The sequence below is a fragment of the Cricetulus griseus genome, chromosome 4 (assembly GCF_003668045.3).
Source record: "Cricetulus griseus strain 17A/GY chromosome 4, alternate assembly CriGri-PICRH-1.0, whole genome shotgun sequence".
NCBI classification, from domain to species: Eukaryota; Metazoa; Chordata; class Mammalia; order Rodentia; family Cricetidae; genus Cricetulus; species Cricetulus griseus.
The window spans coordinates 163809784-163953962 of NC_048597.1; the positions used below are offsets into that span (position 1 = coordinate 163809784).

General features: G+C 39.8%; 1 protein-coding gene across 3 annotated transcripts; it reads right to left on the bottom strand.

Moving 5' to 3' along the window:
* Positions 1-6705: 6705 nt before the first annotated feature.
* Positions 6706-66381, bottom strand: Zc3h12c (zinc finger CCCH-type containing 12C). Of its 3 annotated transcripts, none has more exons than XM_027415102.2 (6): positions 66248-66381; positions 40378-41129; positions 23700-23839; positions 17338-17572; positions 14616-14722; positions 6706-14032 (listed from the first exon to the last, which is right to left on the bottom strand). In XM_027415102.2, the coding sequence occupies exons 1-6, from the start codon at positions 66269-66271 to the stop codon at positions 12636-12638; spliced, it is 2655 nt and encodes an 884-aa protein (XP_027270903.1). In that variant the 5' UTR covers positions 66272-66381; the 3' UTR covers positions 6706-12635. The 3 variants fall into 3 exon arrangements, with proteins under 3 accessions (XP_027270903.1, XP_027270905.1, XP_035299586.1); XM_027415104.1 differs by lacking the exon at positions 66248-66381 and adding an exon at positions 65750-65845; XM_035443695.1 differs by lacking the exon at positions 66248-66381 and adding an exon at positions 46028-46483.
* Between the last annotated feature and the right edge of the window lie 77798 nt (positions 66382-144179).

A 144179-nucleotide genomic window follows, 5' to 3' on the forward strand; every position in this document is an offset into this window, starting at 1 on the left:
TTAGACAGGAAGTCTGGTTGCCCTAGACAAGGTCTGCGCACTCCAGCAAGGAGCTTCAGTCAGGGTCAAGGTGATCCTCCTGCCATCACCTACTTGATCTTTTGCCCTGTTGCTCAGCTCTGGTTTCTCATTTAATGTACATCAGACTCATCTGGAAGGGTGGCTAAGAAACATGCTGGGCCCCTTTCTCGAGACTTTCTGACAGAGCAGGCCATAGGCCTGGCTGAGGCATCTGCACTTAGCACATTCCTAGATGAGATCAAGGCTCCTTCAGTAGGGACCACACCCAGAAGCACTTCTCTGAGAGAAGGAGTTGCGTTTATTGTTCTCCTCAGACACCACAAGAACCAAATGTTCTCTAGGCTGAGTCAGCTGGGTGACATTTGCTAAATGGCCAGTGACCATTCCCTGGTCAGCATGAGTAACTCTTACAAATCAATATCCTCTCCTAGCCATGGCCTTGGGGACAAACAAGTGGTTATGGATTACACTCACTTCAGACTGGGTAGAACATCAGATAAATGGATGCCAACTGGACATCGGTTCTGAAATGGCAATTTAAGAACAGAGTCCCATTTTCCCTCAATAAAACCATAGACAGAGCCCTGTGCACAGATAAACAAACATGTACCAGGCCTTAAAGCAAGGAGGGGAGAAGCGGGTTATATGAGATTTTCATTGAATTATAAAAGACAAACATTCACACATCAGGAGACAGCATGACAAGTCCTCACAATGGGAATGCATCTGAGGAATCAGCAGAAGGGGGGACACCCGGCAGGTGCCCTTCCCTGAAACAGGTATCAGCTCCAGCAGATCTCATTTACTTGTCATCCATGTAGCTGGAGTTCATCTGCATGCATTCTTCAGTGTCTTGATTTGACTCAACAGACACATTCAAGAATGCCTTCAAATGCCTTTTAACCCCTTTGACTTTAGTGACAACCACACCAAATGTTTCTTCAGCCTTTGCCATCAAGGCAAGCCAGCCAGCCAGCATGCCAAGCCAGCAAGGACTTCCAAAGTCAATCCCAACATGGCTTCTCAGCTAAGCCTCTGCAGGGATCCATGCCTAGACTTCCCAATTTCCTAGTCTTCATGCAATCTGGTCCACTCCGGTGGAAACATCTTTCTTGCCATTCACCCCATTAGTGCCATTGCAAGACTCCACAAGTTGCCTGCAGTACTGTACCCACAACCTCAGATGCCCTTCCTCCTGAGCACTTTTCCACAGTGCTTTGCCCATCACCAGTTTCCACCAGAGTAACACTTTCATCTCCTTCCTAATGTAATACTCAGAAGTAGCTACAGGCCCTCTTTTAGGCACACACAGGGAAACAGTGAACACAGGAACTGTCTGGTGAAGCTGTGCTGGCTAGTTTTGTCAACTTGACACAAGCTAGTTATCCAAGAGAGAGGAACCTCAATTGAGAAAAATGCCTCCATAAGATCTGGCTATGGGCAGGTCTGTAGAGCATTTTCATAATTAGTGATTGATGGGAGGGCCTAGTCCATTGTGGGTGGGGCTATCCCTGGGCTGCTGTCCCTGGGTTCTATAAGGAAGCCGGCTAAGCAGCACCTCTCCATGGCCTCCACATCAGCTCCTGCCTCCAGGCTCCTGTGTTGAGTTCCTGTCCTGACTTCCTTCAACAATGGACTACCATGTGGAAGTGGAAGTCAGATAAAATCCTTTCCTCCCCATGCTTTTGGTCATGGTGTTTCGTCGCAGCAATAATAACCCAAAGTAAGACATTAGTCTATCTCTTCTGCAAAACTATATATAGGTCATGGGTATTTGACAGAAGTTTATCTGACTTGTGAGTCTGATCATCCAAAGCCCCTGGCTCTGTGGTCCTGGTGAGGCCTGGAGTGCCCATCGTACCAAACTTGGCTAAGTGAGGAAGGACTGAGGGCAGGCTCACTTAATAAGTTTCCTCCCAACCCTTCCAAAGATGGCGCCCTGTGACTTAATCATTTCCCACTAAGTCCCACCTCTTAAAGGTCCCATTACCTTCATGTTGCCAAGTTGGGGGCTAAGGTTCCATTACTAGAAACTCAAACCATAACCAAAGCATAGTAGTGTTAGCTTTTCTTTTCTTTTTCTTTGTTTTTGTTTTTTTGAGACAGACAGGGTTTCTCTGTGTAGCTTTGGAGCCTATCCTGGCACTCACTCTGGAGACCAGGTTGGCCTCAAACTCACAGAGATCCGCCTGCCTCTGCCTCCCGAGTGCTGGGATTAAAGGCGTGCATCACCAATGCCCGGCTTAGTGTGAGCATTTCTGGCTGTCCTGGTATCTAGACTCCTTCTTGAGTTCTCAAGGGTCAGGGGACAGACTACCTGCATTCCTGAGGGTGAACATACCTGTGTTCTCACACCTTTAGTGTGTGTATTATCCCCATGGCACCAGGGGACATGTCTGGACACATCCTTGATTGTTAGGATTGGGTGGAACTGATATCCAGGAGGAAAACCAGAGATCCACAAAGCATCTTGCAATGTGTAAAGGACTTCTGTAACCTCAGATATCCATTCATCATGGATGCCAGGTACCTCCTTCCCTCTCCTAGGCTGTGGCCTCTGTGATTGATTCTGTCATGGCTTTGGAGAGGCTGAAATGGCTGGGTGGACTGAGGCCAGGCTGGACTGTAGGCTGTGATCTACATCCCTGGTCCCTTCAGTGGGCCAGTGACTAGCAGGACCAAAGTACAGAAGTGACCAGGTTATAGAGAAGAAGGGATCTGTGTGATATTCAAAGTCTCTTGTTTCTAAACTACAGAATACAGTAATCAGTGGGGTTCCTCACCCCAGAAGTCCTCCATCCATCCACAGGACACTCTCAGGGCCATGGGATGCCTCTGAGTGAATCCATAAGTCCCTGAGCATGTATACTCAGGCCTCTTGCACCCTGAGCCCCATATACTGTCATCACTGAATTTTCCTTCGTGGTGATTGGTCACCCAAGTCAGTAGGTCTGAGGCATTGCCTTTCACTGTCATCACAGGGCTAGCTGTGTCCAGCATTGGTCTGAAATGAAATGCACTCTTAAGTCTCTTGCCAGTTTTTCTGCTGTGTAACTTTGGACACCTCACTTAGATTCTCTGGATTTTAAAATACAAAGAATAAAACATATTGTGAAAGAATTATTTACAACATACATGTTGATTCTAAATGTTTTTCTTCCAATAATATTTGTAAGTTCTCAGTATTCGTTTTCAGTTCTTTTTGAGGACAACAATGTTGTCCATATGTCTTGTTTTCCTGGGGCAGCTGCTCACCCAGCCCTGAGGAGTATTTGTCAGTGCTCTAAAAGCTGAAATGATGTTTGGCACATTCTGAGAAGCCATTGTATTCGGTCAGAAGGAACAGCATTGTTCAAAAGATCATTGTTTCCTGTCTTCTCAATTTGCAGCCACCCTGAGCTCCAGCCATGCAGTCAGTGGGACAAAGGGGTTCCTGCCTTCCCAGGGGCCTCTGTACCTCTTCTTACTGTATCCAGTGCCTGAGCAAGGACCTCATAGTGCTAAGAGTCCATCATGGATGATGACCAGGGAGGAGTACAGAACTGAAAGTTGCAAGGTCCCCCACCCCAAGAAATCAGTCAGAGCAGTAATCTAGCTGTCAGGTGTCACTGGCACACTACTCTCTCTTATGTTTGACACAATGTTCAGGAACACAGTCCAGAGACAGACAGCAGGCTGGACAGACAGGAAGAGAACATGATGTGAAATGCCTAGGAATGGAGACTTGCATCCAAATCCCAGGTGCTACCTGCACTGCAGGGAGAATTTGAATCTAAATCTGGGTGAATGACAACATCTGCCCCTGGGGATTGTAAAGCTGGTTTTATAAGTACTATACCCTTGTAAAGCTCACCCTGAAGTCTAACAAACTACTAGCTAGCTCTGTGGGAACTGGTAGCTCTGTTTTAGGCTATACCACCATATTTTATGTCTTGTCATCCCTGGGCATATCCTTTAATCCAACATCATAAAATCAACACTCAGGATATGGCTCACTTCCAGATGAGACCTGAGACCCCACTTGTCTTGGCTCTCTGTCTACCTGCCTTTCTGGGTCCCAGGGCAGTGATGGATCTAAAGAAAGGCCCAGCTGTAAGTAGCTCATGACTTGGTTAGGGCCAAACCCTGAGCCAAGTGTGCAAGTGTGCAGCTGTGCTCCTTGAGGCAGCTCAGACATACCCCAAGTTGATGTTTGGGACGGGGCAACCAGAAACTTGGTCTGGTCATGTATCACAGATAAACTGAGAAAGCTATAAACCAGGCCCATTTCCCCATAGTGTATATATTTCTGGGCAGGGAGCACACAATACACAAACTAAACCTCAGTGACAATGCTGAGGAGGCAATGGAAATTGGGCTATATTAGAGAGGGAGTGTTGGGAATGTTTGTAGATCAGAAGGGCTTCACAGAGATAATGTTGGAGTATATACGATATCTTCCAAGCTGGAAGACTGCATGCATGCTGAAGAAATATCCAGAAGGCCCAGTATCTGCTGCCCTCTCCAACTCAAACATTTTAGGAGCTTGGTGGAAATAAGTAGGTCTGGGCACACATACGGCCAGAGGCACATCTGCACAAAGCAGATGGGCAGGGGGTGGTGGAGTTGAGAGCAGTGGAGAGGCAGGAAGCAGCCCCGGGTGGGTAGGCTGTGTGTACCTTGTGAGGGACAGGCAAGAAGGCAAGGTGCAGGCCTTAGGCTGCAAAGGAACTTTTCACTTCTCGAAACTCTGGAGTGGCATCTTGCCTTGGCACTTAACTTGTGGTGGTGGTCACACCCTTTTGGTGTGGTTTCAGGTGCCCATTATAAGGTAGAGGAGGGGCCGGCTCATGCTTTCTTGGGTTGCAGAGAGCATTGGAAGGGCAGAGACTGCATCTTTTGGAGCAGGAAGACCACAGTGGTTATTTACTCTTATCTGTGTAAGTGCTTCCATAATATATAATGTTTATCATTTATCTTGGATCTCGTGAACTCATTTAAACGCTACATTCAGTTGTCGTCCAATGTGAGACAAGAATTTCCACGTAAAACAGAGCTGCAATGAGCTTCCTAGTCTCACAATCACAGTCTCATGCTACCCTTCCAAGAGTACTTCTAGGTGCTCTATACAGGCATCTGTGTAGCCACAGTGACATCCTCGAGGTGGAAATAACCCCATCTACAGTGGAGTAAGTAGTCCAGCTTCAAGATCAAAGTCTTGTTCACAGAGGGGTACTTCTCCAAAGCTCATGCTCATGCCATTGTGTCCTTGCTCCAGCTTTTCCCCAGGGTGTCTGTCACAGTCTCCATGTTAAGTTCTTTGAGAGAGATGGACAGTCTTTCAAAGCCAGTTGCTAGAGTCCTGGCAACTGGCCTATTTTAATATCCCTGACAACCTTGGCTGGGTTCTCTCCCAGAGGCAGAGTTAAGGATGCTCAACTTTGCAGCTGCCTCATGAACCAGGAAATGATGGGAGTGTGGCAAAGGCCCAGGTGTTTTGTTTTGAATAAATTCACCAATACAGTTGCTTTTTGTGACACTCCCCTTCCTCCTCAGACAAGGCCATCTCCTGTTCTGGGCTCAAGTAGTCCTGAGAAGGCTGAAAGCCTCTCCCACTAAATGTTGCTACAGATTGATTCATTGCTTTTGGATATGTTGAACTCTGACAGCTATGAGAGCATCAATACTTCAATGTGGCTGATGGCTTGAGCCAAAACATACGGTGTAAGCCTGCAAGTTCTCCGCTCAAACAGACAATCAAGTAGGAAAAGGGGCAGAAGGATATCTGACATTGACCAATAGAAAGTACCAACTTTAGGGACAATGTCAGAGGGAAGCAAAAGTCTATAAAGTCCTACAAAATGGAGGAGGAAAATCCCAGTAAATTTAATCACACCATCATTAGAAAATATTGCTACAATGACCATAGCAGAAGTGGAATACTCCCATTGACCAAAAATTATCAGAACATTGGATCAGGAAGACACAGCTCTCTACAATAGCAAGGATCACGTGAAGTCCCAGCAGTTTCAAGGCTCAGGAGCAGGGCCAGGTAACACTGTACTCATCTGTACCTGCTCTTGAGTTCTCCACCTCATCATGCACTGGAGATAGGAACCAGTGAAACAAAGGTCAATGCCATTTTACAGGGGAGTTTGGGAATGACTGTGAGAGCTGATCTGCTTGATTCTGCATACTGTGTGCATGTGCTGTCTCTGTTATCATGCTAACATGCAAGATGGGTTCAAGCACACAAGCATCACTTACTAACACCTGCTTGCTGTCTCCCCCAACCTCTGGATCTAGTGTTTTGAGCCTAAACTATCAAGAAGATAAAACTTATCTATTATGTTTGTTTTTTTTTTTTTTCCTTTTTAAATACCTACTCATGTTGACTGTGTTGCTTTTAGACTCCAGCTTAACTACAAGAAAGACCTTGAAGGATGCCTATTTAGGGTTCACATGCATCAGTGCTCCAAGATGGTGTATCATCCTACTCCATACCATCCCACCAAGAGAAGCATTCTCAGTACCTTTAAATCCTTGTTGGCCGTCATCAAAACAAGGACACTAGAACATCCAGCCTTTCTATAAACTCAGTGGACAAGGTCCCTATCTGCAATCACACTCTAGACAACCAGACATTTCAGAATCACCAGAAACAAAACACCTTAGAGACAACAGAAAGAAAACACTCTCACCATGTTTTGAGTCATGACTAGTTGTTTTTGACATTTAATTTCAGTTTAATAGGAATTAGTTGTGGCTCTAACATTTACATTGATGCTGAACATGAGCACATCCTACAGAGAAGCCCAATGTCATTAACCACAGAATTTGGGCAAGCCAGGGGAACAGAGAAGGAAAATGCTTTGTTTATTTAAGCATCTATGCTGTCATATGAGATCAATTTCTTCTTGAAACAACAACCTATCATAGGAAAAATGAGTATTTCATATTTCCCCCTCTATAGCAGAATCATATAGCTGTTTCCACTACTTTTGAGATTGTAAAAATCCCATCACAGAAACACACAGACCAGACCCCATAAACAGAATAATACATTTATAAAACAGTTGCTCTAAACATATTCTTCAACTTATGTTTCCTATAAGAAAAGCTGAAGGATCAATAAGGAAATTTTCTACCAGCATACAACTATAGTTCAGAGGGAAAGGAGACCCAACAGAGAGTGTATACCATGTCTGTAGTATTTAACCATTTGTGGGTAGTTAACAGAAGGAAGAAAATTCATAATCTAAAAAACCCAGGGGAAATCTAAATCTAAATATATATACACACATACACAAATATGTGTGTATATATTTACAAAACAACCACTGGGTTTCTTTTTCCTGTGAGACATGAGCTGCTTTAGAGAGAAGTGGTAAGAGCGATACAGGGAAACATCTGAAATACCTGGATATAAAGTCAGTACATGGTTTAAGAAATGAAACTTTACAAGTTTATAAAAAAGGAAAACATGCCAAATGGTCAAAACCTGAAACTGTGACTAAATCTGAAGGCCTGAGGATCCTAGGGAAGAGCCATGTATAAATATGACAGTGTTGTCATAACAGGAGTAACAGGCAAGGAGGTGAGAGCATTACAGAAAAAAAAAAAAAAAAAAACCAGTAAACACTGTTAAAGCCAGAGTTGCATTCCCATTTTAAAAGGAAGTGTCACTACTTAAGTGGGTGGTGGTGTTCATCGCTATTGAAGAATCCTATGGAGATAGTGTTATTGCTGTGGTACCATGAATGAAGCACTGGGAACGGATATGCTCAGCCGTGTACACCTCCAGTCAATTCAGACTCACGGGTGATCGTAAGAACATCCCTCTCATGGCAGTCCCTAACATATCTAAAAACCCTTTAGTGAGCATTTGAACATAGAAAGAAGACATACATGTTTCTTATTAAGACTGACAATGTAACAAATACACTCATTATAGCTAGTAGACTACTCAGTTTTAAATATGACAGCAAAATCCTATACTGTGGAATTACAGTATGTTAATCTTTAAAACCACTTATAAAGGAGGGTAGGTCTGTTAAGTATCAGAAGACAAAATCAACAGAAAAATGTAACTGTCAAATACAATCTTTGAAAAATTTGTGGCTAATTACAGGCTAAGTTTTAAAACAGACTGTTTTTGGTCCATGAGGCCATTAAAAAACAAAAGATAAAGGGTCCTTATTCATAAATAGGAATTCAAAGCTCAAGGAAAAATTCCGATATTATTCTCTTTTTGCAGATTTTTTGTTGGTTAGGTAAGAAACACCTGAAATGACGGGTGTGACAAATGTAACATAAATGCATGAAGGTACTTTGAAATGACTGTTGTACATCATCTTCTGAAGGACACCAGTAACTATCAGGCTACCTCTAGATGTTTGCTGAGATACAGTTAATATGCACTATATTAACACACAGCAGAACTTACTGCATAATATGCCTGGCTTTCTCCCTCAAGGACAGGGCTGAGGAATGGCCCACAGGTAAAAACTGGCCTGATGTTTATTTCTATAAATAAAATTTTATTTAAAAACGTCACATTTGTATCTATATGTTGCCTGTGGGTTTTACACTGTAAAGGCAAAGGTGAGCAGTTTTAAAGAGACTATTTGATTCTCTGAGAAGCCTGAATTACTTACTACCAGATCCTACACAGAAAGAGTTGTTGGTGCATCACCTAGGGTTTAATTCCTAAGGCGTCTAGAACAACAAAAGTGTCTTGGCTTTCACACACAGGTACATGGCTTCCTTGCACTCTGAAGTGTGCATGACTAATCTTCTATGCTTTATTTTGTTCATTGGTGTGTATCCTGAAAGTTTAACACCATAGTTGTGGTTTTCACTTTTAATATATTTGGAATATAAACATTATCTCTAGCCACAGTCTGCTTGATGTCAGTCATTCTTTAAGAATTAGAGATTAATAAAATGGAAGAGCCACCTGGCAACAGGGAGACTAGAAAACTGTCCCTCTTATTTTATCTTGAATAAGGAAACAGGCTAGGAAAAGGAGAAACAAAAGCCAAATACACTTTAAATACCAGCAAGTCAGGGAAAGGGGGCTCAGTTTTCACACATAGAAAGGCAGACAGACAGAAAAGACATTGATATGTGTGTGCATGTACACACACACACACACACACACAGAGAAAGAGAGAGAGAGAGAGAGAGAGAGAGAGATACAGAGTCATCCTTACATCTATTATAAACTAAAAAATGCAACATAAAGTATATTTGTTTTATAAATATATTACTGTCTATATACATATAGATACATCCAGAAAAGACGTTAAATAATCATTGTATAATCAATACTACTTTTGTGTATTTAAAAATTACACATTCTATTAAAATTATCAAAATAATCTTTAAAATACCAAGAATAAGACCAAACAAGTGTTTCTTTCCATGTAAGTGGTTCTGAATCTTATCATTGGTCAAATAAATCCTAGACTTGGTCACACAACTCAAAGAAACAGTTCAGTCAGGAAAATGCTATCCATTAAAAGACAACCCCCCCCATTTTTAATACTTCATAACAAACGTGTGTATATATAAAACACCCTCTTTAGGTATATTACATATTCTCATAAATGTATTTTCGTAAAAACACAAAATTCAAGTTTCCACCAGTGTCAAATATTTTATACTGGCGACCATTACTTTCACTGTTTAGGTCAGTGACAAACTCCCATTAGGATAACGAGACTGAAAACGTCTGTATTACATGCAAGAAAAGAGGAAATTCTAAGGGCCATTTTGGCCAGTTAGGTACTATTCCCTCTGGACTAAGACACAGGGACAAACGAACTGCTAATTACTGCATAAAGTACAGTCAACGGTCTGTTATTCAGGGGCAGAATATTCCAGTCTGAGTCCTTTTTATCAGCTGACCAATTCTGGCATTTTTACTACTTAATAACACACCATTTCCAGGTTGTTTATTTGTTTATTTTAGAAAGTCTGGTAAATAGGAATTAGCAATTGGGAAGACATATTTTAGCTAAAATTAAAGTTTATGATCAGCCATGAACTTAATAACGGACTCCTGTTACTTATTGAGATATTTGAGAATTTGACGGTAGCTGAAGTCTGCCAATTATGTTAAACTCTGCAAGCAATGTTGGTGCTCCATTAAAGGGGACAGACTTGTCCTAAGAAAACTCTTCCTTAGCATACAGCTAATGGTACTGAGAAATGGAGGGGTGGGTGGGCTAGAGCTACCCATTCCATGACAAACACTGACAGGGATTATATTCAAGGTGAAAAAGAGAGCAACTAAAATCATTAGAAGGCCAAATTTTAAAAGTCATATCCTTCTTACCTAAGGGTCTCACTTAAATCCTTTTAGTCAAGTTTGCCCATTTCCAAATAATCACAGTGCTAAAATGAAGCAAAAGTGACATGTTCATTTGAAGTGACCTCTTACTCTAGCCTCACAATATGGCTGGGTAGACTGGGTAAAAGGAATCCTGCATTTGCAACCCTGTTTTTGGCACTCATTTAGCCTCCACAATTCAACCTGTCCTTTGGACAATTGACTGACAAAATCAAGGACAGTTTCACAAGTCAGCAGTGTCACTCTCAGACAGACACTACTCGGCATCAATCACTCTTGGTAAAGATGTGCGCCACACTCACTCAAACACAACAGCAGTAACTGTAGAACATCACTTTCCTGAATTAAGTTTGCTGAACATGGTTCAGATTATTGGATATGCTAATATGCACAATGCCGTTTAGAAGCATTTACTGTGTACCCAAATCCTACTCCATGCAACACACAGTGTCACACAAGTAGTGAAAATGTTATCCTAGTCGAAGATGCTTGGACGTTATTTCAGGCAGCATTTTACCTTTATTTTAAGTTAGGTTCACACTAAGTAAGTTTTAGGAGAAAAAAATGCCAATAAATTTATTTAATATATTTTAATATATAAAACTAAGACAGACACCTTTATTTACCTTAATTGTTACTTTTATTTTCTATCCTATTCTAGACTTCAATTTTACTTTAAAATTTTGTATTTAAATAAGGGATAAAATGTTGCCCAAAAGTCTAATTATAGTTACACATTTGTGTTTTTAACTAGATCTACAAATCAAAATAGTTCTTATTGTTAAAAAGATACAATTTGTATCAACAGTAAAAGGTACTTTCTGGTTTTCAGGGCTTTGCCTCTCTCAGGCTGCAGGACCGTCCAGACCAGAGCATCCAGGCTGACGACAGGGACAGAGCTGGACTTGTCCTTTACACTAACTGATTCTGAGTCAAGTTCTGTCCAGCGCAACACTGTCTGCACTGATCAAAAACCCATCTTCCAATCCTCAGAAATGTCACTACAGCAAGCAAAACCTGTGACTTTGCAACCAGAAATATCCCTTACTAATACTAGAACAGACTTTAGTCTGTATCTAAAACTACACTATTTGTGGCAAGAGTCTGGCCTTAATAATATAACAGGCCCCCCAAAAACTACCTTCAGGAAAATGGAAAATATACAATATCTTACAAAAAATTTAAGTTACCATTTACAAGTCTTCCATTGCCATTTCTATAGTGCAGTATCAATAAATGTTGCATATCCTCAACACATCAGACCACCTCAGGCCAGCTTTGATACATAGCAGGAAAGCTAGAAGGTATTAAATATAAAAGTTGCATTGAGAATACTTCGATTCATTAAAAATAGGCAAATACTGTGAAAGGGTTATTCATCCAGTTTGTGCCTCCCACAAAAAGACAGACATTAAAAATATACATGAATGGAAAGCTAGAACCTCGATCTCCTTTCTACTATCAAGAAGTACATTTCAGCTGGAAAACAAAGCTTTAACCTGTGATAGTTACGGCTTTTGCCTTATTCATAAAAAAGAAAATGGAAACTTTTTTCCATTGATTGCATCTGCTTTCTTTAAACTGACCATTTAAAATTAACTAGTTTTCTTAACAGGAAACACCCCCCCCCCCAAATAATAAAAAGTGCCATACTGGAAATCATTTTAATATATACTATTACTCATTTTAATATAACTGGTAACTTACATTTTGTTTTAAAATATAAAGTCAGTGCTGTAGTATATCTTTGTTTCTATAAATAATGATTATAGCACAAAGAAGCCCACTTTCCCCAAATAAAAATAACTTAAAAAGCTGTAAAGGATTCTAGTTAAGCTTGGCTTGAGGAAATAGTTTGCTAGGTCTAGTCCAGTACCTCCACATTCTGAAGGTACTGCAATTGCTTGCAGTTGACAGACAAACACCAAGTTAGTAAGACAGGAAACAAGGATAAAAAGTGCTGCATATAAACCCCTGATGCACCAAAGAGGAATATCAAAGATCACAGATACATCTATTAAATCAAACTGGAGAAACTTCCAGCCAAGTGTATAGCTTTAAAAAGGAAATGTTTAAAAAAAGTTTGAATGTAAAGCAATCCCGTGATACGTCCACCAAGTGGGGTTCGATACAGATTCCATGATACAGTGTTTCACATAAATGTATACTATATAACCTCCTTGCCCAGAAGGAGATTACATGTGCTATTGTAGCAAACCTCCCTCAGCATCTGAGCTGAACAAAAAACTACTCAACACCACAAAGATGCATCATCTTTTCAATAACCCAGCTGAGATTTCTCTACTAAGATGGCTGCGGCAAGCTGCTGGGCATCTGTCATGTGAGGGTTCCTTTTCATGACGAGCCTCACGAGGTCAGGCGGGAAGATGTTGCACAAATTGATATAAATCTTCTCTCGGTTGTCCTGATACCTAGGAGGATCTTGTGGCATTCCACAGTATGGGATTCGCCAGGTGGGCTCCTGCTGCTCAGGCAGGCTCTGGAAGGTGACGGGCTCATAGCAGGGGGGTGTGGAGTTATCGGGTAAGGAGTAAGTCTGCCGATAGCCATATGCATCCATCCCGTAGCTTGGCCTATCCCAGCTTCCTAAGCCTTCCTGGCGCGTGTAAGGCTTTCTTTGTCTTGAAGGAGAACTATCATAGAGTCGAGAATCAGAAATGCTGTCTATTCTCGTGGCCACTAAGGACCTGCCTAGGTGTGGTGCCTTAGAGTGTGCGGAACTAGGTGGAGAGGGGTAATCACCAGGACAGCTGGACCGGGCACCCACAGCAGGGTGCTGCAGATGCATAGCCAAGTGTGGAAGGGGAGGCTTGTGATGGAACTTTGGTTCTTCATGACTGTAACTTTGCACTCTGGTTACGGGATCGTGGAAATTCTGCAGGAAGGGCTGGGAATTAAGGCGGCTGTGAGGGTGCATGTGTTGACACTTCATATTGTCTTCCAGTTGTGGGTCAGGGGAGCTGACATAGGACCGATCATTGTACCCCACATAGGAGTCGCTGCTCCCGCAGCTCATGCTCCCTTCACTGCTGCAGTCTGAAGCTACAGAATTTACTCTATAATCAGTGTCTAATGAGAAACGCCTTTCAGGACTTCGGGGGCCTGAGATACTCAAATTTGAATATGCATTCAACATGGAATAATATCCAATGTCAACAGGCGAGTCACATTTTGGATACTGTTCATAAGGCATTGGCGTTCCATGATTTTTGGTTGCCATCATCATTGGAGGGTACTGTCCCTGTGGTCTTTGATCCTGAGGTGGGAAATGAACTCCAGATGGAAGGCCATTGCTTAAAGATGTAGTGCTTTGGGGTTTTGCAGTAGAAGTAGCCGGTATACTAACTAAGGAAGGTACAGACCTGGTTTCCAATTTGTTTTTGGTGGGAAGCTTTTCCTCTATGTCTTGGTAGACGTGAGTCCTTATGCTTGGGTCTGACTGCCTCTTTGGAGCACCTCGTTTAACATCTGAAGTGCTATCAACCTTGGTGCTACAAGGAACACTGTTGCTTTTCACCAGTCCTCCTTCATTTGTCGTTTTGGCTGCTGTGTTTCTAGACATGGCACGAAGTTCATCAGCTACTGACCGCTGAGGCTGACTGCCCCTTTCTGGGTGGTAATATTTGCACTTGTGTCCGTAGGTACACTTCTTTCCTATGAAGATAAAATCAGTTAGGCAAAGGAGCACGTCATGGATCCTGCATAGCCAGTGAGGCATGCCTATCTGAACTCAAGAAACAAAGGCAGAAGTGGGAGATGGCCTAAGTCTTAAGTCTGTTCCTCACTCTTCAGTCTTCTTGCTTACTATGAAGAGCACTGAGGAAACTCTCAGTTGATAGCTCAGATCATATCTGCCTCTTCTCTTTCAGGTCTTTACAACTGGGTAGGAAATTCTGCTATGAAGAGCAACTGTACTGCTGTAACACAACACAATAAAGCTATGCTCATCTGATTCATACCTAGATAGAAGAATTCCCAATTTTCAGTCCCATAAAAACTAACTTCAAACAGAATTATTGACATTTTCAGACCATATTTTTACTCAGAGAAATTCATATACTGGACCCAAATAGGTAAAAACAGTTTTAAGGCTAACACACTTTCTTAAATTCAACTATAGTCTAAAGAACCACATAGTATACCATCTGAGATTTTTCAATGTTTATTTATATTAGTCAAAATTTAACAGTATATTGTGCTCTAAAGGTACATGCAAAGTATTCATATGGACAGTTACCATATGGACAAGGTTGCTTTTTGTGCTCAGGAACAATGGGTTTCTTCCTCAGAAAATTGTCCAGACTTGGGCCATGTCTTCCAAGAGGGTCATCAGGGGGCATGAACCTATCACAGAGACAACAATAAAAAAATGACACTCAAAAAGAAGATTAATTTAATCTTAAATATGTAGTTATTCATTTTATTTTCTTTTGAAAATTTAATCCAAGTGTCTTAAATAATATTTATAAGATTAAAATACCCAAACTTTACACCATGTTCTCCTATAAAGTACAGCTTTCTTCTGAACATGTATATGTTTTAATTTATATAAACTTTGAGACAGCATTTCTAAACAGTGCTTTTTTTTCCCCTCCCAGTCTTCGGATGCTTAAGATGATTTGAACACCAGTCTTGCAAGGGAATGCAGGGCAGGTGTGTGTGTGTGTGTGTGTGTGTGTGTGTGTGTGTGTGTGTGTGTGTGTGTGTGTGTCTGTGTGTGTGTGTCTGTGTGTGGTGAAACAGTTGAGAAGGGAAAGGAGGGGGAGGAACAGCAGGGAGGACAAGAGACTCACTTGACACCATTATGGGCCAGATGTGCTACACAGGACACTTCATTTCCAAGTTCAAGTTCCATTTTACAGATCAATCAATAATTCTAATTTAGGTTCAGATGAACTAAATCACTTTGTGTCTAACATTCAATGACAAAGTCAAGATTCAATTATACATGACTCTGAATTCTGTTCTCTTCCCATTATAGCAATGGCTTCTCAGCTGAGTTGGAAAAAATGAGTTGTAATGAGGCAGAGCACACCTGTGATCCCAGCGGCCTGAGGTAGGAGGGAAAGACTCTGAGGCCAGCCTAGATAACAGAACAAGATCCCATCTGAATGAAAATTATTTTTTGAAATCAGGTCTGAGCCAGATGGTGGTGGCACATGCCTTTAATCCCAGTACTCAGGAGGCAGAGGCAGGTGAATCTCTGTGAGTTCAAGGCCAGCCTAGTCTACATAGCAAGTTCCAGGACAATCTGACCTACACAGAGATACCCTGTCTTGAAAAAAAACAAAAACAAAAAACAAAACAAACAAACAAAAAACCCTACAACAATAACAAATCAGATCTGGTGTCACAGATCTGAAATCCTAGTTACTTGGCAGAGGGGAGGAGGTTAAGGAAAGAGGATTGCAAGTCAGGTTTCCTAGGCTACAGAATGAATCTCAGGGCTGGCCCTGAACTCACACCTTGTCTCAAAAAGACTAAGAAACAAAACCATTGAGGCTGTAACTATGAAATGACTATGAAATGGAGGAAAGAAGAATTCATATTATGCACAGGAATAAATTCTAATACTTGTTACAAACTTGTTCTAACTTGAAATGAGCCCACATGTTTACCTACAAAATAAGAATGTGCACAATATAAAAACCTCAATGAGAAACAATCAAAATGGCTAAAGAAAACAGTTGGCAAATAGTGTTAGTATCACAAAAGCAAAATGGCAACATTCGGTGAAAAGCTAGGGGTTAGGGACGCAGTTCAGTGATAGAGCAAGAAACTGGCATGAGTGAGACTATAGCTGCCATCCCCAGCACTGCTGAATAAAGATATTTTCCATGTTTCTTCTCTTTCTCTTTTCTTCTGACAGTCTTACTCTGAAGCCCAAGTGGCCTTGAACTTGTTCTTCTGTCTCAGCCTGTCTAGTGCTGCGATCACAGTTGTGTGCCAACACAGCCACTTTCCACACTTCTCAGTAGTCTTTACAAGTCAGTAACTGAACAATAATGCAGCAGGTATGCATTGTGACTTAGCTGATTTTTCTAATGTGTGCTCAGTTGCCTTGGAATTCTGTAATTCTAAATAGCTCATTTGATTTTTTCCCCCTCACTAATATATTCTAAGGAGTAATGCAGGGATGAGAGTATAAACATATTTTTGAAACTTTTGCTAAATTGTACAACAGTTTTCATGCATTTGAATTTTAAAAACTTATTTATTTCTCTGTGTATGGGTGTTTTGCCTGCATGTCTGTGCACCAAGTGTATGCAGTGCTCAGGGAGGTCAGAGGAAGGTGCTGGATCCACTGATACAGGGGTTACAGATGGTTATGAATGGCTATGTGGGTGCTGAGAACTGAATCTACTCTTTAAAAAAAGCAGCCTATGCTCTTAACTGTTGAGTCATCTCTCCAGCCCCAGGTTTTATGCATCTTTAATAGCCTAAGTGTTCATTGTTTGTGAATTAATCAGGTGAGAAAAATAAACTCTTTTTGGGTTTACTTCCAAAGGTAAACTTCCACATGTTTGTAAATATATTAACCTCTTGTAAGTTATGCTTGTTTATGTCATTTGTCCTTTTAGCAACTTGAAGGCTGTGATCATGACCACAGTCTTCCTTGGTAAAACAACTTTTAAAATTCGTGTGTTTAATTAAGCTACCATGCTCTAAGGTGACTTAACAGGCATGTTTTCGGGGATGGGGGTGTGTGGTATACATGGTTCTGTCAGCTAGGTCCCTCAGATAGAGTCTAAGAAGCTTCTTTGGCCTCAGGTGCTGTGATAGCAACTCAGGGAAGGGCACAAAGCTCACACTTGCCTTCCTATAGCACAAGTGTTCAGTTTTGGCTCCCATCAGGATTCATGGGACACTGGTGGTCAAAAGAAACCAGTCTCAGGTCAGGTCAATAGCAAAGTGGGAAGGATATTACTGTAGCTGCTACAGACAGCTGGCTTACTTACTTGTCATTGACAAAGGAATACATTAACAACCGTTCATCTATGAACTTCTTCCATTCTGGTTTCTCATTTGCCAAATCTCTGTAGTTATCATTGGACACAATTATACCATCAGATTCAAAAGCCAGCTTCACGATGAACCGGTCGTCATAGCACACCACTCGTCTGCCCTGGACACGCCGTGATGGTGTGAATACCAGGATTTTTTCCTTCTCTAGTTTCCGTAGAATTTCCTGGTCTGAAATAACAACAGGGTAGAAATGCAGGAGTAAATACATAATTAAATACATGGTGACTTTAAGATAGTTTTTTTAATTAAAAATATTTATTTTATGGATATGAGTGTTTTGCTTGATGTAGGTCTATGCACCACATGTGTGTCTGGTGCCCTCAGAGGTCAGACAAGGTTGTTAGAGCCCATGGAACTGTAGTTACAGATGATTGTGAGTGCCATCTGGGTGCTGGGAATGAAACCCAAGTTCTTTAGAAGAACAAGTGCTCTTAACCACTGAGCCTTCACTCCAGCTTCCTGGTGAGAACTTTTATAAGAACTGGAATGTAGAGATTACAACTCACAGTTGATGGGGCAACAATACTTTTAGAAATTCTGAGGCATTGCACCATAGAGACAATCACACTAAGTTGTTGTTTCAGTTTTTGAGCAAGAGCCACTTTCCTCTGTGGGTGTGTTTTGCAGTTTTTTTTTTTTTTCATCTAACTGGAAGATGTGATGGTGAGAGAATCTGAAGTTGCAATGAAGAAAGTGAAAGAAACATTTGAAAAACACAGGTTCACAAGAATAAAGACAGTGGGTCAGAGGTGCTGGTACAAATATGGCACCACAGGTTCTGCCATCCTGTCCTTTGTAATGTGGTAACAACAGTCAGTTAATAATTTTCAAAAAACCCACCCTATGTGTCATGAGTTCAGTGGTCACTAATGTTAAGAATGGACTAGTGGAAGAAATATAGGCACCAGAATAAGCAACCATGCATAAAACTCAAGTTCTGCTACAGTTCACAGATGGAAATCACAATCTCACTGAAACTGTGTCTCTGTTTCTGAAATGCTGTGGGCAGGCTGTAAGGAGTAAACCAGTTAACATATGGAGGGGTGCCAGGAAGCTCCCCTCCACCCATGGCCTGTGTTCTTCAACCTAACTTGGATGTATTTTAATCATATGTGATTGTTGACCTCTTTAAAATTCACAGAGAATCAGTGCAAACCCTAAAGCCCAGATTCAATAGTAGAATCCAGCATGCTATAGTCATCTCGAACAACATCTGGAAGGCAGCACAGTGCCCTGTCTCATTGGTCTCTGTATTCATAAGCATCCAGCACATGAAACACATTATTGGATATTCAGTGAATGTCTATGGGATGGATGAATAAAGGAATCACTAAAGGATGCATACTCTGAAGTTTCTAGTTCATCCCCTGACTTTCTCCTGAGTAACTCATGGCCCTTTATTTCCTAAGAAATGGCTGTTTGCTTTGAACCTCACTGAGGAAGCCAACAGAGTAAATGCAGCAGCCTAAGTCACCATCACTAGTTTAATTTGCACTTATGAAATAGCTTATAAGGTTGAAAAATTGTTAGGATGACACAGATAATTCCAGCTTTAAAAAAATACAGGTTTAGTATATAACTAATAAGTTAACACAACCAGTGCACGTTTAGTATTTGTTAAGTGAATAGTAGATTAGCAAAAGTGCTAGTCTGACCCATGACTGAAAATTTTAATGTACGATTTATTTATTTAGACCTAGTGAAGAAGTATGGAATTATTCCATTCACCAGAGACTATGTGGTGGAGGGCTTTAGTCAAGAAAACTATTACTTTGGGAAGGAAAATACTTGAAAGCCTTTGACTATCATTCATTCCAGCATTTTATAAAGTAACTCTGCATTCTGATGTCTTCTGGGGCCTGGCATGCTGGGACCTTCCCCTGGACTCAGCTATGTCCCAACCAGTAGATTCTTATTTCCCTTCTTGATCTCAAATTTTTCCTTCCTCAAGAAGCACAAACGTCATCTGCACAATTCAACCTCGCTCCCCCCCATAACCCCCCCGGATTTTATTTTTCAGATAGGGTCTTGCTTTGTAGCCCAGGATAAACTGAGATCTTCCTGTCTCAGCCTCCCAAATTCTGGGACTGCAGATGTGTGTCCCCATGCCCAGTTGTTATCTTTCATTTTAGTTTAATTTATTGTACCCTACCACAGTTTATCAAAGTATTTTGATACTTATAAAAAAATGAGAAAGTAAAAGTACAAAGAAATAGGGAGAAATGAATATCCTGCAAAAACACAACTTGTAGGTTATTTAACATTTTGGCATATTTCCTATAAATAATTTTCTGTGAGTTCTTCTGTTGTTATGTGTATATATGTATGCATATATAAAAAATATATGGGAAAAAACAGTAAAAAATCCACAATTTACATACATACATATACAACAAAAACATAAATTTTATATTAATAGTATAATCTAAAAAAATTCTGTCTATGGACTGGGGAGATGGTTAACTGGGTAAAGTGTCTGGTGCACAATGAAGACTTGAGTCTCCAGCAGTTCAGATCCCTGTAAACCCATATAAAAGATGGGCATCGTAGCATGTATCTACAATTCCAGCACTGGGGAAACACAGATAGACGGAACACAGTAGTTCAATGGCCTGCCCGTCTAGCCTCTAGACAGGATATAAGGCAGAAAACAATAGAGGAGGACACCCAGTATTGCCACCGGATGTGCAGACAGCAGTGAGAACAGCTACCTACACACAAACACACACACACACACACACACACACACACACACACACACTCTGCCTAAATATTGTACCAATGAAGATTGTCATAATTTATTAAACTATTCTTTTAATGAATATGCAATTGGTTTTCATTTTCCTTATATTGAAAATAATACTACATTGAATTTTTAGTTCTAAACCTTCACCTATATCCCTTCTTATTTTCTTGGGATATATTCCTTAAAGAGGAACTTGAAAATCTAAGAGCATAATAATTCCTCCCCCTTATTCATTGGGAAAGACTCCAAGACACCCCATGCCCAGTTATAAGTGAAAACACAGACAGAACAGAATCATATCTATATATATTTTCCTTTACATACATATCTATGATAAAAGTCAATTTGTAAATTAGGCATAATAAAATTAATTTATTATAAATATATCTTAGGCTTTCTACTGTTGATAAACACCATGAACAAAAGCAACTTAGGGAGGAAGGGGTTATTTCACCTTATAGATCATCATTCAAGGAAGCAATAGAGAAATGCTGCATTCTGGTTTGCTCCTGCTCCTCATAGCTTGATCAGCATGCTTACTTATAGCACTCCAGGAGGTGCTGTAAACAACCCAGGGGTGGTACTGACTACAGTGAGCTTAGGCCTTCGACATGGATCATCAATCAAAGTGCTTCATAGGCTTGACAAAGGTCAATCTAGTTGGGGCATTTTCTTTACTGAGGTTTCCTCTTCCCAAAAGAAGCTAGCTGGTGTCAAATTGACATAAAATGGGCCAGGACAAAAATGGAGCAATTATAACAATATACTTAAAAATGATGTTGAGGCCGGCCGTTGGTGGCTCATGCCTTTAATCCCAGCACTCGGGAGGCAGAGGCAGGCCAATCTCTGTGAATTCAAGGCCAGCCTGGTCTCCAGAGCAAGTACCAGGATAGGCTCCAAAGCTACACAGAGAAAACCTGTCTCGAAAAACCAAAAAAGAAAAAAAAATGATGTTGAACATGACCTTTATCAGAATTTTTTTTTTATTGTGCCACATGACCTAGCAACCTCAGCATATACTTTTCCCTTCTTAATAAATTTGAGAAATTCTACCTTTTCATTCAAAGGGTGTACTTTATAGCTTTACTGTGACAACATCCAAACTGCTAGTTTAACCCTTTACCATTGGGCTATTATTAAGTAAAATAAGAGTTACTTATACATAAGCACTGCAATAGACAATCTGCTTGTCCAAGAAGTCTACCAGGTAATGGTTGGGGGCAGGGAGTAGTGCCTACAGGTTGGAGATGCTGGACAAAGGGAAGATTCCCTTCCTGGATGGGACAGAGTAGGATAACACTGACTCAAAATACTGTGCAATTTTAAATTTATGACCTGTTTATTTCTGGAAGATTCCATTTAATATTTTTGGACCACAGTAGACCTTAGCTGACTCAAACTTCAGAAACTTTGGGTGGAGTGGGAACTACTGTATCATCATTTTAAGATAAATATATTCAAGGGTGGCTGTGGTGATTTGTACTTCCTGAGTGTAAGAGAGGCTTCCTCAAAGCACTATTAGCTTTTAATGTGAATTCAATGAATGGGAAATAAAATCTGTATGTTTTTAACTACTGAAGTTGGACTCTTTTTCCTCATTTGGTTCTTGTGAATTATTTATCCTAACCATTTTACTCTTTATGTGTTAGAAACAACTCTGTGTTTGTCAATTTGTGTGGATTCTTAATGTTAAGGGCATGAATTCTTAGTGTATTTTTTAAATGTAATCAGTAGGTACTTAGCTTTAAGAAAGTCTACCAAAAGGTTGAAACTGAAAATTTGCTTTAATTACATCAATTTTTCCTTCACATCACTTCTAAAATTTCTAAATTTAGAAAGGCTGTTCCCTTCCCCACCTCAAATCTTTGATGGTTTAATTTTGACAACTAAGTCTTCAACTATGTAACATTTATTGTTATGGGCATAAGGTAAGAATCTAAGCAAGTATTTTCTTCCAGAGTTATTTCAATATTTTTGTTCTTTTTGCTGCAGCACATGGGCATTACACTCTAGTTTTACATAGATAGCTACATGGTCCTGTATAAAGTGAGAACATAACTTCCAAGATATGGCTGAGGGGAAGGTTTTTATTGAAGACATGAGGGACAGTACAGTCCGAGGCATCGGAAAAGTCCAGAGCAGGGAGAGAAAGTAGTAGGTTAAACATGGCCATGGGGGAGAAAGGCAGCAAGAAGAGAAAACAAAGAGAGCAAAGAGAGAGGCAAAAGAGACGGGGCCAGGAGAATTCATGGCAGATATGGCAGGGTTATATATGAAAGAGAAGATGGGGGAAGGGGAGCCCATGAGCTGCATTAGTTTAGGGTAGAGGGTGGGCTGAGAAGAGCTGAAAAGAGCCATAGAGACCAAGTAATCCTGGAGGCCAGCAAGCACTTCGGTATGCTAAGAGACACCACAGATAGTCATTTGTCCTCAATTCATTTTGGACCTGACAGAGCCCATAGCTTTAGGCTCCACCAATACTTGCCAACTCAGCTTATCCTATTTTAACATTGCCTTAATGATATCAGATAAAAAGAAAACCTTAAAATAATCTTTCTCATTGGAAGCATGGTTGTCTGTCTGTGTATCTGTCTGTCTCCTTCATTCCCTCCCTTCCTCCCTCCTTCCCTCCCTCCCTCCCTCCCTCCCTCCCTGAAAAGTTCTGTAGTTCTGCTTACATGGGTTCCTCCTAGTTTTTGGTGATACTAGAGAGAGAGAGAGAGAGCAATGGATGCTGCCTAAGAGTCACTATAACTGAATCAAATGTTCAACAACAATTGACAGTTAAAGAGGGCATGTTTGCCTCAAACACATACACATGACAAAATAATGCAAAAAGAAATAGATATCCTCTTTTTTGGCTGGATCATATACCCCAGGGCCTTAACAGGCCTTTTACGTCCTGCAGTCATTAGAACTTGACAGCTGCTTGGGCTAATTTCACAGCAATGACAAAAGTGGTTTCTGAAGAGCCTCCGAATGTTTTTCCAAGTACAATGTTGTGACCACCAATGCTAGAATATATCTAAGCATGTCTCAGAGAGTCAGAATTTTATAAAATTTGATGTCAAAGTTTCTACATAAATGAAGATCTGACTTCTATAGCTGTGGTGTTTGAATGTGGACAGTCCCCATAAGCTCATATGTTTGAATTATTTGGTCCCCAGTTGGTGGAACTGTTTGGAAGAATTAGGTGTGGCTTTCTTTGCTGGAGGAAATGTCACTGGGAGTGGGCTCTGAAGTTTCAAAAGACTCATGCCATTCCCACTGTGCTTTTTGCATACTACTCTGGGTTTGAGATGTGAGCTCTGAGCTGTTCCTGCTGCCAACTTCACTCCAGCATATTTTATCACAGCAACAGAAAAGTAACAAATACCTATAATATTTACTTAATTAGATCATTTTCAAACTGGCAAATAAAATACACTCCGTCCAAGACAATGGCAGTCACATAGACTGAGTAAATGGAAACAGATTGAGAATCCCTAGAGTGCTAGGAACCTGCATGGGTATGTCATGGGCATACACAACTACTTACAATAGGCTTACCTGTGATAAGAGCATCTGGTCGGGATTGCTCTTTTCTCCAAGCAGGAACAAAAACTGTAATATCTTTGTGGCCTCTTTCCAAAAACCAATCCACTGCCAATTTTATTCCTCGGCAGGAGAATACTTCTTTGTTTCCATGGCTGAAAAATTATTTCAGAATACTTAATGTACAACAAAACCTAAATTCAAGCTTATAAACAGAAGCAGTCATATAACTGTAATAATAGTGAGAAACTTGAAATTTAATGTAAATTACACAACTCAGAAAAATTAAAACTGTTGACTTCATTTAACTTAGTTAAAAATCAGAATCTGTGTGAAAAAAAGAAAATTGAGATAATGCAGACAATAGAGAAAGATGAGTTTTTAAATGTTGTGTTACAAGAGTTAACTAATCAAAAAGATACAACTTTTTCTGTTGTTAAAAAAGTGTTCAACAGGAACAATTTCAGTAAAAAATAGAGAAACCTCACACACACAAACACACATATATATACACTGACACACACACACACACAGATATACACAGAGACAGACACAGACACGCACACTCAAATAAATAAAAACCAGTGGGAAACATCATTTTCTAAGGTATTTGTCTTTTCAAAGAATTTTAATTATATATTTCATCTAGTGGCTAAGTAACACACAAAGCTGAGCTGAGAAAATAGTAAACAAAATATATAATTACAAAATACAAAAAACACACAAAGGTGCTTACTGAAATAGAAAAGCATACACAAACACTTCATATCCTACTGGAGTTCTGCTCAACACCACTGTGCTAGACAAGATTAATGATGGCTACAGGGCATTCGGAACTGGACTAGGGGTGCCAGTGTGGCCATTCTGTTAGCATTTACCTAGAACCAGCTCTGTTTATACCCTTTGTTCTAGTAAACAAATAAGACACATTCTAATGTCTTTAAAGGAGACATTTCCTGCTTCAGATGCACTCTGTTGCCTTCTTTTCCAATATGAACAATGTAGGCTTCATTTCTCATATATCTGTTTCTTCTTAAAACAAAGAAAGGCATAATGATATAGGCAAACGTTTTGCTAACTTTTAATACATATCATATACATCTATACTGTTCTAGTTGGAAGCACTAGAACCTTCTAACATATGGAAATCAATTTAGTATAAAACAGAAATAAAATCTTGCTTTGAAGATGTTGAAGGCTGAAAGTGCAAATGCACACTGAGTATGGTACACAGCCTGTTTTAACGGTCCAGGACAAGGCTAGAGTGAAATCTAATGCACTGACATGTCAGAGGATGGGAGAAAGCAGAGTCTGAGGTCACATTTCCTAAGTCAGACAGGTTGCCTGACAGTCTATGAAATGCACCAGCGAAAGGTACAATGTCATGGGAAATACTGACTGAAATCTCATCATTCTGGAAAAAAACAAAAAACAAAAAACAAAAAAACCACGAAAAATTTCAAGCTATGTCTGATGAGAGTATATACAGCAGGGATTCCTAAATATACCTCACTTGCTGAACCTAAACTACATTGTTACTTTTGATTTAATGATTTGAGATCTATTTGTATTATGTTTTGCTAGTAAATTGCATTATCTGGCAAACTGAGAGTCAACAATGTAATTGCTTCTTCAAGCTATCAAGGCAGGCCTGGATAAGTGTCCCCCCCCCCCCCCCCGGTGCTTCATTTGGTGAGAGAGAATAATTGTCACAGTCACTCCAGAAAGTAAGATTATTAATAAAGAATTTCCATAAAATATGTATCACTAAGTTCTAGAGCTGCCAGGGCAGGAGACTGTAGGCCACAACTCCTAGTTGGCTGATCAAGGCTGCCGGTCTCATTTTCCTTGATTCCCATCCATAAGCTTCTGAGGGAGAAGGCGGCTGGCCACAAGGAGGGGGAACACTAACAGAGGCCACAGTTCTGAGCAGTGCACCCACATCCATGCCCAATCTTGTTCTCTGGGAAAAAAATTCTCCACATGCTTAAGTAACTACAGAGAAGGTATCTGTTATTTGCACTTGAATATATCCTTAACTTCTATGAGGCACACTATAAACCAAAGAAAACTGACATCACTCTACTAATTCTAGGAGGAAACATTGTAGGCAAAAATGCTATTAGGGATTTACAAAGCTATTACAATGAGGAGCATACATAGGAAACTACAGTAATTCTGGACTCAGTCTCTGGATTAGTAAGGCAGAACAACACAGGATTACTAGAAGAAATGAGCATATCCACACTCATACTAATTGCCACTTAAGAGACATGGAAGAAAGGAACAACCATTTGAACGCTGGTCTAATGGACAAATACAATACTGCAAAGATTAAATAAGAGAACATCTTTTCAAGAACACATGGAAACTACATGAACAGTCACTTCACAGAAGAGGGAACCCAAATGACCAATAAACACGAAATGCTCAATAGTAAAAATGCAAATTAAAGCCAAAATGAGACACTACTTCACACCCATCAGATGGGTAAAAATAAAATCTGCAAACACCAGATGTTGCCAAGAATGTGTGAAAAAAAGGAACTCATACATTACAGGTTGGAGTATAAATTGATGTAACTATTTGGGAGAGCAATTTGGCAATATTATAAAGTTGAAGGCGTACTTTTTCTAAAACATAGTAATTCTACATCCAGATACAGTAAAACCCTACAGCAACCCAAAGCTGAATTCAATTCAGTTAGCTGTTGGTTTCTATCCTCTAACCAGAATTAGATTTCAAGTAGAGGTAAGTCAATATTCCTACCTTTGTAAGGGGACAAGTAAAAGAATAAAAGGCAAGTGGGGTTGTACAGGTTAAGTACCCGAATGTCCAAGATTATCTGAACCAACCTCCAACTGATCAGGTCATAAAATGAATGCTGTCAGTGGAGTGCTCAGATACAAATAGGGCACCTATACCCTCCTTCATCCTAAGAATTAGGGGCCATTGTGGAAGATGGAGAGAAAGACAGAAATAGCCAGAGGGTTGGGGTGGACCAGAACAAAACAGGGTCTTCTGAACATGACTGGACTCATGGACTACTCACAGCAGCTGTGTCTGTCTGCACAAGATCAAGCCAGTCAACATTCTAGCATGGAGGTGGAACAGGCTTATGAGTTCCCAGCCCTAAGGAGCTACAGACAGATGATTGCTTCTTAATGAGAGGAAGAAATCAGTTTTCTTGAAGGTTGTGTGTGGCCCTTGGTAGGTTAACCTTCCTCCAGTGGATGGTCCCACATTCATGAGTAAATGAGAAGCACAAATAGGACTCAATGGTTTATTAAAAACAAAAGAGGACAAGAAATTGGGAGGGAGTAGGGTTTGACTCTGGGGGAGGGGAGTGAATACAATAAAACTATGTAGCGAGCAGAGGAAGCACCGTGTGAGTAAAATCCTGAGTGAAGTCGTGCTGCTGACATGGGCATAGCCTGTCAGAGACCCCATAGCCTCAGACCCATGGAAAATGGGGAAGCCTTCCTTGGTGTTGGAATATCCGAATGTTGATGATACTGATAGTGTGATACTGATGATACAAAGCTCCCTTGCCCAGATATTTACAACATGAAGACTATTCCCCTCCAGAGACTGTTCTGAGATTAGCTAAACCCAGCTGCTTGATGCAGTTATATTCCATAAACTCTGCCTCCTTGTTTATCTATATGTAATAAGCCTTAATTCAGCTGTAGGCAATAACCCTGCCTCTCTGTTCAACTCTGTAACAAACATGCTAAGCTTCTGGGATGCTGTGGATTCTCCATCAGAATGGAGTAGAGTTCATCTGAACCCAGCTTTCCTGCATCTGTCTTTTCTTCATTCTCTTGCTGCCCCTAGGCAGATCCATCCCTGGACTGGTGCTAGATGTGGCAAAATATATTGTATGAAATTCTCAAAGAATTAATAAAATACAATATTAAAAATGAATGCTTACTCAGAAGTCCACAAAAATGACCTTGGATAAAAGTCCATCCTCACCAGCCACCAAGTCAGAATTATCTGAAGTAATACAGGAGTCTGAACAGAAACCACCAGGTGGCTCCAAATTGCAGACGGGACTTGGACAGTAAGAAGATGTGGGGGACACTGAACTAGGTTTCTCTTTATTGAGGCATGTAGCAAGGTATGACTACTCACATGTAATAGATACAAGGAACAGCTAAGGGGCACTGATGGAGAAGACACAGTAAGTCTGACAAAACATCACAAAGAGCAGGATCTACTGTGTACTGTGGCAAGAGACACAAATCAACTGTTGACTATTTCTAAAACAGCACTACATTTCCAATTCTACATACAAAGGGCAGAAAATTCACTATAGCTCTGCAAGCATTTACTAACTCTGCTTGCATTCAGAGTTTCTTCCCACTCAATTAAAAAAAAAATACCCAATCCTTCATTTATAATCCTTTAGGTATCAATTTCTTTTTATTCCAATACTATGCTAATAAGTATAGCTGACATCTCTTATGCATACCTCATGTTAGGTGAGTATGTTGGAGGATTCAAGGTCATCTTGAATTAAGTAAGAGACATGAATATTTATTTACTAAGTGCCTCCCTCCCCCAACTATTTTGGTTTAGGGATTGGATTTCCAGGGAAAATTCCAAACCCCTACTGTAAGTACTGAGTTTCTGGGGAACTCAGAATGGGTAAGAGCTTGAAGTGCTGGACTCAGCACTTGTTGATGGTTGGTAAGAGAAGCCCAGGTCTCATTCTTATAAACAGGAGGCTTATTTTATTCTGTTGTGTTTGAAGTTGGTATATACTCAAAAATCCTACTTTGTAGTGAGTGACCAGAGCTCATTGGGGCAAACAAATTAATGTATTTACAGAAATTCTTAGATAAATTCCATTGAAAATAAAAAGAATTGCTTGTATCTTTGGAAACCACTGTATTTCTCAGGGAATAAAAAGAATGAACTAGATGGCCATAGAGATTGAGTGAAGAAAACAAGACATTCAGGTTCCTGGCCTTCTTTCCTGTTGGTTCTCTTGACTCTCTATTACCTTTGTTTGCCTCATTATGAGACCTAGAAAAGTGGAGTGGACGGACAGATGTTTGCATTGGCTACAGAGTGTGTGGATAACGAGCCCTTCAAAGAGGAGAACTGTAAACTTATCAGATTACTCTAATACAGATTCATTTTCTAAAACTCTCTTAAACTGAACATTCAAAACACAGCTAGGAGAGAAGAAATGAAGAGGAAGGAATGTGGAGTTTCACACTGTGGATTGGAGTCTGTTCTAGAATTAAAGATGCAGGTTGGCATGTGGTTTCCCTGGTAACTTGGACAAGAGGACTCAGGAATCACAGCACCAAACAAGCCTTCCTGGAGCTACAGTGACTCAAGTGTCTCTTTTCTTTTTGGGACAAAGTCTCTCTATTATGTAGCTCAGGCTGTACTGGAACTTGCTATGTAAACCAGGCTGTCCTTGAACTCACAGAGATCAGCCTCCCTTTGCCTCCTGAGTATTGGGATTAAAGGTGTGCCATCATGCCAGGCTCTCAAATGCCTGCATAAAGATCCAGGACTATCAGGAACACCAGGTACCTCAAGTTCACAGGCCTCATTTCTGAATAGACACCACTCATCTTGAAAGTGAAAGTTTCCAGAGTTCTGGAAAAACTTGTAAAAACTTAACAAGTGCTTTGTGGCATGTTTTTAGTTTATAACTGGATGCTTGAAGACGCCGCATGTAGTGACTTTGCCTGACCAGTGAAACAGGCAAGGCAAAGGTAAAGGATAACCTCCTCATAGGTTATACAATGGTTGCAGGATGTTGACTATCTCCCAATAGCTCTGGATGCCCCTGTCCTGGTAGCAGTCTATGAAATCCTTCTGTAGGAGCTGATCTGGGAGAAGCTCCAGTAGGGCTGCTCAGTCCCCCAGTGAGCTTTATCAGTGGTCGACGGGGATTGTTTCCAATAAATGAGGATGGCCTTAGCAGCAGATTGAAACCAAATCTGACTCTTTTCTACTTTGGGGTCACGATGTTACTGGAAATTCAAATCTAAGTAAGAGTCAAGGGAAAATGGAGAGAGATAAAGAAGGTAAAGGGACTTAAGTTGCCACCTTGCCTGGTCAGTTAAAAGTTTGCATAGGGGATGCTCGGGAAACAGACGTAGCTCAGTAGATAGAATTTTTGCCTAGGGTAGATGAAGCCCTAGTTTGATCCTCAGCATCCCCAAAAGAAACACACACAACCAGGGGACAAACCTTTTTCGAAAGCCACTGTCAAGAGGTCAAGATGGTAAGAAGCTAGGGCAAAGGAGCAAAGCAACAAAATAGGTATAGCGGTGGCACCTCAAGGCTGGGAAGGAAACCACCACATGTCTGCCTGTGTTTTTTGCCTTCAACTTTCCATCTTTCTTGTGAATACTGAAGGCAAAAGTCTTGCATTAAGAGGAATAACTGGTTAACTTCTCTTGATAGTCTTCTGCCTGTTCTTTCTTCTGAGATCCCTGAGTAACTAAGTCCTATCAGAGGACTTCTCATGCTCCTCTCTTGTGTGACAAAGCCATTACCCTGTGGGAAACACACTTGCTTTGCCAAGCAAGAGCTTCCACATTCTGAAGCTTCTGTGAGACGAGTCACCTGAGCTCCTGAATATGTACCCATTTCAATGGAAGTGAATACTGACAGTCTTCCATTCCATGGGGTGGACTGTGAAGAACATAGGCTTTCCTATATTAATGGCAACAACAATATCACATGGAAAGTGAACCACTCCTTTATTAGGGTCAATGAGGCTTCCTAAATAAACATACTGGAAAATATTATAGACCTTGTGCAGGAAAGAAAGGTGAAGTTAATTTATAGATTACGCTATCTCAGGGATCACTGAGTATTGGGTTGGCTAATTTGAGTCTTATTACTTCTACAAGGGCAATCATAGTCTCAGGCACATGCACCTCCCTATGCCTAGTAAATTGGAAACCAACAGTAGATAAGATAGATACAAATTTTCTTGACTAAAATGTATTCTTTATAAGACTTTCACTACTTTTTAATACTCTGTGAGATCACTTTTTCTCATAGAAGTAAAAGGATTATCGGCAATTTGTTCATATTTACCACTGCAGTATATCTGAAGAACACATCTATTTTATTTTTCTGTCCTCAACATGGAGACAATTTCATGAGAAGTCAAAACTTATCTATAATAATTTATATCATAATACCACTGGAGAATTAAAGTATGCTTGCTTATTAATGTCATTAAACTACTTCTGAGGGTTAACAGATTATAAAGGTAGATTTTTTGATATAAAGAAAGATTCAGGGAACCACTTATTTAATTATAATTTTGTGATTCAGATAAGGGAGGTGATAAACCAACCATGGTCTACCTTATCTAATAAATGCAATTCCCTATATCATATTGTCATCAGTTGTAACATTAACGAGGCTAGCCCAAAGAAAAGAAAGCTTATTTTAGAATTGTAATTATCATCGTTCAATGGGAGACACAAGCAGCAAATGATGGAGAATCTAAAATAGGAGTAAAGTCATTTATTAAGGGAGACTGCTTCTTAATGATTTATATGGCAGTCAAGGGCAAGAAAGAACACAGGTGTTTGTTTTTGATTGCTTTCAAAGTTTATTTCACTACAGTGTGTATCATAATGCTAATAAGAGAACCTTTGAAATTATAGGTGACTTTTTATTACATAAAATTATATAAAATATATTTATATTTATTGCATAAATATATTGACTATATGATCAAAAGAAAGCTATTCTTAAAAATAATTTGCAGAACATCTATAACCTAATTATAAAAATTGTACCCAGAATGACACGTTTTAATACTTAAAATAGTGATGGATTTTCAAGAGTAAGCAAATATGGGGAAAATATCAATTGTCTTTAGAATTAGGCATGTCTCTATTCTTAAACCACTTTTCTATAAATCTTTGACAAATTTTTATTCTGAACCTCAATTTCCTGTATTTAAAACCATATGTGATTGTGAGAATCAAAAAAGTAATATACACAAAAGCCTGTCTGAGTATTCTGTAAATAGAAGGCTTTAACTAACATTACTTCCCTCAGTTTCTCATGAGTTCTTAGTCCTCAACATTTAGGAAAGGACACTTGGTTTAGAATGGAGAAAAAAAGACTTTGATAGCTTCAGTCTAACCATATAGTATAATGATTCTTACATATCTTGGACTGAGGACATCACTAAACAGTTCTAATTCCCAAATTCCCAAAAGAGGAGCAAGGTAATTAGAGGACTCAAGAACAAAACAACTGCTTTTCTGCAACCTTCTATTTCTTTCATTAAAACAACAACACTTGACCTACACATTTACTAAATTCTAAAATGTGTCTTTATATGATCTTGTCCCTAGAAAGATGAAATATGAATATACACAATGCCTAAGACTTGATGGATCTTCATACCAAACTATCCATCATGACAACTACATAGAAGAATTGTCAGCAAAGTGTCTACAATGAAAGAAAAGATGAAAAATACTTTTTAATGCTCAAGAACCATGTTCCAGTCTCTAGTACTGAAGTCCTTTATGTTTAGATAAATACTACAGAACATTAAGAGTTTGCAGAATGACAGCAATATAATAATATTAAATATTTGATGAACACCAGATTATTTAGATAAAGCCTAGGTGTTCCCCAAATATTTGAATTCATGTTATTTTTTCTTCAAATTTTAGAGTTTATGCATGAACCATCTCAGACACATAAAAATAGATTTAAATTTTAAAGCAACCTAAAAATGTCTTGAAAACCTTTAATGTTTAATAATTTTTGGAAGAAAATGTATTTCATTTATTTTGTGTCTTGGGTAGTGCAAATAACTAACACCTTCAACACAGAAATGCAGAACATTTTCTTTTCTATTTTTGTAGTTCAGTTAAATCACATTGTACTCAAGAACCTACAATTAACTTCATGTTGTGGACGTGAAAGCATCTGGAGCCCTTTTCCCGAAGGACCAGGTTAATAAGCATGTGTTTTCTTATCTAGACACGCCTGCTGTCCCTCTTTCAGCTACCCTACTGTACTGTCTCTGATTTTTCTCAACAGAAGCAAATCACTGTGGATCTCATCCTAGTTCTCTGGTTGCTACCACTATCACCCCAGGATAGTAAACCCTACTGTTACAGGTCACTTAAATCAGGGTTTACAAGTTGTACTGCAGTCAGAAACTCCACAGAAGGGCACAGAGGCTCTTTGGGGGAGAGGGGCAAGGACATTTTTGCAGTGGGCAACAAAGCCCCCCCCCATACATGCCCCAAGTCCAACAGAATTCCACTTTGCTTCCAAGCAAGTTTTACAAGAGTGTATTGCTATCAGGGAAAAGAAAGTGTGAAAGATCACTAATTGAGGAAAATAAAAATATTCAACCAAAATTGATTATTAACACAGCAAGAGAAGTAGTGCTGAGACCTGGGAGGTAGAGGAAGAGGAAGAGGAGGAAGATTAACATGGAAGCACATCAACATATAATCAATATTAAAGTCATTGGAGTAATTTACATATTTGTAACAAGTTTTGAAAATCTGTATGCATTTCATACTTTGGATTCTCAATTCCAACTAGACATATTTTGAGATAAATAGCCATAAGCTGCTGAATGTTACTACAGTCAATCAGGAAGGTCAATTATACATGATTTTGATACAGTTTTATTGAGGGAGCCAAACGGTATCTGAATGAACTCTAGCCAGTCATAGTTTCTCCTGAAGTCTAATCAAAGCATCATGATTTTAATAATTGTGAGTCAGTGCTATATTTAATTGGTAGACAAGCAACAGGAGAAAAACCTAACCCACCACTGAAGGTGAATTTTAGCTTGGGCAAGACAGTGTTCACTGCTGTTATTTAAGAGTTCTCAAGTTTGTGTAATTTCATAGAGCAGATTATATGAATAAAGAATTTTGTATTTTAAAGGAAAAGACTCAGAAGCTTCAATCCAAGTGTACAAACTGCTGAACTCGATGGGTGGTGGTGGTACAGGCCTTTCATCCCAGAACTCAGGAGGCAGAGGCAGGCAGAACTCTGTGAGTTCGAGGCCAGCCTGGTCTCCAAACTGAGTTCCAGGACAAACAGGGCTGTAATACAGAGAAACCCTGTGATGATGATGATGATGATGATGAAGGAGAAAGGAGGAGGAGGAGGAGGAGGAGGAGGAGGAGGAGGAGGAGAAGAAGAAGAAGAAGAAGAAGAAGAAGAAGAAGAAGAAGAAGAAGAAGAAGAAGAAGAAGAAGAAGAAGAAGAAACTGTTGAACTCTGAGTGTATCTCCTGAGTGCATGGCTTGAATCACTGTTTTCCTATCAAGGAAAGTCATCACGATTTCTGCATACCATTGTTCTGTATTCACATTAAAAATCTGCTTCTGATTTCTGTTCAAACTTTAAGAAAACTACCTTGATGACTCATTTTTCTACATGCCAGCTTTGTACTAATACCATTTCTTTCCAACAGGAGTCTTTGCGGGGGTGGGGAGGGGAGAATATAAACTGTTAAGCAAATAATTGGATTATTTTTCTGTTTCATGCTATTTCCTTGGCATATAAAATATTTATTGATATTATCAGTGCATCTTCCTCTCCAGTTGTTCACAGTTATGTCCATATTCCTATCTCCAGTTTTAGTTCTCAAACACATTCTCTAAATTTCACTATGGGATCATCTTTCCTAAAGGCCAATCTACTGCACTACTCTTCCCTGGGTAAGATTCATCTGTTGGTTCATCAACACTAATAGAGATAATACAACACAGATCCTACTGGCAAAAAGAAGTTTATGTGAGAGTATTAGGCAACAAAATATTGGTCCTGATAGTTGGCACAAACGTGTTCTAAGGAGTCTACTTATCAGCCAGGAGATTCAACCCAACCCAGAAACCTAAGTTCACTGGCCAAGATGTAAGACTTGTAATGATGCAGCAGGGCTCACTACTTAGGGCATATCAAAAGAAGACAGGTGTCCCGGCTTCCTTTCCAATATGTGGCAGTAATGACAGGGGTCTTGGCTTTTTCCTTATATTTTTGGTTGTGAGCCTATCCACTAATGGCTGAGCCATCTCCAGTTCTCTTGTTGTTTTTTTTTTATTTGTCATTCTTATTTTATATAAAATCTAGAAGAGACTTAGGTAGAATCTGGATATTTAGTTCATTTTGAATGTCAGATGATGAGGCCCTAGAAGCATACTAAAGAAATAAAACATTTTTGGAAATCAAGGGATCCTAACAGCAGCTAATTCGTACTCCTGTCAGCTTACAAGTTGTACTTTCTAAACAACATGATAAATCATTGAAACCGGAAAAAAATTTAAAATAACTGGATTTAAGGAAATACATTAATTTAAACTAATAGGAACATGCGAAGAGAGACCAGTTTATATTCTATTGCTATCCCAAATGTAATGGAATCACTGATTTTGAAGAAACAGCAATCATAACAATAAGAATTCCAGCAATTAGGGTAAATATTGTATTTTGTTTCCGTCTCTATAAGTGGAGTATAAACTTCATGATTATGAAATATTGCTATTAAGGAAAGAGGCCTATTTACTGAATGAATAATACATGAAATAATTTAGCTCATTTTAAAAAAGAATTGATATTAGCTACAGCCATTTGTCAGAACTTCTCAGACTAGCTAGCTCCACTAAATACAAACTGTACTCTGTTTCACACTCAGAATGCAAGCACTTCTTTGCTTCCCATCACTTTACAGGAAAGTTTAAGAATTTCTCTAAAAATAGTTCACCCTTTTCTAGTTTCACCTTTTGCATACTAGGTTCTTGATGATCCTATACCTGGTTGGTGGTGAAGTACCTGCCATAAACCGTGGTAGACTAAGTTGAGTGTTCATCTGTCAGTTTGTGGCAAACTGTGTATTCAACAGACTTTATTCAATTCTTATCACTGTAGCACATTAAAAACGACAATAACAACAACTACCATCACCACCAAAAAGAAAATCATTAACCAAGCTAAAAGCAACATCATGCTATTTAAGGCAACAAAAAAAAACTCTACAACTTTTAGGACCCATGTTATATATATTCTGGAGACTCCTTTGTGATGCTGTGGAACTGTCATTGAGGAAATGATGACTGAAATCAATGCAATTATTAAAATATATCATTCATAGTTCATAGAAACAAAATGGACTATTAAGTTACTATGGCTATGACCTGCCCAAGACCATACCAGATGGCATGTCAATACAGATGGGAAAAGGTTCATATGGCCACACATCTAGTAAAGGGTTATGGGCAATCAATGGTTTCTGAGGGAAGGAAAAACAGTTTTCTTCAGGAACAAGCTGCCTGGTAGGTCACCTAATTGGTCATCTCTAAACAGATGTACATAGTAACAATATTTAGACTCAGGTTGTGTGTGTACACGTGTATATACACATGTAAGTATATAAAAAACAATTATAGAAAAGGAGAATATGAATTTGAGAGGGCATGGCTTGAAAAAATGAGAGGAGTTGGAGGGGAGAGGGAGGGTAAAATTATGTAAATATAGTGTACTTATATACGAAATTCTCAAAAATGGTTCATGAATAAAAATAAAACCAGGATAGCTGTTTAAGTTTTGTTTTCTCTCTCTTTCTCTCTCTTGAGCAGTATTTCAAATTGAACCTAGGATCTCATTCATGGGAGTCAAGTTTTCTACCAGTAAGCTACAGCTACAGCCCAAATTCTCATTTGTTGATATATTCTTGATTGAGAGATTAGTTCTTTAAGGAAAGAATACCTGTAATTTTTTTAGTATTACACGTTAAGCATTGGTAACAAATATCTCTCATCCTGATAAACGATATTGGCAATAAGAATTCTCCCTTTAAAAATATGAAAACAGAGTCTTGCAGTGGTGGTGCTCACCTTTAATCCCATCAGTTGGGAGGCAGAGGCAGGTGGATCTCTGTGAGTTCAAGGCCAGCCTGTGTTCTATAGAGCTAGTTCCAGGACAGCTAGGGCTGTTACACAGAGAAACCCTGTCTGAAAAACAACAATAAAAACCTGAAAACAGAGGCTGGAGACTTTAACCAACTGGAGGAAAAGCAAAGAGTATCACATAGAGAACTAAGTATTGTCTTTTGTTTCTTAATTTTAGCTTTTCCTTTTTTAAATTTATTTTTTATGTGAGTGCTCTGTCTTCATGTACACCTGCATGCCAGAAGAGGGCATCAGATCCTGTTACATATGGTTGTTAGCCACCATGTGGGTGCTGGGAATTGAACACTCTGGCTCTCTGGAACATCAGCCAGTGCTCGTAACTGCTGAGCCACCTCACCTGCCCCAGAGAACTGAGTACTGTAAAAATCCCACAAGGGAGCTGGGGAATTTTAATAGTAGCTTGCCTAGCATTCATCAGGTCTTGTGTTCAATCCTCATCCCATTTTGTATTTTGAATAAAAATGGTATTGCTCTCCTACTTTAAATTTGCATATAAATATAACTGTGTGTATCAAGTCTGTGTTTAGCATTTAACTAAGAATGAAATACGTCTTATTTATGGAGTAGTCTGTTAAGAAATAAGAAAGATAACAAAGTAAGATTCTAAACTAGTCCCATATTTACTTACCACATATAATCTACTACATGTGCAAATATATTAGATACAAAACAGGCTTGCTAAGCTTGGCATGAATAGAAAATTAAGTTTAAAAGTGAAGGTATATAATATTTATGCAGCATGAAATGGAGGCAATCTCTCTGCATTTTTGTTATAGAAAAATTTTGGACCTGAAGTAAATATGTATTTATAAATGACTTTGCAACTGTAGATAGAATTTATAAATGGCAGAATGTATAAGTTTCCTATAATTTTTTAAAAATTATAGACATGGTGAAATGTCTTATTGTGACTGACAGAATAATACTGCTATAATAATTTCCTGTCAACTTGTTCCCTCCTGAAATGCCTGAAGCACTTCAGTTTAGGTGTCAGATTAAAATATGTGATGAAGAAAAGAAATTGATCTGCATGGCCCCATTTTTATAGCAAGGACTACAATGGAGCCCTAATTAGGTGTGGGCAGATGTTTGTTTGTATAAGCATTGTTTGAAATGTTTTAACTCTGCCAAGTGTCTTACATTAAAGCTTTTCTGTAGGTAATGCTCATGTGTCCAATTAAAACTCAACAAAATCTTTCCCCAACTTTTTCTCCTTGCAGTTCCCTTCCCATGTTAATCCTCAAGAGGAGTGGTTCTCAACCTCCCGAATGCTGCAACCCTTTAATACTAGTGGTTCTCCATCTTTTCAATGCTTTGAGCCTTTAATGTATTTCCTCATGTTGTGGTAACCCCAACCATAAAATTACTTTTTTGCTACTTCATAACTGTAATTTTGTTACTGTTATGAATCGCAATGCAAATATCTGATATATGATCCCTGTAAAGGCTCATTCAACCCCCAAAGCGGTCATGATCTACAGGTTGAGAACCACTGTTCTGCAGTAACAGTCAGCATTCGGATTTCTATCTTCAATACCTTATGGGATTCTTGAGAACAACTTCCTGGTTGTGATGTCCTGTGACTTTTTTTTTTTTTTTTTTTTTTTAAGCACAACATGAGATACTCTCCCTTAAAACCCTTTCTCTTCTTTTTGTTTGATGACATTTTTTTTTGTCTCTTCATCTTTCCAGCACTATAAATACTTCTAACAGTGTCAATACTTTAATGTTGTTGATTCCCAAGAATGTCTACCCATAAAAATAACAGTGCTAAAAATAATAGGTATTTGGGCTTTCCTTTCACACAACCAAATCAGGCTCTTTAGGTCTACAACACTACAGGATGTTCTTTTGTTTGTTTGTTTAGTTTTTCAAGATGGGAAACTTGAAACAGCAAACTTGTTTTCGGTTCTGGAACTCAGGGGCTTGCCTCAAACTCACAGAGATCTGCCTACCTCTGCCTCCCAAATGCTGGGATTAAAGGTAGCTCTGGTAATTTTGGCATATAGCCATGACAACAGGTATCGCCCCAAGGATTTACAACTGTCCTTATTACTTTCTTCATGGCAATTTCAAAGACTTTGCAACTACATATTGTCATCAAGGTAATCAGTTGGTACTTCTGGGTTATTATAAGAAAAACCATTATCTGCCACAAAATTTGGAAAAGATCCAACAGCAGAGGGGTTCTTACTGAAAGACTTCTTAAAGTCATGTGTATGCTACATACTTCTAAGATACGTGTCAGGGTTCACTTCATCCAGTGGAATGTGTTGTTCTCATTAAAATTATCTCCTACTTGCTACATATCACTGACAAGTTGGTGTAAAGCATTCTTCTACTTAAAAAACCTTTGATTCTCTTTGGATTGCAAAGCATTTAAGGCCTTATTGCATTGTCAGGGATTAACTTATAGAATTATACATGCTAGGCAAGTGCACTACCAATGAACTATATCCCCAAGCCCCATTAAAGCCTTGCTCAATTTGGCTAGAACTTTTGTCACATTTCCTCTTCTACCATGTGATGAAGGGTGTGCCCTCTGAAGCCATACATATTTGGTTTTGAATGTTTAGGCATGGTAAGTAATTTAGATACTGTAAGTCTAACTTGCTAATAAATGAAAGATCTTGCTGCCTCCAGCTGGAAGGGCTGCATAGAAAAGTACATACCAGTTCTCTTTATATTTTATGTGGCCTATAGGAAACAGCTGTTTTAAGATTTCAATATAGATTGTCAAATAAACAATTACTATGAATGAATGTCTAAGCTATGCCTTGAATTTCAGGTGTTATGTGTGACATTCTAAAATTACTACCTATTATGGTAGTCAACAGGCACATGTGCTACTGAGCACTAAAATAGAGCAATTCCAGAAAGAGATAAACTGTACCACATTTCAAAAACTCATTTTCACAAGAATAATGCTAAGGGCTTATTAGTAACCTTAAAACTTGATTATATATTGGAATGTCACTTTATATGTATCAGTGAAATACTAAGACATTTAAAATAACATGTAGTTATCATTGCTTTGCCACTGAAAACACAGCCAGAAAAAAACATTTTTAACAACTTCTCTTGTCTAGAATCTCCAAGATCTCCTTTTGATACACAATAGTTGAAACTCTGAGCTGTTGAAGATCTTACATCTTTTTGGGTCTTTTCCTCCTCATAAGCAGTGAATATTGTGGGCACTTAACTCCAGTGACTGAATTTAGAGCCACTCTAAACTTTAGGGCATCAACTTCACTTGAATAAAATGTTTTCCTCAGTTCCTAAATAATTATGTTTGAATTACATTTCTTGGATGGAGCACAGAACTGAAAAGTGTACCAAACCAAAAGAATGGGTTTTTATCTTCTAGAAGAATGGAGTTTTCCCAAGTTATTTTCATATAAAAAAGGCTACTTGATTAAGATTCCAGAATTGGTGAATGCCATCATACTTGATTTCTTTGAAAACTCACAATCAACACTGAGCTGGTAATATACACTAATTTTTAAGCTGTAGCACTTTAGTCAAGAGGAAGAAAGTATCTAAAAAAGTATCTAAAAAGGAGTATCTAAAAAAGTATTCAAGGATAAAAATCAAGTGTTTTCTAAAAGCTAATGATGAGAGATATTTATTAATATTGATTTTAATGAGTATGAATAGGAAAACAGCCAAAGAACTGGAAATAACTTTCAAAGATTTAGTAATAGCTTCAAAAGAGATTAAAAAAAAAAACTTACCTCATTGCCACATTGCTACCATCAATAACTACTGGTCTCAGATTTTCTCCATCATCTGTTACAATATCTTGCATTGGAGACTCAGACCTCTGAGATTCCAGCGATGACGTTTCCCGCATTACACTGTTTATAGTACTAACTGTTTGATCAGCTTCACTTTTGTTTCCAAGTTTGACAAGTTCTCCCAATATATCATTGATTAAAGCATCAGTACCAAGTTTGTTTAGCACAAGCTGGACCTGCTCTTCAGAATAACCTAACTTCAGTGCAAACTCCAGTTTTGTTTGGTATTCTCGAACCACATCAGGGGGTTTCTTCACTTCCTTGGATGGAGTCTGGGACACATCTGGTTTAAAGTCTTGCAAAATGTCACTGTGTTTAAGCAGGTGAGGCTCTAAGCAGGGAGACCGACATAACTGCCTGTGAGTCTTGGTTAATAAGCATGGCTCTACTGAAAGGCTATTCAGTTGTCCTGACTCATGATCAGAATTTGTGCTTTCTTCAGAGTCACCGGAGCTCACACTCTCTTCAGACACCTCTTTTTCTTCCTTCCCTGAATTGACTGTATCCATTGTTGGTTTTTCTACCATAGGCCAAGGCACAGCTGCACTTATCTGTGGGTCAGTGCTCTCCATATAAAGGTGGCCAAGGTCATGCCCTAGGTGGTCCTTCAAGCCCATGAAGCTGTTCCTCACACTTGACTCCACTTTGCTGCTTTTCCTGTATTCTTGAATGCAGAGTACCCCGTATTCCTAGAGAAAAGTGTAAGGTATTTAATAGAGCATATTTATTGTTTGAATCTTCCCTCAGCACACAAGTCAGAACTGCCAAACTACTGACTACCTACTTTGTATTTTGTCTGAAGCCTCTCATCACCCATAGCAAACTTACCAAGACTCCATTACATGAATCCCTCCAAGGCAGCAAGTAAACACTAAATCACACTGGGCTTTACAAAGGTTTGTTCTCTCTCTCTCTCTCTCTCTCTCTCTCTCTCTCTCTCCTCTCTCTCTCTCTCTCTCTTTCTCTCTCACTCTCTCTCTCTCTCCTCCCCTCTTTGCGTGCTGATGTGTAGGTGTGTAGCAATTAAAGAATAAGAGATCATGAATTTCAAAGGGGGGCCACATGAAGAGAGTTTGAGGAAGGAGAGGGAGAGAGAAAATGATGTAAAGACAGTACTCATATGTGAAAGTTTTAAAAAAATAAATTTAGATATTGAAATGAAGGGATACATATTCTAAACTGGTCAGTAAGGAATTGAATAATCACAAAGCTAATTATGTCTCTGCCCAAGCATGCTGCTGTATGCCTGTGATATGAGTGATTGGGACACTGAAACATGAAGATGGTGTGTTTGGGATTAGCTTGGGTTACATAGTGAGTTCCAATCCACCCTGTGTTACAGAGAGACACTGTCGTGTTACAGAGACACACTGTCTCAAGAAGAAAAAGAAGGAAGAGGAGGGGGAAGAGGAGGGAGAGGAGGAGGAGGAAGAGGGGCTAATTTCCTTCCATTTTGAGATGAATGTAATTTTCATTAATAAATATGACTTTGTGAATACTGAACATTGTAACAGAAGATACTTTTAAGTATTATGATCCTTTATTAAGTGGCAGAGACACTGTAGTCTATTTCATTCAAGAAAAAGTTTTTTTCTATATACATTTGTTGAGAGTGGTGAAATTAAATATTTTACATAAAATCTGAAGCAAAAAATACACTGTCATATCAGTTTCTTAGTTTGATAAGAAGTATTTTTGTATTGCATCAGATTAGTTAACAACATACCTGCATTTTGTTAAAAACTCACTTTTTCTCCATTTTCCTTGCAGGAATATTTTTACTGTTTAAAATGTTTTTGTTACACTACTTTTCCTTAAGACCTGTTGGAAATAATTTATTTCTCTACTAGAAATAAGTTAGAAAAGTAAGGTTATGTTCTCTTTATACTCCTTAAAGGCTATATCAATAACAGGAGTTTATTGATTAAGGCAACTTTGATGTTCTACCATTAATTAGCAAACCTAAGGTTGTCATTTTTTTAAAAAGCCTATTTGATTAATCTAATGAAGAAAATCGGGAAAACATTTTTTAAACTGAAGCAGTTCAACAAAATACATATGCCAGAAGAAACATTAAAAAGCTGATTTTCTGAGAAATGTTAAGTTTATCCAATAAACCCACTCAGTATCAAATATTTCTATACAGTGTATTGAATTTTATTAACTATGAAAAATACTGAAAAATACGCAATTTTAAAAACTACAAAATTTCAGTACTTCCTTGGGGTAGAAGTCCCACCACGTTTCTATAGAACTTTCTTCAGGGTTTGTTCTTTGCAAACCACTGAAGAATAACTTGAATACCACTGTTCTACTAATACAACACTCGCTAAAGAAACACCCAACTTTCCTAATTCCTGGATGCCCCACTGATAAAGAGCATCTGCTTCATTATGAAGCTGTGTCCATTTCAACTTTTTCTATTAATATGGATATACATGGCCCAATTACTCAGAATTAAGGAAGGGATTTTGAAAGTGGATTTATACCCTGTGATTTATTAACTACAGTAATGTACTAACACCATAATGCAAGTAACAAATCACAACAGCATCCCAATAATGGGATAAAGTTAAAAGAAAAATCTACACCGTGGCCTTAGTAGAGCTCCCACCAAAAGTATCTTAAACAAGGAAAATCTATTGGAAGCTGGGCTGCCTGGCAACCAGAAGATGGTTGCTAAGCTGCACTCCTTTAACATGCCATCATGAATGCTAGCACAGTGAAAGAATAATTTGGTATGAACAAAAGCCTATAAAAGAGACTGGGACTTAAGTGCGTCTGGTTTACCCTCAGAGAACAATGAAGCTGCCAAACCAATCTGGAAGCTCCGACATCATTGTTCTGTAAGCCCCACAATCTGTTCTGACTGCAGGAAGTGCATTTAATGGGAAACATTTTTGATCTCCCCTGAAAAGTTTTGGTTTTGCATAAGTACTGTTGTGAGATAATTCAAGATAATGACTTGCTGACCAAACTGCTGAGTTGAACTAGGGAATATTATTTTAATATTGAGCAGTTGTGGTTTTGGGCTAGAGAACCTATATTGGACATGATGAATACACAGCAAATACAGACAGTGAAAAACATTAGGAAGAAATGGAGGATATATGGAATTTCTTAATTTTTACTTTTCAAAGTGACAAATTCAAATACTGTAAAGTTTTGAAGCAGAAAGTCAGACCACTCTAAAACTGCACTTCAATTAATCCTTGTATTTCATCTTTAATCTAGAATTTGAAAAAGTACTAATGGTAGTTTCTGAATCTGTTCTCCTATGTACTTTATTTAGCACATGGCTATATGACAAGACAGGGAGAAATGGATGTTTGGTTGCTTTTATATTATTAAGCCATTTAATAGTTCTTTATAGTAACATAGTTAACAAACACTAATACTTTCAACTTGAAACAATTTATGTACATAATATTTAATAACATTTTACAATATTTTAACAATATACAATAATGTTTCTCAATGTTAAAAGTAAATGGTCTGGGTTTTAAATTAACATGTGAAATAACCTGATTTATATTGATTGAAATGGTAAAGATTTCGATTTTAAAGCTTCAATCTTTAGAACCCTTTGATCAAGTTGTAGCTAGTAAAAAGTTGTCCTGACTTAATATGGCATTTAAAAACAATCCAGAATTTGACACTATCTTAAAATTATTAAATAAAAATTTAAATGTTAGCCTAAAGACTTAAAAGAGATACAAACAGTAGTAGAAGATGAAAAGCTTACAAGGAGCTAACATACAAAACTTTACAGAATAAAGAACAGCATGGTATTTACTTTTGTTTAGCCTCTTAACGACTACTAAGTTTTCAAAAGAAAAAGACAACACAATGTGTTAGTTATCATATGTAATGAATAATATCATTTTCTTAATTTCTAAACCATGAACACTTAAGACTTTTAAGTTTTGCATTACTCAGTCAAACCCAAACTTATGTAAATGTTCATAACACTCAAACAAATATCCACCGGTAAGGGTAACTTTCCTCTGTCATGCAGAGGCAGGGTCAAAGTGTCACACACAGGCAAACCAGTTTGAACTCCCAGAGTTGCTGGGAAACTCTGAGCAGAAACTGTAAACTTTGTATCATAGAGCCATTATACATGGCATTTACACACTATATTCTTGAACACAAAAGGTACTAGGCTAAAATACAATAATCTAAAAGACTTTTCCTCCTTCAAAAATCCATAGATTACCTCTAGATATTATATCAGAAACTCACTTTTTTCTTGTTAAAGACATCTAAAAATTAATAGTATTTGTTGAAAAAGAATGAACTATGCTAATTTTGTAGATGATGATGAAGAAAAACTCATTCTTTTGTCAAAAATAACTCTGTAGTGGCTAAAAGCAGGTTTAGGACTTAAAGGGTACTGACCTGAAATTATACATATATTGGAATTCCCCTAGTGAAAGGATTGAAACTTCTCGATAGATAACTTGGATAACAATTCATCTCGAATCAGGTAAAGCTAGTTTTTAGCATTCTAAACAGTGTTACAGTGATCAGGAATATTGGGTCATAAACTTGTTACCTCAAATTATTTGTTTGTAAAGTTACAATGCCATGAAAGTAGGTTTTGGTTGTTATCCAAATGGCTCTACTAGGAGAGCAATGAAAATAAAATAATGAATATGTAATCAATAGCTACTGCTCTGGTCTTTGCGTATTTAATTACCATTGTATTTGAGTGAACACTGCTGTCTGCATCCCTCTAGCTAACAAAGGAAGGATGTCCCTTTGAACAGATTGGTTAATGTTCTGGGGCAACAGATGTCCACTGGAACTGCAGGAGACCAGCAACTGGTGGCCTGCCTATCTTCTGAAAACTTTCAATAGACTTATGCATATGTTCACACAATAGGGCATGTGGTAGAAACCAAAACCTCCCTTTAACCCTTTATGTTCTTCCCCCCACCCCGAACTGACAGATGAAAGTCTTTGTCTGGTCCTCACTTCCCCATTACAGAACTCTTGAAAGTTAACTGGAATAGCATCTTCAATCTAATATCTGAAATTAGCACAATAGGAAAAGAGGTAGGAGAGAGGAAATAGATTCTACATGAATACTGAAATCGTTGACAAGGCAACTGAATGCTTAATCATCATCTTTAAAACCAGCTATTGGAAACATTTATCAGTACCAATCCATCTCTGCAAACTAGACTCTTTACACAATAGAAAAATCTACTAAATCTGACCAGCATTTCACAGGAACTAGCTATGGCAGCAATACCTTAAGAAACATAAGCATTTGACAAGATAAAATCTAAATTTGTTGTTTAGCACGACGTTAGAACTTCCTTATAACTTGTCTTAATGCCCATGGTTTGAAAGCATTCATGAAGCTACAAATAATTATTTGCAAAATCCCCAAACATAAAAATAAAAGACTCAGCTTCACAGGTATATTTTTATAGACAGAACCAGATTCTCGGGTATACTGGCACTAACACATTTGCAGGTTTTCTTTTGTGGTGCTTCCTGTCCTTCATGGAGATGAAATTCTAGCCCTTACAGCAAAGTTTAACTTCCAAAAGCACTAAGTAGCATGAATACTTACATTTGCAGGACAGTACAAAGACATTGGTTTCTGTGGCAGCTTCAGCAGTAACAACACAATTTTAGCTGCAGACTTCCAGGCAGGCAAGAAGAACAATGAGTGGTTGAACAGATGGAATGGCAATGTCTTTGCTTAACCTATTACCGAGTTGGAACTACAGCCAATCACAGGCCAGAGAGCTCACAATTAGTCAGGCAGATGCAAGACAACCTCAGCACCCTGCATCAGGTCCGCAGGTTTCTAAGATAAGCAAGTTGATGTCATTCTTGGGTCTGCCCCGGGCAGCATGTGTATTAACGAGGGGTGTGCAGCAACAATAGGCTATACAAAGCTGACTAGTAGGCAGCTGCTCTATGAGAGCAGTCATTAGGGAGCAGGCTGCCAACAAGAAACACCTGGCTTGGGCAGACCAGCCTTTCCTCCTTGTTTTTAATGCAGGAAAACAAAGAAACCAATTATATTTTAAAGCAGTAAAAGTTGCATGTTTCCAAAAAAGTTGAGGCTATATGCTAGTCTATTAGTGTTTCATTTTTCTTTGAGAGATAAAGAAATGAGGTGTGTCAAAGTAGTAATTAACTATTGCAGCGATCTCCTTTAATAAATGAGTTACTGGCGAAATGAGGCAGAAGGTTATAGTTAATCTATTTCTCTGGCAATAGTGGAGAATCTGTACTTTAACTTACTTGTTAGAAAGGAGGTGGTGGTACACGCCTTTAATCCCAGCATTCAGGGAAGCAAAGGCAGGTAGATTTGTGAGTTCTAGGCCAGCCTGGCCTACAGAGTGAGTTCCAGGGTAGCCAGGGCTACACAGAGAAACACATTCTTGAAAAAGCAAAACAACAACAACAAAGTATCTATTAATGTATTATATGATAACAAAAAGAGACCTGGTGAAGATTGCAAAATAAAAGGCTTATGAGTTTACAAAAAATTAATTTTAAAAAGTAAGTTTTCTAGAAATGTAGTAAAATAAAATACTAATTTGGTCTAAGTTTGTGAAAACAAGTAACATGAAGTGTACATTTAAACAAAACTAACTTCAACTTAAAATCATTAGACCAGCCCAGATGAGATATGTCAAATAGCAATGTTAAAACCTCTTATTACAGATACTGGTTAGCCACCTACTGCAAAACCTTTCATAGCATACTTGCTAAAATATATTTCATAAAATTTGAAAGTCATAATACTCAAATTTAAGTTCAGAATATGTTAGTACTAAAATGAAATACTGGGATAATTTTGAAGGACATCTAAAGTACACTAAATAAGAACCCTAATTTACTTCTATGTTCCACATGACACAGCTTATAATCTTGTGGACTACTTGCCCTGAGTGCAGCATAGGCACTATTTTGAGTGAGCTAGAATTATGAAAACATTTAATCCAAATGTTAACACCATGAGGAATTGTGGTATCTCCTTACTGAGAAAAATCTATAGCTATTCTAATTACCTGTGTGATGTAACTACTCATTTGTGTAGCGTGGAACCAATACACACACAAGTACACAATCAAATGCACATGCACAGCCACACACACTGTGTATTATTTCACTGAAATGCAAATAAAATTCCAGGATAGGCCAAGAACTAGTGATTTGTGGAAAGCTCAGACTTAAAAAAAAAAAAAATCCTATGATATAAAACTAAACTACACCAAGCAATGTAAGACAATTTCCCTTTTCACACATAAACAACAGTTGTTCACAATGGGACCATTTGTGAAAACTTAGGAAAAGAAAGCTCTAGTTTGGAACTTCTGTCCTTGTCCTTTCTGAGGTCACTCAAACACAAATCAGATTTTTCTATATTTACAAAAAGAGAGAAAGATCTATTTCATACACTTAAAATTTTCAACTATCTCACTGAAAACATCTCCCCTGCTCACTAAAAACCTGAAATTTGTTTCCAGAAAGAAAAAACAAAGTAAGATATTGTAGATCATCATGTCTATGAATGTTTCCCCTCAGTAAAATTTAATTTTTCAGTGAAGTTTGTTGTTCCAAATGTTAGAAAAGTTTGTGGTGCGTGCGTGCGTGCGTGCGTGCGTGCGTGCGTGTGTGTGTGTGTGTGTGTGTGTGTGTGTGTGTGTGTGTGTGTGTCTGTGCAAGTGTGGAGATCAGAGAACAACTTTTTCACATTGGTTCTCTCCTCCCACCATGTAGGTCCCAGTGTTCAAACTCAGAGTATCAGGCTTGGCAAGCTCCTTCACCCACTAAACCATCCTGTCAGCCCCGTGACAACATTTTTGAACAAAACAAAACTGCTAGATTCTGGATGTCATATTAATTTCTGAAGTGAGAACTATTCTTTTTCTGCCAAGCACTGTAGTGATATAGCAGCTGTTAAACTTGTGATCTAATTTCATTAGCCCATTGAAAATCAAGATAAAGTATGTCTATCATCACAGTTTATTGTGAATTACTATGTCACGTACACACAATGCAAAGCCTCACTTTGGGGTAAGCATATGAGTATCACAGAAATGAGGAAAATTAGACTTTATCTCTGCTTCCCTCCATTTCCAGAGCTCTCTTAAAAGGTCAAAAAGGTATCAACTCTGAAAGCAATAGGCCTAAGTCAGATAAAAATGATGAACACAGCATAAATACACATAAAGTAATTTCAGCTATAACCCAAAATACCAAAGTTGCAAAGCATTGACTAAAAGATACACTGAGAACTGTACTTAAGCATTTATATTAAGGCCTTTTTCTTTTGTTTGTAAAAGGAAACTACCTAGTATGAATGGACAGTCTCTTTCCCCTTCGTTTTCTCCTTTTACTTGCTACTATAGTTACTACTTTACAGCTTTAATGCTGGAGGAGGAGGAATCACAAAGAAGAAAGCTACCCCAGAGCACAGCAGGATGCCTCATCTACAGCACTGGATTAAGCATTTTTGCAAACAGCAAATAAAGGCGGTGATCTGAAAAAGCTAATCAGATCCTACTGTGATATTTAGACCCTCTCCGTTGCTGGTATTGGATAATGCTAAGCACATTAAAACATCTGTAGGTGAAAGGCGCCCATTTTGGCATTTTTAGTCACATGTCACATAGGCCTGCCTAGTCCACTTCCCACTGCAGGACAAATTTAAACAGCTGTACCACATGAGCTCTATTTGGGTCATTGTAAAAAGTACTGCACATATATGACAGAAATAAAACAACAAGGGAGGCAGCATAGTTCTCGGTGTTCCCTATAACTTGTCAATGCAAAGGGCAGATCTACCATTTGAAAATCAGGCCTTGTACATGTTCTGAGTACATGAAAGTGAAACAAGTGTGCTTTGAGGCTGTGTTTAGAAGCAAGCCTCTTGGCCAACATTACTCAAAATGACTTTCTGTTACCTTTCTCTTAACATGTTACCATTCTCTTTAATACATGAGCACTCTTGATCCCCACAACGGTATCAGGGAAGATAATTATATCAAAATTCCCCAATTGTGCCACTAGATTTACAAGATAAAGTTTTAGGAAAGTTTGTTATTATTTCTAAAAGTTTTAAAAAATAAACTTATTAGACAAACATAAAGGATAACTAACACACATAACATAAAAAGATGAAACAGATGAACTGAGAACTCATAGCCATATCTGAGTCCTTCTATTAGGAAGGCATGTACTCTTCCATACATTAAACTATTTTTCTGAATGTTATTTGAAATGTTGAACCACAACACTGACAATACTCACTATATGAACTAAATACAAATTGTTGTAGATCTGCAGAGTACCAGTTAAAGTCACAGGATCAACTGTGTCAAGAGCTGATAATTAGCACTTTTTATACCGTGGTTCTAGAATGTCCTGAAGAAACATATATTCTCTTAAGTCCTTTTATCCAGTGAAAACCAGCAAGGTAAATCATCAAATATAAATTATTTTGTATTAAACAAAGCTCACAATCTGAGAAAATATTCATATTGGCTGGGTAGCAATATACTAAGAGGCAAGCTGTAGCGGCACCTGCCCACAGTCTCAGCACTCAGAAGGTGGAGGTGGCAGAATCCCAAACTGGAGGACAGACTGACCTACAAATACCTCATCTCAAACAGCTAAGTAAGAAAATAACAAAAAGTATACTAATACATTATAATACAGAAGGAAACAAAACCCAATGGAAACAACATATTTCAAATTCCAAACATATTCTCAGCTCCCACTTTCCTCAATGAGATAGCTGGCATTTCTCACTGTTATGTTAAACACTATTGGCGATAGGGAAGTAGGTTAAAATTATCACTGATACATCTTCCTCTACAGCCATAAAATAAACCAGTACTTTTCTAATAATAAAAAGTCTTTCCCATCAAGATTCATATCAAGAATCAAATATCAAAAATCTTTAGTATAAGATTTATTTGCCTCTAAATCCGAATATGACCAACAGTAAATAAAAGCAGAAAGGAAAAAAAAAAAAAGAGAGAGTAAGAAACAAGGTATGGGTGGCTTATACCTGTAGTCCTAGCACTTAGAAGGTAAAATACTGAGTTCAGGCTGACATGGGTTTCAGAGTAACAAACAACACAGTAAGAAATAATGAATGTATATTAATTTAATCTTTACCCATAGGAAAAACAGACTTTTAAGGAAAAAGAAATTTTAAAAGCTTACAGGCTTATGCTGGCTAGTTTTATGTCAACTTGACAAAGACTAGTCATCCCAGAGATGGGAATCACAGTTGAGAAAATGCCCCCCTAAAATCAGGCTCAGGCAAGCCCTAGAGCATTTTCTTAACTGGTAATTGATGGGAGGGCCCAGCCCATTGTGGTGGGGCCATCCCTGGCTGGTGGTCGTGGGTTTTATAAGAAGGTGGGTTAAGCTTGTCATAGAACAAACCAGTAAGCAGCACTCTTCCATGGCCTCTGCATCAGCTCCTGCCTCCAGGTTCCTACCCTGTTTGAGTTCCTGTCCTGACTTCCTTTGATGATGAACAGTGATGTGGAAAAACAAATAAACCCTTTCCTCCTCAAGTTGCTTTGGTCATGGTGTTTCATCACAACAAGAGTAACCCTAAGAGAAGGATCAAAGAAAGAACTCAAAATTTAAGCTTTTTGGAAGGCCAAAGACCAGGACAGAACTCAGGGTTTGACTGTGAGGTTTTCTAGAGTGCTTTGATCTGATGATTCTGGGGTGGCTATCCAAATTCCCGATACAGTCTTAGGAGTGCAGTTTTGGATCATGAGCTCATCCTTTTCACCCAATTGGTGTGGCCAGAGGTATGTGGAGCTATGATTGGCAGTTCCCTCAGAACTATATGGAGTAGGCTGAGTGTTCATTTGATGAGGTGATATTAACTAAGAGGAAAGAAAACTGTCAGTAATAACATTAAATAAAAAAAAACACACATTTCAGGTTAATTTTTGTTTGTATTAAAAATACACATGCAACAAATGTACATCCTTGGAACATAGCACTGGCTTGCTTTCACATCTGAGCTGTGTCATGGCTCTTACCTGATTAAAGGACTTCACTGTTGCAACAGTACATTCTAGAAACTATTCAACTTCTGTCCATTTCTCGGCTGCTTCATTCATTTAGGTTCTAGTTAAGAATGCCTGGTTATTTTTCTCTTCTCAACATTGTCATCCTATTAACACAAATAACCTCCAGGTAGGCAAAGCATACCTTTCCCTCAGGCTTAGACGACTTGTTCCTTAATTACCCCAAGGTATCAATCTTCCTGACAAAGTCATTTCCAATGGCATCACTCTCGGGCTAAAGAGATACACAGCTTCAATCACAACTTCTGATTGTTTTTGTTTTCAAGACTATTATTTGGGCTTCCTCTGGCTCTGTAACCTTATTTCTCAAGAGACAGCAAGAGCAAATGTACAGATGTTAAAAGATCTGCCTGAAGTGTTCTTTTACTTATTCTGACCACACCTGTTATTCAAGGCTCACTTTTCTACAAGATCTTCTTAGACTAACGATTAATGATCCCCAGCTCCTTTGAACTTCTATGACATGAGTAGTCTATACTGCACGTACTTGTGAACCAGATGAGTTTCTTGAGAGAATTACTTTTTCTTCAGTTACTCCTGTGTACAAATGATTTAGCATGAACAGTGTGCTGACACCTGAAAATCCTTCAGTAAAAATGTAGAATAAAAATAGGTCCTTGCCAATTTGAATTCACAAACACTACCATTAAGATTTTATTTCTGCCAGGGGGTGGTGGTGGTACATGCCTTTAATCCCAGCACTCAGGAGGCAAAGGCAGGTAGGCAGATCTCTGTGAGTTTGAGGATAGCCTGGTCTACAGAGTAAGTTCCAGGACAGTCTCCAAAGCTACAGAGAAACCCTGTCCCGGAAAAAGAAGGAGGAGAAAGAGGAGGAGGGGGTGGTGATGGTGGTGGGTGGTGGAGGAAGAGAAGGAGGAGGAGGAGGAGGAAAAAGAGAAAGATTTTATTTCTATGTGACAGAATGAACATGTCAAGGTAGGGTTTCTGGTGCTGCTAACACTCAAGGAAGCCCAAGACTCCCAGTGCTGTAGTACTCCTCTGAAGTCATGGTTATACAGCCTTCACTGGGGTAACACTGCAGCCTGTCTTTTTCCTGGAATGAGACTTACCTGGTAACACAAATCTAGCAGAAGGTCTTTAAAAAGCTACATGCATGTCTGTATGCTTTTGTGTTAATTCCACAAGGCAAACTAAAACTGCTTGGTGAAACAGACAGGCTACAAAGAATAATCATAACTATGTCAAAATTAAAGGAGCATTCATCATTAGATTGCTCTTAGAGATCTAATGATGTCTGTCTATAGCACTATCTGAAATTTCAGGCATCCATCAGGGTCTTAGAACTATTTTCAACAAACAATGGGAGACGACTGAATTTCCTGTGGGAGCAAATGGTTCAGTATTCTAGTTAATTATTTGCGGGAACTTTATATGACAAAACGACAATGAATCATAAGAATCCAGTGTAATTTCTCTCCTTTTTGAAAATTCCTCTAGCTCTGTAATTTTTAACATTGGCTTTCCTCTCAACTGAGGATGTCCTCAGTGTCTTGCACTAAGGATACTGCTGGGTCAAAGTGCATCCTCTTCTCTTATATCATGTGTATGGAGGGGCAGGGAAGACAACAAGGAACTGGAACTAAAGCCAAGGAAGCCAGAGTGTTAAAGAGCAGTGCTTCTCAAAATTTGACACTGCAATTGAATCAAACTAGGATGGTGAAGATTCTGATTGAGGCAGTCCACATTTTAACATGCCCATAGAGGCTGTGGGTCCCCAGGTGGTAGGTCATAGAAAGAATCTGTCCTTTATTATGAGGTGGGATAGGGGTTTTTTTGTTGTTGTTTTGTTTTTGTTTTTTTTGTTTTGGTTTGGTTTTTGGTTTTTGAAGACAGGGTTTCTCTGTGGCTTTGGAGACTGTCCTGGAACTTGCTCTTGTAGACCAGTCTGGTCTCAAACTCACAGAGATCTGCCTGCCTATGCCTCCTGAGTGCTGCAATTAAAGTTGTTCGACACCACTGCCCTGCAAAGCTATAGGTTTTAACAGAGGGGTGCTAGACCAGGTCCATATCATAAAACTTGGGCTTATTTCTTTATGCCATCTTCCATTGATCTTCATCTATTTCTGTACTTGGGCCATAAATAAAAAACTGTTGATTACAACAGACTGAGTACACTATATGTACAAATCTTTTTCATTTCAACCTGGCCATGGTTGTAAGTTGTTTTGGCAAGTTTTCAGCAAAAGCTGTTGCCAGGGACCATATTACAGCAGCTCTTCTGTAAGGAGCCCCACTGATTACACTGAGTCCATTGAAGTCTCCTTTATTTTTCTACAGAGTCCTTTATGGGGTCAAATATTTCTCAAGAAACCTGTCTTAAAACACTCTGAGCCGTTTTGTTTTTACTGCTGTGAATACAGACTTTTCTTCCCCTTATATCTTCTGATTAGCTACTATTGGTGTCTTAGAAAATGCTTGTTAGATATGAAACTTCAATAGTGTTTCCCTGTGTCCCCTAAGTGTCCCAGGTATATAGAATCAGAGTGCCTCTTCGAAACCAACTTTCATATCTGCACCATAACTTGACTAGTTGTCCTGTAATATTAAAGAACAATGTGCATGCATGCATATGCATGTATGTACATGCATAAATGTGCTGACCTTGATAACCTATAGTAGGAATGCCTGGGTTTTTAAACTGCTACATATGATGCAAATATATGGTTATATATGCACACATTTGTTGGAAGATTGTATTTACTAATAATTCACTAAGAGAGAACATGTGTGTGTTTGTCTACTGACTTATCTACTGACTTTCCTAAAGTGTTTTGAAAATTAATTTCTTCATGCCTAGGTATCCCCAGTTGTGGAAAATAAAGCATATAATATGGTTATTTTGAAAATTAACGATCAAACCCTTAGAATAGCGTTAGATGCATAATAACCAGTCAGTTGTATTTTCGTACCACATGCACATCATATTATGTACAGCCTTTCAAAACTCAGTTACAGCCAGGCGGTAGTCGCACACGCCTTTAATCTCAGCACTGGGGAGGCAGAGGCAGGTGGATCTCTGTGAGTTCGAGGCCAGCCTGGTCTCCAGAGTGAGTGCCAGGATAGGCTCCAAAGATACAGAGAAACCCTGTCTTGAAAAACCAAAAAAAAAAAAAAAAAAAAAAAAAAAAAAAAAAAAAAAAAAAAAAAAAAAAAAACCCAAAAAACAAAAAAACAAAAAACAAAAAAACAAAACTCAGTTACAGAAACACAGTCTCTTCTCTTTTTTTTAATTAAAAGTTTATTCTAAAGGATAGCTTTTTTGCTAATGACAAAGACAAAGACATATAAACTTCCTAATTGTCTATAGTGGCTTTTTTGTCTTTCATTTATTTTTCCCCCATATTTTATTTGAATTAGAAACAAGATTGTTTTACATGTCAATCCCAGTTCCCTCTTCCTCCCCTCCTTCCAACTAAAACCCTACCTATCACATAACCTTTCTGCTCCCCAGGGAGGGTGAGGCCTTACATAGGGGGTCTTCAGGGTCTGTCATATCCTTTGGGATAGGGCCTAGGCCCACCCCTATGTGTCTAGGCTCAGGGATTATCCCTCTATGTGGAATGGGCTCCCAAAGTCCACACCTATGCTAGGGATAAGTACTGATTTACTACAGGAGGCCCCATGGATTTCCAAGGTCTCCTCACTGACACCCACGTTCCTGGGCATTCTCTTCTTTACTAAAGGTTTAGGAGAAAACAAGGAATTCTGATTGCATTAAAATGATCTATTAAGTAGATCACACACTAGAAGCAGACTACATGGTGAGCTCCTAGCTCTACACCAAACATGATTTTGTATGTTTTTATTTAATTAATTAATATGAATATGTTACTAGGCTATCTAATATAAATACGAGGGGAGGACTTGTCATTTCTGTAACTTATCCACTTGCTACACATGGGCCCCAGTGTTTGCTAACTTAAAAGAGAAAGAGATACGGCTATTTCATTCAACAGCATCTCTCAATGGCCAATGCCATAAAAATGAGTGGAACCACTTGTTCCTATTTAGGCGCCTCTATTTCTAAAGATGATTCACTGGTGTTCTGGTTTGTCTCTGAATGCTTACTATAAATTCTGAGGTACAGTTAACTGCAACATGGAATCTAGTGAGAAGAGGATTGAACAAGGTGAAAATAAATTATAAATTTACAATTTATAAATGTAAGAAACAATAGTGTATTAATGCTCTGTCCCAAACTAAGCTAGTACCTCGAGAAGTTACTCATCATCTCTCGGTCTTCAACATGAATGCTAGAATAGGGTTGTTGCAAGGACAAGTGGAATTAATACATATAACTTTTAACAGTGCCTGCTACACAGTAAAAGCAGAAGGATATACTTTAAAATGTTTGTAAGTGAAACTATAGTACAAAAAAAGTAGAAAGCTTAATTTATAGAACTTATATTCTCAGTGAAATAATTGTTAAGGTTCTCTCTTTATAGAAGAAAAATAGCATGCAAGCAAAGGCTCTCATTGGGTCCCACACCCCATGTGTTTAAAAAGCCAAGAAATCAAATAGTTCACACTATTACCTTAGATTTAAATGGAAATAATTCTACTCTCTTTATTAATTAATTAAGAAGAAAGAACATCATCCAGGAAAAGCCTATTATTGCATTTTACTAGCTGTTCTTATCACATTTATAGAATCGCAAAATCAAATGCCTCAGAGTTCACATGCCCTTTTATAATCCTTTATTCGTGATATCACATCATATGAACTTACAAACAAGAATAATATAGAATGATGTTTCTCAAGGGAAAAAGATATAACATTTAGTTCAGAAAAGCCAAAGATACAGTGTGATGTTTTGTAGGAAACACCAAGATTACAATGCCAGAAAAACTTCATCTGGTGAGTTAATTAGAAAATGTTAGTACCTGGTGAAGAAAAAAATGTGTAAAAATTGTTGGCAACCAGTAATTTAGAAGAAATATATTGATTTACTGGTGGGCAGGAATAAGGGGAAAGACAGTAAATGAGCCAGGTGTGGTGACACAAGCCTCCCAGCACTAGGGAGGCAGACACAGGTGGATCTCTACGAATTTGTAGCCAGCCTGATCTACATAGTGAGTTCCAGGCCAGCCAAAGCCCATAGTGAGATCTTGTCTGAGAGGGGCAAAGGGGAAGACTGGCAGAGAGAAGGAATTATATTACAATTACAAGACAATATTACAAGTGCCTAAAAGGAAAGTAGTGTTTTTCTAGGGAACTAAGACACCACTATTTGTTCCAGTTTAATGATACAGATGGTAGATACTAAAACTTTTTCTTTAAAGTGCATGACTGTAGACAGTCTAAGAGCAGCCAGCTCCTCCTACCTATGCGTAATATCATCTCATTAACCTCATTAACCTTGTCTTTTTGTTTTGTTTTGTTTTGTTTTCTGAGACAGGGTTTCTCTGTGGTTTCGGAGGCTGTCCTGGAACTAGCTCTTGTAGACCAGGCTGGTCTTGAACTCACAGAGATCTGCCTGCCTCTGCCTGGCAAGTGCTGGGATTAAAGGCATGTGCTGCCACCACCTGGCAAACCTTGTCATTTCTAACCACAGAAGTTTTCTAAGGCAATAAATTGCTATTTGCCATACTTTTCAGTTAGTTTTCTTCATGGGCCTACAAATTAACTACTGAAAAATTAAAGCTATCATAATTCTCCCAGATATTACTACTGAATAAAATCATGTATTTAAAAATAACCTTGAGGAGCCAGGTAGTGGTGGTGAACACCTTTAATCCCAGCACTTGGGAGGCAGAGACAGGCAGATCTCTGTGAGTTCCAGGACAGCCTGGTCTACAGAGTGAGTTCCAGGACAGCCAGAGCTACATAGTAAAACTCTGTCTTAAAAAAAAAAAAAAATCCCTAAGGAATCATTTGATTTACAAGAAATCCAACAATGACTAGCTTACTTATATTAATCATTTAACTGAAATTCAGAACATATAAATTATGTCAGCTAGTTGACTAAACTTTATTGCAAATCTGCAGTTTTAAAGTAATACTTTGATGGAAAGTAAAAATAAAACACTCGCCATAATTAGAAATTCAAAGCAAATAGGAGGTAAAGCCAGTATCCAATAAATTCATCAATTGTATACCTGTCACAAGAAAGAGTTACGCTAAGTGCCTCAGACAGGTTACAAAGGTGAGTACAGCTGCTATAACTCTTTAAGGTTTGTTTTACTTCTTTCTCTCTCTCTCTCTCCTCTCTCTCTCTCTCTCTCTCTCTCTCTCTCTCTCTCTCTCTCTCTCTCTCTCTCTCTCTCTCGCACGTGCATGCACACACATTGACCTTTGGGGAATCAATGAAACGTGTGTTAAGAACTCTAGGATACAGTTCAATGGTAGAGTGCTTGCCTAGTGTGCATAAAGCCTAGATCCAATTCCTTGCACAGAAAAAAATTAAGTGGGTACAGCACAGAAGAGATGACATATGTTTGGTAGGAAATGGTTAAACTGCAGAAACATTAATTTTTTTAAGGGGATGGTAGGAAGGGGTAGGAATAGTTTCAAAAGAAGGAGCCACCCTACCCTTCCCCCATTTTGAAGTGGGGACAGGAACCTTAAGGCAGTAGGAGGGTTTCAACAATTAAAGGTAAGTACATGCACACCTGTGTACGAATGGAGGCATGCATGCATGGGACTAAATGAATAAGGACCTAAAACAAGAGGAACAGCAGTGAAGAGGGGGACTAAGACTTGACTATGTCAGGAAACCAATGGCTCCCCTGTAATTCTTTGCTAAACCAGTCTTCCACCTCAGCTCTGCAGTCCATTCAAAGCTCTGCAAAAAGCAGTGGGCAGGACCACCTGGGAGTGAAGAGAGAGGCAGGGAAAGCCTCTGTCAGGGAAGCCAGTCTTCTGGAGACCTGTTACCTGCTGTGTGGTTTACTCTGCCTCCTTTTCTAGCCTTTCTCTCACCTCTCAGCATTTTAGTTGCCATCTGCCAGCCCTCCTTACCCCTGCCATGGACCTTTGTTACCAAAAATCAAAACTCCCAAAGGAAGAACAGTGAGTGTTAGGATACTTGCTCGATTAAAAGAATTAGGCATTTAAGTGTGAAGGCTTCCTGAAACACAGCAGAGTAATAAGGACAGCTTATTAAACCACATCTTAGGTGTCTCCTAGTCTCTGGACCTCCTTGGTTCTCTGAACCCCCATTCCTCTGCATTAGTATATGGGGGGCATAAATAGTTTATCTCAGTCTCTTGTGGAAAAAATTTGAATTCATTATGTGAAGAATTAAAGAGCATTCATTAAGGAATATAAGGTTAGGGTTTGCTAACTGCATTTCTCACTCTTTTAAAGAGATAACAAATGTAACAAGTTGAGAAAGAGGCTATTAGATATTAAATATATAGTCACAAAAACATTCTAATCACTTTATGCATAAAATACATTTTCATGCCATGCATTTTTTTTAACTTAGAGCATCATGTTAACACTCAGAAGTTTTGCATTTTGCAGCATTTCTGATTTCAAATTATAGGATGCCCACATTACCATATTATGTATAATGAGAAGCTGTTTGTAGTAAACGATGATAAGGCTTCAGTGTGTATCATCAGTCCTTTCCAACAGTCATATCACATGATCCTATCATGATAACTTGTTATTGCCACCATTGACAGGCAGGAACCTGAGACTTAGGGAAATGAAAAAGAAACCTATCCCAAATTGCACACACACCATGCAGCAGCACAGCAGGAGCTCAGCCTCAGTCTCTCTGTGTCTATGAAATAAACTTGTCAGCTATATGTCCACCCACGTCTAGCAAATCAACGAGGCTGTTGCACGAACAATGGTGCTTAGGAATGGATAGTAATACACAGCTAACAGGGTACTAACTAGTGTAACTTCTCTAGAGGTCAGCTGCCATAATCATATATCAGAAAATGGGTTTAAGATATGGGATGGAGAGAGGGTTCAGCAGTTAAGAGACCTGAGTTCAGTTTCCAGCACTCACCAGGTGATTCACAATGGCTTGGAACTCTAGCTCTAGGGCATTTGGCATTCTCTTCTGGCATATGAAGAAGTGTCTTCATATGCTCACATAAATACAAACAATTAAAAATAACAAAAATAAAAAAGAAATTCATATGTAACACACTTGGGGCACAGATCTCTATACAGACATTTTTCTATAATTGTTTATTATGGGGAAAAACTGGTCAGAATCCATGTGTCAGGAAATGTATCCATTTCTTCTAGGCTTTCCTAGTTGGTAGCATATTTTTCCTAATAGACCACAGCAATCTTTTTGTTTGTGTTATCAGTTGTAATGTTTCCTTTTTCATTTCTAACCTTATTTGACTCCTTTTTTATAAATCAAACTGCAATATTTAAATCTGTTCAATGTCATCCAGGCAGTAAAAATAATCCCTTAAAGCAGGGGTTCTCAACATTCCTAATGCTGCCACCCTTTAATACAGTTCCTCATGTTGTGGTGACCCCAACCATAAAATTATTTTCATTGCTACTTCATAGCTGTAACTTTGCTACTGCTATGAATCATCACGTAAATATGTTTTCCAACAGACTTGGGTGACTTCTATGAAAGGGTCAGTCTACCCACAAATGGGTCATGACCCCACAGGCTGAGAACCTCTGACTTAAAGGAATATTGAATGACATGGGAAAATTCTTATGAAGAGCAAGAAACAAAACTTCAATGTTTACACATTTTTAAAAGGACCTGCTTATACTGATCAACAGGATCATAAAATAAAAATAAGGACACTAACATTTTAATTATCTCTAGGTGAGAATTACCGGTGTTTTTCATAATTATCTTACACCTTTTCTATGCTTTATAAATATGATAAAATATTCCAAAATATTAAACTGTAAACTTAAGTTTAATAGATAGGTTCAAGTTGTAAAAAATTAATAATTGAAATGTAGTTTAGAAAACACTCCTCTTTGAGACAATTTTCCCTATGTATAGCATTGCTAACTTTAACTGACTTTAAACTCGTGACTTGTGTGTTACTCAAGGCACTTCTCTTGTCTTAGCAAAAACAGGAATAATATAATGTTTCATCTAAATAGATCACTTATAGTGCATTTCAAGTTTTCTATAGCTGTACTAGTCATATTAAAATTAAGTAATTCCAAAGATCAACTCAGGCCAAAGAAAATGACACAAATATTTAAAAAGGGTAAGTTACGATGAGATGGCTTCAAATACGTGAGCAAACCATTCAATGCATGAATATAAGTGTATGAAACAATGAAAATAAAGTATGAAGTAAAAGCCAAGATCTGAAACAGACTAAATTACAGAATAGGATAAAATTAAGCCCACATAATTTTGAATAGGAAATGAGTACAGATGACTAAGAACAAAAACTAATTTTAGCTTCATCCTCAAAGACATAAAGTAATAGAGCTAAAGGACTTCTGAAAACCCAAAAATATAAGCTCACATATTTGTAACAACAAAAGCTTGATTTTACAGAAGTTTTACATCTGGAAACTGCAATTATTCCCAATACAACTAGGAGCCAGAGATTAAGTAAAAAGCAAAATAAATAAGTAAAACCTCTTGTCCATTCAAACCAATGATACTGTTAAATGTTTTTTTCTTACTAACTTAATGTCTTGTCTAGCATTTTTCATTCATTCAAAATTTTTATTACATTTATTTATTTATTTATTTAGAGTGTGTGTTCATGCACATGTGTTGTGGAAAAATCTTTTTGTACACTGTGAAGATGTGTCACTCTGATTGGTTTAATAAAAAGCTGAATGGCCAATAGGTAGGCAGGATTTCTGGCAGAGAGTACAGTGGGAGGAAGAAGAGAGCCATAGGAGATAGAGGAAGCAGCATGGGCAATACAGAGTGAAGGTAACCAAGCCATGTAAAAGAACATAGATTAATGGGGGAGGAGGGAAGGTGGTGGCGCACGCCTTTAATCCCAGCACTGGGGAGGCAGAGGCAGGAGGATCTCTGTGAGTTTACAGTTTAGGACAGCCAGGACTGATACACAGAGAAACCCTGTCTCAAACAAACAAAAGCAAGCAAGCAAACAAACAAAAGAAAGTGGATTAAAGATAACCAGTTAATTTAAGTTATAAGAGCTAGTTAGAAACAAGCCTAAGCTACTGGCCAAGCTTTCATAATTAGTAAGTCTCTGTGTTATGATTTGGGAGCTGGCTGGAGGAACAGAGAAAGACTCGCTACACATAGCTACACACAGCTACACACAGCCATGAAATGCTTGTGGAGGTTGGAGAACAACCTATGAGAGTTGGTTCTCTTCTTCCACTGTGTGGGTTCTTGATTTAGGACATCAGTCTTGAAAGCAAGCACCTTTGAACACTGACCCATCTCACCTGCCCTCATTTATTATTTTGTACAAAGCAAGGCTACAAAGTAGACAGTAGGAACTGGGTAGGAACAGATATAAAATTAAGATTCTTACTTAGGATGAAAGCCAGAAAATGACAGGGCTAGGGCTGGCTAGCTGATGCCAGAGGCCTCAGCTGCCTTTTCCATACAATACCAACCTTCATTTCTCAACCTATACTATCCCAGCATCCTCTACCACATGTGCCCAAACTTCTGACACATTGTCACACAACATATCTGCATAGCTTGAGAACTACACAACAAAGTTACCAAAAATAATGCAAAACAAACAAAGTCTCCTTTGAAGCAAGTCTACAGTGTTGTGTTGGGCTCCATTCTTAGCCATCCTGGATCTCATGTGGGTAGTAGATTGGACACACCCATTAGGCCTTTTGACTCTGACTTTTTAGCTATAAGGTTAGCTTGCTGTCATTTTGTTTCACATTGCAGAGCTGATATCATCTGCAAATTAGAGAAAGTGAGTGATGGGATCACTAAGGAGTAGCTACTAACAAATAGAGAAGACAATATCACTGATGTGAGTCAACATAATTCCTCACAGGCCCCACATCTAATACAATCTTCATAGCTACTTAGAGAGTGAATCCACATCACCTGGGCCTAAATTCTTAACACCTCTAGTTATCCACTTACATGTCACACTAGAGTGTTCATGGGACCACAGGACAGCCTGTAGGAGCTAGTTATCTCCTTCCCCCATGTGGGTCTCATGAATCAAACTCAGGTCATCAAGTTCAGCAGCAAGTACTGCCAGTGAGCCACCTCAGCAGCCCTACTGTCAATGATTTTTCAAAGTTACTCTTTAATTAAAGTATGATGAAATCAGACTTCTTCCTCTGTCAGTGAGTTTACAAAGCAATACAACCTGTGGCCAAAATGTATTCATTCTTTGTGATAATTATTTTTACAAATACATTCTTAAACCACAGACACTGAAAAGATATTTTTACTGAGATATTCAATCCAAGAATTATGATACTGAAATATAAGGAAAACACAAATGTCTGAGAGCAGGAGGATGATTGCATAAAATAACATTGTCTGTAGTACTGTTAATACAGCAAGTAAATCTTGATGCACATTATTATAGGAACTGCAAGGGATGTTCAACTCTTTAAATAACATAATTCCAAGTATATGGGAAAGTGTCCTGCCTTCTTAAAAACAAATTCCTAAGGATGATGCTATTGCATCATTTCTCCTTCATAATAATATGCATGATAATGCACTAGGTTATAGAGACTTTAATACTGTCACAACAAGGATGTAACATGGCTAAGTTTGAAACCTTCAGTCTATCATTGCTAACTATAGTTGAACATTACAGGCCTGTGAGGCTTATAAGTACTTTTGAAGCAACTGGTACACTGCAGGTCAAACTCCCGGCTCTCGATAGTCGAAGGCTAAACCTGGAATCCTCCTTCAATAAACGTTCACTACTCACTCATTATTTTCTTTCCTAATACAAACATTCACACAGTACTACCACATGCCCTAGACAAGCCACTCCGCTTTCCCGCCAGAGTTCCAGGACATGACTCTCACTCAGTACTAGTTACTTGAACCTAATTTTGAGGCATTGCACAGAATCTGAATTTTCTGCTTCTTCATTCACAGGACTTAGGGACTTCCACTAAGCATTATATCTACCTGTTTTTAAGAAGTCTTCTAGAGGTTAGGGCCCTTACTCCACACCTAAATGATCATATAACAATGAAACTACTTCCAATGAGCAATAACTGGCAGATCAATTTATAATCTTACAGTCTAATATTAAAAATATTTTTTAAAAAATTCCCTCAACATCTTATTTCTTTAAAACTTCAAATCAGAATGAAAGAACTCTTCTAAACTTAGTTAAAAACAAACCACCAAGCAGATATTGAAAACACTTTTAGACATATATAGTAGTTAAATGAAAGGACTATTAAACTCTGCTAGAATGACAAGGTAATTCAATTTTGAGCTAGAAAAAATGTCTTCAAGATACATTTTCTATTAACCACTTGGGGTCCAATTTGACAGTTGAAACTCAATAAAACATCTTGAAAGAAACCCAAAATATAAAACAGTATGTTTTTATTGTGATAAAAAAAAAAACACGGTAAAAGGAAGTCACTACTAAAAACTCCCTTCAGCACAAAAACTTTCCAAGTTTCTATTTCCCATTCTTTAATGTTTTCCATTATACTGAAATAGTTCCATTAGACTTGCATTATTAAATATGTTAAAATATTGATCTCTGTGTTGTCATTCAAACTGGGTTAAGAGATATAAATCAGTGGTAGAAAACCCAGCATGTTAAAAAAAAAAAAAAAAAAAAAAAAAAAAAAAAAAAAAGCCTGGCAGTGCAGCACTCAGGAGACAGGTAGTGGGATCCTAGGGCAGGCAGAGATGGAACACAGAGAAACAAGTGAAACCCTGTTGAGAAGAAGATGGGAGGGGAGTGGAGGAGAGGAAGATAGCATGCAGGATGTCGAGATTTCAACCCAAACATCAAAAAGAAAAGAAAATGCTCATTTATTTTGTTTATAATGTTTTCTGGTTTTGTTTTTGTTGCTTGTTTAAAGACAAGGATGCATACTTTGTAGCCCTGGCTGATCTAGAACTTGCCATGTAGACCGGCCTGGCCTAGAATTCAGAGATCTGCCTGCTTCTGCCTCCCAAGTGCTGGGATTAAAGGTGTGTGTCTCTTCTTAATGGGCAGATACAAGAAGAATTGCAACTTCCTTTGAAAGTAAAAGCAATTCTTCCAAAAAAAAAAATTCAATCATTTAAAACCATGGATTCATATTCAACATACAGACCATTTTGAAGTCTTTAGGGTACCTTCAAGTAGACAGATTTAGAATGATAAACTGCAAGACAAGATGTGAACAGAAAAATATTTGGGCTTGGACCAACATTAAGATTGGTTTTAATAAATCTTTAGTGGGGTTATCTATTCAAAGGTCAGAGAATACCAAGATTAAAAAACTGTAAGCAAAATTAAGTATACATGTAAGAGAGTAAATAAACGTTAAGTCATGCCCTTGTACCCTGGCTAGCCTCGAACTTAGAATCCTGTTGCTTCAGATGAGTGCTGAGATCACAGGCATGTGTCCCACTGTCCTTGGCTGTGGTCTTTTTAATGGGTCTTAGAAAGTCAAAAGGAAAACAAAAAGGGTTTGAGGCATGTCTCCTGTTTTCAGTCTATATTTGAAGTATAGAACAAAAATCTCAGTAAGGAAATGAGTGAAGAACTGTATAACTTTCTCAGATTTCTAAATATATAACGCTTAGGCCCAACTATCTCTTCATCTATTCTAAGAGGCGGTTTAAAAAAGAAAGAAAGAAAGACAGAAATCTGAATCAATAAACGCCTGATGGAGTTGGAGATACTCCAAGACAGTCCTGCAACCAATAGGAGAACTTTCCCTAGATGTGGATTACGGTTTCATCTCTATCACAAAGCTGAGAACACAAACCCCCGAGTTGTTAACGGATACCCAAAGCAGCAGGAAACCCAGTTAAGAGTCATCAGTACTGGGAAGCAACCGCTGTTTGTAAGGACTTTAAGGGACAATAAAGGATGAAACAGTTTAGAGAAGAAAAGCGGGATTCGCTTCTCCAAGTTAAGGAAACACCTTGTCGCAGGGAGTTAAAAATGAGCCTAGCTGAAATGGACTCGGGCTTTGGGCGGGAGGCTGAGGAAGGGGAACCGGGACTAAGGGTGAAGGGTTTCCCTGGGACCCGCCAGAAGAGGACGGGTGGCAGGATGGCTAATGAAAGCGAATGGCGGGGGCTGGATGGAGATGCCGGGTGATGCCTCACCCCACCGGCGCGCGAAGGTCCGAGCGGCAGGATCACAGCGGTGGGTCCGTTTCCCTCGGCGGCGCCCGGGCCCGCCTCCATGTTCGCTGGCTGTGGCCCTCGGGCGGGCGGGCGGGCGGGCTGGCGGGCGCCACTAGATCGGCGTTCTAGGCCGCCGGGCCCGGCCTCACCTCGCCAGAATTCCCCGCGGGGCCGAGGTCGGCGCCGCCCGCGGGCAGGATGCGCTCGGCTTTCCCGCTCGGCGTTCCCGAGCGCCGGGCGCTGGGCCACTCGACCTCGGGGGTCGGAGCGGCCGCCTGGGCCTGGAGTTCCCTGAGCGCGGCCGCTCCGGCCCCGGCGGATCCTGAGCTCGGCGGGCTCTCGGGCGCGGCCTCCCCACCCCGCGGGCCTCCTGTCGCCGGCTGACTCGGGAGCACGGCGCACTGAGGACGGCGGCGGGGAAGGCGACCGCCGCCACCCCCGCCCTCCTCACACCCCACGGGCCGCCGCGCCACCCACCTGCAGTGTCTTCTCTGCAGCCATCACGACATGCTCTGGAAGCCGGGCCGGCCCCGGGCCCCCCTCCGCCAGGCGGCCACCTCTCGCCTCAGCGCCGGGCCGCCACGACCGCCGCTAGGGCTCGGGCCGAGCGGGACGCTCCCCATGCCGCCGGCCCGCACGCCCGCTGGGCGGACCGCACGCCAGGGCTGCGGCTCTCAGGCGCCCTGGGGCTCCGCCGCCCGCCGCCGCGCTCCTCGCTCGCCCGCCCGCCCGCTCGCTCGCCCGCCCGCTCGCCCGCACCGAGCCGCTGCAGCCGCCGCCGCGTGCAGCGTTCCTCCCCTCCGGTCTCTAGCCTTCCTTCGCTGCCGCTGGAGCGGAGCTTGGCAAACCAGCACCTGCTGCTGGAGAACGCCGAGAACTGAAACAGGAAACCCGGAGCCAGGGGGGGAAACCCGGGAGGCGTGGAGAGGGGTGAGGGGAGCTGCTGGAACCTGTCGGGCTCTACTTGAGCCTCCTCCCTTCCTGCGCTTTCCCCTACGGGCCCTACCCTGGGGTCTTGGATCACTCCTCTCCTGTGCCCTGTTTTGCCACCGAAGGTGCCTCTTGCACTGGCTACCTCATCTCCACCCTGCACTAGCTTAGCTCATGTCCTGGGCAGTCAAGGAAATCGCGTTGCTTTCTCAGGGCATGTTCCTTCTTTGTTGACTTATTATTAATACCCTGAAATGGGGGAGGGGGTACGACAAACACCACACCCTGAGTAATAAAACCTGAGTAAGGGAATTTAAACAAATGAAGCTGTAGGGATTTCACCCTTTGGGAAGGGCTTCCTTCAGCTAGGGAACTGGCTTTGCTGGAAATGGCAATCACTTCGGAATTGAGGTTAAACCCAAGATAAGCTCAGATCTCTTTGGGCTGGGAGCAGGCAGCCCTGTGCACTGAGGTGGACACGTGTGAATAGCTCTGAGCGCAGAACATTCCTGTTTGAGAGAAGTGAACAACACCTAGCGCAATCTAGGTCAATTTCTCGGAAATGCTCCCACCATCTTACTCATCTGCTTATGGAAATGTTATCACTTCTCGCCCTTTGCTGAATGCATCTAATTCTGGAGCAGGAGGAAAAGACACTAATGGACCATGTGCCACCACCAGCAGTTTCCTTATCTCATGAAATTGCCACTACAGCCAGGTGAGCTAGGTATTGTGATGCAGTTTATCAACAGACGATCGAAGTTCTAAAATTTTATACAGCTTGAATAGAAGAAAGATCCCTATGTGTTACACACAAAGCACGTGTTTGTCTCAGGACTGGCCTATGGCGCCTTTGGTTACACTTTTCGCCTTTATTAGAATTGTTTCTTGCCTTTCTGAGTTGTTTTCAATAGGACATAGATCATTTAAGCCTGGACCTCGGACTACTTAATGTGCTAGCATTCATGATGTTTATTGAAGCTCGAACTGTATAGTTTAATGTTTCTTTTCTTTTTACAAAAAAACAAAATCTGCCTTCGTGGCTCATTTTGAGCAGCACACCTATCCCCATTGCATCTATTGCACTTGAAGTTTTGAAGAGGTCCCAGCTGAAAGAATCCTTCCCAGGATTCCTGTGAGCATTCCCAGCCAGAGGGAAGAAAGCAGGATATCTTACTTAGCCCATTCTCCACCAGTCTTGGGGCCTATTCAGTAAAATGGCAACAGGAGTTTGGCGCCAGTGGTCCACAGTTTTAGTGTTGCATTGGCGACCCTGGGAAGACTAGCAATCTGCTCTCTGCAGCAGGTCAGATTTTTGGCAGGAAGTTGGAATACTCTGGAAAGACAGCCTCTGTACACCGGGCCAAACCCACAGAAATCTTTGGAGCGGGACTAGGAGGGTGGCAAGGACTTAGAAAGAATTTGGCTGGCAGACAACAGTAAGTCCCAGCACCATGACATGACTTTAGTGATGCCAGGAAGTTTCTCCATTCTACAGTGTCCTACCCACACAGCCTTCCTCTTGCCCTGTGCCCTGCAATTGACTCTGCCAAGTTCCAAGATCAGGGGCCTCGGTTAAGTACTTTGGAGCTAAGCTGAATATTATTTGTAAATGCTAGTATTTACTGGATGATTACAAAATTCCAAATACTAGTCTTTGCATGTGCTTTCTTGCATAATGCCCACAAAACCCACATGTAGGGCTACCTGCCATAATCTCCCTTTTTGCAGATGAGAAAACCGAGACCAGGTTTACAGTCACCAGACAACTAAGAGGGCAACGAGTACAGTTTAAGAGTTCAACTCTAGAATTAAGACCTGTTATACGAACATGATGCAGTAACTGCCCTCAATCACATTGTTATTTAGCTGGGGAGATAAGAACACCCAAAGATAACCCTGAGCTTTGAAAAGGGAAGTCTGAGGCAGATTGGTGGGCCAATAGCATTCTGATGAGTATGGAGATAACTATCATATTCAAGGACAACATTAATGAAGAGCCAGGGAAGTCTTGGGAGCAGAGATCCAAAGAAAAGGCTAGAGGGGGCAGAAGGGCTGAATCATAGAGATTTGTGAGAAAGAAAGGGGGAGAAAGGAGGGATGGAAGAGAGGAAAAGGGAGAAAGAAGCAGGTAGATATTTAGTTCCACGTAGCCTACAAACCAGTGGAGAATCTGTGTAAGACTTAAGATGATCTTTTGGAAGATGTCTTATTTTAGGAAGACAAAGCTGTTATGTTGATGGGATGGTTGGAAGGCAAGGGGAAACAAATTTTGAAGCTCATATGCTAGAACTAACATGAACTAATGATGCAAACAGCAAAGTGAGAGAGAAAAGGAAGAGACACATTATTGCGTGTCTTAAAACAGGCCTCATGGATATCTGGATGCACACTCACTGGAGAGATGGAGCTGAGAAGGCAGAGCTAGCAGTCAAATGAGTATAATGTAAAGCCTGCAGCAAAGGCAAAGCGTAGGGTGAAAGGAACTACATCTGAAGTTCAAAATCATTCGGTTTTATATGTGCGTTTGAGATAATACCAGGTTCTGCATGTAGGAATGGCACAGTGTTATCTAAAAATGGCAGATTGTTTGGGAGAGTCATTTATCTGCTAATAAGAGAAAAATACGAAAATTTAACATGGTCTCCATTATCAAGTCAACAGGCATCATGGTTCATTTTTGTAAAACAGTGTTGAAAGAAAATTTCTAGTAAAAATAAACTCTATGGCTCTGAGTTAAATGAGCTTCCTGTAACCCCACTTATGTCATCTTCTTTACCCCAAGCTATACTTCCTTGTAAGGAAAGAGAACTAAAACAGTTTTCACAAGTTCAGAGGAAATTTGAATGTTGAAAGGAAGCATCATTTAATGTGAACCCACTTGTCATTTTGGTGAGACTGGGGGATCAAATCCTTCTTTTCTGATCATAAGCCTTCACCAGGTACCAGGCAAGGGTGGCACCTTCCTACTATCAGTCTGGGGGAGCAAATCTTTATTTTAGTCATAAAATCAATCCTGAACCTTGAATTGCAACTCGGAATTGAATATAGTTCTAGAACTCAATCGGCCACATTTGTACAGTGACAAACTCCTGGGACAGCATTGATAGTTGATAATGATGCCTTTGGAAGGATGGTTGTGAGGGTAGTACTTCTCCCTCCTAAGATACGCTCTTAGGTAGACTGTCACACACCTAGGTTTATGCTTGACTCATAAAAGGTACAATTTTAGATGCCTGTCCCATCCCACCATGGCTTGCCTTCATCAAGGATTTCCATTTGCCAACCCCCCCAACACACACACATACACACACACACACACACACACACACACACACACACACACACACACACACACACACACACACACACGAGCTCCAGAAGCTTCCAACAGTTAGTATTCAGGTTCAGAACTGCCACACACTCATGGCAAATATTTCTACTGGACTCAAAGGTTTCCGGGTGGTATCCTTAGGGCTTTTCTTACAGGTCATTTATGAACCTTAGCTATACATGGAGTTCTAAGTTACTTAGAACGCTGGAGTCTCTTGCCTCATGCCTCTCCCGTTTCTGCTGAAGAGTCTTACCTTCGCTGAGATGATGTCAGTAGTTCCGTCAGTGTGAGCTCATCTTCAGCTCTTAAGCCAGCAATGCTTTCCTCTAGTTAGCTGAAGGGCTTCCTTCACAGCTTCCGTATCCTTTAGATATTCTGTAACTCCAACAGCCTATAAATGAAACCTAGTTCCATTCACCACCCTTGCTCCACAAAAACTATTTGCTAAGCCTTGTATAAGACACATCGGGTGATACAGCATACTCCTGCCCAATGAGTCTCAGGGGCAGCTACAGTTGCTTATTAACACTGCGTTCTTAGAGAAGGAAACTAAAAGACACGAGATATGTACCGTTGACCAATCCCAGAACTTCTTTTTTTCTGATGGGTAACCACAAGATTCCGTAGCACTGGTGTGACTGTTTCCTCCAGCGTTTGAGGGAGGCCATCAGGGAAAGCCACCAGAGAGCCACAGGAACCAAGTTTTCTGTATGCCAATGTCATAGCTGTGTGCTGGTTTTCTTCCCAAGCCTAGAATGGCCACATCACTTTTACCATGTTTGGCAACACACTGGGGACCTGAGAACAACAGAAATACCGCTGCTATCTTGAGGAGAACTATGTTTGCAATGCCACTGCCCTTTACACTGCTCGGAAGTTTTAGAGGTTTTCTTTCTAGATGGGATTTAAAGTGAACTAAAACCTCTTCCTTACCTCAATAGTCATCTGTTGTCTGAAAAGGAAACTGTACTTAGAACTCAAAGTATGCAAAATCAAGCAAACTGAAAACAGGGTAGAGTCTAAGGGTCACACTGAAAGACCATTAACTAGCATTATTTGTGAAGACAAAAACAACAATAACAACAACAACAAAAAAAACAGTTTAAATGCACACTAATGGGAGACTATTTAAATTAACATACTCTTCCCATTCATTGGAACTATATGCAGCTGTTAAAGATTAGAGTTGATTTGTGTCTATGAAATAAACTTCAAGATACATTGTTTACTGAAAGGAGATGGAGGAGGGTGCTTAGTTTTTGTGCGAAGGAAAATCTATTATTTTATAAGCATATGATATCTCTGATGAGCACATAACAAACTAGGGGCACTAGTTGTCTATGGGCAGAGGAACTGAATAATTGAAAGGAAAGGGTAAAAAATTTTATTGTTCTATATACTCACAGTTTTTGAATTTTAAATTGTACATATGAATTCACCTTTCAAAAACACTGTTTAAAATGTAATTTTTATTGATAATGTGTCTTTTTGTCGATACATTTCTGTTGAATTCCATAACTAGTCAGGTGTTTTTAAAGTAATAGAAATAATTCCAACTTTACACATGGTTTGTGGGAATGCAAATTAGAGTAGCCACTATAGAAATCAGCGTGGAGGTTCCTCAAAAACTAAAAATAGAACTACTAGATGGCAAAGCTATTTCACCACCCAAAGAAATGAAATCAGTACACTATGGAAATACTGATGTACCCACAGAACTATCCACAATAACCTAAATATAGAGTCAGCCTAGGTGCCAATCAACAGATTAGAAAATGTAGCATATACACAATGGAATATTATTCACCCACAATGAAGAACATGTTATTTGTAGATAATGAATAGAATGTGAGATGATTATGTTGAACAAAACAAGCCAGACTTAGAAAGACAAATATTTTATCTTTTCCTCTCATATGCTGAAACAAGTTTTTTTTTTTTTTTTTTTTTAAAGAGATTGAAGAAGAAGGGGCACTATTTGGAAAGAAAAAGTGGAATCCAGATTCATGGGGACAAGCAAGAAGTTAACGAGAGAGAGAGAGAGAGAGAGAGAGAGAGAGAGAGAGAGAGAGATATCAAAGTATATTATATGGATGTATAAATATATCACAATGAAGCCCCTTATTTGGTATAATTAATATGTAACTTGTAGAAAAAGAAAAATTATTCCCAGTGGCAAGGAAGAGGAAGTGAAGGAAGCCCTGTGAGTTGCACGTGTGGAGTCTGGGGCTTCCCAACCAAGGGAAAGATGTCTAAGATCATGTGGAGAGGGAGATCCCATGATTGCTTAAGGATTCCCAGACAGAATTAATAGGATTAGTCACAGTGCCTACAATTTAGTTGTTAAAATTCTAATCTGAGGTTCTATAAGAATTTTGAAAGGAACTACTTGAATTAGGGGAAACATTTGGGGGCATGTTCTCATAGCTAGATACTGGAAGGAAGTGCTTATACATAAACTAGAGGCCTCATGGTAGGTCAGGTATAGGTACAGGCAGACTGAGCATGTGTGCTTTTCATAACGTTCATTACATAGAATTCTATTTGCTTATTCTATTGTCTTTCTGTATCACAATGTTAAGTTTCATGGCGGCAAAGGCTTTGTCTTGCTCCCCAAAAGATCTCCAATTCTTTTGTCATAGCAGGGATGTGACACTCAGGTTAACTCTAGATAATTGCAACACCCCAACATTCCAATCTGTGGTTATTTATTTCTCTTTGATCTATTAGAAGACAGTGAAGGCATGTCCATATAGAAACTAGGACTCAGGGCTGTAGCCTTTGAAAGAGTGGCCAAGGTAAAATTCAAATCCCAAAGTGAATGGGAAATCAGAAAACTATGCAAGCATTAGGAAATAAGGGAAGGAATTAACAACTAAGATATGAGGGTAGTACAGGCATAAGGAAGAATGAAGAAGAAAAAGAAGAGGAGGAAGAGGAAAGAAAGAGAACAAAAAGGTAGCCAAATGGCCAGCAGCAAACATATATACAGAAGGACATCCCCATCAATAAGTAAATTAGATGAAATGGCCCTATAAACAAGCAACAAAGCATCCAACAGTGAGAAGACAGCTTTGAAATAAGGGCTGCAATGACAGGAAATGCAGGATTATCAGCAGAGCATACTGGCTGCTGAGTCACCCTGGGACCAGAGACTTCAGGAGTGGGGGTGGATCTAGTCACCCTGATGGAGGGTCTAGATTGGCTTCAGTGTCTAGGAGAGTGGGAAGCTGAGTAAGCTCGGTGGCTAATGTCAGACAGTTGGAGTGAAGCAATCAATCTAGATAGCTCTGAGCACCCACTTTCAACCTTTGAGTATAAGTCGGTGGAAAATTTACACTGTCAGTTATTTCTGTCTGAAACTGAAATTCCATGAGCTACCTGGGAAAAGAGTGTCTAGTAGCCGGGTATGGTGATCTATGTCTGCAATCCCAGCACTCAAGAAACTGAGGCAGCGGGATTGAGGGGGTCAGGACCAGCTAGGCTACCTAGACACCTATCTCAAGAAGTAAAACTGTCTAGAATTCAGAAATGAGGACTCCAAGCATGAGATGCTAAGCTCAATTTTATGAGTTTAGTAAGCAAGAGCCACAGGATTAGGTTGGAAATGACTACAGCCTTGTAAAGGGATAAAAATGTTGGAGACATCTTGTAGATTTAATGGTCTTTGTCAATCACAGGTCAGGTGACCCAAGAAGACCTTTTAATTCTGCCTTTTCTATTCTATATACACACAGGTTACAGGTTTACTGGGAAAGGCTAGGTCTCCTGGATTATCCTTACTATATCTTTGTTTTGGGGGTGTGTATTTGTTCCCGTGTGTATGTGTGTGTGCACACAAAGTATGTGTGCACTTGTGTGCCAGTATCCATGCATTTATGTATGTGGAGCCCAGAGGTCGAGATTAGATATCCCCCTCCCTTTCAGGGATCCTCTTATGTCTTCCTTCTCAGAGCTGGAATTAAATGTGCATGCTACCATGACCAGCTTTTTGTGTGGGTGACAGGGATTCAGACCCGAGACCTTATGCTTCGGGTGAGTATTTTACCTACTGAGCCATCTTCCTATCCCTACAAAATCTATTGTTTTGTTTGTTTTGTTTTTACATGAGCATTGTTTGTCTTAGGGATTGCTAGAGGGATTCAGGAACCATTGGTCCTAGTTTGGATAGCTACCATTTACAAAGAAACCCTGAGCTTTGACAAAGACGTTGAGAGGACAGTGAGATGCTCAGGTGGTGTACTTCACTCAAACATGCTTCAGTGGGCACACATTTGGAAAGGGTCTTTACAATCACCTGTGTTTTCTTAGTGGTTGACACTTTGTGTTCAAAAGCAAAAGCTGGCATTTTCTGGAGTGAAGCTTAGTATAGTTAGTTTAGCTGTATGGACCTGGAGGAAGAGTTGAGAGAATGCTCTTACTTTTTTAAAAATCTGGGAACCTTAATCATTCTAATGTTGTTTTAAATTATAATGGATGCATAATCCCTGTAGAAAGTTTTAAAGTCACGCTGTTTCCAAAATGCAAATGATGTCTAATTCCATCACACAGATAGCCGCCAGTCACTCTCTACTATTGTGTCACTCTTCATGTTTTATACCTGTATTTCACTGCCGTCTTTAACTCAAGCAAACAAGTCTTGAGCAACAACACTGGGCTCAGAATCAAAAAATTTAAAAAACTCCATCCATATCCTAAAGTATGGCTTCGAAATAGGAGACACAACAGAAAAACCTAGAGGACTCACTTGATTATAAAATCAAGTGCCAACCTTGCTGGAAGTAGGGCTTCATTCTGTTATCTGGGGTCCTCAGGACTCAGTTTTCAAAATAATCTGAACACAATGGGGATTATTTCAGTCAATAAACATTTGTTGGTCACCACTGTGTGCCAAGCACTCTTTACAGCCTCCTGAGGTGACTTGAGATTTCTAAGTGGAAGAAAGTTTCTTCGGTCTATTCTGACAATTCATCTCCCAACATTCTTTGCTCAATCTCTGCCAGCAATACTGGCCTCCACAATCCTGATGTTTCTCTCTGAAACACCCCTTCTCACGTGTCTACAAGGTTTTCTCCCTAATAGTCTTTATGCTTCTGTTCAAATATGACCTGGTTAAAGAAGCCATCCTGTATAGCACTCTATTTAGAATATCACATATATATTCCCTTTATATACATTCTGGTCGCTTTCGGGCCTCTTAGCATAATATAAAACTATAGAGTTATGATATAACCATGATTTAAGAGCTCTGGAATAGGAAGATCAGAATATAAAAATGGTAGATTCTGTATTGATAAAGATGAAATAATTTTATAAGAAACCAAGTGTTTGTATATGATGGAAGTTCGTTTATCTTTAAGGGAAAATGAAGGGAAGCTTATCTGGCTATGGTAGAAAGACAACAGGCATGATATTATGATTAGGACACATCACAGAAAACTCAGACAGATGTAGCTCCGCAGGCACTTTCTTCAGTCAAGTCTCCCATGGGAATAAGAATGAGGCAAAGCACTGAGACAAAGGGATGAGATAAGCCTTGGGCTAGCCAGGTGTCAGCTGCTCATCCCCCTGAGTAAGAAGCAGGTTGTCTGATCAAGTCTGTTTGCACCATGAACTCTCCTTTGGCTTTTGTGTTGTAACTTCTTTATGTGTCCCTACCTTGCCTCTTCAAATCAATCTCTTTATTTTGTCCCTCTACTGCCTACTCCTCTAAAGAATTATTTTGTAACCCATTATCGTGTGTGTGTGTGTGTGTGTGTGTGTGTGTGTGTGTGTGTGTGTGTGTGTGTGTGTGTGAGTATGAGTATGTGTGCGCACACATGCCAGTGCATTCTTCTGTCATATACATGGGCAAAGGATAACACAGAACTTGCTAATTAGGCTAGACTGTCTGTCTGGCAAACCCCAGGGATCCTCCTGTCTCCACCTCCCTAGCACTGGAATTACAAGCATGCACCACCACTCCCAACATTTTTACAAGGGGTTGGCAGGTCAAACTCAGGTTCACATCTACTAAACAAACAGATGGGATACACAAAAATGAGCAAATGGACAAAAGGAATTCCATGAAACAGCTAGTAGAAGAAGCAAGGCAGAGCACTGCCAGGTGGAGGCCTGTTTGTGGCTGGTGGTGAGAGACATTCTCCTCCTAATCCTCCTTGAGCTGCAGTGATGTTACATGAATTACACTGAGGCAAAGCAAAGGGCAAGTGAAAGAGACTCCAGAGAGTAGAAACTTGTTAAGGATCCTTTGTAAGAAGCAGCATATTTGCTGGTTAGTGGTGACACATGGCTTTAATCCCAGAACTTGAGAGGCAGAGGCAGGTGGATTTCAGTGAGTTTGAGGCCAGCATGGTCTGCAGAGCCAGTTCCAGAACAGCCAGGACACCATCACAGAGAAACCCTGTCTCAGAAAAAAAAAAAAAAAAAAAAAAAAGTAGCATATTATGGTGAGGAACCTGGAGAGAGAGAGAAAGGAAGAGAGGGAGGGAGAGACAGAGAAACATACACAAACACACACACACACACACAGAGAGAGACAGAGAGAGAGAGAAAGAGAGAGAGAGAGAGAGAGAGAGAGAGAGAGAGAGAGAGAGAGAGCTGAAAAAGGAGAGTGGCATATGCTCAGTAGAAGGGCATGGTCTGGGAGGGAAGGCTCTTGGTCCAAGTATGAGCTGCCTGCTCTAAGTGGGTCATGTTTTCTCTTGTTTGCCTTAAACTTCATATCTTCCCCCTTGTCTTATCTTGGCCCAGCCTCCCTTCTTTATCTGACCTCTCTGGCCCTTGCAGACATTTTAGTTTGCACACTTTTTATATGCTTGGTAACATTGTACTGGCATCTGACAGTTTCTGGACCATTGTTATTATCGACAGACTGATCTCTTTGTCTATAGCACCTTTCTCCTAATAACTTTTGGAGGCAAGATTTATCAAAGCATTTCATTCCATTCTTGTTAGTGTCATCTATATTTGTTAGATGTCCCTCTTCTAAGCTCTCAAGAGTCCCATGTGATAATTAAACCATAGAAGAGAGGAATGTGCTCACCTGAGTCACACAACAAAGATAGAATTTAAATCTGTTTGTGACAGCCATGGCTCACAGGCATGCTGCTAGGAGTACTGCACAGGATGACACAAATACAACGCATAGGACAAACCTTGACTTTTGGAAAAATACTCAATAAATGTTAGTCAGGATGACAGACAAACTTGGCCACTGGGTAGGCTTACGTTTAAAAGGAGTGGCCAGGAACCTTACTAAGTGAATAAGTCAGAGAAAACAAATTGAATAACCTGGAAAGATCTTGACTATTGGTGTGTTTCTCTCACTTGTGGCTCTTTTGGTGAAGTACCAGACATTTAACAATAGTGATAGTGACATCCTTTGGAAAGAATATAAAGAGGAAGAGCAGGCATGTTTGAAAAAGTAATTAATCCAGTTTTAGACAGAATGAACTTGATGAGAATCTAGAGTGTTGGGCTGGAGACTGAGCAGTAGACCAGACAAATGGCAACACAACTCATTGCGTTACATAGGTATCTTGAATGATTCTTTATTGTTTCAGCCTTCAAATTATTTCTGTGATACACTGCATTATCCAGCTCTCTGTTGCTGTGACAAAATACCCAAGACTCTCACAGCAAAGATTTCTTTGTTTCATGGATTCACTACATGGCTGGCAGCTGACTGGTTCCATTGCTTTTTAGGCCTATGACAAAGCAGAAAGTCATACAGGGAGCATGCGACAGAGCAAAGCTGCTGAATTTATGACAACCAAAAAGCAAAGCCAGAGAGAACAAAGAGGCTGGAATTCTAAGGGACCTTTCAAGGGTACTCCCTAAATGACCAGCAATGTCCATCTTCTAAAATAGATACCACTCTCCAATAATACACTACTTTAGGAGTCACCAATAGATGACTGCATTAATAAAATCAAAGCACCCAAGATCTGATCACATACAAAACCTACCTAAGATCTTTGATACATTGGAGACAAAGCCTTCAATGCATGAACTTGGGGAGAGATATTTCCAATTGCAATTTATGGCCTCTTTTCCTCTACCATCACCTTGATACAAACCTCTGCCTTGCCCCTGTGTCTCCAAGTCAGATAGTGTTTATCTTGTAAGCTTGCTGTGTGCCTTAAGGTAATTTATGCAAAATAATCAGAATGCCCTTTAGCACATAGATCAAGGAAAGCACAAAAAGTAGAAAAAGAAGCAAGATTGCACTGGGGCCATATAGTCCAAGGAACAAATGTTTCTAGAAGAAAAGTAGCTGTCATATGTTAAAGTAGATGAGGAACTTAAGATGTGTGACTTTCTTTTCATGCTAGGACATGTTTACACAGAGTGGTGAAAGAAAAAGTTGAACAGGGTTAGTCTGCCCAATCAGTAATCAAAACAATGTATATAGCTGTTATGTGCAGAAAGGTTGAGTCAATTGGTAGCTCCTATTAGAAAGAACAAGACTGAGCTAGGATCTGGTTTACATAAATACCTCTGTTGAGTCAAAACTATGTGTGCCAGGCTGCTGACTGGCTTCCTTGTAGTTGCCTGCTCCTGTTCAGTTACTGGAAGCCAGAGAAATGTGACCAATCCATCCTGAACACTGAATAGTGCTGAACTGGGACCAAGCCTTCAATATATGCACTACATATACTGTCTTCTTCTCTATTCATCTCCTTCATCCAAACCCTCACTGATGGACCTGGGGTCCATCTACAACTAACTAACTACAACTAACATTACAGTTGTGAGATACAGTTAGTTGTGGAAAAACAGAAGGGCTGAAGTCTGGAGGCTGGTTTTGAGTCTGAGCAATCTAGTTTCACTTGTGATAAGCGGCATGCTTGAGCAAGCTAGTGAATCTCACTGATGCATGCCTTTCTCTACCAAAATGGTGTGTTCATAATTACACAGGAGATAGATTTTGTGGTTAACTATATTTACCCCAAACCATGTAGGTCATAAATAAGCTTCTTTGTTTAGTAGATGAGACTGTTATAACTGAGTTATTCAAATGAATTCCTAAAGCTCTTAAAGATTCTGCTTAGAAGGACACTACTCTCTGGGAATAGGACACAGATGTAATACTCGCCAAAGATTTTTGCATTCTTTCAGAAGCACAAAGAGAGAAAATTCCTTCCTGCCTATGACCGGGATTATGGAACAACTGAAGCAAGTGGAGTCCACACAGTTCCACTTTCTGATAAAATGTATGCAACTCGTTGCTGCGAGTTTGTCTACAAGGAAGTAAGATGAGGTGGACTATACTAAGACTTTTCTTTTTAAAAAATGAATTATGGAAGCAAAGACAGAGAAATCATCAGTTCAAAGACAATGTGGACTAGATAATGAGTTCAAGACTAATCTGGCCTACATGGTAAGACCCTGTCTCAAAGAAAGTAATGGATAGGGAAGGAACTCAGAGGCATATCATAAGCCTCAGGCCTGGGTTTGCTCCTCAGCACCACAAAAATATGACTAACAAAAGTGTGTATATATACATATGTATATGTATATATATATGTATGTATATATATATATATGTATATATATATATATGTGTGTGTGTGTGTGTGTGTGTGTGTGTATTGTATACTTTGAGCTATGAACCCATTCATCACTTCATATACTTCTCCTAAATATAATAACGACATTTAACTTTTATTCTCTGCAATTCTCAAGCACAGAATATTCAAGGCTCCCTTTTAAAGAAGTTGAACATTGTGTTAAGACACTTTGACAAGGAATAGGAAAAGAAGAATTAATAAAACAAAGGGAATTCCAACGGAATTAGAGGGTCAGCCTAGAAATCCAGAAGTTCTCAATGGATGAGAAATTACTCTCCAGGCCAAACTCCCTGAACCGGCCATGGACAGATTGGAAGCCACGGGACAGAGTGAAGACACGAGGCTGGGTAAAAGGAAATAGCTAAGGGCTGGTGTGTACTGCATATCAGAACACAGCCCACTACCTCTTGAAAAGTACACAGTGAGTTTCAAAGTGAGAATGCCCAAACTGAATTGACAACAACAACTCCTAATTGGGTTTCTGTTGCCCTGTCTTCACTCTTAAATGAAAACTGCCTTATTTCTCCAGCTATAACACAGTAAGGTATTCAATATATTTTTAAGTAAGCCAGGATTTTGCTCTTGTACAATTAATTAATGAATATTAGTTATTTTTTTATAATTACTAGCAGTGCTAGTGGATCAGGCTTGAAGACTGTGGAGCCATCCACCATGTCCAACACCTAGAGGCACAAAAGATCCCAGGCAAATGCAACCTTCTGCCGACATGCAAGGATAGGGTCTCACCTCCAACCTGATGCTATCACAGTGAGGTGGCCACTCAGACTCCTGTGCTTACTGCCTCTGAAAAGAGAAGATAGCTTCTGCCCTTCTGCCCTTCTGCCCTTCTGCCCTTCTGCCCTTCTGCCCTTGCCAGGGAAGACTGGAGGAGATTCATCCTTCTTTGTGTGTCATTAGAGTCTTGCTTAAAACCTATGGTGAGAACCTCCAGTGAGAGAGTCTAGGCCACACTCCAAAACCTTTGCTGGAAGAGAAACTGGGTAATTAACACTTAGCATGGTAAGTTCCTATAGTACCAGGAGGCCCCTGCCTCAGGATGATTCCCACATTTAGTAAGCAGGGTTAGAGGCCATGGAATAAAAATAGTAAACTCGTACACACAATTTGTAAGACTCTTTTGAGTCCAGCGAATAATTACAAGATACTTTGGCACAGAACTCCTAAGCAGGTTACTTTTAGCTCTCAGATTCTCTATCAGTTCTTCAGAATTCTCCAAGAAAGCAAAGGCAATACTGATTTCATAATGTTTTTGGTGAAAAACAGACCACACATACACAATGGCGATCTTGCCAGCAGCAGACAGGGCTACAGCTTAATGCTGTTGGCTGTGTCCTGACCAACTTCCTGTCATTAGAAGCTTTACTGAAGTAACCCTGGGATCTTGACTAAACAGCAGAAAAGAACTCCAGACTGAGTCAGCATGAAACAAGGCTGGATTTATTAAGGAAATGATAAAAGAGATAATACACAGTTTTGTGTGGGCATTAGGAGAGACACATCTATGTTAAGCTTCCTAACAACAGCTCTATCTGCAATTCCATGACTTTGGAAGCTACTTTGACTGAAGGATGTAATTTACAACCAGGTTTAAAGAGTAAACAGAGTTTAAAAACAAAGTAAAGTTTAAAGATTAAATATAGGCATATGATTTGGCTTTCATGTTTGTTTTATGATCTTAAAGAATTTCCTTTTATAAATAAAATTGTAAATGGCTTATGAGTTATAATATTTAGATGTAAGGATCGGTGAGGAGTGCTGATATCATTAAACTCAAAGGTCCCATATGCTCTGGCTTAAGCAAGATTGGGTCACTGGATGTTTTACTACTTTCTTTGAGCGTTTTCTTTTCTTTTCTTTCTTTCTTTTTTTTTTAAGATTTTATTTATTATGTATACAACATTCTGCTTCCATGTATATCTGTACACCAGAAGAGGGCACCAGATCTCATAAGGGATGGTTGTGAGCTACCATGTGGATGCTGGGAATTGAACTCAGGTCCTCTGGAAGAGCAGCCAGTGCTCTTAACCTCTGAGCCATCTCTCCAGCCCAAGCATTTTCTTTAGGCAGCCTTCAGAGTGGGTTTCTGCCTGCTTTCTGCCAGTGGTGTTGATTTCTTGACTCGCAGCTGATGAGAAGTGTACACTGAATTCCAGGGGTGAGTGGCTTCTTTCTACTCCCCATGCCTTCTTAATTTTCCCAGTCCTTCTTTCCTGTCTCAGTCTTCCAAGATTTGATCACCCACTAACCTAGTAGCCAACACAGTAAGTGAACAGAAAACAAAATCTCTTAATAAAACAATTCTCAGAGTGTGTCCACAATGTTAAAGGATGGGTGATTGCAGTTTTCTTCCTGGGGAACACTATATAAAGAGTGTTTTAGTTCAAAACTTTGAACACAATATTGAAAATCAAGGAAAGATGGCCAAGTGGGTAAAATAACTTTCTTATATATGCATAAGGACCTGAGTTCAGATCCCAGTACCCACATATAAAGCCATGTATGATCATGTATGACCTATAACCAGGCTGCTGTGGTGAGCAGGGACAGGAGGATCGCTAGGGCTTAGTGGCCACCAGCCAAGCTCCAGGTTCTTCGAGAGACCCTATCTCAAGAGAATAAGGAAGGGAATTGTAGGGCAGGATCCTGATGTCCTCCTATGGCCTCTGTGTGCATATATCCACTCTACATACACACAAGCACACACACTTCAAAAAAATCAAGGTGTCCCTTTGTTGCACAAATATATATTCATTAATATAACAAAAGTATAAAATATAGTCAATAAGAACCCACTTAAATAAGAAATAAATTTGAAGTAAAGGTAGCAGGATTCCTTTATACTTAAGATGCACCAAGATTAGGTAGCCTCTAGTAATGAGGAATAATGAAATAATGATAACAATAAACAAAGAGGAATAGAGCATTCAAGATTTTCTCTAGCACTAAATTTTTCCTTAAGGTTTCTGTCTAGACCTATGGCAAAATATACATGTTGTGAAGAGGCTTCAATTTTGTTTTTTCCATTGGTAAAGTGTCTTTGTAAACTAAAATGTAGACTGTAGTAGCTCATATCAAATGTAGTCATCTTACAACTTGACTGCAATGCTGGTTATGATGCAGCTGTCTGCCACATGCAGCAATTTCTAGCATGTCTGTGGTCTTTCTGCACTCTCTCCCAGCAGCTAGAATGGCTAATTTATGTCAGGAAACCTGATGGGAATTAGACTTTCCTCAAAAGCCTGGGCACTTTTTTTTTTACACATACTTTTCTAGTCTTTCCATCTGGAGACAATACTTCCCAAGTGATGGTAATGAAAATGGGTGGCCTTTCGTTGGTGCTTACTCAGTCTCCGTCTTTCCTGTGAGTCATTATTGTTTTCCAGCCAGATGCTGTGGCAAGGCTGTGTTTCTAGTGTGCCCTTTTCATTCATTTGGAAACTAAAAAGGTACGTGGTGCACCATGTCCTTCATCTTTGCCACATCCTTTATGTTCTTCAGGCCACCGGCTCTGCTGGACTCCAAGGCAGACGAACAGTCACAGCTACTGCAGTTTGCAGCAGGGTCTGCTTCAGGCAAACAGTCACGTGGGGCTTGTTAATGGCATGCTTAGAGGGCTTTGAAGGCTAGAGGCCTGGAGCTAACAATGCCTCATGGCTGGGCTTGGGAGGAAAACAGGCCTTCATCTTTGTGACTGGAGATAGAAATGGGGCATGTTGGAACTCACCATAGTATAGTGCTAGAGTATTTATCCCCATGTTCCCTCTGAGACACTTGGATCAATGCTTAGTTACTAGAGTAATGGAAGCTTTTTATAAATGTTATGCCATTCAGTCGTTTTTATTTTTTATTTTTGTGAGTCAGGGTCTTGTGGAGCTGAGACTGGCTTTGAACTCGTTATATAGCTAGAAATGATCTTTAATTTATGATACTCCTATTCTTCCCTTTTCTGCGGAGATACTGAGCAGTCGTCAACATGTAGTAGGCAAAGGAGTTGTAGTTCTGGTAAGCCAAGACCAAGTAGAAATACATGGATTAGTAGTTATGGATTAATAATTAAGTCAAAGCTAGCCAATAAGAAACCGTAGCCAACGGACAACAGCTTTATAATAAATATAAGTCTTTGTGTGTTATTTGGGGGCTGAAGGGGTGGCAGGACCCAGGTGGCTGGCGGGAAAGAGCACAGGTTACAAAATGGCGCTAGCACAAATTTCCACTTAACAGAAGCTTAAAAAGGGATTTTTAGAAACAGAAGAATAGAGACAAGCATGGCTTCTTGGTAGCAGCATTTTTCTTGGGTTGGCTCTGTTTTGCTAGAGACAAGCAGAGACTCACTAGGCTCCTTTAAACGAGGTTTCCTGACTCAGCATAAATGGAAAACCTCGTGGCTCTTTTCAGAAGCCCTGATAACAAGTGAACTGTATGTATGAGCAGCTGGCAATGGCAATGACCACATCTTCCAAGCTGGCAGCATGGTGCTTGATGGCAGCATAAACCAAGGCAGTGAGCATAGCTCGCAGTGCTGGCAATAAACGTATGCCTGCCATGTTGGAAAGCCAGAGGCTAAAATAGCCACCGTTTTAAATTTTAGCAATGTTGTTTGGCAGATAAAAGACTCGTGACCAGAAAAAGATAAACATATATTGAAGGGACCAGCCCCTCCATTTCGGCAGCCATGACAGTGCTTGCTATGACCTTGCCTTAGTCACTAGAGGCTAGGTGCCTGCCTTGTGACAAGGAACCAATCAGAAGTTAGCTGGTGGCGCTATGCTTTACCACTCTGGGTGTACTTTACGGACAAGTGCACAGCAGTGACTCGCAGAGCATAGCAACCACCCTGGGAGGGCCTATGGGCCATAACAACCACTTGACCAATCAACACAGGGCAAGCCCTCCAAGCCTGGAGGCACACCAATCCTGAGCCTGCGCGTACCCCTAGACACTCCCCTTACGCTGCCCTACAAGATCGCTTGGCAGCTGGTTCGAGGTGTCTTTGCTAGCCATGGCAAGTGGGTGAAAGACCCGAGCTAACATGGGGTTAGCTTGTTAAAATACAATAAAGCCTCGTGCAGTTTGCATCAAGCTCTCGAATCTGCCTGGTGATTGGGGTGACCGTGGTCATGGGCTGATTCCTAGAAGCCTGAACTTTCCGGGGGTCTAACATTATACAGTAAAGACAGATTCAGATGAAGAAAAACCTCTGAAAAGTTTACAGTGTGTATAAAAATATATGTAGGCTTGTGAGAGAAAAGAAACAGAATAAAGTAATTTTAAAAAAGAAAGAAAGTAGCTGGGTGTGAAGGGACCAGTTCCCCATTTCGGCAGCCATAACAGCCGGACATGTGCTTGTCTGACCTTGTCTTAGTCACTAAGAGGTCAGACGCCTGCCTCATGGCAAGGAACCAATCAGAAGTAAGCTGGTGGTGCTATGCTTTATGGCTCTGGGTGTGCTTTATGGACAAGTGCACAGCAGTTACTCGCAGAGCATAGCAACCACCCTGGGAGGGCCTATGGGCCATAACAACCACTTGACCAATCAACACAGGGCAAGCCCTCCAAGCCTGGAGCCACACCAATCCTGAGCCTGTGTGTACCCCTAGACACTCCCCTTACCATGCCCTATAAGATCTCTATGCAGACGCTTTGCAGCGTCTTTTCTAGCCATCCGCCATGGCAGGTGGATGAAAGGCCAGAGCTAACGTGGGGTTAGCTCCTTAAGCAACAATAAAGCCTTGTGCTGTTTGCATCAAGCTTTCACCTTCACCTGGTGATTGGGGTGACCTTGGTCCTGGGCTGAGATCCTGGAGGCCTGAGCTTCCCGGGGTCTTACAGTGGCACATGCCTTTAATCTCAGCACTTGGGCGGCAGAGGCAAGCAAATCTCAGTGATTTCAAAGTCAGCCTGGTTAAAGACTGAATTCCAGGGCAGGTAAAAGTAAACAGAGAAACCCTATCTCATAAAAGGAAAAAATAAAAGTAAAAGAAATAGAGTAATAATAAATAAATAAGCCAGGTAAAGATGGAAAATACACAGAGAGTCTGGATACTGTATGCTATTGTGTTGTCTTTGAATTGTTCAATTGCTAAGGAAAGAACAACTGCTATAATATACTTGACTATAAATGCTGCTGGATTAATTCAACTTGTATATTGTAAAAATGTTTTGACTTCAAAATTTAAGCTTAAGAAATGTTACTTTGGAAAAGAGATTTTTTTTTTTTTGAGTTTCCACAGAAAATGAAAAGTTGTGGATTCCTTCCATACTAATATGGTTTGATGAAGCAAGAACCCCTGAAGCAGTGGCCCAGGTGATTCAACATTCAAAATAGCTTGGACAAGGCAGCCTTGCTGACCACTACAGCCAGGATTTCTGAATCTTCTTAGGATCCCCAAGACAGCACCCCCTAAAAGCAGGAAGTAGTTTGGAGAGAACAACACCCAAAATCCCAAATATTGTTTATAAGTGTTTTGTTTTCTTTTAAATTTGGTTGGTTATAAATGGTTAAGGATCACAACCAATATCTTTCTAAAGGGAGAAAAGGGAATATGATGTAGAAATGAATACTTTGTATTGGTATGGATTTTGATTTATTGATACAAATTTAAGATCAATTTGTTATATGTATATTTCTCCTCTTGTTTGGGTATTGTGTTTTTATAGCTCATTTTAAAATGTAATTTGAAATTAAGTCCAGATTATAGATAGTTACCTATAAGAGTCAAAACTTATGTTAGTCAGGTTTTCTAGATATACAGAAATATATTTGAAATGGATAGATATTCTTCAAACCTTTCAAAAACGTTCAAAATATGGCATTTAAAATGGCTTAGGGTTTTTCATGACAGTGAGACACAACTGCTCCTTGCAACACCAATTATGTCTGAGAGGAAGATGGTCATTGAAGAAACTTGTTATGGAGTTTTCTTTCAATATGTCAAGACTAGCCATTTGGGCAAGCCTAGACTGTTTGACTGTTGCTGTATAAACTGGACATGCAGGACCCATAGGAAAGGACTGCTGAATTTGCAAAACAAGATGGACAGTCCTGAAGGGTTCCTGCTTCATGGAAGAGTCTGTCAGATATTCTGCAGGACACAGAGAAAAATGACTGACAAACTGCCAATGCAGGCAGACAATTTAAAATTCCCTGCTTCACTGAGAAGTCTGCCAGACATATTATGGCCTTTAGGTTGAAGATGGATGCCCCAGTGTTACAGAGGAACTTTGGGTGACTGTCTAGGCAGTGAGATGTCTTCTCTGTCAATTCTATAGTTTATATATTATTCTTCTGTGGTTTTTGATGGAGTCAAAGGCAGATCGTTATGGTTATAGTTTCCCTTAGTTAGGATAAAAGATAACTTACATATAAGACTTTAGACTCACAATGATAGGATAGATGATAGAATATTTTTTTTAAATCTTGCTAAATGTTAATGGACTAAATATTGTAACTGTAGTTCTTGCTTAATAACTATTTTGTTATATATTTTACTATGTTAAAGTTAAAACCCTTCTTTTTATTTAGACAGAAAAGAGTAGATGATGGGGAATGTCCTTCTGTTTATGTTTCTCTTATTGGTTAATGAATAAAACACTAATTGGCTGATTGGCCAGGCAGGAAGTGACATAGCTGGGCAGAATCAGAATATAAGCAGGGACAAACAGGAAATCACTCTCTGCGCGGGTGCTGAGCCAGCAGTCATCATGTAGCAGGCAAAGGAGTTGCAGGTCTGGTAAACCAAGACCACGTGGAAATACATGGATTAGTAGCTATGGGTTAATAATCAAGTCAGAGCTAGCCAATAAGCAATCATAGCCAACGGCCAACAGCTTTATAATTCAAAAAAATTATGATACTCCTGCTTCTGCCTCCAGATGCTGAGATTACAAGTGTGCGGGGAGACCCAGTTTGTTTGATGCTGGTGATGGAGCCTGGGAATCCGTGCATGCTAGGCAAACAACCTACCAATTGTGCTGCATTCCCAGTCCCAACATGCAATCTTTACAGCAATTCTACTCCGACCAGGAAACTAGCTCCTAAGATATTAAGGAGTTTGCTGAGGGTAACACACTTCATTTGTGGTGCATCCAGGATCCAAAGCTGATTCTACCAATATCCAAACCTCTTACACTTTATCAAGAAAGCCAAGTTTAACTTTTAGAATCATAATATGGATGACAGGAGGGACAGAGCATTACATTTCACATAGAAAGGAAAAAGTATGAATTCAAGAGAACTGCTTGAGTGTAGTGTTGAGATAAAATGAAGAGCCTCTGACATACTCCTTGGAACATCAAGAATGAAGTGACTCTCTGTGTGGGCAGAAACTGCTTAGGACTGATGAGAGAGTCTATTGACTGTTGCAGTTTTTAGTGGATTAACACTGCCCCCAAGTTACCTTAATATACAAGCAGCCACCCCCCAGGGTGATAATGAAGAAAAGAAGTAAAGTATTGAAACATTTAGGATTTTCTAGCTTTTGAGCTAGAAGTAATTGCCTTGCTATATGGTCAACAAATGTTTTACAAATGAGAGAATGGAGAGGCTGACTAAGAATGCTGTAAACTGGTCAGTGGTGCACACACCTTTAATCCTTCCATTTGGGAGGCAGAGCCAGGTGATCTCTGTGAGTTGGAGGCAAAGCAAGTTCAAGGATAGCTAAGACTACACAGAGAAACCCTGTCTCAAAAAACAACAAACAAACAAATAAGAGAATGCTATGAGAGTTTGGAACCAAGGCTTGTCAGATCATCATCATCATCATCATCATCATCATCATCATCATCATCATCATTATCATCACCACCACCATCATCATTTATGGGTGCACAATTAGTTTTGAAAATAACATTTTCATTTATTCTTTTAAATTTTATTTTACATTCCAACCACAGTTCTCCCTTCCACCCCTCCTCCTGCACCTTACCTCCTCCACAGCCCATCCCCAGTCCACTCCTCACAGGTAAGGGCTCCCATGAGGAGTCAACAAAGTCTGGCATAATAGGTTGGGGCAAGGCCAAGCCCTTCTCCCATGCATTAAGGCTGAGCATGGCTTCCAACCATACAAAAATGGGCTCCAATAAGTTAGCTCAGGTACCGGGTTTGTGCCATGGTCCTACTGCTAGGGGCCCCTCAGAAAGTCCAAGCTTCATAGCTGTCTCCCACATATAGAAGGCCAGCCAATTCAGCCCTCTGGAGTCTCCATAGTTGTCAGTCTAGAGTTCATGAGCTTCCACTAGCTTGGTTCAGCTGTCTCTGTAGATTTCTCCATCATGTTCTTGACCTCTCTTGCTCATATATTCCCTCCTCCCTCTCTGCAACCGGATTCCCGGAGCTTGGCCTGGAGCTTGGTTTTGGATCTCTAAGTGTGGTTCCATCAATTACTGGATGAGGGCTCTATGATGATAGTTGGGGTATTCACCTTTCTGATCAGTGTTAGGCTGGTTCAGGCAACCTCTCCACTTTTCTAGGAGTCTTAGCTGGGGTCATCCTTGTGGATTCTTGGGAGTTACCCTAGCACCAGGTGTCTCCCTAAACCCACAGTGGCTCTCTCTGTTAAGATATCTCTTTCATTGCTCTTCCACAGCATCCCTTCCCTCCTGGACCCTCCTGTTCCTTCATGTTCTCATCCCACCTCCCCTCACCTTACTACCTCCCTAACCCTAGTTTACCCAGTAGATCTGATTGAGTTTTCCTTCCTAGGGTGATCTATGTGTCCGTCTCAGGGTCCTCCTTATTATCCAGCTTCTCTGGAACTGAGGGTTGTAGTCTGGTTATCCTTTGCTTTACATCTACTATCTACTTATGAGGGAACACATACTGCACTTGTCTTTCTGAGTCTTAGTTACCTCACTCAGGATTATTTTTTTTCTATTTCCACACATTTACCTGCAAATTTCATGAGGCCATCTCTTTTTGTTGTTGTTGTTGTTACATTTTTTTTATTAGTTCAAATTAGGGACAAGCTTATTTCACATGTTGATCCCTTCTCCCTCTCCATTCCCTCACCCCCATCCCTCCTCCCCCACCCCCGACCTACCCCCCCACTCCATTCACCTTCTACTCCCCAGGCAGGGTAGGGCCCTCAACCAGGGCTCCACAAAGTCCACCACATCATCCTGGGCTGGGCCTGGGACCTTCCCCATGTGTCCAGGGCCAGAGTGTAACCCTTCATGTGGGATGGGCTCTCAAAGTCCCTTCTTATACCAGGGAAAAATACTAATCCACTACCAGGGGTCCCTTGGAGTGCAGAGGCCTCCTCATTGACATCCATGTTCAAGGGTCTGGATCTGTCCTGTACTGGCCTCCCAGACAGCATCTGGGGTCAATGTGCTCCCCCTTGTTCAGGCCAGCTGTTTCTGAGGGTTTCTCCAACCTGGTACCGACCCCTTTGAAGGGATCTTCATTATTGTGTAAATATACCACATTTTCTTTATCCATCCTTTGGTTGAGCAGCATTTAGGTTGTTTCCACATTCTGGCTATTACAAATAATTCTTCTATGAACATTGTTGAGCAACTGTCCTTGTGGTATGATTGAGCATTCTTTGGGTATATGCCTAAGAGTGATATCACTGGGTCTTGAGGTAGATTGAGTCCCAATTTTCTTAGAAGTATGGGTGCACAATTTAACAAGTGTTTAGAGACAATCTAGATCCTGCAATCAGATGTATTCTTACATGAAGCAGGAAGAGTCATTGCAGTGAATTCTAAGAGGCCAAGGAAGATCTACTTACTACTGCCCTAGGCACCCCATGGTTTAACAAACACATTTGCATTTATCTCTGTCAGCTATAAGAAATGAATTCCCTTCAGCAAGGAAGCTAGGGTTGCCAAAGACCCACAGCACTTCCCCCAAAGTGTCCTGATGACTGTTACTATTGGTAACTCGGGATGGGGGTTGCCTCTGGGCAGGGGTTTCTGGGCAGCTGATTGATCAGTTATTAGCACAGTGGACAAAGTACATCTCCAAAACATGTGGTTCTAGTTTCAGGGAGATTTATTTTTATTTATTTTTATTTTATTTCATTCCTTTACCTCAAAATGTTAGTTGTCTCTCCTAAAAATTTCCATGGTATTTTGTGTAATATCCCATTATGACCTTTTCACATCGTTGAATTGGACTTGTCCAAACAACTGTTTTCTTATCTCTTTTCAGTGCTCATGTAGGTATCTCTACTGCATCACACATTTCCTGGCATCATATAGTTGGCAATTAACGTGTAACCAGTGACTGATGGTAAGCCGTGAGGACAGGTCATGTTAAAGAAGGCACTGGAAGAGGAGAATGATCTCCAATTGCACTTGACACAGTTGTCCTCACAAGTTGTAATAAGCAATTCTTGGTCTTACAGTATAGTAATTAAGCCATTTGTTCTTTATTTTATCATGGAGTTTAACTCAAAATGCACATATTGTGTGTTTACTGGATGCTGGACATTATGCTATGCTTCTAATTCCTAAGAAGCTGCTAGTCTAGCTGGCAAGAGTGAACCCGGATAAATAACTATAGCCCAAAGTCACATGATCACTTCGATAAAAGTATTTATGTGTTAGAAAGTGTTCTAAGTGTGAAGCATTCTTTATGTCATTTAATTCTAATAATACAACAAGATAGATACTATTACTGTCCTCTTTTTCAGATTTGGAAACAGAGACCCAGAAAGATTAAACAAACTGTTAAATATCATACAGTGACTAAGTTGGTAGAGTCAGGTGACAAACACAGATTAAATTGCATTCAAAACCAAGCTGGGAACTATTGCACTGTCAGACCCAGAACAGAATAGGGAGGGATTATTTAGAGGTAATGACAATGGGCATCAGGGAGGTAGAGGATTTCAACCATGGTTTTAATGGCAAGTGGGAGAATGTCAGATGGAGGAGTTGGCAAAGGAAGTGGAAGAGAGAACAGCATTGTTAAGTCATCAGAGACTCAGAAATGTCATGTGGTCAGGGGAGTGGGGGAGCTTGATATTAGTTAAGGAAAGAAACTAAGGAGCGGAGGAGGTGGAAAGACAGAAAAAGATTACATCATGGGAATTAGAGTGTCCTAAAAATCCTATAGTCCCTGAAATAAGGAGATTTTCATGACTTGCTATTCGTGTGCCTGCTGGGTATGTGTCTGGTAATGTTTGCAGGATGTCCCAGATGAATCAGTTCTAGGGGCTGACAGGCAGAGACGAGCCCAGGAATTCTGAGATAGAAATTCTGCATTTGCACAAGAGCTCCAGGTAGCCAGGCATGAATTGACTCTAGTATAGAATGTGCTACAATTTGCATGACCACTGAAGATTGGTGGGTTTTGAGCTCGTCTCTAAATGAGGGAATATTGGCAGGTGGAACCTTTAAAACAAGGCGCCCACTCAGGGATCCTTCCAATTCCCAGAACTCATCTTCCCTCTGCATGTTACCACTATCGTGACACCATCTGTTGTGAGGGTCTCTTCAAAGCTGAGGAATGAAAGTGTCTTGCCTTGAATCTCCAGAATTGCAAGCCTCTTTTCTTCATAAAGTTGGTATACATCAGGTGTTACATTATAGTAACAAAAGAGTGGACTCATGCAGATTCTTACACCTAGCATGCAGTGGGCTCCCAGGACAGCCCAATACATATATTTTTTTTTTTACGTAAATGAATAAAAGAGAATTTATCATCAGAAAAAACTCAAGTCTAACAAAATTAGAGGAAAAAGCTAAGAAAGACTGAAAATAGCTGGCTCCTAAAATCAAAAAGAGTAAGCAAGGTTTAGAATGGGCATTTTAACTGGTAATGGCCAGACAGAACTGGAACTGTGAGCAGGGATAATGGAGTGCAGAGAAGTTAGCAGGTTTCCCAGCATGCAATTCTGTTTGACCTGATTAGAAAGGAGAGGATATACACCATTTCTTTTAGAGTAGCCAAAACTTCCCTAGTCCTGTTTTAATGTTTTTAATAAAAAATAAATATCATACGTGAAACTTCTCATAAGTCACAGTCTTTAATGACTCCATTGGTATTTATGTAAGAAATCAAATAGCAACTTTTTATGACTATTTCTTTCAGGTTCTGCTGAGAAACCACTCACTGGACAATTTGATTTGACTCAAGGCTGTAACACACTATCTAAAACAGAGTGTTTACAGGCCACAAGATACTTTGTAAGTAATCCTTCTCTCAGCAAAAGGCTCTTGGCAGGAGGCAGATAATGCTGAGAAAGCCTTCTCTCTCCAGGATCTAATGCGCCAATGGTCTTTGTGGTTGGTTGATCGATGCATGCCTTGAAAATAAAAATAGCAGAGGTCAGACTGTCATTGTATTATTAATACACAAAGAACTTCCAGTTCACCCTGGGATGACTCTTTCTGTTCGTGGAAGTACATTGGATTATTGAAAGTAAAACAACTAAGGGACATGAAGCATGGTGCTAAAAACCTGTTTTCTTCTCTGCCTAACTTATTAGAATTAGAAAGTCCAGTGGAATCATGAAAATGCTTCTTCTGCATTTGTTGTTGTCAAATAGATCTTACAGGTTTTCTAATTCTCCAATGTCACCCACAAAATTCTTATTTCTTCTTTTTTGTGATAGAAAGCAGAAAGAACCTCAGTTATGAACACCTTGATATAACTCTAGACTTTTTTGATATCCTCTTTTTCTGGCTAACATACTGCCTGCTGACCTCATAGCATCATTTACATAGCTGTGTTAGTTATTTTTCTGTTGCTGTGATAAAATATTCTGATCAAACCCAATTTAAGGAAGAAATAGTTTATTCTGGCTTAGGGTTCACAGAGTTAGAGTCCATAACATTGAGGGATGGCATGGAAGCAGGCAGCTGGAACATGGATCTGGGTGGTCACATCTCAACTGTATACAGAAAGCAGAGAGAACAAGCAGAACGTGGGGGTGGGTCTGAAAACATTCAAAGCCTATCTCTAGTGACATATTCCTGTAGCAAACCTCCATATCCTAAAAGTTCCATAATTTCTCCAAACAGTGCCAACTGGGGACCATATGTAAATACAGGAGTCTATGGGGGACATTCTCTTCCAAACCGCAATTGCCTTCATTCAGATGCATGTTCTGGGTCCTTCCTAACTTGAGTGTTTCTGTCAGTCATAATTTCTTTCCTTGTTTCTCATGTACTACATTTGAAAATGATTTCAAAGAAAGCATTTTAAATTTTAATATGGTAAAATCTTCAACTTTCCTTCCCCCTTTTTTTCTATCCCAGCATTTGCTATTTCAGAATTCCTAGAGAATCAATAGGATATAGCAACAGTGACTTTTCAAACAGGGTTGAGCACCAACCTACAGAATAGTTGCTCTCTTTCACTCCTTTCCTCATAAATAAATCAGTGCTGCTGCTCAACTACAGTAGCTAGATACACAAAGTAACACTACAAATTTCCCAGGAATGCACTTTGGATCCACTCTAACATTCCTTCATTTATTCACTCATTAGTTCCTTCATAAAACAATTATCCTTAGTCAGATACTATGTGGGAAACTAGGGATTAAAAAACAACAAGAAAGTCTTGTCTCTCAAGAATTTATGGGTTATGAGGACCATAAACATTCAAGAATGAGTATAGTGAGCTGTAATAAGATTTGTGGAAAGCACCATGGAGCCATTGAGAATGAGATAGCAAACTCTGCTGAGAGAAATCCAGGGGATTTTCTACAAAGCAAATAGGGGATTTTCTAGAAAGAAAGACACTAAACATTAATCTCAAAGGTTTAGAATTCACTTACTACATGATGGAGGGAGTTCTCACAGATATAAAATTATGGTTAGCTTGGGGAAACAAGCATACCACAATCTGTAAGGCAAGAAATGAACACGGACAAGTGGTAGAGGAGGCAGGAAAAGGGTTCTGGAATGCAAGGAGAGCCTGCCACATTTGCAGATAGTTAGTGATGTTGTCAGTCATAGGAACCATGAAGATTTTAAACAAGGAAGAACTAGTGTAAGAATTTTATTATAGTAAGAGTCCCAGCCGGGCATTGGTAGTGCACACCTTTAATCCCAGCACTCGGGAGGCAGAGGCAGGCCGATCTCTGTGAGTTTGAGACCAGCCCGGTCTACAACAGCTAGTTCCAGGACAGTCTCCAAAGCCACAGAGAAACCCTGTCTCGGAAAAAAAAAGAAGAGTCCCTGAGCTCCAATTTAGGGGATAGATTAGAAGGAGACATGGCTGGAAGCTTTTCTAACTTCCCTAGGCAGGTTATTAGGTGCCAGAGGCCTAGTGGAGAGATTAGAAGTACCACTGGCCTTAGACTATTCTCATGATATTGGAAGAGGAAAGCCAGGATTATGTGCAGGAGAGATGTGGAGTGACAAGATAGACTGTTAGAGTATCAAAAGGGCAGTAAAAGACTGAAGTGATGGGAAGAGAGCAAGAGCTCGGAAAACATGGGACACGGGGTGGCTGGAGCCAGCTCCTGAAAGGGAAATGGGTACTCTCGGCAGACCTCTCTATATATGTTTCTGTTGCTATATACTTGTATGGTTTCCCGAGTGTAGATGGGCAGAGTGCATTTACTGGAAGTTGCTACATTGAGCACACATGAGACTGCATAACGCCCAGGTGACACTGCCTAATCAAGGTGATGGTGGAACTGATGGAAGAAGAGATCGATCTTGGGTTGCCCAGTTGCCTTCCTGGGCTATTTTCCAGGATAAAGTAAAAGAACAGCATGCTACCAGGAAACAAATCAAACTAATATACAAGGGATTATTCTGCACTAAAGTTCGCAGTTTAATTTAGCGGAATCTCAGAGACAATGCTTTTAGAGTTTGCATATTAATACAGAGACTTTTTGGCAACAGGCTCGAGAACAAATTTATGGACTCCCTTCCTTCATTCATAACAAAACTCTATTAATATCCTTTGTGGGGATGCTTACTCCTACAGTCTATGGCAAGGGACATCCTCCAGACTGCCTGAAGTAATTTTCAATTATGAATGCATGAACTGAAGAGAAGTGGGGCTAAAACATATGGAGGTTAGCATCTGACTTCTCAGGAGGCCACTCGCTCCTACTCTGGCTTTGTGTGAACATAAATAACCAGAGTCTATATTGAGCTCATGCAGCTTGGCCTAGAGCCACTTTCTGCCTCAAGAGGGGAAGGGCAGTGACAGGGCATTAAGACATAAGGCTGGTTGTAATGGAGGTGCCTGGTCTGCTCTCTGTCTGTTGGCTTCTTTGAACCATTCTAAATCTAGGTAGGAGAACTCCTTTCCACCCCAGCAGTCACACAGTTGTCTGTATGTGATTAAACATTTTCATGTATGGAGACTGAAATACTAGCGGGACAGAGGTCATTCCATTTTTTTTTTAAAAATAATAAGAACCCAGAGAAACTTTGCTCAGTTGTTTGCTAACTTCTTTGCTCCAATCTCTTAGTGCTTTTCACTTTAACTTCCCTAATGGGAAGACTTAGGAGGTTGCCACAGTTTGTAGATCAGCTTAGCACATTATTGTCTATTCCTCTTTACCCTATGTTAGTCAGCTTTCTGTTACTATGACAAAATGCTGAGATCATCAGCATAAAAGGAGGAGAAGTTTAGTTACATGGTTTCAGAGGCTTCAACCCATAGTTGCTTGATTCTATTGCTTTGCGTCTGTGGCTGCATAGAACATCATGGTGGCATAGGAGGGCTTGTTGGTCCTAGCCCTGTCTGAGCTAGACTCTCCTCACTGCTGCATATATGAGAGCACCTGAACTGTGAGCTTCTGGTGATTCTCCTGTCTCAGCCTCTACCTTACCATTAGGAGTGCTTAGAGGAATGACATAGGCAACTGTGCCTGGCTTTACATGGGTTCTAGGGATTTGAATTTAGGTCTTCATGCTCACATGGCAAACCCTTTACCCACTGAGCCATCTTCCCAGCACCTGAGCACCTAGTTTTAATAGCATAACTCTGTGTTAGCATAGGCTGGGGAACCACTCACATAAAGGTTATAAAGATAGAGAACTTTTTCCTATTTATATCATTCATTGGCTTATTTAGTGTATTTTGGTCATGCCTTTTCACTATTAATTATCCTTATCATTGTAGATAATATAAATTACAGAACATAGAATATATTTCCCAATTCACACAAATATATTTATGGATATAAATGGTAGTAATGTTACATAAACTATTATTAGAGTAACATTATCTTAAGTCAATCAACATAAATAAAATAGAATGTGTGGTTTGCCTAAAATTCCATTGAGATGGATATGAGTAAATTTTGCTAGCCATTTCTTCAAATATATTACAGAAGCATAAGTAAAATATATTATGTGTTAGCTATATTTACACATTAATTTGTATGTATATTTTATATGAATAGGATTTTATATGTCTTCTTTTTTATTATGTCTGCCTGCTATATCTCTCCTACCTCATCAAGACTTCAGTAACCCATTTCTCAACTGGGACCATCCCAAGTGAGCCATGTTAAGACCTAGTGAGTTCTTTTACATGTTTAAACCCACATTTATATGACTGTCTGTAGGCCTATTTATACACATCTATCTATCTATCTATCTATCCATCTATCTATCTATCTATCTAATCTACCTATTCATCATGTCAAGATTTAAAAAAATAATTCCTTAAAAATGGAAATAGATGCCTTGGTTACTGAGCAGGACCCAACAAGATGTCAATGCCCATGTGTTGGTAAAGGGTGCAGAGATGAACCACTCTGGAGACAGTTTCAGGGAACAGGGTCTGCTTAATAGCATAGGAGCAACTACTTATACAGTGGAAGCCTATCAACTGATTGGTGAGCACATTATCTCAGACTGGACAGTGAGAGCTCATCCCGGCAGGTTCTCTATGTGGAAGAAGCGCATTAAAGGAGACATGGAGAATTCAGACTCATCTGCTGGTCAGCTACTGGCTACTCACATTACTTCAAAATTCAGTGTTCTGACTTCTGGGAATATTCCGGAGTGTGGTATGCCATGCTATTTAGAAGTGTGCCAGGCAGGCTGGCCCCTAGGTTATGCCTGTTGTAATTTGAGAAAAGCGGTGTGTAAGAGAAAGATGCCATATGGCAGGGTTCAAGCAGAGGTTCTTTTTTTTTCTTTAATTAGAAAAAGGGATCATAAAAAGTGGAAAGGGAAGTGGGGAGACCAGCCTCAGGAGACATGAGCAGCAGAAGAGAGGAGAGAGGAATGGGAGAGAGAGAAAGAGACAGCAACAGAGACAGAGACAGAGACAGAGGGAGAGGAAGAGAGAAGGATGGGATGTGGTTAGGGTCCTTTTATTTTATTTATTTATTTATTTTGAATTTTTTATTTGAATTAGAAACAAGATTGTTTTACATGTCAATTCTAAGTGCCTCTCCCTTTCCTCCTCTCCTGCACCTCCCAACTAACACTCTACCTACCCCATACCCTCTCTGCTCCCCAGGGAGGTTGAGGCCTTCCATAGGGGGTCTTCAGAGTCTGTCATATCCTTTGGTATAGGGCCTAGGCCCATCCCATGTGTCTAGGCTCAGGGAGTATCCCTCTATGTGGAATGGACTCCCAAAGTCCACACCTATGCTAGGGATAAGTACTGATCTACCACAAGGGACCCCATAGATTTCCAAGGTCTCCTTATAAACACCCACGATCATGGGGTCTAGATCAGTCCCATGCTGGTTTCCCAGCTATCAGTCTGGGGACCAAGAGCTCTCCCTTATTCAAGTCAACTGTTTCTTTGGGTTTCACCAGCCTGGTCTGGACCCCTTTGCTCATCACTCCTCCTTCTCTGCAACTGGATTACAGATCAGTTCAGTGTTTAGCTGTGGGTGTCTAATTCTACTTCTACTTCTACCAGCTTCTGGATGAAGGCTATAGGATGGAATATAAGTTAGTCTTCAATGTCATTCTCAGGGGAGGGCATTTAAAGTAGCCTCTCCTCTGTTGCTTAGATTGTTAGTTTGTGTCATCTTTGTAGATCTCCAGACATTTCCCCAGTGTCTGAATTCCCTTTAAACCTATAATGTCTTCTTCTATTATGGCATCTCTTATCTTGCTCTCTTCTGTTCTTCCCCCAACCAAACCTTCCTGCTCCCTCCTGTCCTTCTCACCCTTCCTCTAGCCCCCTTCTCATTCTCCTAGCTCCCTCTCCCCTCCCCCCATGCTCCCAATTTTCTCAGGAGATCTTGTCCCTTTACCCTTCTCTGGGGGACAATGTATGTCTCTCTTAGAGTCCTACTTGTTTCTTAGCTTCTCTGGTGGTGTGGGTTGTAGGGTGGTAATCTTTTGCTCTATGTCTAGAATCCATATAGGAGTGAGTACATACCATGTTTGTCTTTTTGTGACTGGGTTACCTCGCTCAGAATAGTTTCTTCTAGTTCCATCCATTTGCCTGAGAATTTCAAGATTCCATTGCTTTTTTTCTGCTGCGGAGTAGTACTCCATTGTGTAGATGTACCAAATTTTCTCTATCCATTCTTCAGTTGAGGGGCATCTAGGCTGCTTCCAGTTTCTGGCTATTACAAATAGTGCTGCTATGAACATCATTGAACAGATGTCCTTGTTGTATGAATGTGCTTCTTTTGGGTATATGCCTAAAAGTGGAATTGCTGCATCTTGTGGTAGACTGATTCCCATTTTCCTGAGGAATCGCCATACTGATTTCGGTCAGGGTCCTTTTAAAAGGGAACATAGTGAATATGCACAGGAGGTGCTCTTAGTGGCTGCAGCTGAGGGCATATCCTGTCAGAACCACAAGAACAGGTCAGTACAGATGCCTGAATTCTAACAATGCCTGCATTTCCTTCTATGAATAGATTCAAATAGCTTTTCTTTACAGTTGTCCTGTCCTCTGAAGAAGCTAGCTCATTGGCCTCATGCGGGCCATCTTCCATCACTCTTTTCTAATGTCCTTCTGCAATTCTGTGGATGGGCCACCATGTGTTCTGCCATCTCCCCCTTTAATAGACTTCTTTTCTACTTTCAGTTCTTGGATTTTACATGTGTCCTGAAGTCTTGGCGCTTTGTTTACAAAGACTGGTTCCTGGAAGTGAGATGAGGCATTGTTAAGTGCATAAATGCATGAGCTTGCTGTTAATAAAGGCTGTAACATATCTTGATTTTACCTTCCACACATTTCAGTAATTTCTTTATATCTCTGGCCAAATGCAAGTGTTATAATCATCTCGGGCTTTTCAGTTGAGTGGTACAAAGTACATTTAAAGATGTACTGTCAATTTATCCAACTCTGAGTGAATTTAAACATTTTTACATAGTTGTTGACCATTTATTCTTGCTTTATTTTTTGATTTGTTTGTTCATGTTTTCATTAGTTTTAATATTTTATATTTTCTCTTTTCCTACTCATCTGAGAATGATTTTGTACATTCCAGGCAATAAAAATAGTCATTTTCAGTGTGATTTAAAATGTGCATTCTAAGAATAGTAATAAGAAAGGAAAAGATAACTACTAGAAAATCTATGAAAGAAATGAAATTTATATTAGACTAATTTCAGAGTGTTCTATTCAGCAATGTCTGGTGAAATTTACTGATTAGACAGGAGTTTTTTTTTTTCATTTAGTTAAAACAGCTTTCTGTAGAGAAGCAACTATGCCAAAAGGAAATGATCCTGTTGGCCCAACCGGTTGGAGGAAACATTTTGGCAAGACTACTGCACATCTTGACATTGTAATTTTCAGAGATGACTATCACAGTTACTAGAGATAAGAGACCTGAACAATCAGCATGCATCCTGGTAGGAGAATAAACACTGAGCATATCATGTTCATCTCATCAAAGAGTAGAATCAGGTCTACACAAGCAAGTCGTTACATTATGATCTTGGGAGTTGAATGACAGACCATTTAACAAGGTTTTAAACTAGGCAGACTCACTTTTTCTCTGTCATTTTTGTCTCTAAGAAAATTTAGTATGTTTCAATGATTGGCAATAAGGTCTTAATAAATTTGGATTTGTAACTTGAATAATATTTTGAAGCACACCTAAAGATAATGTGGTTGCAAGATGTTTTCTGATTGCAAACATCCTAGGGGAAATCCCTGCTTGATGGAATGGTCCTAAGTTTATCATTGTCTTTTTACCTTTCTGTCTATTTATACATCTACCTGCCTACCTATGACCTGTTAATCTCTCATCTATCTATGTATTCATTTGTCTTCTACCTATTATCTGCCTACCTACATACTTCCATCCTTACTAGGGATGATTCTTGCTTTAGCTCACTTCTCTTTGAACATTAATCCAAAGTAAAGGAGGTGGAAGACCCACTCAAGAGTGGTACTGGTATGCCAGATATGGAGAATAGGTTAATCATGTTAGCTATAAATGAGTGGGGAGTGTTTGCATGTTGAAGTTTGTGGTGCATCTTCAATGTGGATCCTTTTTAGGAGCATTACTATAATGTTTGAAAAATCCCTTTTCTGAAATATTCTTGGGGACAATGTGAAGAAAACTCACTCAGAGTTCCTCCCAGGTATGGTTCCTATACATTGGTTTTATACTGAAGGTTCATGGACTTCAGATCATAGAAACTTCAACAGAAGAACATGATAGATCACAGAAGAAGAAACAATCACTATTGTAGCTACTGTTCCAAATACTGATTTATTTGATTAAGTGGTCTCTGGAGAGTGGGGCAATTGTGTTTACCCACCCTTGGCAGCATAGGAAATTATTGCCCAAGGAAGAAATGGTGGCTTTTGGAACTTCCTGGGATAAAGGGTTGGTTTATTTCTTAATTAACTTAAAAATCTTTCATTTACATTAACATGTATGAATGTTTTGCCTGGATAGATGCATGTGTATGATGCGTGTGTCCAGTGCCTGAGAAAGTTAGAAGACAACATCCTTCTGAAACTGTGGCTATAGATGATGATTGTGAGATGCCATGGAGGTGCTGGGAATCAAACTCAAGTCTTCTGCAATAACAGCAAGTGCTTTAAAACACAGAGCCACCTCTCTAGCCCCTAGGTTGGTGTTTTTGGCTGAGAACTTGGAAGCTGGAGAAGATTGGAGAGTGTCTGTTAAAACTGTATTGAAGTTGGTCATGGTGGTCCACACCTGTTATCCCAGCAATCAGGAGCTGGTGAAAGAGGGCTGACAAGAGTTGGGGGATAGCCTGGACTACAGAGTGAGTTTTAAAGGCAGCTGCTGATGTAAAGTTAGAAGCTTACAACTGGCTAAAGAAAAGATTAAACAGAAATGTGTCTGTTATAGAATGTAGTAAAATACCTTAGTCCAGAAACTTAGATAAACTATAGGCCTTTAATTATGATCAAATGTAAAATTTAAATAGTAATCAAGAACAAAATAGGCCAAATTCTATTAAGATAAACTATATATAAAGAAGATATACATGTATTTATGAAATATGCTAAAATAATGCCAGTAAATAATTTAGTGTCCCAGTTGATTAAAAGAATTGAATGGGTTAGAAGGAGAAGTTAAAAGTGGAAAACACATAAAATTTTTTTTGAATTCTCCAGGAAGGAACAAATCCTATGGCTTCCAAGGTGAGGCCACAGGTAAGTTCCCAGAGAACTAAGGACCAAGTATGAGGACCATGGCCTCTCTGCTGCACCTGGCTGGCTGGTACCCTATGTGCTTTGTTTGGTGAAGCAGACTAGGTAGGCTAGTCATACCTACCTACTCCTGACACTTTCTCTGCGCAGCACAGCCTGGCAAATGAAGACCACTTATAAAATGCCACACGGTATTGTCAAAAGCTGGAAGATAAACAGGTCTGCCAGAATACCAGAATATCGTAGATAATGCTTGAAAACATTTCAATTTAAAAATATTTAACACAATGACATAGTTTTTTTTGTTTTTTTGTTTTTTTTGTTTTTTTTTTTGGCCTTAGTTGTTTATATGTGGCACTGTGGCATCTCTTGCCCAGGTGATGTTGGGAAAGCAAGGACATCCTAAGAGTGCTTTCCTGTTGTGGAAACTGTGGGCAAAGCTATTACCAGAGGAGAGAAGGCTGGAAAGGTCTTGAGAATTCCAAAGTCTGAGTATGGTGAGCAGAGATAGAAGGAAGGTGATGACTGGAATTCCATGGGAAGCATGAGGCAGATCTAGAGTCACATTCTCTTCCCTTCACTAGCGTGTCAGCTGGCTGATGCGTCACCCTGGACATGCTCGACCCTATGGTATTTTACTCCTAATGCAGTGACCTAAATTTAAATGACTTCCAGGAACAAAGAGATATCTGTCTGATTCAGATCTCAACAGCCCTTAGAGAAAATACTTGCAGTTTTCATCATGGACACCTGCCAAACCATGCCACTTCGTTTGTAGCTTTACATGTTGTGGTATTCAAATGGCTTTGTATACGCTGTGTGTGTAAAAATCTTTTCTGGTCTTTTTTATCAAAAACTGGGTTTATCTCCAAGATTTTAATTTAGAAGTTTTCTATGGGATTATTTGAAGATGCATTCCCATGTAGAGAGGGTGAATTTTCCACAGTACTTCTCAATCCATCTCTACTCTAGCACATCACCTTGCTTCTTACTTCACTGAAATACTAAGGCAGGTGTGAAAGACAGACCAAAGTCCCAAGACTACATCTCTCCACTGTGTTCAGGGGCCTGTCTCCAAGGATACTGATGAGCAATCGGTGTGTCTAACTCTCATTTGGGTGCTAGAACCATGTTTCCTCAGGAACATATTTCTAATCCTGCAAGAATCAATTTCTCCCTTTCAGTAGAGCATGGCCCTCTGCTGATAGGGCACAGTCGGCCTGTTGGTATTTTTGTATTGTGACAAACTCCAAAGCCTCCACACCACTTCTCCCTCACTCTGGATCTTCTCTCACAGCTGCTGAGTTACTTTGCTCCATGAGAGGCTTTTAAACATGTCTTTTTTTGACAGAGTCAAAGGCCAAGTCTTATTGTTTGCATTCCCATGTGTTTCTCCCTTCTTTGCTCAATTCTAGTTATTGAGCACTTGCATTGCTTTTCTAATGTCTGTGATGCTTGACGTTCGCTTGGTTCACTGTTACATCCCATCATGGCATGGGAAAGCATGGTAATTAAGCAGTTCAGTCTGAGTCTGTGAATTTGTGGAGTGGCTTCCTGATATCTCAGTGAAAGAGGAACCAGAATCAGCTGGACCCTAGACCTGGAAGATTCTACAAAAGCAGTTCTCAACCTGTTGGTTGTAACTCCCCTTGAGAGGTCAAATGGCCTAGGGGTTGCTTAAGTCCATCAGAATTATCAAATATTGACATTATGATTCATAACAGTAGCATAATTACAGTTATGAAGTAGCAACAAAAATAATTTTATGGTTGGGGTCACCACAACATGAGGAACTGTATTAAAGGGTTGAAGAATTAGGAAGGTTGAGAACCACTGCTCTACAACCTTCCTAAAATGGCACCACCTGTTAGTCACAAAGTGTTCAAGCACATGGGCATGTGGGGACATTTTAGATGCAACCCATCCCACTTCATGGCCTTTCCATTTGCTGCCTTCTGGAATGTTCTTTGCTGCTCCTTCACCTCTTATAGGATTTTGTTACTAAGCAACTTTCACTTATTTCTACCTTGACAATGGTGCTTAAAATTATACTTCAAACCACACTTCCTCTCAGATTTCTTTGTTTTTCCCTCCCCCACCCCTCTCCTCCAAGATTTATCACCTCACAACACAACATAGCTTACTTATTTCCATTTCTCCTCTATTAGAATACTAACCTCACAGAGAAAATATGCTCAGTTAAGATCCTGATTAATTAATTACTCCTTCAATTAGTACCTGCTATTTGAACATAAGTACAGAACACTGGATATCTTGCCCCTTGCTCTAGCTCCAATGCCAAGGATGCTGTCTGGCTCATAATAAATCTTCAATAATTATTTAATGAAGAAATGAACCAAGTTAGAAACAAAAGTTATACAGTGCAACTCGAGGACATAGAGACAGTCATTGGCTCCCAAACACATTTGAATTGGCTATCCAAGTTATTTGACTTTTATTTGCATTTGACTCTGTATTAATCCTAGATTAAGTTATGGTCTTCTGTCTCAGCTGAGTGCTCAAATGTCTTTAAAGGACTCAGTGAGCCTTATAGATAAAGGGGATTACAAGTTTGGTATGGAGTTGGGAAGACTTAGGAATACAACTGCAGAGCCAATACTTCTTCCCTGGATCCTATTGGGTGGCCAAATTACTTATGCATTCAAGCAATATCTGTAAATGTTCATCAATGTGCTGGACACTTAAGATACAATTCATTCACTGATCCTTCCATGCACAGTGCTGAATGTCACCTCTGTTCATGTGACTATATGTTGTTTTTGAGTAATACTAACTGTCCAGACGTGGGGAGTTGAGACTTGGCCTCAGGAAATGGTACAGAAACTAAAGGTTTACACTACATTTAAAAATATATGTAGGCTTATGAGAGAAGGAAGCAGAGGCAGGCGGATTTCAACAGAGAAACCCTGTCTCGGGGGAAAAAAGAAACAAAAGAAAGTAAAAATAAATTAATAAAAAAACCACATAAAGATGGAAAATACACAGAGAATCTGGATACTTTATGCCATATTGTTGTCTTTAAATTGTTTGATTGCCGAGGAAAAAATTACTGCTGCTAAAATACATTTGATTATAAATGCTACTAAATTAATCCAACTTACACATTTTAAAAATGCTTTGACTTCAGAATTTAAGTCTAAGTACAGGCTACTTAGAAATAAAGGTTTTGCTTACATTTCCACAGAAAATGAAAAGCTGTGTATTCCTTCCAGACTAATATGGTTTGATCAAACAAGACCCCCCTAAAGCTGAGACGATACAGCCTTACAGACTACAAAAACAAGGACTTACTTGGTCAGGTTTCTATGTTTTATCATGATCCCTATGGGATATGAACATCATCCCAAATCAGCAGGAAGCAGTTTAGAAAGAACTATGCCCATATTCCCAAATATTGTTTATAAATGTTTATTTTCATTTAAATGGGGTTAGTTATAATGATAATGAGCATAGTCGATCTCTTTTTAAAGAAAGAAAAGGGGAATAGGATATAGGAATGAATACTTTAAACTGGTAAAGATTTTCATTTATTGATACAAGTTTAAGGTTAATTTTGTGATATGTATATGTCTCCTCTTCTGTAGGTATTGTGTTTATACAGATCTTTTACCTATAATAGTCAGAACTTATAATTAGGTTAGTTAGGTATTCTGGATTTACAGAGATGTATTTGAGATGGTAGGTATTCTTCAAACCTTTCAAAAACCTACAGAAATATGGCATTTAAATGGTTTAGGGTTTTTCTTGGCAGTAAGACACAACTGCTCCTGACACACCAATTATGTCAGAAAGGAGGATGGGCATCGAAGAAACTCGTTATGGAGTTTGCGTTCAACATGGCAAGATTAGCCATTTGGGCAAGAAACTGCTCTTGCTTGGACTGTTTGTTGCTGTATAAACTGGACATACAGGTCCCACAAGAAAGTGACTGCTAAACTTACAAAACAAGACGGCACTAAAGGGTTCCTGTTAAAATGGAGAAGTGTGCTAGACACACTGTGGCCTATAGGCTGAAGATGGATGCCCCAACGTTAAAGAGGAACTTTGGGTGACTGTTCAGGTAGCAAGAAGTCTCTATCAATTCTAGAGTTTATATATTATCCTTCTATGGTCTTTGATAGAGTTAAAGACAGATAGTTATGGTTATAGTTTTCCTCAGTTATTATAAAAGATAAGTTATCTTTCTTTTTATTTAGACAGAAGAGGAGATGATGGGGAATGTATTGTGTATGTTTATCTTATTGATTGTTAAATAAAATACTGTTTGGCCAATGAGACAGCAAGTAGACGGGACTAGGAGTCAAAGAGGATTCTGGGAAATGTAGTAGAGAAGTGCTGATCCAGGCAGGAAGTGACATAGCAAGGAGACTCATATTTAAGCGAAGGAGAAACAGGAAGGGCCCCCTTTTTCCCTTCCGCTCCTGCTCCAGCGGCAAGATGTGATCCCAGCAAGGAGGGACGCCAATAAGGTGTCCGATAAGATAAGTCTTATAAAATATATAGGTTTATGATAGTTAAGACTGAGTTAGCAGATGAGAAGTCCTAGTCATTGGCCAAGCAGCTTTGAACCTAATACAAGTTTCTGTGTATTCATTTGGGCCTAACTCAGGCAGGTGGCTGGCGTAAAGCTCACACATGGCAGTGGGGCTCAGGTGACATTTGGCAGAAAGATTTATCGTAACAGACTATATGTTGTGTTTGTGTAATACTAACTGTCCAGATGTGGGGAGTTGAGACTTGGCCTCAGGAAATGGTACAGAAACTAAATATACCCCTTCCTGGGGGGGAGGTGACAACTGGGAGGGGCTCTTTCGACTTGGCATTGGGTTTCTTTCTGTGTATTCTATATGATCCATCACAATATTTGAGTGCAATGTTAGCAGTAAAACCCATATTAGCCTGTGTTTCATGTCTTCCTGAAACCAAGTGATTGACGCTTGATGATATAAGAATTAGGTCTTGAACTCACCAGGAAGACATTTTTTTCTTCTGTTGTGGAATAATCCTCTTGTACACTGTAAAGATTTGTCACTCAAATTGGTATAATAAAACACTGATGGGCCAGTAGCCAAGCAGGAGGTATAGGTGGGGAGACCAAAGTAAGGATGATAGGAAAGGAAGGGCAGAGTCATAGGAGTAGCCAGATACTGAGGAAGCAGGAGTGAATGTGCCATGCTAATAAAGGTACCACCATGTTGTAGAGTGTATATAAGGAATATGTGTTAACTTAAAATATAAGAGTTAGCTAGTAACAAGCCTGGGCTATGGGCTGAGCATTTGTAATTAATATAAGCCTCTGAATGGTAATTTGGAAGTGGCCCCTGGAACAGGAAAACACTGTCTACACTCATCCTTTTTTGAAAATATCTCATCTGACCTAAAAACTTGAGGATCATTCCATTACCCTACTCATCTTTGTCTTCAGCACTTCTTTTGTTGCTGATGGGTCATTATATTTTAAATCAGAAGTAGATCCTGAATAAGACCCTGCTCTTAACTAATACTGACCATAGTTTTATATACATACATCAACCTCTTTTATTCCCTGTGCATTTTTACAGGCAAGGGAGAAGAAAGTGTATCTCTTTCCAGTATCTCTCTCATTTTCTTCATTTCACCCATGTTCACTGGAAACCTACATAAAACCAAAACACTAGTTTAAAAAAAAATCAATCATTTAGCTGGATACAGGTACAACTCCTCTTCATTGGGGTGAGTTGAATGGTAGGTTGTTGAGATAGGTTCATCTTAAAAACCACATTGTAAAGTCCACAAGGTAATGAAGAACCAGAAAAGGGCTTTGGAAAGAGGATGCAGATAACTTTACCATGAAAGACCCCCGGAGGCTCAGGCCCCCAGGATTTAGGTGGTGACCCCAATCACCAGGTGAAGGCGAAAGCTTGATGCAAACAGCAAGAGGTTTTATAGCTGTTGTTTAATGAGCTAACCCCATGTCATCTTGGGCTTTTCATCCACCCACCATGGCAGATGGTTGGGGAAAGACCCTGAGAAGCCATGGGACTGTGATCTTATAGGGTAGCATAAGGAGAATGTCTAGGGGTACGCACAGGCTCAGGATTAGTGTGCCTCCAGACTTGGAGGACTTGCCCTGTGTTGATTGGTCAACTGGTTGTTATGGCCCATAGGCCCTCCCAAGGTGGTTGCTATGCTCTGCACGTCATTGCTGTGCAGTTGTCCATAAAGCACACCCAGAGCGTAAAGAATAGCACCACCAGCTAACTTCTGATTGGTTCCTTGCCACGAGGCAGGCATCTGACCTCCTAGTGACCAAGACAAGGTCAGGCAAGCACGTGTTAGGCTGTTATGACTGCCGAAATGGGGAGCTGGTCCCTTCAACCACATACATGGGCTGAGAAGAGTCAGTTGAGAGGGAGATGTTTGGAATAATTAGAAGATAAATGGGATGATTACAAAATGATTAAAGAAAGGAACAATGTATTGAGGGGGGGCAGGCTGTTGCAGTGGTAATGGAGAAGAGAGCTTGAAGAAATGGAAGAAAGCTTAGACTGTCCCCTAAAGCCATCATATCAGGCTTTGACACAGGCATATACAGTCCAATGGCTGAGGCTCTCTCACGATCAGTAGGCCAGCTGATTTATGGCATAGAGAGGCACATAGGGACAGTTCAATTTTGGGGGAAGTATTTTATTGTAAGATAATTTGAGACCTTAAAAGTTTCAACAGTTTTAGGAGTATATAACTCAGTGGTGGAGCACTTGCCCAGTATGGTGAGTTTGAATGAAAATGGCCCTCAAAGGCTCACAGGGAAGTGATACTATTAGCAGGTATGGCCTTGTTGGAGGAAGTATGTCCCTGCAGGTGGGCTTTGAAGTTTCTAATGCTCAAGTTGTTCAAGTCAGGCTCAGTGTCACTCTCTCTGCCAGCTACCTGTGAATCAGAATGTGGAATTCTCAGCTACTTTTCCGGCACCGTGTCTGCCTGCCTGCTGCCATTTTCCTTCCATGATGATAATGGACTAAAGCTCTGACCTGTAAACTAGCTCCAGTTTAATGCTTTCCCTTTGAAGAGTTGCCATGGTCAATAGAATAAGACATCTATCATGCACAAGGCCTTGGGTTTGGTTCCCCAAAAGAAGAAAGAACAAAATGAAGGGCTGGGAGAGGTTGAGAAGTTGCAGAAATGATGTCAAAATTCCTGTTTACCTTCTCTCCAAATTTGCCAAATTCTGTCCGATCTCCAATCACTATGTCTGCTCTATGATCCATTTTATAGTTTTTTCTTCCTATGCGTATGCATATAACCTTTTTTCTGATATGGTTGAGGGTAAGTCACAGTATAATAATGATCAATTACATACAATGCTTCAATGTATGTTTCTTAACAAACAAGAATATACTCATAAACCTACAGTTGCTACTAGCCAACTTAGAGAATTTGTTCAGCTTTGCTTTGGTGATTAAAAAGTGAAATGTTGTCTTAGACTAAAAGAAAAATTGAAAACATTTTCCTAAAATTATATATTCTTAGTAAATCAATGCAAAGGTGATTTGAAAGCATGACTTAAGAAAAATCTAAATGAAACTTTTAACAACTGTATATCCAATTATGGAAAAAAAGTATTTGATTTCAAATAGTTTGTAATGCTTACAGGAGAAAGCTCTCTCTATTGAAATAAAACTGCTAATGGGGTTTTCGGTAATGGGAAAAAAAGATGCCTGGGTCATTATTTTTACGGTAATGTGTGCCAGAAATCAGGATTATAGAAAATTACTAATGGGAGCACAGAATTGTACCACTACATTTCTCATTGCTCCTTGAACATTGTGGAATTTTTATTTCTAGCAAGCAAAAATGTCATGACATATTCAAAGAAGCACAGAGTTCCAGGGCCTTATCATATTCAAAAGCCAGGGTCCCAGAGTTGAGGAGGAGGTAGGAGGCTTTGCTTCTCTAAGACTGAGGACATTGTAGCACTCATGGACAAATGGCAAAGAGGAGAGCTTAATGGATGTGCAGCAATTATAGGTGGGAAGCAATGGAGTGTTGTGCTCTCATTGCACAGCCTGACACAAATCCTCCAAGTCCTGCCTAGTGCTGCTCATTCAGCTTCATTTCACTGAAAACTGCACATATTCTATGTGTATTATCCTCCCCTTTATTCATTTACTTAAATGAAGACAGTAGTACAGACAAAAATCTTACCCTGTTGAAAAGAATCTCAGGAAATTGCCATATTTGAAGCTCAAAATAGTTGAATAAGTAGTCATGCAACATAGCCTGGTTTAGTGAAAGAGGCATGACCCAATGATAGATTCAAATGAAAGAAAATGCTTCTAGCAAAATGTTAAAGTCTATTTTTTATATTCAGTTGCGTCCCTTACCATTCCTGGAAGCAACCACTGTTCAATTTTTGAAGTGTGGTCTCTTAAATGTTAATGTAGTAATATCTAACTATACAGCACACACACATATACGTGCATATACTAAAGATGTACAGGTAGTGTCATTCGGTGTGCATTGTTTTATCACTGTTTCTCACTGTGTGTATGTGAGAAATTTTGTGTGTTTATCAGAAGTCTAGTCTAACTCGTGGCAATAGCTATATAGCTCCATTTAATTGCTGCATGGCTTATGAAACCATTTCTTTATAATTCCAACATCAGAATGTATTTTTAAGTGCTTCAGTCAAGACTAATAAAGAGCCCAATACAGGTATATTGTGCACATAGACAAAACTGTAAGTTTCTAAGAAATAGAATAGCTAGGTCACAGCCATATACAGCTAAAATATTATTAAACATTACAAACTTTCTTTCCCAATATTTTCCCAACTGATTCTCTCACAGTGCCCATTTTTATGCACTGTTGCTGCTATTATTTAGTATAAATGTGATAAGTTCTTATTTACTTGATGAGAAATTATGGTAATATATTTCATGATTGCTAACAAGGTCATACAGCTTTAGACAGCTTCTAGGGGGCCACGTAACATCACTACCATCACCAACTCTTTTATAATTGTTGCTTTTTTATGTAGAACATTAAAGCCATTTGAAGTTTATAACCTTTCAATTTTGATGAAATCCAATTTACTAGTATTGTATTAATGCTGTCATTTTCTTTCTAAGAAACACTGGCTTGTCCCCAATTCACAAACACATTTTCCTATGTTTTCATTTGGAAAATTTATAGTTTTGGCTTTTATGGTTAGGTTTATGGTCTGCCTCACAGTAATTGAATATAGGGCAAATAGGATAAAGATTAATTTCCCACATAAGTATATCCCAGTGTTTCAGAAACATGCATTTAAAAGTCTTTTGTGACCCCTTGAACTGACTTAGTACTTTAATAGAAAATGAACCAAGTACACATGTAAAGATTTATCTCTGAGCTGCTCTCTTCTCCTCCATTGACTTGTTTGACCTTACCTGTACACCAGACTGTCTCAGTTAACATTGCTTTATAATAAACCTTCAAAGCAGGGAGTAGAGTTTCAGTATGGCTTCAAGTTCTCTTACATTTTAGAATCCAAAAGTGGCTAATTTTAATATCAATTGTATTGAATCCACAAACCAATCTGAAATTATGGGTATCTTAATAATACTGTCTTTAAATACTTGTCTGTAACCATTTACTTGGCTTCCCATTAATTTCTTTTAATGTTTCGCAGCTTTTGGCTTAGTTAGAATCTTGTGTATTTTTTATTCAGTATAATCCTAGCAATTTGATTTTTCCTATTTTTTAACATAGTTTTTAGAAGTTTTAATTTCTAAGCATTTGCTGGAGGAGACATGACAATTAGACTTTTTATTTGTTCAAACAAATTGTATTACTCTTAGTTTACTGATTAATTCTAGTGTTGATTTTTCTTTTCTGTAGATTCATTAGAGGCTTTTTTTACGCTCATAATCATGCCTTGTATAAGTAATGTTTTATTTTTCTTTTCAATACTTCTGCTTCTTGTCTAATTTTTCCTCATTTCACACAGTAGCTGAGCCTTCCCTTTATTATATTCTTGGTACTTGGTTTTGCACATTTTAATTTAGATTGTGAGACTAATAAAAAAAATCACACTGGTACTTTGCATTGTGTCAAGCTGGATGACAGCTCTTTAACATGGCATATGTGCACAGCATAAAAGTATCCATTTAGGCCACTTTTAAATGTAGAGTTTTGTGGCATGAGATACATTCATATTGGTGTATGAAATGATTACCATTATCTGTCTTACAAAATTTTCATCTGTACCCATCAAACACTAACTCCTCATTCTACCCCCACCCAGCCCAAGGGGACCACCATTTTACTTTGTGTCTCTGTGAGGTGTCTACTCTAGGTTTCTTAGGTTAGAGAAATCATGTGATGTTAGTCTTTCTGTGACTGGCTCAAGGTTCAGGGTTTCATTCCACTTAAGGCTGAATAATAGTCCATCACATGCATACACTACATTTAGTTACAGCCTTTCAGTTATTGATAGACACCCGAATTGCTTTCACATTTAGTGATGGACAAAAATGCTGCTATGACCCCTGGTGAACACATATCCAGATTCCTGCTTTCAATTATTTTAGCATCATCTGCAGGTGGAATTGCTGATCATATTTCATTTCCTGAGGAATTGCTGTACTGTATTAAACAATAGCCTGATCATTTTACACTCCCTCCAGCAATGTCACCTATCCAATTTCTCCATGCTTCCTGCTGTGGTTTTGTTTGCTTCCGTTTTTAGTATCAGTCATTCTAGTGAGCATGGAGTGGCATCACGTTGTGGTCTGATCTGCTTGTCCCAGATGACTAGCGATCTCACACATCTTTGCATGAGCTTAATGATTATTTGTGTATCTTTCAAACGCTGTCCCGTCAAGTCTTTTGCTCATTTTTAGGCAGGTTGTATATTTTTGTTGCATTGTAGACATTTACATATTCAGGATCTTAACCACTAATCCCATTCAATTTTCTCTCATTCTGTGTGCTGCCTTCAATCTGTTGATAGTGTATCCTTTGATGCACAAAAGTATTGTGTTGACGAGACCCAGTTTATCCATTTTCCTTTGGTTGCCTGTTTTAAACATCTGATCTAAGAAATCATGGCCAACTCTGGATTCTTAAGGTTCCCCCCCCCGCCCCCCCCCCCCCGCCAATGTTTGATTCTAAGATATGTAGCTTAGACCACCCTCTTGTGAGTATGATGGGCCTTTATTCTGCTTAGCGCCTTTTTGCCTTTGTTTCAGCTTCATTTGCTTTCTCACCAGTTTAGAAAAATTGGAATGGATAAAGTATAGTTCAAAAAGCATGGCTGCTTTGAGAAGGAATAAAAGAGAGGCAGATGGCAGGCTGTCTTTCACCCTCCATCTGAAATGAAGGCCCCGAGAAAGAAAAGGAATAGGGACAGGCTGAAGCCAGGTTGGTCAGGAGGAATTGTCAAAATTCCTTTTGACAGCACTCCACTTCCTCCTGCTCAGTCTCTACTTTAAGAAATGGCTTGGAACTTCTAGAGTTCTGCTCTAGACCAAACTGTTTTTAGAGCAAGGACTTTGCTGGCTGGGACTACAGCTTTACTGTGTATGGCCCATGAGTACCCCGAGTTTAACTCATAATTAAACCCTTTGCTTACATACAGTGTGAGGGCAGCGTGATGTACAGCCTTCTGTACATCACGAAGAAAGAACAGAATAAAGATGGCATTGTAATAATGATGAAATGACAAAACACAACAGGTTTAAGAATGGTTAAGATAGTAAAAATTTGCCCAAAATGTCTTCTTACGCAGGCAATTAGCCTAGAGGGGTGCCTGCAAGGCTAGAATTTAGTAAGTTTTGAGAGGTATCTGAGCGTTTGAATCATTACAAAGTATTAAACACATTAATTCCTTAAAACATTCTATTAATACCAATCATATGCATGCTGTATCTTAGGAAATGTTGACTGTTTACTGCCCTCTATTGCGTCTAATAGGGTTTATTCTGTGAAAGTCAGCAACATGATTTCCTTCCTTTTTCTCTATTTCTGACTTCATATTTAGGATGAGATGCTACCTGTGCCACATAACAGGGTAACTTTTGCCAGGGATCATAAGACAGGATCTGGAGGTGTACCCCAAGACTACCTGGAGCAAGGTAAAAAATCAAAGGCTACCTGGAAATACTGACTATATTTCATAAACAAATGCTATTTTTTAAAAGTGGAGAATTTAAGCAAACAACTAGTCTTAGTTTAACAAATTTTCTTCCCTTCATCTAGGTGTCTTTAGCAAAGACTTTAAACTCCCAGCTATGTTGGGACACCTTCCCCAGTATCCACATCCCACACCAGTGTGGCGTGTCTACTCTGGTTGAACTTACACTGATGCTTGATTATCAGCTGAAGTACAAAGTTCAGACTAGAGTTTCTCTTGGGTTTTACACTCTATGAATTTGGACAACAGCATCATGTCATCTCCATTGTCATAATATTGGCAACATTTTTATTGGCCTAAAAGTCTGTGCTCATCTACTGTATGCCTGTCTTTACACAAACTCCTAGCAACCATGCTTATTACTCACTGTGTAGTTTTGCTTTTTTAGGGAGTTGGATAATTGGAATCACAGAACACACAGATTCTTTTGGATCGGCTCATTTCACTTGATAATATACTTAAGTTTCTTCAATGCTTTTTTTCTTTTCATGGAATGAGAGCTCCTTTCTTTATAATGTTAAATAAAATTCCATTGTCTGTATATAAACACCCATTCATCTAGCAAAGAACATTTTAGTTGCTTTAGGCTCTGTCAATTATCAATAAAATTGTTCCTTTTAAGTTGCAATAATCTTAGAGTAATAGATGCATGTGGATTTTATAATAGGCTTTGGTGACTGGATGTAGTTTTCTTCTCTATATATTTACAGTCCCAGGCTAAGCCCAGGTTATGCCACTGCTTATGTACAATTTATGTGTTGACTTCTCTCAAATACATATCTGACTCTAAACTTTTCTAAACTTCAAACTCACATGACAAAGCCCTGTTTGGGTGTCCAACATTAAACTCAGCATATTCAAGTTGAACCCCTGTTCTTCGTCCTCTGGTGACTTCAGCCCACCATACATGTACCCCTTTCTGTGTCAGTGTTTCTCCAATCTTCCTAGAAACTTGGGACCCAAACTCTACAAACCTTGAATGCCTTCCCTCCTCTCATACTCCTCATGTAACTTAGCAGTGAGTCAATGGAACCTTGCCCTGCATGTCAGCTCACTTGACAGAGCTAACATTGATTTTAAAACACCGCCATTTTTCATTTTAGGAAGCCTCTTTACTAGTGTCTCTATCCTTATCATTAGTATCAACATTATAGCCTTGAGTTTTCATTTATATTATTTTACTTAGAAACAATCACAAAGTCACAGAAAAGCTGCACACTCAATAAAAAAGAATTTATTTATTTTTCTGAACAAGTTGACCATAAGTTGCTGCTCTGTTCTCTCTCACCTTCCTCCACTCAAGGACTTCAGTGTACATTTCCTACCCATACAGCACTGTCTGTGTAACAGGCAGACTTGCTGCTCATTCTCCTTCAAGTCCTTGCTGAAACCTCTTATTTTCAGTAGTGCCTACTCAACCCCCCATTTCATAATTCAGACTTCCCTTTGCTTTGATTGCTGTTTCTTGGTTTTGTTTTGTTTTGGTTTGCTTGTTTGTTTGTTTTTCGTGACAGGGTTTCTCTGTATTGTTTTGGAGGCTATCTTGGAACTCGCTCTGTAGACCAGGCTGGCCTCGAATTCACAGAGATCCTCCTGCATCTGCCTCCCGAGTGCTGGGATTAAAGGTGTGGGCCACCAATGTCCGGCTAATTGATTTTTTTTTTTTTTTAGCAAAATGCATGAATGGACTGGTCTGAAATGGATGCTGACTGATAGTCACAGGAGATTGGACCTGTGAGGAAGTGTAACAAAAAGACACTTGAACCTCTCTGTTTAGTAAAACAAAAAGTTTAAAGTTTGCATAGGCAGCTGCTGAGGGTAGGGATGGAGACATTGAGAGCAAGCAAGAATGTTGGGATTAATATACAAACAAGATACAAGGATAAATATTCGGGAATATTTAGTAACAATGGTGTCTCATTTCTGAGTATATTGTTAGCCAGGCATTGCTGCAATGCCACTGTTTTGTGCATGCAGAGTTTGGCTCTCAGACTGAGAATATAGAGGTAAAGCTTACAGAGGTGAAAGGTTCTAATGAGAACAAATGAACCACTTTTGGGAAAGGAAGCTGGTCATCTTACAGTAAACCAGATGAAGGACCAAGCTGCTGATCATGTTTTTATAGAGAAGGATCATCCCAGAAGCCTGGAGGCCTTAGGATCTTCTAGATAAAGTTTAGAGTACTTCTGAAATCCCTCTTCTTGTTCCTACCCATGTAATGTTACCTATTACATGCCCAGCAAAAGTGTTCACCATTTAAAGAATTCCATCTGAAAATTTTAGTCATGACCTGGGCATAAAGAATGTTCTGGATTGAGATGGAATTTTCTTCTCAAACTAGGATAATAATGTAGTGTGCTGGGCTGAGCATGGAACAATACGATCAAATTCTTTCAGGTATCAGGAAACACATATGCATATAAACCTTGTATCGAAATAGTATATGTTGTAACAGATGTTATGAAATAGTCTGCAATAGTAACTGATTTTAAGCTTCTGCTTTCTCATGACTGACTTTTATCTGGTCTAGTAAGATTGTCTCAGCTTTTCCTACCTTCTGATAGTCCTCAACTTTCATTTTCTGCTTTGCAGACAATGGTTCATCTTACTGAATTCCATATAACTCATATTCTTGAAGAGGACTCTGATTGGCCTGGCTTATCTTGCAAAAGTCCTTCCAGTTCATAGGTTATGAACCAGTCAGTCCATGAGGTTCCTTGAAGTCAGCTGACACCACTGGTTGTGGTCAGGGGGAGACAGGGTGCTGTGGTAGAAAACATGGGTGCTATCTCTTAGTAGGATTTTAGAAATGTCACAAGAGTATTGAGAAACTGAATTTCCTTATCTCACTTCTCAAGGTTTTCAAATAATTCAAATCTAGCAGTGGAGAATCACGAGGAAGATACTGGCTTGTTAAAGAAGCTGGTGGACTTAATTTAAAAAAAGGCTTTTAAGTGTGTGTGTGTCGGGGTGTGTGTGTGACAATATCTTGCTTTGTAGCTCAGATGGACCTGAAGCTCAGGATGCCCCTGACTTAGCCTCTGGAGTGTTGGAATTTCAGGCATGCATTATCAGGCCTAGCTAAAATAGGTTTCATCTATTTTTATATCTATCTATCTATCTATCTATCTATCGCTATATCTCTGTCTTTATATATCTATTATCTATCTATATCTATTTTCTGAGATGCAGTTTCACTATGTAGGTTTTGCTCACTGTGTAGATCAGGCTGGCTTCAAACTCACAGAGTTTGTCAACCTCTGTCTCCTGAGTGCTGTGATTAAGAGTGTGTCTCCACTCTAGCCTCCAAATAAGTTAAATTTGAACTGAAAGAAAGGGTTATACCTATTAAAATCAAGTATAAACAAGAGATGTTCCTGCAGTACAGAGAGAGTTTGGATTGCTACTGCTGAGTATCAAGTCCCATTTTGTTCCCGTGTAAACTATGAAGATGTTTGCTTATCTATTTGAGAAACTGGAAAGCAAAGCTCCTAAAAGAAAAAAAAAAAAACTCATGTGAAGTATCTTGGAAAGGACTGCCAGCCCAAGGGTGTAAAAGGCTCTTGGCATACTACTGGCTGTCTTTGCACCGTGATTTCTGTTTCCCTCACAGTCACTGCATACAGCAAAATACCTTCAAGGCCAAATGAGCGTTTGCAAGTGAATCATTTGCTTCCAGGAACACAGAGGGAAATGCTGCTGTTAAAAATGGCATCTGATAACCAAGCAGAGGAAATGCATGTGGAACCAGTGAGCCCAGCCATGGGACAGGAAGGGAAGGTCAAACGGTCTTGCAACAAATCATGAAAGATGTGCTATGAAATGGGTCATATCTGAGAATCACACTACTGCTTGGGTTGATGTCTCCCATTGTCTATCTTTATCAAGGAGCACTGGAAGGTACGGAGACACATTCTGAGATTACCTCAGGGTAAATATTTTTCAGGCAGGGTGAAAAACTTAACTCTCAGAGAACTAAGAATTAGAAGACAACATGCACAAATTAGAAGAGAGAAAATCTGGGAGCAGAAAAATAAGGGAGAATACGTTTTTTTAAAAAGCCATTTGAAATATAAAGAAAAACAATGTGACTGGAAATAGAAGAAAAGACCGTGAAGACATACAGCAAGATGGGCATTTCCGATACTATTCCAATAGGTGATTGATTGCTGAACTGGGCGGGCCAGAACCAGGACACAAATGCATGTTTACACTTGAGACTATTCACTCATCTATCCACATGCACACATGTGTAGTGTTGTGGAGTATATACACACACCTCATTTGAATGAAAGTTTTAAGAATTGCAGAATTTTGCTGGCTCTCCTTATACCAGCCTCTGATACCTAAGGGATGTGAATGTATGGTTTTCTTCAAGGTAACAAGGTATATGCAAGAAGGAATTAAGAGTATCTTACCTTTCTAGTTGAATTGGGTTTTGTAATACCCCAAAAGCCTCATTGATGATGGAAATTTTTCTTTCTGTTTTTTAAATATATTTTTAATTATAATGTGATTACATCAAATGTCAAATGTTCTCTTTCATCTGTGGGTCCCCATTGCAAATCTACAGGTGTGAATATATAAGATGGGGTAACCACAGAAACCAGCAAGGGAAGCTTTTCCTTAATGTAGGGGGAAGGAGCTGCAGAGTTAGCAAATCACTAATTTTTAACTCATCATAAATAAATTGAGACTAGCTTGTCAGTGGTTGCTAATATCATTGAGCATACAGGTCCATGGTTCCTGAGGTTGGTTGTTCACTGATATCTCCAAAGGGCGTTGGGAGCCCTTGACACTGATCTAGTGCTAGGAAAGGCTCAGATGGAATTGATCTGGCCCATCAAGATGGGATTTCTCATAAACTGCCAGATTTTATAAACTATAGCATATCCACCTTGGGTGGTCATACACAGCCAAAATTGCATTCTACATTATTCTTCTTTAGTTTTATATTTTGCTAATCACAAAGGGAGATGTGTACTTTACAAGGAAGAGGACTACTTCCTGTCACTTTAACCCTGGAATCAACTTCACCATCACTATGAGTAACCAGACATTGTGTCCCTTTTGATCTGATATAATGCCTGGTGAGATAATCAGAAATAAAAACAGATACTGTCCTTAATGATAGAAAATCCTACATACAATAAAAATTGCAATAGAGGCAAGCATAGTAAAGGAAAGGCATGTGAGTCTATGAAAGGGTCTCATGGGGCTACACCGAGGTTGAAGAGTTGTCCCATGTTGCCTTATGGGTGACAAACTTGATAAGGAAGCTCACACACTTTCTTGGCTTACTTTTCCTTCACTGCTATCTGTCATAGACTAAAAGATCCCCTCTTTCTGCTGATGCCCATACTCCTTGAAAAGCACTATGCCCAGAACACCTTCCACCACTCCTCTGTTCTGAGATCACAGGCCAGCGCCCATCCAACATTACTGCTGCATCTTCCCATGGACAAGCAGCAGGCTGAAGGAGTACTGGGTTTGGCTTAACGATATCCTTTGCTTGAATTTTGTCTCTGACACTTAGCCATTCTGTCATCTTAGTCTTTCTCTTCTACAAAGAAGGAGCAGCAATGCCTGCTTTAGAAGGATAGTTGTGAGAATGAGAATGAAATAATGTAGGTGTAAAATGCTTACAGAAAATCCTGGTGCTCAGTAAGGGCTCAGTGAACGGTCGCGCTTAGGCTTCAAGTTCTAATCCTATTTCTGTCAAATCAGTGAAAAGACATTTTCCTTCTTATATGGCAGTATGCCTCATGCCCCCTGTATGTAGAATTAGCCCTACATAACTTTGGGTTCTGCATCTGTAGATTCAAGTTAAAAATTAACTTATATCTCTTCTGAACATCTAGACATTCTTTCCCTTGTCACTACCCACAAAACAATGCTCTATAACTATTCACACAGATTTTATGTTGTATTAAGCATTGTAAGTAATATAGAGATGGCTTAAACAGAAGGACATATATAGATTGTTTTTAAACACTGTGCTGTTTTATACAAGCATCCATGGATTTTAGTATTTATAGGGGTCCTACACCAGATCCCTCAAGGATAACTAGACTTGATAGGCTTGATAGGATGACAGTGTAGGGATGTTGGTGTGTGTGTGTGTGTGTGTGTGTGTGTGTGTGTGTGAGAGAGAGAGAGAGAGAGAGAGAGAGAGAGAGAGAGAGAGAGAGAGAGAGAGAGAGAGAGAGATTAATCCCTTCACTAGGAGGGCTTGTTGGGAAGACAAAGTCAGGATCTACGCCTATGCTATGCTGTGTCCTGAGAGGTCTGCTTCACCCCTGAATTCTGTCTCTCTGCTCTGCTGTGAACTGCCATCCATACTGAATCTCCGTACTGATTCCCATCACTTGCCCCACACCTGTAAACCTTATTCTTGCTCTTGGAGAAGAAGCAATGGGGAAAGCAGGTGAAGCAACAGATTATGAACTTAAAATCGAATATATAATTCCAGGTAAGCACCATGAAGAAATAAAGAGAGAGGAAGGGCAGAGAATGTGTGTTCAAGATAATCATGGACTTTATGTTTCTTTCTATTATTATTTTTATTTGAGAGGCTTTTCTCCCAAAGAGAATAAGGAGATGGGAGCCACAGAACATTATAGGAGGATCTTTATAGATGGAAGCAACAACTGGTGTAAGGACCAGAGCTTTGTTGAACTTGAGATGTTTGAAGGATTGAAAGGTCCATGTGATTGAGGCAGAACAGTGAGAGATGAGGTCAGAAAGAGAAGCGGGGGGGGGGGGTAAGAGTGGTGGGGAGGGTGGGGGGGGTTTAGGTGATGCAGCACCAGGCCAAGGAACTGCATTTTATTCTGTTGAAAGGGAAAGTGATTTGAGACAACAGCAAAGGAGAGGGAAGACTCTGGCAGGGAGTGTGAAATGCTTTAGAGCTGAACAGCAGAACTCAGCTCAGCAGAACTGAGCTGATTGTAAGGGAAGAATCAAGAATGACCCTGGATTTTCATCCCAAACCCACAGACTAGTGGTGCCATTTATGTAGATGAGAAAAGGAATTACTTTGGAGTGTGGTGCTTTACAAAGGGAAAAGAAATAATTCTGTTTTGATTGTTAAGTTGGAAATGTTTGCTAATCCACCAGTTAGAAAGAGCAAGCAAACAATACTGGTAAAAGTGTGGAACTCTGGGAGAGTCTGGCTTGAACCATAGAATCGTTAGCCTGCTGGATTAGTTAGTATTAAAGCCACAGGGAAAGCATGTTGGCTGAAAAAACAGAGTCCAAAGTCAGATACCCAAAGTGAGAAATATCACACTTGCAGCCTTGGGTTCTCCTTGCCCCTGGGCATCCTACCTAATGCTCCTCATCTCCCAGGCTCAGTGCAAAGCAGGAGCAGTTCCTGCTTTCTCCAGGTGTAGCCCTTGCCTTTGTCTGTAGCTCACCTCTCTTCCAGCATGTCACCCCCATTGTGACATTGCATATGCTTCATCAGTTTTCTCTTGGTGCATTTGTCTTGTCTTCCCAGCCAGGAGGGAGCACACCTGTAAATCCTTGTATCTCCTTCAAAAATCTAACAGGCAATTACTATGTGCTCAAAAATACATGCTGATTAACAGGGCGGACTTGCTTGTAAACTCCCCTATCAGGCCATGCTAGCAGGGCCCCACAGGCCTAGTGCATCTTTTTCCATGTGGTGCTGCCTGGCTAGGGATTAACTATTGTCTCCACTTGGATGATTAAATAACCACCAGAAGAAAATCTTTCAGCAAGGCAGATGGACAAAGCAATGCACAAAGAAGAGAAAGGACTTTGGTCACAGATAAGCACAAATAGCTAAAGAAAAATGAACCAGCACAATAGATCAGGATGACAGCCAAAGGAAAAAGGGTTGTGCCTTGGAGATGGCTTAGCTGGCAGCATGCTTTCTGTGCAAGCATGAGGACCTGAATTACATCCTCAGACCCCATAAGACAGCCTGGGTGTAGTGGTATCTGCTTGTAATCCCAGCTCTGGAAAGTCAGAGACAAGCAGATCCCAGGAAGTTTCTACCATCTTAGTCCACTCAGCAATCTCTGGGCCTCAAAAGCAAAGGCGAGTCCGAGGAACAATTTCCAAGGTTGAACTCTGCCTTCTACATATATGTGCATACATGTTGCTCTAGTTTGCTTTCTGTTGCTGTGATGAAATTCTCTGACACAAAGCAAATTAGAGGAGAGGGTTTCTTTGGCTTCCACTTCCAGGGAACAGTTCATCGCTGAGGGAAGTCACATCAGCAACTCAAGCAGACACTATGGAGGAAGTTTATTTACTGGCTTGATGGGCTAGCTTTCTTTCTTTTTTTAAAAAAAATAGTTTATTTATTTTTATTTTATGAGCATTGATTGGTGTCAGATCCTTTGGAAATGAGTTACAAGACAGTTGTGAGCTGTCATGTGGGTGCTGGAAATTGAACCCTGATCCTCAGGAAGAGCAGCCAGTACTCTTAACCTCTGAGCCATCTCTCCAATCCCTGGGCTAGCTTTCTTACACAGCCCAGGACACAGTGGGCTGGGCCTTCCTACATCATTCACCAATCATCAGTCAAGATAATTGCTCAGACACATGACCCCAGAGGCCAATCTCAATTGTGATTCCCTCTTCCCAGCACACATGTAACACACACACACACACACACACACACACACACACACACACACACTCACACACACACACACACACACACACACACACACACACACACAAAGAAAATAATAAAAAGGAAAAAGGAGGCTTGCTATGTGTAGCAGTGTATGCTTATAATCCCAGTCATTTGAAGAATGCAACAGAATTGTCAGTTTGAGGCCAGCTAGAGCTACATAGTGGGACACTCACTAAAGAAAACAAACAACAATAGCAGCAACAACAATGACAAAACAGAAGAAAATTAAAAAAAAAAATGGAAAAGATCTTTAAAAGATTGACCACAAGTCCCGTTGGCTGATCAAAAGCAGGCCAGTCTGAACACTGATAGAGTTAGCTCTTGTATTTCTAGAACACTGACAAAGGCTGAAGCAGAGCAAGTCCTTTGTGTTTCTCTTTTCTTCTAAAATATAGTAAGTTTCCTGCTGATTAAAGAACAGTTAGATCATGGCTAACTGTGGCCTAAATGCCAACTCCTGGCGGCCCTCTCAAAGCCTGTGCAGCTTCTGATCGGCAGCATGGAAAGACAAAGAGGACCCGCCCACAGACACAAGGACAGGAGGCGGGGAGAGATGGGAGGGAAGCTGAGCATTGAATCCAGAGAACAAAAAGAGAAACTCATAGCAGCAGGTGTTGGCTGGGAAGAATATAAGAATGCTGATGAGTGGAATGGAGCTGTGGCTATCAGAAACAAAGAGAAGATGAGAAGATTGGGAAGGGAACACAAAGGTTCAACATGGAGTGCAATTCAGAGTGGAGAGAGTGAATGGAGATACAGAAAGAGGTGAATTGTGGGCTCACAGGAAAATTGTATGCTAAGTTAGAAGAAGTAACTCTGTTAGGGTATTCTGTAGGTATTACAGAGGATCTTTGGAAATATTTGTCCAGGAATGAGAAATAACAAGGTCTTTAATAAAATCAGACTTAATACATTATAGTTTATCTTAGTGGTTGAATATACATGGAAAAGAAGAAAAAAAGCAGAGCATACCTAGATGATATAATTCATAATTCCTTTGGTCCACCAGCTCACAAATAATGACATGGAGACTTATTATTAATTATGAAAGTTTGGCCTTAGCTTAGAATTGCCCCACTAGCTCTTATAACTTAAATTAGCCCATATTTTTATTAATCTTCATTCTACCGTGTGGTTTTTGCCTCTCTCTCATTTTGTGTGTCCTACTCCTTCTGCATCTTGATGGCATCTCCTCTGTGCCTTGGTTATCTCCTCCTTCTTCCTCTGTCTACCTGGAAGTTCCACCCATACCTGTCTGGCTATTGGCCATTTAGCTCTTTATTAAACCAGTCACAGTAATATATCTTCACATAGTGTACAAATATCCCACAACAGAAGAGATTGTTTTATGTTACTGAAGTTGATGTTCTTACAGGTGTGGCTTAGGGTGATCAGCAAAATCTCACTTATGTTTCTACTGTTCATGAAAACATGTCTGGACTATGTGGTGCACTCAGACAAAAGCAAACACCAAAGAGATGAAGGGGAAGCAGTGGTTCTTTTGGAGCCTGTATTTTCATGATTCATCATAGTCACATTTGCAACCCTACAGCATGTGGAGTTGGGAGGTACCCTGAGAGCATGGTTTGTCCATTCCCTCTGACTCTATGTACAAATCCCAAGGCCTGATGTACTGAAATGATTAGACCATGGTCAATATAAGTCTGTAAAAGTCAAATGCTATATTACTATTTCTAAGAGTACTGCATTTGTGGATGACAGATGAACACCTGAGTATCAAGTCTGATTTACATCATCAATTCAGAGAGCTATAGAGCAGAGGACCCACCCTGGGGCCATCTGGGTTGCTGGGCATGGCCACTCTGTTTGATGTTTTCTGGTTCATCACACAAAACAGAGTGAGGAAAAGACTCAGAATCTTTTGCAACAAACTATTTTGATTATTTTGTTTTATCCAAATATTGCTTTTGGTCTTTGCTGGAACTGGTATGAAGATAACTCTAAGTATCTCATTGGAAACTTTGGATTGTTATCTTCAAATGGTTTGCCTACCTAGAAAGTCAAAGGGATCATTTAACGGCAACTTTGAGATACCATGATGCCATGATCTAGTCACTATCTTTGAGACTCTTGGGGAACTCTTTTTAGGTCTTCATGTGAGGGCCAGTGTGCACTGTAGGTAAGATCACTCTAAGAAGAAAAACTGCCATAGCTTTATATTTGTTATAGAAGACTTGTTTCTCTCCAGGGAGGGAGTACTTGGTAAAGAGATACACAAATTACTCATAGTCTCTAGAATAACTTCACCCCCTTAGTATCTCTGGGCCAGATTTGTGAAAGGCCTCAGAGGGGACCCCCTGCACATTTGGGTGGGTCCTAAGTATTTCTTAGTTGTGATATTCACTGCTATGGCCATTTGTCAAGGGATATAATTTGGGTAGGGGAGCTTACATTTTGTGTTCCAGAATTTGAAGAGCAGTGTGTCTGTGACAGAAGTAATGTGTATAAACATAACCAATAGTGGGCCTGTATTGCATTCTTGGTCAGAGGCTAGAAAAGAATTTATGTAGAGGTTAAGGGACCTACTTAAGGTTACAACCAATCAGAGGTGGAGCATTATTCTGATGTCCCCTTTTGCACTGCTTAAAATATCCCATGCCCCCCAGAACAAAAAAGAACCAATAAAAGAATGTCCCTAAACCCAACCTTTGACCCTTGGCAGGTGGTCACTCTATAGTGCACTTTCCTTACAACATGTCTTTTCAGATATGACCTCAACTCCTTCTCCCAGGGCATGTGGCAGTGAATGGGGCAGACTCTGTAGAGAGTAGACAGCTCACAAGCCTTTTCATCAGAGGACAGGGACACCACGCTTGTCTTAATAGCATGACCCATACTCTGGGACACATTTCTCACTGTCATGTCTGCCCAGCAGCCTGATTAACAACACTGATTCATTTGAGTTTTTCACATTCTCTCTTTCATTACTAAAAGAATTCTTGGCTTGTTTATAGGCTAGATCTTGTCACCTCCCATCATTTATTACAAAAGTCACAAACACGCTCCCTGTTCATAGGAAGACCTGGTTCACTTTCACCCATTTCCTGTCATTCACAAGGTCAGTATTTTTGGCTTCGGTTTTCACATAGATTACTTTTTACATGTGTCATAACAAAAGGAAGCTCAATCATGATCTGTCAGTCCGTGGCTTGGTAACTGTTATGTAGCGTGTCCTCCCCCTGCCTATTTCTCATATGACTCAAAGTGCTTATCTCTGTTGAGTACAGTTGTAGGCAGTGAGCTTTTATCTCAGTATAAAGATAACAGAAGATGTAATATTCATTCAAACTAAGTAGATTATCGCTAGAAACGGTAAGCTTCCTAGGTTTTGAGATGGGTAATGAGCACTTGGTGGAAAGCAATTGTGTGTCAGAGATTAGTAGGGGTCTCAACAGTGGCAAATATTTAAGTATTTTTCAGGTAGGCGATACAGAAAACAAACAAAAAAACAAAAACAAAAACCAACCAAACAAAAAACCAACCCCCCCAAAAAACAAAACCAAAAAACCACAAATCTGTATAGAAGTATTAGAAGTCCCCTTATTACTCTTTCAACCATATACTATAGCTGGTTGTATTGAAATATAAGCCCAGAAAAATCATAGACAGATACAGTTAGTTGCTTAGAGTTGGTGACTGTCTTAGTCATGGTTTCTATTGCTATAATGAAACATCATGAGCAAGAACAACTTGGAGAGGAAAGGGTTTATTTTGCTTACACTTCCATATCATAGTCCATCACTGAAGGAACTCAGGGCAGGAAACCAAGAAGGGCAAGAACCTAGAGGCAGGAGCTGATGCAGAGGCCATGGAGGAAGGCTGCTTACTGGCTTGCTCCTTATGGCTCACTTAGTCTAATTTCTTATAGAACCCAGGACCTCCAGCCCGTGGTGGCACCACCTACAAGGGGCTGAACCCTCTCACATCCATGATTGATTAAGAAAATGCCCTATAGACTTGCCTACTGTCCTATCTTATGGAGGCATTTTTCTCAGTCGAGTTTCTTGACTCTCATATGACTGTAGCTTGTGTCAAGTTGACATAAAACTATTGAGCACAGTGACTTGGAGTAATCCCTAGAGATAATTTTTGTTAAGCCTCTTTTAAACAGAAGAAGAAACCTAGGCCTCAAAAGTGGAAGAAGTATTTTTTTTCAAAGATCACATAGCTAGTCATGTGTCTATTATAACAACAAACCCAAGAAATGCTCAATAGATTTAAGGACAAGGGGACACAACTGTGGAATAAAACTCCTAAATTTCCCTTTTGACTAATGGTGTAATTTCCTAATTCCCTAGCTATTATTGTAGTTGGTATTGAGGAAAGGGTTCTTGAGACAGAGAGGAAAATAAAGCAATGTTGGAGTGGGTTACTGCTAAGACCTTACAAGTGTCACCTAAGAAGAGTCAGTAAAGCAACAAACAGGAAGGCAGCAGTGTTGCCATGGTGCCACTTGAAGGGATACCATGGTTACCACTCATTAGATCAAGGACGGCCATTATTACATATGGATACTTTCATTGCTTTGGGCCCTAAAAGTATTTTTAATTTTAAAGAGGACTCTATTAAGCTTCACGTTTAATGCATTCAACTCTATTAATTAATACTTTGATAAGTTACTAACATTCTTAATAACTCTCTGTGCTTAGTCCATAATGTCCTAATTTCCTTTGCTCCCAGCTAGCTCCTTGGGGGAACTTCCCAGGCCAGGGGATATAGACTAGGTACTTAGATGTGGAACATATATATGATCATTAGGAGGGTGAGTTATGAACTCATGTCATATTGGCTTCCAATAATATCTCCACCCATTTCCTCATGATAAAGATAGGGATAATCTATAGGGATAATATGGGGAATTGGTTAAGTGTTGTGGAATGTGCCTGAAAAAGATAAAGGTCTGAGGGAAGTCCTCATAAATATCAAATCAGTCACTTCTCTTGAGTTTTTTTCTTCTAAAGGGGACTTGAATAGGAAGAGACAGGCCTCAAAATAAATAAATAATAAACAAACAAATCCAAGTCTGTGAGTGATGTTCATACAAAGTCAATTTTATCCAAGCATTTGTGGACGATTGGGTCTCAGAACCGAGCCATGGAATCAGCCATGTGAACTGTGCTGTGAAGGCTCTCCCCAACCCCCACTCTCCCCCCCCACCCCTCCGCCCCGCCCCGACTGTGGCTCTGAAGGCACGAGCATGTGCTGTTTGTGCTCATAAAGAACTCAGCATTTTCAACTTGCCTCCAAGCCCCCCTTTCCCTTCTCACCCCAACCTCCCTGTACTCTGCATCTCAGTTCTTTGAAATTTCTAATCTTTAGATAATTACACATTTCGTTACTTCTGCCTGAGAAATATTTCTAAGTGGTTAATTCATCAGATCTGATGGCATATATGAATATCTTCTGGGAAGTCATGCTGCACCTCTAGACAGAGCTGATGTCCCTCCAGAGTGCAGCTGCAATCACACTGGCAGAAAACTCTTCACATTTGTTCTAATTGCTTGTTCTTTCTTGCCCTCTCCATTCGGCTGTGCGTTTAGTGACAGCAAGGACCTTGTCTAGCTTATTCACTGTAGTATCTTTAGTGCTCAGAATGATAAGTGGAACTCAATAAGTGCTTATTTTAAAAGTTAGTGAATAAATGAATTATATGCTAAGGGTTAGGGGAGAAGGTGCTTCTTGCCATCTTTTATGATCAGAAAGGATTCTTGCCAGCACAAAATCGTTATTGTCCCTTTAGTGTTTATAGAAATGTGCCACACGCTACTTACCTTTCATAACTCGGAGGACTTTCTTGTAGTTAAAGGTAATGACGTGCTATGATTTTTCTAGATCGTATGTTGTTTAAGCACATCTGCAAGATTCACATACTAGAAACATAGTTGCCAGCATGATAGTATTGAGTGGTGCAGCCTTTCGAGGATGAGTACAGTATGTAGTTCTTACAGGACCAGCTTAGTTTCTGAGAGAGAAATTTTGTTATAAACAGCTTCATCCTTCCTGTATTTTTGCTTCCTTGCTAGCACACGTGACTTTTACAACCATCAATCCCTCCACCGTGTTATGACACGGATGGGGTATTTCCAGATGATGCTAAGGCCATGTTCTTTGGACTCTACAGACAGTAGTATCACAGCCAAATAAATCTTTCTCTCTTCTCTTAAACATTATCCACTATCAGGCATTATGTTATAGCAACACAAAACAGTTGAGGACTAGGACCACTTCTGTTTACCAAACCTATAGTTTGGCCAGGCTTTTGATGCTTTGCTATATAAAGAATAATGTAAGAGAGAGTCTCTTCCAACCAGAAATATGATTTGGTTACTCCAAATGTAATTCTCTGAAAACAGGCACCCCTTCAACCACACCCTGGAAATGGCAAACCTTTCAATTTCCATACTGAGTCTCATTTTAAACGTCCCCTGTACACTGTTCATAAAGTCTCAATATGTTCATTGTTAAAAGAAGTTATAAGAGCAGTTGTGAAATGGAGGTGACCAGCACATTCCTAATGCTGCAGGGCAATGTTCCCAGATCTCATCTGTACTACTAAGAATGACCAGTAGGATGGCAAATATGTGGTCTTCAGGAAGATAAAAAAGAGGCTGTAAATGTTTTAGAAGCCATGGAAAATGATAACCAGCCAAATGATTGTCAGGGTTAACTCTGGACAACTATAATGTTCACCTTAACAACTAGACCACCCCCTTTGGGGTTCAGAAGTCACCCTTCCACCCACCTGTGTGAATATTCTATAGTCCTTGTGTTCATACTACAGTTCCCTGTGTTTCAGTTTCCTCCAAGTCAAGTTGGATTCCAGGTTATGACATCGGTTACAAATAAAAATTAAAATAACCTGGCTCTGCTGGTGTATGGAAATGCTTCAGAGGTTGAGGCAAGAGAATTGCAAGACTGGTCTGGGGTATGTAAAAAGACCTTCTGTGAGAGTGAGAGAGGAAGAGAGAGTGAGAAAGAAAGAGAGAGAGAGAGAGAGAAGGGGGAGCAGCTGACAATAAAAATACTCTCAGTTACTTTCCCTGGGAGTTTTCCCATTTATCACATGACCCTCTCTCAGTCAGTGGTTGAACACGCAGGGACCATACAGTTATCACTTGGGCTTCACTTGTAGCAGGTGACCTGAGCTTGGCTTTAGTTCCTCTTTGTGTGATGCATGCAGCAAGTGAAAGAGGAATCGCAAGTCTACCTTCCTCTAGTTCAGGAGGATGGCAAGGGCACACATTAAAATACCCAGTTTGTGGTGCAGGTGATGCAAGTGGCTTAGAAACCTCAGTCTAGTTGCTATGCAAAAGGGCCCCAGGACAACCAATGTTTGTTTTCCATGAAAATAAATTATTTTAAGTCGTTTCATGAATAAACGCAAAACATGTGAACTAAGCACAACACAACTTTCTGGTGTGTCCTGTCTGTCTCCCCCCCCCGCGCTCCCCCCGCCCCGCTCCTGCCAATTTTCTTCAATGCAATGCATGTTTCACTGTAGCCCCTCTATTCTACTTTGTTCATCTTTTGAAGAGAAGGGCATCTGTTCTCCACCCTAAAAACACTGTGACTGCATCAGGAGAATTTGGAAAATACCCAAACAAAAAGTGTTACAAAATAGACAGCGAAGGTATTTTCATAGGCAGCCTGCAGATGTGGAACACTGTCTAAACTTTTTGCAAGCATTTCCTCTCTGAATCCTTGGAAGAATCCACTGCAATGCTGTCATTACTCTGACTAGTAAGATGAGGATACTGATGTTCAGAAAAGATAAAACTTACCAGGGTCATAGAGCCAGGGGAGTCTTACCCTGGAGCGTCACACCTGTAGGCTTCTCTTTCCATTATAGCTCAACCTTGTCATAAAAGGGAGTATTCAACTGGGATCAAAGTACTGAACCCTACCTTAAAGCTGTGTCACCCTAGGCAAGCCATTCCTCATCACTGGGATTTATTTATTTATTTATTTTCAGCTGTGAAACGAGAGAGAGAGAGAGGGAGAGAGAGAGAGAGTGCTGAAGTTTAATATTAATTACAGTTTGAAATTCTTAGGATAATTTAGTAAATGTAACATTTTTGTCAGCACACTGATAAAAATACAGTAAGCATATTATTCTTCTTAAAGTTAGGAAAGTCAAGATCCAGAGCATATTTAACACAGTAATGAACTAGCTAGAACTAGTTCATTCTCCCCATCTGTTGAGTTCTATTCTTCAGTAACTTTTTAAAAAGATTTATTATTTTATGTATGTGTACTCTATCTGCATGTACTTTATGCCAGACGAGGGCATCAGATTCCACTATAGATGGTTTTGAGCCATCAAATGGATGCTGGGATTTGAACTCAGGACCTCTGGAAGAGCAGCTAGTGCTCTTAACCACTGAGCAATCTCTCCAGCTCCCCTTTAATTTAAATTTTTAGTTCATTTTATATACCAACCACAGTTTCCCCTCCCTCCCCTCCTCCAGCTACCTCCTCCCCTCCTCTCCACTCCCAGCTACTTCTCAGAGAGGGTAAGGCCTCCTATGGGGAATCAACTAAGTTTGGCATATGAATTGAGGCAGGACCAAGTCTCTCCCCCTGCATCAAGGCTGATCAAAATATTTCACCTTAGGGAATGGGCTCCAAAAAGCCAGTCCATGCACCAGGGATAAATCCTGATCCCATTGCCAGGGGTCCCACAAACAGACCAAGCCACACTACTGTCACCCACATGTAGGGCCCTCTCCAGCCCCCTTTAGTAACTTTTTAAAAATTTATTTATTAGTTCTAGTTAGGGAACAAACTTGTTTCACATGTAAGTCCCTTCTCCCTCTCCCTCCCCTCACCCCATCCCTCCTCCCCCACCCCATCCACCCTCTTTAGTAACGTTTTAAAGCATCTACCTGACTTGACCTCTTGCTACCCTTTTGCTCTAGGCTGGTCACTCATGCTCCTTACAGGTGTTGGGATGATGTAAGGATGAGGGATTGAGATGGTCTCAACTGAAAGAGTCAATTGAAGGGCACCCTCCCTTATCAATGTGCTGGTTTTGAACTCACAAATGGTAGCTTAATAGTCACTGTGTTTACAAGTGTCTTTAGGCAGTTGTTACAGATTATTGCATAACTCCCACCGAAGCCTTATTAGCTCAAGAGAGGCAAAAGAGAGACAGGCAGATGAAACCCTCTATCCTCCTGAATTTATACATGAATAAAAACAGGGAAACTTATCATAACCTTTTAAACAGCTAAAGTTATATTCATCTTCCCCCTTCCCTCCCCTTCCTCTTTAGGAGTTATCTTCTTCTTACTGGTAGAATGTCTGCTGGGACTATGATTCAGGTGCTATTCACTGCTCCCCAAGGGCTGACAATGGTGCAGGTTAAGTTAATCTGATGTTTCATTCCTGCAACAATGATGCTCCAGATAATTGGATTTCCCTCCTAGCAAGGCTCCTTGATCAGACCATCTGGTTATAAGACTTTGCTATAGACAGAATTCCTGTCTCCAGTGCTCATGAGAAGTTCACACCCTTCTAAGACATTATCTCGTTTTCTTCTAAAAGCATTTCATTGTTTTTCATTAGGCAGTGCTGATACAGTTTTACCAGTACCATGTAATCCTAACAAATACAAACTGTATCCATACTGTTATGCCATCTACTGTGTCAGCTTCCATAATATCTTTCCTTATTGGTTTCTATAATACTCATGTGGGTTTTAAACTCGTAAGCAATTTGACTTTTAATTTGCTCATGATGTGTCTTTACTCCAGAATGTATATTCTATGGAAATATGGACTTCTTCTCTTACCTACCTTCCCATAACACAGTTCTACAATCGTCATTGAAATGTTTAATAAAGTATATTACTTTTGGCTGAACATAAAATTAGCAGCCTTAGTTATTATTTGAGATTTTAACACAACGTATACAATGATTTTAATTATATGTTCGCCAAGAACTCCTCCAACTCCTCCCAGATCCCTTGCTATGTTGTCCCCCCTTTAAAAATATAGCCTGCTTTGTCTAAACTTATCCAAATGTGTTTGGATGTCAAGCCATCTACTTGAGTATGGTCAATCTACCTGGGGCAACACCCCTGAAGAAAACTGACCTTCCCTCCTCAGGAGCCATCAGCTGCCAATAGCTCCTGAGCTGGAGGAGGAGGTCCTTGCGAGCCCCTTCCACACCCATTCTGAAATGATGCTGACTGACTTAATCTTACAGAAGTCTTGTGCAGGCAACCAGAGCTGCTGTGAATTCATGAGTGCCAAGGCCTTTGTTGTGCCTAGAAGACACCATCTTGCCCCAGTCCTCCCCCATCTCTGGTTCTTCCAATCTTACTTTTTCCCCCTCCACAATCTTCTCTTAGTCTTGGGGGCAAGGAGTATGATATGGGTTATATAGGTTTTAGGTTGAGTACTCCACAGACATTTGTTCTCTGCACTTTGACAAATTGTGAGTCTCTACATTAACCACCACCCACTCGCAGAAAGACACTTCTCTGATAGGGAACAAGAGCTGGTCTAGACTATGGTTATAGAGATAAATATTTAGAAGGCAGCTTTATATTATGCCAATTTATCAACATAATAGTAACAGGTTCCCCCTAGAGCCTATGAGCTCACTAGCCATGAACCTTTCGTCAAGTTTTACAGTATTAAGAGCCAGTTTGCTCCTGTGGAGTGATGCTTAAGCCCAATCAGAAGCAATGGCATTCCCATACTTTTATGCCCTGATTGTGCCTATGGGCATGTCTTGGTAGGGTGATCATTATTTTAGCTCAAGGGTTCACTGTTGATGACTTCTTCTCCCCTAGCAGCCTGGGTATAGCTCTGTGAAGCTAGCTAGCCAGAAGTAAATACCCAGGTTGGTACCAGTTTGTTTTCTACATGTTCTATTACTAAAATATATGGTGTCTTCAGCAATAGGGTCTTACTAACAAGTTCCAGTGGGCATACCAGAGCAATGACAACACCTTCATTGTTTTGGTGGTTTCTGGGACATCCCTGACCAACTACTTGAAGGGTTGAATGGAAGTATCCTATACCAGGCATGGGTTTGTTTTGTCTGGCAACCTATAACTTCCAGGCAGAACACAACACCTGACTATGAGACAACTCCATTTAATTCCCCCACCCTTTCCTTCTCCTCCCTCTCAATATATATATATATATATATATATATATATATATATATGTTTTCCTATGACCTTTCTGTCCTACCATCCTCCTCCCATGTCTGCATTTTTAATGTGAAGAAGTCAGATCAGCTGCAGAATTGCTCCAGGCTTCATGTTCTCTTCCTGGAAAAACTGGGGGAGGAAGAAGCATTTACATCTGCCAAAATGTCAGTCTTTTACAATGAAGTTAGATTTCATCTTCTAACCAGTGTCAAAAAATGACAAAAGGAAAGCAGGTGCCTAAGTACAAGATTGAAGTGAGAGCCTAGGTAAAGATGAATGCTTTGTTAGCTAGGTGGTGCAGCAAAAGCTTTAATGGGGTCTGTGGCCTGCTTGTCCTTGACAAGATCTTTTCTATGATATGTTGGATCTGGTCTCCTTTTCAGTGGTAAAGAGTTTTGTTATTAAAGTTTCACAAACTTTCCTTACAGGCAAGGTGCTACACAGAGAGCTGGGGCTGTGAGATGCCTCATATGAGAAGTGGGCCTGAGGATAATTACTGGCAGAGGCTAACAACTGTGAATACAAAGAAAAAGAGGAAGCAGCACTGACCATAGGGAGCCCTAGGCCATAATGCCAGTCTGCTGGTCTCTGCCAAGCCACCAAGGAGCTCTAAAACAAAGCTTGTCTGCTAGAGGAAGCACTGGGCAGAAGTGGCCAGACTGTAGCACCCACAGCATACAGATACTGGTGGGAGATTGCCAAGCAGATGTTAGTCTCAGTCCAAAATCTGTGGACTTAAGTGATTGACCTGCTTAAGCGGCTTCCAGGCACTAAATCCCATGGCTTCTATTTGTCTTGAATTGTATTCTCAACTTCTTTATGACACAAGACTTCAGTGTACACAATCTGGAACCAAATGATTCAGGGGAATATATATGTACACACGCACACACACACACACACACACACACACACACACACACACACACACACACACACACACGAGTCTTACTTTATAACCTAGGCTGGCCTCAAACTCTCCTCAATGAGCATGCCTCAGATTCCAAGTGCAAAGATAACAGTATGAACCCTCATGCCTGTCTAGATGGTCAAGGTGGGAATTCCAGTTCTACGCTTGCTTACCGTGTGACATTATGACATGACACAACTCTGGACCTTGCTGTGCCTCGTATGCCTCATACATCAGGGATAAAGTCAGGTGTAACCTTTTGGAATTGGTGTACTGCAAGTGGAAGAATGCACTACACAGGGATTTCAGAGCATAAATATATTCATTATTCTTGCTGATCTGTCAAGTGCCAGTCCCATGTTAGTCTCCCTTGTTAGAGTACCTGTCAAGCAATGTTACAACTCAGCCTTTGTGGAAGGCCTATCTGAGAGACCAGAAGCTCTATAATCAATTCCCCATTACCAGCCCAGTGGCAGGGCTTTGAGCCACTGCTTGGAGTTTGTGTTGGGAGCAAATTTTGTTGTTTCTGTGTGTTTCTTTCTGACCTTAGCACAGATCTCCAGAGGCTGCTGCAAAGTGCAGCCTCTCAGCTCTAAATGTCAGCCTTCCATTTACTGATGTGTTGAGGTGGAACAAGGGAACACATGTCACGTCACTTCATACAAGTGTGAGCAGACAGGCCCACATACAGCATTCTGAGGAACTGTAAAGACATAGCTTAAAAAAAAAAGAAGTCCTCTAAAGGTCTTCAGAGAGCGTTCTTATGTATTAACCCAACATGTAGGGTCCCAGGTATTATTCTAAATGCTTTATAAATGTCAGTTTAATTTAACCCTTACAACACCTCTATTTTGTAAGTGCTTAATGTAAATTGCAACAATATCCTCATTTGAGAGGGTAAGATCTCTATGTGCTCTAGACTGACCTTGAACTTGTGATCTGTTTTGTCTCTGTTTTATCTTTGTTTTTCAAGAACACCTTTATTTTATAACCATGGTAACTGAGGTCCGGTAAAGCTGACAACTTTGCCAAGAACAGAAGTTTGTAAGAAGCAGAACTGGACCAGACATGTCTCTAGAGTTTGGGATCTTCCAACACACACATACATGCATGCCCGCATGCACGCAGCATGCACACATCTAGGTTAACTCTTTTTTCTCAGTTGCAACCCTTGCTTCCCACTGACCTACTGTGAGGACCTCTTGGAGAAGCAATGTCTGAGAGGACAGCTCTAATCATTCTGGGCCTGGAATTTCTCTAATCTGCAGTGGAAGGGAACCCTTAATTGTGGTTCAGCATTTCGTAGTTTGGATTTTTCCCCCTAATTTCATGGTATGTATGTGGAGGTTAGAGGAAAAACTGTAGAGTTGGTTGTCTCCTTCCACTTTTGTTTGAGATCTGGAGATCAAGCTCGGATTTCCAGGTTTGTGCAGCAAACTCCTTTACTGGCTGAGCAGCCTTGCTGGCTCCTTATTCTGAATTTTCAATTATGCTTGAGTCCATCTGAACTGTTACTAGTTTCTTGGATCCAGTTTGCTAATTGCTTCCTAAAACGCCTAGGACAAGTTTCCAAACTGCCTCTGAGAGTCACGGAAATAATCTCTAGCAGTGGATCTCTAGGCAATATAAGATTTGGTATTTAGAAATATTAGTTGTATTATATTATCACATTTACTATTTTATCTATTTATTTAGGTGGCAGAATCTTACTATAGAGCTCAGATTGGCTCAACCTTGGAATCTAGTCTATCTGGCTTTGAACTCAGGTCCTCCTTTGTCAGCTTCTTGAGAACGTCATCACTTCCAGCTTGTTTTAGTTTATCATTACTTAGTTTCCTGGCTATTGATCTCTTTAAACATTTTGTCAAGTGTATTTTGACATTGTATGTGTTTCTGTGTTTTGTCTTTCACATATTTATAGAATACATGCAAATTTCAGATGGCAGAATAAAGCATTTGGTTTGCATATCAGGCTGTCCTGACTTAGAGGTAAGCTTCAGAAGTGTTCATGTTTTAAAAGGAAGATAGGCCAGGAACAGAGCTGTGGTACAGAAGGTGCTTGGTGTGTATAAGGCTGAAGTGCCACAAACATCTATGCAAACACACATCAAAAGGAAGAAAAAGAAGAAAGAGGTGGACATTCCTACAAAGAGAGGCAAAGATCTGAAACCAGTTAAACCAAGTCAGGTTTAATACCCCTGAACAGGGAGTTGGACAGTAGGAATTCTTTTTTTTTCCCAAACATTTATTTTTTATTTTTTGAATTAATTCCTTTATATAAATTATAGAAAGTAAGGTTGTTAGGGCAAAGGGTATTGATCTTTTTATTGCTCTTTTTTTTAAAAAAATTATTTATTAGTTCTAGTTAGGGAACAAGCTTGTTTCACATGTAAGTCCCTTCTCCCTCTCCCTCCCCTCACCCCATCCCTCCTCCCCCACCCCCAACCTACCCCCCACCCCATCCACCCACCACTCCCCAGGAAGGGTAGGGCCCTCAAAGGGGGCTTTGCAAAGTTCACCAAATCTTCCTGTGCTGGTCCTGGAGGTCCCATTTATTAATTGCAGACCTCGATGTCTGTGCTACTGGCATAATGTTCAGGAAGCGGTCTCCTGTGCCAATTTGTTCAAGGGTAATTCCCACTTTCTCTTCAAGAAGATTCAGTGTGGCTGGATTTATGGTGAGATCTTTGATCCATTTGCACTTAAGTTTTGTGCATGGTGACAGGTATGGATCTATCTGCAATTTTCTGCATGTCCGAATCCAATTGTACCAGCACCATTTGTTGAAGATGCTATCTTTTTTCCATTGTATAGATTTAGCACCTTTGTCAAAAATAAGGTATTCGTAGGTGCGTGGGTTAATATAAGGGTTTTCAATTCAATTCCATTGGTCTATCTGTCTATTTTTGTGCCTACCAAGCTGTTTTCAGAACTATGGCTCTATAGTAGAGCTTGAAGTCGGGATGGTGATGCCTCCAGAAGATCCTTTATTGTAAAGAGTTGTTTTGGCTATCCTGGGTTTTTTATTTTTCCATATAAAGTTGAGTATTGTTCTTTCAATGTCTGTGAAAAACTGTGTTGGGATTTTGATGGGGATTGCATTGAATCTGTAGATTGCTTTTGGCAGGATTGCCATTTTTACTATGTTAATTCTACCTATCCAAGAGCATGGGAGATCTTTCCATTTTCTGGTATCTTCTTTAATTTCTTTCTTTAAAGTCTCAAAGTTCTTATTGTACAGGTCTTTCACTTTTTTGGTTAGTGTTACCCCAAGATATTTTATGTTGCTTGTGGATATTGTGAAAGGTGATGTTTCCCTGATTTCTTTCTCATTGGATTTATCATCTGTATATAGTAGGGCTACTGATATTTTTGAGTTAATTTTGTATCCTGCTACCTTGCTGAAGGTGTTTATCAGCCATAGGAGTTCCCTTGTAGAGTTTTTCGGGTCACTAATGTAAACTGCATGTCGTCTGCAAATAGTGAAAGTTTGACTTCTTCCTTTCCAATTTGTATCCCTTTGATCCCCCTTTTTTTGTCTTATTGCTCTAGACAGAACTTCAAGTACAATATTGAAGAGATATGGAGAGAGTGGACAGCCTTGTCTTGTTCCTGATTTTAGAGGAAATGCTTTGAGTTTCTCTCCATTTAGTTTGATGTTGGCTATTGGTTTGGTGTATATCATGTTTAGATATATTCCTGTTATTCCTGTTCTCTCCAAGATCTTTATCATGAAGGGATGTTGGATTTTGTCAAAGGCTTTTTCAGTGTCTAGTGAGATGATCATGTGGTTTTTCTTTTTTAGTTTGTTTATATGGTGGATTACATTGATGGATTTTCGTATGTTGAACCATCCTTGCATCCCTGGGATGAAGCCTACTTGATCATGGTGGATGATTTTTCTGATATGATCTTGGATTCGGTTTGCCAATATTTTATTGAGTATTTTAGCATCGATGTTCATGAGGGATATCAGTATGTAGTTCTCTTCCTTCGTCATATCTTTGTGTGGCTTGGGTATCAGTAGCCTCGTAGAAAGAGTTTGGCAATATCCCATCTGCTTCTATTGTGTGGAACAGTTTGAGGAGTACTGGAATTAGCTCTTGTTTGAATTTCTGGTAGAATTCTGCAGTGAAGCCATCTGGGCTTTTTTTGGTTGGGAGGCTTTTGATGACTGTTTCTATTTCATTAGGGTTTATAGGTCGATTTAAACGGCTTATCTGATCTTGATTTAATTTTGATAAGTGATATTTATCCAGAAAGCTGTCCATTTCCTTTAGATTTTCCAATTTTGTGGAGTACAGGTTTTCAAAGTATGACCTGAAGATTCTCTGGATTTCCTCAGTGTCCATTGTTATATCCCCCTTTTCATTTCTGATTTTGTTAATTAGCATGCTCTCTCTCTGCCTTTTGGTTAGTTTGGCTAGAGGTTTGTCTATCTTATTGATCTTCTCAAAGAACCAACTCTTTGTTTCATTGATTCTTTGTACTGTTTTCCTAGTTTCTACTTTGTTGATTTCGGCTCTCAGGTTGATTATTTCCTGGCGTCTACTCCTCCTTGGTGTGTTTGTTTCTTTTTGCTCTAAAGCTTTCAGTTGTTCTGTCAATTCTCTAATGTGACTTTTCTCCAGTTTCTTCATGTGGGCACTTAGTGCTATGAACTTCCCTCTTAGCACTGCTTTCAGAGTGTCCCATAAGTTTGGGTATGTTGTGTCTACATTCTCATTAAATTCTAGGAAGTCTTTAATTTCTTTTTTTATTTCTTCCTCAACCCAGGAATGGTGTAATTGGGTGTTATTCATTTTCCATGAGTATGTAGGTTTTCTGCAATTTGTATTGCTGTTGAATCCTAGCTTTAATGCATGGTGTTCTGATAAGATACAGGGGGTTATTTCAATTCTTTTGTAACTGTGGAGGTTTGCTTTGTTGCCAACAATGTGGTCAATTTTTGAGAAGGTTCCATGTGGCGCTGAGAAGAAGGTATATTCTTTTGTGTTTGGAATGTTCTATAGATATCTCTTAAACCCAGCTGGGTCATAACTTCTGTCAGATCCTTTGTTTCTTTGCTAAGTTTCTGTCTGGTGGTCCTGTCTAGTGGTGTAAGGGGGGTGTTGAAGTCTCCTACTATAAGTGTGTGCAGTTTTATGTGTGGTTTGAACTTTAGTAATGTTCCTTTTACAAATGTGCGTGCCTTCATATTTGGAGCATAGATGTTCAGGATTGAGACTTCTTATTGATGGACTTTTCCTGTGATGAGTATGAAATTCCCTTCTTCATCTCTTTTGATTGATTTTAGTTTAAAGTCTAATTTGTTAGATATTAGGATTGCTACACCAGCTTGTTTCTTGAGCCCATTTGATTGGAAAATCTTTTCCCATGCTTTCACTCTGAATTATTGCCTGCCTTTGAAGCTGAGGTGTGTTTCTTGTAAACAGCAGAAGGATGGATTCTGTCTTCGTATCCATTCTGTTAGCCTATATCTTTTTATGGGTAAGTTAAGACCATTGACATTTAGGGATATTAATGTCCATTGTTCAATGGTTCTTGTTTGTTTTGGATTTATTGTTGGTGGTGTCATTGTGTGTGGATTTGGCCCTCCTGTTTGTTTTTGTGTTTGGTAAAATTAGACTATCTATTGCCTGTGTTTTTGTGAGTGTAGCTATGTTCGTTGGGTTGGAGTTTTCCTTCCAGAACCTTTTGTAGTGCTGGATTTGTGGATATGTATTGTTTAAATCTGTTTCTGTCATGGAATATCTTGTTTTCTCCATCCATAGTGATTGAAAGTTTTGCTGGGTACAGTAGTCTGGGTTGACATCCATGCTCCCTTAGTGCTTGTAGGGTATCTATCCAAGACCTTCTGGCTTTCAGAGTTTCCATTGAGAAGTCAGGTGTGATTCTGATTGGTTTGCCTTTATATGTTACTTGGCCTTTTTCCTTTGCTGATCTTAATATTTTCTCTTTATTCTGTAGATTTGGTATTTTGATTATTATGTGTCAGGGGACTTCTTTTTGTGGTCCAGTCTGTTTGGTGTCCTGTAAGCATCTTGTACTTTCATAGGCATATCCTTCCGTAGGTTGGATATGATTTTGTTGAATATGTTTTCTGTACCTTTGAGCAGTGTTTCTTCACCTTCTTCTACACCTATTATTCTTAGGTTTGGTCTTTTTATGGTGTCCCATATTTCCTGGATATTTTGTGTTAGGGATTTGTTGGACTTGAGGTTTTCTTTGGTTGATGAATGTATATCCTCTAGCAAGTCTTCAATAGCTGAGATTCTCTCTTCCATCTCTTGAATTCTATTGGTTATACTCACATCTTTAGTTCCTGATTGTTTATCCAGCCTTTCCATTTCCAGAATCGCCTCATTCTGTGTTTTCTTTATTGTGTCTATTTCAGCTTTCATGCTTTGAACTGTTTCAAGAACTTCCTTCACTTGTTTGGATGTTTTTTCTTGGGTTTCTTTAGATTCTTTAAGAGATTTGTTTATTTCTTGAATTTTTTGGTTTGTCTTTTCCTCCATTTCATGTAATTTTTTGTTTGCTTTTTCTTCTATTTCTTTAAGGAATTTTCTTGTTTCCTCTTTAAAGGTCTCTATCATCTTGCTGAGATAATTTTTGAGGTCCATGTCATCTTCATGCTCTGTGTTGGGCTTTTCAGATCTTGGTGGAGTGGAGTCCCTAGATTCTGGTTGTGTCATATTGGTCTTTCTGTTGTTGAGTGAAATCTTATTCTGTCTTCTTCCCATATCTTCTTCTAGTGGGTGCAGGTGGGGTCTCTCTATCTCCTCTTGTGACCCAGTGGTGTGTGGGGGCCAGGAATTCAATGTCTACAACTCTAGATGATCTTGCCTCTCCTGGTAGTCTCCTCACTCGTTGTGGATCGTTTGGCGGAAAGAGATGGAAGAGTGGGGTGTTTCCAGATTCAGGGAGCTCCTCCTTGTCTGTGTGTGTCTACCCGAAGCAGGTGGGCGCAGGCCCGGGGAGGTAGGGGTGAATGATGGTTTGGACTCAGGTTGGGTAAGGGCAGAGGCTCACTCACCTCGTTCCTGGGTCAGTAGGCGAAAAGGAATGAAAGAGTGGGGTGCTACCAGATTTAGGGAGCAGGGAGCTCCTCCCTGCCTGGGCGTGTCTACCCCAAGCAGGCAGGTGCAAGGGGGGGATGGTGGTGGTCGGGCTGAGTGATGTTTTGGGCGGGAGCTGGGTAAGGGCAGAGGCTCACTTACCTTGTTCCTGGTTCGGTCGGCAGAAAGGGGACAGTAGGAATTCTAATCTCAACTCTTCCATAAATATTTTATATGGCATTGGACAAGACAGCATTAGATTTGTCTGTGCCTTCATTTGTGTTTTTCATTTTTAATAATCATTTCAACATCATTTTTGAGAGAATGCAATAGCAGACATCCCAGAGGGATGTCTAAAGCTAAAGCAATATTTATTTTTATCTGTTCCCATTTTCCCTCTCCTCATTATTAATCCATTTGTGTGCTCTGGACTAATCAATGCAAGACAGACTGCTCTGTAGTCTCATTTACAACATACAGTAGCTGGAAAATTACTGAAGAGATTTTATAGAAACCAGTGATTATAATCATATTACTACCAATGTCATTCCCATTCCAGTTTAAGAGAGCATTTATTCAGGTGATACCAGGTGGGTATTATATTGATCTAACCAGGTTCACCTGGTCATCTTTTGCACTATAGCAATGAAAATTGTGTCATTATTCATTAGCTATCTTCCTCATCATGTCTTGTCTGTCCCTGTCACCGATAGAATGGATCTATTCATAAGATGACACTATTTCTTATTTTAGAAATAAAACAATTATAAAAGGCAAAGAATGCCAATCTCAAATTTAAGCTTCTCAGCATATGTCAAGGGAGACTGTATGCTTGTGTTGCAATAACATTTTATTGATTAATTATTTTAGCCCATCAGTTGTTTTTGGGTACCTTCTATGTGAACTGCACTACACCTAGGGTTAGAACTAGTATGTGGCAACAAAAGGCATTTTGAGTACACTGGGGACTGTGGTGGTTAATGTTGTTAACATGACAGAAATTAAGAAGTACTGAAGAGAGAATCTCAGGGTTTGCCAATGAGAGACTATAACACAAAAAATAAAAGACCCAGAGACAAATATCGGGGTTCAAGTTTCAAGATGAAGATCAGAGAAGCAAAACAGCGAAACCAGTAGATCTTACCTCTACCCAGCTGAAATGGCAATCCTGTCTCCACGAGTCCTCAGAGGCAAAAGGCTTTTAATTCTTGTCTCTTCTTCCTTATATTCCTTTCTCCGCCCAGTCATATTCTCCTGTCTCCACCTCCCTAGTGCTGGGATTAAAGGTGTGTGAACCCAGGTTCTGAGATCACCTTTGTGTGAGCCCTGGAGTTAATAAAAAAAGAGAAAGTGAGCTGAACACTAGCATTCTTTCCTTTCTGCCTCATGACTGCAGACTCAAATGTGACCAGCTGCCTCAAGCTTCTGCTACCCTGCCTTCCCCATCATGGTGTACTGTCCCCATTAAGTGTGAGCCAGAATAAAGCCTGACTTCATTACATTGTTTTAGCTCATAGTTTGTCACAGGAATAGTAACTAAAGCAGAGACTCATATGATAAGAATATAGTATCACACGATGTGTGAGCACAGTTAGGAGCATATATACTGCCTGGAACCTGCTTAGCATCTACACTGTAATACATGCAGAATCACATTAACGGTAGGTATGCTCTGCAATGTTCTAGAAGTCCATCTTTGTATTGCTTTCCAGATACCATTATATGGAAATGCCACAACTTATTTCTTTATGTTGAGATAAAATTGACATTTTATAGATTGCCTCAGTCAGCTTTGTGTTGCTCTCATAAAAATTCCTGAGAGGAAAGGGTAACCCAAGAAGGGAAAGGCTTACTTTGCTTATGAATTCAGAGGGTTCAGTCCATCATGGTGGGAAAGTATGTGGTTGCATAGATTCTTGTTATAGCACCAGAAAATTGAAAATGGGCAATATAGGAAAGACCCAAGGCAAAATAAAGCCCTCATTGACAATCTCCAGAGATGTGTTTCTTCCAACTGGGCCTGCACTTCCTGCCTTTCACCACTTC

Bases quoted from the DNA above. Each gene is read 5' to 3' on its own strand.
- Zc3h12c (XM_027415104.1), bottom strand. From the start codon at position 65,830: ATGGAGGCGGGCCCGGGCGCCGCCGAGGGAAACGGACCCACCGCTGTG. The intron at 41,130-65,749 runs GTGAGGCATCAC...ACTTTTCTCTAG, and splicing joins GACCTTCGCGCGCCGGTGGG to GAATACGGGGTACTCTGCAT. The intron at 23,840-40,377 runs GTAAGTTTTTTT...ATAATTTTTCAG, and splicing joins GGTAGCAATGTGGCAATGAG to CCATGGAAACAAAGAAGTAT.